At 35.9% G+C, this 143,330-nt stretch overlaps 11 protein-coding genes, 4 long non-coding RNA genes and 2 pseudogenes across 25 annotated transcripts in view; 11 read left to right on the top strand and 6 right to left on the bottom strand.

The window, feature by feature from the left end:
- LOC125475963 (protein SABRE-like) overlaps positions 1-33,973 on the top strand; it is a 43,799-nt gene extending 9,826 nt beyond the window's left edge. For 3 of the 5 annotated variants that reach the window (XM_048581484.1, XM_048581485.1, XM_048581487.1), the window contains 15 exons: positions 1-662; positions 2,088-4,041; positions 4,297-4,397; positions 4,732-5,088; positions 5,325-5,443; positions 5,915-6,164; positions 7,583-7,807; positions 8,819-8,958; positions 10,831-10,903; positions 11,553-11,654; positions 11,741-11,914; positions 12,188-12,490; positions 12,570-12,737; positions 12,922-13,294; positions 13,572-14,130. The exon at positions 1-662 is cut by the window's left edge and continues 1,435 nt beyond it. In XM_048581484.1, the coding sequence (XP_048437441.1) occupies positions 1-662; positions 2,088-4,041; positions 4,297-4,397; positions 4,732-5,088; positions 5,325-5,443; positions 5,915-6,164; positions 7,583-7,807; positions 8,819-8,958; positions 10,831-10,903; positions 11,553-11,654; positions 11,741-11,914; positions 12,188-12,490; positions 12,570-12,737; positions 12,922-13,294; positions 13,572-13,711 (5,141 nt within the window). In that variant the 3' untranslated portion in view covers positions 13,712-14,130. Of the gene's footprint in view, positions 663-2,087; positions 4,042-4,296; positions 4,398-4,731; positions 5,089-5,324; positions 5,444-5,914; positions 6,165-7,582; positions 7,808-8,818; positions 8,959-10,830; positions 10,904-11,552; positions 11,655-11,740; positions 11,915-12,187; positions 12,491-12,569; positions 12,738-12,921; positions 13,295-13,571; positions 14,131-31,096; positions 31,271-31,513; positions 31,682-31,877; positions 32,251-32,528; positions 33,131-33,826 lie in introns of those variants that run through there. The other 2 variants (XR_007257318.1, XM_048581486.1) reach the window with 2 other exon arrangements.
- LOC103938161 lies at positions 23,805-28,713 on the top strand. The gene is made up of 8 exons (XR_007257319.1): positions 23,805-24,356; positions 25,066-25,128; positions 25,911-25,975; positions 26,569-27,006; positions 27,401-27,476; positions 27,568-27,635; positions 27,751-28,382; positions 28,596-28,713. It is a non-coding gene; the product is annotated as an uncharacterized LOC103938161 (long non-coding RNA).
- A 635-nt stretch (positions 33,974-34,608) lies between the features above and the next one.
- On the bottom strand, positions 34,609-36,003 carry LOC125475965 (F-box/kelch-repeat protein At3g23880-like). Its single transcript, XM_048581488.1, has one exon. The coding sequence runs from the start codon at positions 35,963-35,965 to the stop codon at positions 34,733-34,735; it is 1,233 nt and encodes a 410-aa protein (XP_048437445.1). The 5' UTR covers positions 35,966-36,003; the 3' UTR covers positions 34,609-34,732.
- A 1,261-nt stretch (positions 36,004-37,264) lies between these two features.
- LOC125475966 (protein SABRE-like) lies at positions 37,265-37,838 on the top strand. The gene is made up of 2 exons (XM_048581489.1): positions 37,265-37,536; positions 37,623-37,838. Exons 1-2 carry the CDS (start codon positions 37,474-37,476, stop codon positions 37,821-37,823), a joined length of 264 nt encoding a protein of 87 aa, XP_048437446.1. The 5' UTR covers positions 37,265-37,473; the 3' UTR covers positions 37,824-37,838.
- Positions 37,839-40,714: 2,876 nt separating this feature from the next.
- LOC108866761 lies at positions 40,715-42,914 on the top strand. The gene is made up of 2 exons (XR_007257320.1): positions 40,715-41,866; positions 42,671-42,914. It is a non-coding gene; the product is annotated as an uncharacterized LOC108866761 (long non-coding RNA).
- Positions 42,915-54,826: 11,912 nt separating this feature from the next.
- LOC103941196 (GATA transcription factor 24) lies at positions 54,827-60,362 on the bottom strand. The gene is made up of 10 exons (XM_009351391.3): positions 59,768-60,362; positions 58,931-59,017; positions 58,713-58,846; positions 57,179-57,289; positions 56,939-57,053; positions 56,684-56,743; positions 56,382-56,447; positions 56,198-56,287; positions 55,584-55,658; positions 54,827-55,401 (listed from the first exon to the last, which is right to left on the bottom strand). Exons 1-10 carry the CDS (start codon positions 60,053-60,055, stop codon positions 55,336-55,338), a joined length of 1,092 nt encoding a protein of 363 aa, XP_009349666.2. The 5' UTR covers positions 60,056-60,362; the 3' UTR covers positions 54,827-55,335.
- Positions 60,363-62,349: 1,987 nt separating this feature from the next.
- LOC125475962 (GATA transcription factor 25) lies at positions 62,350-66,049 on the bottom strand. Its single transcript, XM_048581483.1, has 7 exons — positions 65,470-66,049; positions 65,145-65,228; positions 64,926-65,056; positions 63,823-63,930; positions 63,501-63,606; positions 62,724-62,777; positions 62,350-62,596 (listed from the first exon to the last, which is right to left on the bottom strand). Exons 1-7 carry the CDS (start codon positions 65,761-65,763, stop codon positions 62,486-62,488), a joined length of 888 nt encoding a protein of 295 aa, XP_048437440.1. The 5' UTR covers positions 65,764-66,049; the 3' UTR covers positions 62,350-62,485.
- Positions 66,050-69,057: 3,008 nt separating this feature from the next.
- LOC125475961 (UDP-glycosyltransferase 91C1-like) lies at positions 69,058-70,671 on the top strand. The gene has a single exon (XM_048581481.1). It carries the CDS (start codon positions 69,058-69,060, stop codon positions 70,522-70,524), a length of 1,467 nt encoding a protein of 488 aa, XP_048437438.1. The 3' UTR covers positions 70,525-70,671.
- Positions 70,672-72,966: 2,295 nt separating this feature from the next.
- LOC103964927 lies at positions 72,967-75,049 on the top strand (annotated as a pseudogene).
- A 137-nt stretch (positions 75,050-75,186) lies between these two features.
- On the bottom strand, positions 75,187-105,710 carry LOC125475960 (BEACH domain-containing protein B-like). 5 transcript variants are annotated; one of them, XM_048581477.1, is made up of 41 exons: positions 105,469-105,706; positions 104,718-104,941; positions 102,518-102,581; positions 101,720-101,954; positions 100,664-100,840; positions 99,933-100,250; positions 98,462-98,684; positions 97,731-97,799; positions 96,846-97,307; positions 96,384-96,708; positions 95,029-95,472; positions 94,764-94,922; positions 94,529-94,678; positions 93,319-93,474; positions 93,091-93,132; positions 92,588-92,932; positions 92,072-92,245; positions 91,755-91,915; positions 91,341-91,656; positions 90,780-91,209; positions 90,300-90,636; positions 89,948-90,136; positions 88,698-88,959; positions 88,353-88,544; positions 88,052-88,270; positions 87,776-87,952; positions 87,068-87,183; positions 85,140-85,604; positions 84,785-84,998; positions 84,012-84,233; positions 83,384-83,851; positions 82,975-83,304; positions 82,435-82,887; positions 82,289-82,335; positions 82,104-82,197; positions 81,016-81,222; positions 78,621-78,746; positions 78,130-78,501; positions 77,807-78,038; positions 76,574-77,340; positions 75,187-75,668 (listed from the first exon to the last, which is right to left on the bottom strand). In XM_048581477.1, exons 2-40 carry the CDS (start codon positions 104,837-104,839, stop codon positions 76,640-76,642), a joined length of 9,795 nt encoding a protein of 3,264 aa, XP_048437434.1. In that variant the 5' UTR covers positions 104,840-104,941; positions 105,469-105,706; the 3' UTR covers positions 75,187-75,668; positions 76,574-76,639. The 5 variants fall into 5 exon arrangements, with proteins under 5 accessions (XP_048437434.1, XP_048437433.1, XP_048437435.1 ...); XM_048581476.1 differs by having other exon boundaries at positions 105,534-105,706; XM_048581479.1 differs by lacking the exons at positions 75,187-75,668; positions 76,574-77,340; positions 77,807-78,038; positions 78,130-78,501 and adding an exon at positions 79,536-80,158 and having other exon boundaries at positions 105,534-105,710.
- A 4,897-nt stretch (positions 105,711-110,607) lies between these two features.
- Positions 110,608-111,197, top strand: LOC125475897. Its single transcript, XR_007257258.1, has 2 exons — positions 110,608-110,916; positions 111,018-111,197. It is a non-coding gene; the product is annotated as an uncharacterized LOC125475897 (long non-coding RNA).
- A 3,408-nt stretch (positions 111,198-114,605) lies between these two features.
- On the top strand, positions 114,606-115,582 carry LOC125476099. Its single transcript, XR_007257434.1, has 2 exons — positions 114,606-115,044; positions 115,136-115,582. It is a non-coding gene; the product is annotated as an uncharacterized LOC125476099 (long non-coding RNA).
- A 3,490-nt stretch (positions 115,583-119,072) lies between these two features.
- LOC103964928 (serine/threonine-protein kinase CTR1) lies at positions 119,073-126,934 on the top strand. 3 transcript variants are annotated; one of them, XM_009377925.3, is made up of 15 exons: positions 119,073-120,613; positions 121,292-121,590; positions 121,674-121,818; positions 122,534-122,649; positions 123,193-123,401; positions 123,673-124,194; positions 124,302-124,342; positions 124,783-124,851; positions 124,938-125,038; positions 125,157-125,241; positions 125,329-125,427; positions 125,517-125,585; positions 125,923-126,054; positions 126,170-126,264; positions 126,525-126,934. In XM_009377925.3, the coding sequence occupies exons 1-15, from the start codon at positions 119,705-119,707 to the stop codon at positions 126,637-126,639; spliced, it is 3,006 nt and encodes a 1,001-aa protein (XP_009376200.2). In that variant the 5' UTR covers positions 119,073-119,704; the 3' UTR covers positions 126,640-126,934. The 3 variants fall into 3 exon arrangements, with proteins under 3 accessions (XP_009376200.2, XP_048437432.1, XP_009376201.2); XM_048581475.1 differs by having other exon boundaries at positions 119,074-120,613; positions 123,691-124,194; XM_009377926.3 differs by having other exon boundaries at positions 119,079-120,613; positions 123,706-124,194.
- A 1,870-nt stretch (positions 126,935-128,804) lies between these two features.
- On the top strand, positions 128,805-129,536 carry LOC103964966. The gene has a single exon (XM_009377980.2). It carries the CDS (start codon positions 128,805-128,807, stop codon positions 129,534-129,536), a length of 732 nt encoding a protein of 243 aa, XP_009376255.2.
- Positions 129,537-129,912: 376 nt separating this feature from the next.
- LOC103964929 (agamous-like MADS-box protein AGL80) lies at positions 129,913-131,688 on the top strand. The gene is made up of 2 exons (XM_009377927.3): positions 129,913-130,616; positions 130,706-131,688. Exon 2 carries the CDS (start codon positions 130,736-130,738, stop codon positions 131,501-131,503), a length of 768 nt encoding a protein of 255 aa, XP_009376202.2. The 5' UTR covers positions 129,913-130,616; positions 130,706-130,735; the 3' UTR covers positions 131,504-131,688.
- Positions 131,689-135,730: 4,042 nt separating this feature from the next.
- LOC125476086 lies at positions 135,731-136,201 on the bottom strand. The gene has a single exon (XM_048581821.1). It carries the CDS (start codon positions 136,199-136,201, stop codon positions 135,731-135,733), a length of 471 nt encoding a protein of 156 aa, XP_048437778.1.
- Positions 136,202-137,894: 1,693 nt separating this feature from the next.
- On the bottom strand, positions 137,895-140,955 carry LOC108868514 (annotated as a pseudogene).
- Positions 140,956-143,330: the final 2,375 nt, after the last annotated feature.

The raw sequence follows: 143,330 nt of genomic DNA, 5'->3' as shown, positions 1-143,330 counted from the left end.
CTGGTTCAATGAAATTTGGCTGTTTAAAGTTTGGCATACGAAAGTTAACTGCTGATATTGAAGAAGAGCCGCTGCAAGGTTGGCTTGATGAACATTATCGGCTGATGACGAATGAGGCATCTGAGTTAGCTGTTAGGTTGAAGTTTCTTGATGAATTTGTTTCCAAAGCCAACCAGATTCCTAAAACAACCGAAAGAGTAGATTCTACTCAAGGAAGAAAAACTTTCTTTAATGGAGTTGAGATTGATGTACAAGATCCATCAGCAGTTAGCGAGATGCAAGGAGAAATTTATAAACACTCATTCAAATCGTATTACAGGGCATGCAAAAATCTAGCACCATCTGAAGGTTCAGGTGCCTGTAGGGAAGGGTTTCAGTCTGGTTTTAAGCCAAGTACTTCCAGGACTTCTCTTCTTTCCATAACAGCGAGAGACTTAGATGTAACCTTGACAAGGATTGATGGTGGAGATGATGGGATGATAGAGGTCATAAAGACGCTAGATCCGGTTTGTCGTGAAAATGATATACCATTTTCTCGACTATATGGGAGTAATATTCTCTTGCACGCAGGTTCTCTTGTTGTTCAGCTACGTGATTATGCATCTCCTCTTCTGTGTGGTACTTCTGGTAAATGTGAAGGTCGTCTTGTACTTGCACAGCAGGTAATTTGCAAAGTGACATTCCGTTTGTTACCCTTCTTTTGATTTCTTAGGTTTAGCATATGTAAATTTGCTTTGCCAGGTGCTATTTTTGGGGAGAAAATATTAAAAGAAAGAAAATCCTTAGACAAATCTTGATTACAGGAACATTGTTTTTTCCAATTATTTTCTGTTGGCCAAGCCTACCATGATAAAAAGAAAAAGAACAAAACTGGAATTGCAAGTGATGAACGTCTGTGCTGCAAAACTTGACGTTTGGTCAGATAGTTCAACAAAGTAGCTGAAGGATTACTCATATCCTCCAGCTTAATTTCTCCTCTCTTCTTTTAGGAATGTCTCTTTATGAAATAAAAGTAAAGATTTTACTAATTTTCTACAGCTTAAATAATCTACTATGCGGACAGGTCATTCCTTTGGGTTAACCAACACATTCAAAGTGGTTTGTCTGGTCCAATGTCAAGTCATCGATTGTGATTGTCGATTAGTGATTATATGGTTCAAAAAAAGTTAAATAGCTAGTTAATGTGTCAATATGTCTTCATCTAGTCATCTTGAAGTAGTCAGTAATGTTGTCCCCACTCTTTGGACAAGTACTAGTGTAAATTTCTTGTAAAATGTCAAATGCGGGGATAATAATACCCATCTTCATTCATTTAAATCTTATTAAATGTCAAATGCAGGGATATTACCCACCTTTTATCAATGCATCTCCTTTTGGTCACGCGCTAATAATATTGTTTGTGAAGTGGAATTGTAAGTTTATTTGATTTCATACAATCCATCTTCTTGGATAATTAAGGACTAAATACTTGCATCTATTGCTACGTGCATGCATGCGGACATAAAAAGTCTTAGGACATTGTGGGGTTTAGATGACCAGGTCCTTCCTGTTTTTTCAGTAGCATATTTCTTTTTCCCTTTTTTCCCTTTTCTGAATAGGAGACATTGTATAGCTAAAAGACAATAAAGAAACAGAGCTCGTGTGCATATTTCTTAGGTTAAAATACTTCTTTTGGATTTGCTCACTTAAGCTATCTTAATATCTTTTGTAGACTGCTTGTATGCGTTGCCTGTATTTCACCTTTTGTTGGGGTCCAGTCGAGGCCCAAGGCCAAAAAAAAGAGAGTGAAAACTAATGAAAAATAAGTGCCTACTGACCCTAGCAATATCATTCATTAAGAGGTGCTGAATATCCTTCACCTTTTCTTTTCCTGGATAAAATGACTCCCAGGTTCTTCCTGTCAAAATGAAAAACCATTCTTCGGTCTTCTGTGATCAGACCCTGTAGTCATATTTGAAAGTGTATCAAACCTTCCTTTGTATGTATTCATGATTGATTGTTTGGGTCTTGATGTGATTTTTTCATCTCCTTACATACAAAACTTGTGCGCGTATGCTGTATAATTGAAAATTATTTCTTTGGATCAGGCAACAAGTTTTCAGCCTCAAGTATACAAAGAAGTCTATATTGGGAGATGGAGAAAGGTGAACATGCTTCGTTCGGCTAGTGGCACAACTCCACCTATGAAAACATATACAGATTTATCCTTACATTTTCAGAAAGCTGAAGTGTCCTTTGGGGTGGGATATGAACCTGCTTTTGCTGATGTCACTTATGCTTTTTCTGTGGCCCTTCGCAGGGCTAATCTATCTGTTAGGAACCCTAATCCACTTCCCATTCCTCCCAAAAAGGAAAAGAGCTTACCATGGTGGGATGATATGAGAAATTATATTCATGGAAACATCACCTTATTATTTTCAGAAGCCATATTTAATATACTTGCGACTACTGATCCTTATGAAAAGCTTGACAAACTTCAAATAATAACTGGTTCTATGGAGATTCAGCAGTCCGATGGCCGGATTTATGTTTCAGCAAATGCTTTCAAGATTTTCATAAGCAGTTTGGAGAGTTTGGCAAATAATCGTGGTTTAAAACTTCCTAAAGGTGTATCCAGTCCATTGCTAGAGGCTCCAGCCTTTACAGTTGAAGTTACATTAGGTTGGGAATGTGAATCTGGAAATCCCATGAATCATTATTTGTTTGCACTTCCTGCTGAAGGAAGACCTCGTGATAAGGTTTTTGATCCATACAGATCCACCTCTCTATCCCTTCGCTGGACCTTTTCTCTTAGGCCCTCTCCACTTGAAAAGCAAAGCCCTTTTTCTACCGAGGCAGGTAATGGTGATGTAGATGGAACTGTTTATGGTCCTCCTCATAAAGATGACAATGTTTCCGTTCTTTCACCTACAATAAATGTTGGTGCTCATGATCTAGCATGGTTGATAAAGTTTTGGAACATGAATTATCTACCTCCTCACAAATTGCGGTCTTTTGCTCGTTGGCCTCGTTTTGGAGTTCCAAGAGTTCCTAGATCTGGTAACTTGTCATTGGACAGAGTAATGACAGAATTTATGCTCCGCATTGATGCTGCACCTACATGTTTAAAACATATGCCGCTAGATGATGATGATCCAGCTAAAGGACTGACATTTAATATGACTAAGCTCAAATTTGAATTGTGTTATAGTCGTGGTAAGCAAAAGTATACTTTTGAATGCAAGCGTGAGCCTCTTGATCTTGTTTACCAGGGTTTTGACCTTCATATGCCTAAGGCATTTTTAAATAAAAAAGAAAGTATTAGTGTTGCAAAAGTGGTTCAAATGACAATAAAAAATTCACAATCTGCATCTACGGATAGAGGTCCCAACGAGAAAAGTAACCATGTGAGTAGTTGCACAGAGAAGCATCGTGATGATGGATTTCTATTGTCATCTGATTATTTCACAATAAGAAGGCAGGCGCCGAAAGCTGACCCAGCCAGGTTATTAGCTTGGCAAGAGGCTGGAAGAAAAAATCTTGAGATGACATATGTGAGGTCTGAGTTTGAAAATGGGAGTGAGAGTGATGAGCATACACGGTCTGATCATAGTGATGATGATGGATACAATGTGGTAATAGCTGACAATTGTCAGCGTGTATTTGTTTATGGGCTCAAGCTTCTGTGGACTATTGAGAATAGAGATGCTGTTTGGTCTTTTGTTGGTGGTTTATCCAATGCATTTCAGCCCCCCAAACCTTCTCCTTCTAGACAGTATGCACAAAGGAAATTACACGAGGAGAACCAGGCACATACTGGTGGTGAAATGCAACAAGATGGTAACTCTAAACCCTCTACTACTAGCCATGGTGTTACTTCCTCTTCCGTTGAGCATGCAGAGACCTCTGGTTCACTTTCATCTCCAGCACATCCCGTTAAATTAGAAAACTCATCATCAGCCACCGAGAATTCATCATCTATTGCAGTTGGGAACTCATCATCTGCGACATCTGGTAACTCTCCATCTGTTGTGGTTGGGAACTCGTCATCTGCTGTAGTTGGTAAATTTTCCACCCTGTGAAATCTGAATTACGTATATTTTTATGTCCAATATGCGAATGTGTTAAACTTGTATTTAGAAGTGTACTTTTGGATTTCCTGGGCTTTTCTTTTTGTTTTTATAGGGAAAAAAATCAAAAGGAAACAGGACTTTTTAAATAAATATTGTTAACTTTATTGTGATGAATGTCATGGACATTAACTTGTTTTATAGACCAAAATTTCTACTAAGTGGCATTTGTTTCCCATGATTGTAGCAAAGAATAGAGACACAAATGATTCTGAGGAGGACGGGACTCATAATTTCATGGTGAATGTTATTGGGCCCCAATTTAATCTTCACTCAGAAGATGCAAATGTGAGTTGTTTAGAATTTTCATTGCTTAGTTTTGGTATTCTTATTACTGTCTATATTTATCAAATAATGTTTTAGATCGAAAGATCTTGCTCTCTATTAAATTTAATAAGAAAATGTTACAAGTCAGATTGTTAGTATCTTGTCATTTTCAGTATGTCATTACATAACAGAAATTGTTGTCCGTAAAGTTCACTGGAAAAACATTAAATTTTTGGGAGGTCCAGGCCATGAGAGAAATATGTGCTCATGCATTATGCACTCTTCAATTGTTTGAACTATGCAAGAAAAAAAAAATGTAATTTCATCTGAGGATGACTGCCTTTTTGCTAAACAGGGAAGATTTCTGCTTGCTGCTGTTAGTGGCCGGGTCTTGGGTAGGTCTTTTCATTCAGTCCTTCAGGTTGGCTCTGACATGCTCGAGCAAGCACTTGGTACTGGGAATGTAAATATTCCAGAATGTGAACCTGAAATGACATGGAAACGCAAGGAGTATTCTGTTATGTTGGAACATGTCCAAGCTCATGTTGCACCAACAGATGTTGATCCAGGTGCTGGATTGCAGTGGCTTCCAAAGATTCGTAAAAGTTCTCCAAAAGTTAAACGTACTGGTGCATTACTTGAGAGAGTTTTTATGCCCTGCGATATGTACTTCCGGTACACAAGGCACAAAGGTGGAACTCCAGAGTTAAAGGTGATTTGGCCCTTCATTATGCGTATATGTTGGTCACTTTTTATATATATCTTGTAGGTAAATGTATGCTTGAGCCTTGAATGCATACTTATTTGCATAAATTGAGGTGTGTATGTATGGTATAACATACATATCCAAGTGATCGTCTTTCAATATTGATGCTGTTATCCCAGCCTGGTGTGTGAATGTTCACATTTATTAAGCACTTCCCTCGCATTTGAATCTTTTTCTTGCAGGTTAAGCCCTTGAAAGAGCTGACTTTCAATTCCCGTAATATTACGGCAACTATGACTTCTCGCCAGTTTCAGGTTATGCTGGCTGTGTTGACAAATCTTCTCCTTGCACGGCTTCCCAAGTGAGGATTTGCATCCTTTTTATTTTTAATTTGATTTCTCTCCTTTTCAAATTGTGTCATATTATATATTTTGGGATAAATAGTAGATAAAAATATAGAAAACTATGCAAACAAAGATGGACTATAATTATAGAAAATTGTATAGGATCTCCTCATTTAATTTTCATGAGTTGAAGTTAGGGAGTTCCTGCACTTTTCCCCTCACATTTTGATTTTCACTGTTTTCTTTGTGGTTTTCTTCTTGTCCACTTTTTTATGATCTCATCGTCGGTTGGCAAATAAAATGTTGTTGGCTGAATTTTTAATAAGTACGATTTGTTTCAGTACTGGTACTTTGTTAGTCAGCTGCAATGGCCTTTTCCCTATAAAGATCTCAAATTAAATGTGAAACTTCCTGTGAAAAGGTTGTTGGTCATGCTTTTTTAACTTTTTATAGATATTTGATTGATTTGAATTATGCATTTGGTTCAGGCCTAGAAAAAGTAGTCTGTCTCTTCCTGCTGAAGATGATGAAGATGTGGAGGAGGAGGCAGATGAGGTTGTTCCTGATGGTGTTGAAGAGGTAGAGCTTGCAAAGGTGGACCTTGAGCAGAAAGAGCGGGAGCAAAAATTGGTTCTTGGTGACATAAGGAATTTGTCTCTTCGGAGTGATGCCACTGGGGACCTATATCCAGAAAAGGAAGGGGACTTGTGGATGATAAATTGTACAAGATCCACTCTGGTGAGAAACAAACTTTGCACTGAAGTTGGATTTTGTGGTAGTCAGTGAAAGCATTAAATTGTGTGATTTAGTCGGTGAAAGCATTGCATTGTGTGGTTTTTCATTTTTATGTTACCTTTTTCAAGTCATGTTTGTTTGATGTGCGGGGATAATCAAAATAACTATAATAAGAAAGGGATGGAATATACTATACAACTAGTTCTAGACAAAATTTGATACCTTTTATCATAGGTTTTCTTTAGGGGTCTCTGGGTGCTGATTGTAATTTTGTATTTGCTAATTAGGTCGGACTTATAGTGTTAAATAGTGGTAAAGTGCTTTCCAACATGTATAACTTGGTAAGATTTGTCAAAGCTAGTCTTTTTTGCTTGTGTAGCCTTACATTTAGCTGTTTAAAGGCTGAAGTTAATGGAAAAGGTAATTGTTTATACTTTTAATTATTTTTACTTGGCATGGAATAGTATTACTTGAAATGCGTTTGGATAACATCCTTTTTGGTTTGGTTATGGCTTCGACTATTCCTCAAGCCCGCCAATTTTATTTATTTTATTTTTATGTGGTTGGTATGGAATAGTATTTTCTTTTTGAAAAATAAGAAAAGCACTTCTGCATTTCAGTTTTACTAAAATCTATTTCCTATTTGACAGTATAGTAAAATGATTTTTTCTAAAAGTAGGTGACTGCATTTAGGTACTGTTGGCCTTTTATTCCGATATTTTCTTCTGCATGTGGTTAATGGTTCCACCATTACATGATTCTTTTTTGTCCAATATGATTTTCAAGATGTAGGTATAATGGCATCAGCCTCCTTACAAGGCTAGTCATGTGTGTTATACTTGAATGATCATTGTAGCCAGATTTTTCTTATAAATACTTGGCATCTGCCATCCTATGCTAACATTTTGTTTTCTATTCTTCTAACACACCACGCTTTTTAAGTGCTTTGGGTCTGACTTGTTTACACATAGATCTTAGGCTTCACTTTCATGTGCATAGTCTGAATGTCTCCTTTAAACTTCTCCACCTGATTGGAGCGCCCCTTTCTTTCTCCCCTTTGACTCGTAATTTATAATAACTACTAAGTAATACTTTTCTTGCATTTCATGCTATTCTAAAGAAGAATTTTCCCAAGTTTCATACAAATAAACATCAAATATGAGTTTCCTATTCAAAAGTTTCTATTCTAAGGCTTATAAGGATTAGTGTGGTTTCAAACATTAGATGATGGCCTTTTTGCACAGAAGCTTGCTACTCTGAATTGATTTTCTTTCATCACTAGAATATGGTCTTTTTTCTCAAAGAATCTGTCTTAACATCTCGTTTATTTTGTTTATTATTTGTACTTGTATGGATGTTTTAGTTTTTGGTTCTTCATTACATAATTAGAGATTTAAAAAACCATGGTTTTCTCTTTCCAGGTGCAAGGACTTAAAAGAGAGCTTGTGAATTCCAGAAAGTCAAGGAAAGCATCATATGCATTATTAAGAATGGCTCTACATAAGGCTGCCCAGCTACGCCTTATGGAAAAAGAGAAGAACAAAAGTCCATCCTATGCTATGCGCATTTCTTTGCAAATTAAAAAAGTGGTTTGGAGCATGATTGTTGATGGTAAATCTTTTGCCGAGGCTGAGATCAATGACATGGTGAGAACTGAGCATCACCGTATTCTATGAATTGAAATCTACTTGTCTTTAAGTAAAAGATTGAGCAGTGACTCCCTAAACTTGCTTAACATGACTTCCTTTCTTGGAATAAAGATGAGATCAAGAAGAAAACATTATGCAAATGTGTTCAATGTTTGTGTTTTTACCTTTCCTGATCTATTATTTGCACACACACACACACACACACAAAGAGAGCTGGTTGTAGAAACATAGAGAGCTTATTGTTCTAGTTTAGGAACCTTTTTTTTTTTTTTTTTTTTTTAATAAGAACACTGTACAGTAAAGTGGACAAGTAAGCCACCAGTAGCAGGAAGAAAAATAACATTAATACAGGGAGGTACTTGGTAGGTGAGTCATGACAGAAATTATTTCGGTACTGGGGTTGAGGGGGGATAAGCTTGCCTTGTTTTTCTTGGCATTGATGAACGGTTTCTCAATTTATTATTGGAACCTTGTAGTATGGTGTGTTGTTTATGAAGGATGCTAAAACAAAATGTTAAAACTCCAAGGTACTGTTTACAGGTGTGTGCATAATGTCTTTATGATTTGTATTATTCAAAGAAGGCTGTTTTGTTGGTGTTATCAATGAAGTGGTTGAGGGGGGGGGGGAGAGGAATGTTTAGAAGTAGTTTTGTAGAGGTCATGTTTTTGTTCTCTCTGGGCTTCAGAGTTTAGGGATCTAATATTGTCTTCTGGTTTGCTTATTGGAAGGCTGCTATTGGATAACTTTGGCTGTAGTTCTCTTGTAATTGGTTGGTCTTTGTTTTTCTTTGTATCCATTATGACATTATTGTTTCTTTAAGAAATTAAGTAAAGATGCTCTTTGCCCACATTGTTTTCATCTGATGCCATTCTTCTTTGTCTGTCGTTGCCTGTTCACGTCAGTTAACTTTCATAAATGTATGCTATGTATGATATATTTATTGTGTTTTTCTAAGCATTATATTTGCAAGAAGAAGGCTGATGCGATTTTCTTTTTCCTCCACATAGATTTGTGACTTTGACCGGGATTACAAGGATGTTGGTGTTGCTCAGTTTACAACAAAAAATTTTGTTGTCAGAAACTGCCTGCCAAATGCCAAGTCAGATATGCTTTTATCAGCATGGAATCCTCCTAATGAATGGCGAAAGTATGCACATTTTCCCTGCCTAAAGCATAGCTTATTCTATTAATCAACTCTGCTTTTATCACACTTGTTCTTTTCACACATTAATATCTGCTGCTTTTCTGTGTACAGTGTGAACCACCATATGGTGCTCTTGTGTTCCTCCTTTCACCTGTGTTACATAGTTGAATAAAATGTTTCAGAAGTTGTTACTCAGATTAGATCATGCAAATAAATTTTAGTGATAATAAAATTTGGTTTTTACGTTTTAGTTGGTTAGCTGCCCTAAGGCACTCTCCTTGGCTCTTGTTCTGGAAAAAATTTTCATGTCTCCATATTTAATTTTGATTCTGTTTGGTTCAGTTGAGTAAATTCGCCTGAATATTGTTTATGAGTAACAACGGATTTTCTTACTCTATACACCCAACATGGATGCTTATTCTGTTTTAGATGAATTTTTTTCCTTTGCCTTCAGTCATCATAGTTTAGTGCGAGGAGAGGACTATAATGGTCCCCAAAGATTAGCTGTAATTGTCACAACCTTTGGTTTCTGTTTCCACGTAGGAAGGGAAACTTTAAGCCACTGTTTGATTTAATCATGAAAATTTCAAGAATACTCTTTTATACAAAAATGTCCTTTATTGCTTTCTCAATATTCTACCCTGGATGTCATTCATAACATTTCAGGATGTTTGGTTTTTGAGTGTTTTGACATTTAACATTCCATTGCCTTTTTTCTCAGGTTTTTTTTTCTTTCTTTTTTTTGGGGTATTCTCCCTGAAATTGACTATATTTCAATTTAAATAATAATTTCATTTGACAGCAGTTTGATTTTGGGTTCAGTGCTGCTGTTGGGATAAAGAGTAGGAGGGAGAAAGGAAGGAAATGAGAAATAAATGAGGTGAAGAAGAAATGAATGACTAGACATAAAATAAAAGCTGGATAAAAAACCTCTTTAAATTTGTTACTAGGTTGTTGCCCTTGCGTTATATTTCGCACTATTATCACTATCTTTCACCTTTTCTTCTGTTTTCTTTATCATGAGAAATGCTCAATCTTTCTTTCTCTCTACCTTTAATTTTTCTGGTTCCATTGGAGGTAATCCAACTCTAGACTTATACTAATCCTAAGCCAACCCTCCTCTCCCTCGTCCCTTAGGAGATCCAACTACTGTTTGCAAATCATTATCTTAAAGATGAAAGAAAACAAAGCTTTACCTAACAATCCCGTATTTATCTTTTTTACTAGTTACTAAAATTGTATGTTTGGATTCATATTTTTAAGGCATAAACCCATGTTGACGACTTCATGATTGTCCCATAAACGGTTACAAGCTTTATAGGTTAGTATGAGAAGTTTTGCTGTCAATGGGTACAATTTTGAATATACATATGTTCTTCACGTTCATGTCAATATAAAAAGTATGCATAAATGTTATATTTCCAGGATGTGAATCTGGACCTTTTTCATCAGAGGGATTCCTGCTTGACTACGTGTTCCAAATCCACAATCTGGCAAACATATGTCAGTCATGAGAACAATACCTTGCATATTTGTAGCTCGTTGTTGTGACCTTGTTTACATGCTTATTAAACGTTTATGTTTCCTGACGAAAAATGTGTAGTTCATACTGGTAGTTGTCAAATATAATACGTGCAGCCATTCTTATGTTACAAAAGCAGTACACTGATATGCTTAGGAAGAAACTAGTTATGCATATGATGTGATAACATGTTGGTAATTAACTTGTTGGGTAAAATTTTGCTTAGTTAGGCATTGTGTAAATAAAAATTGTCCACCCTCTGAATCACATCATTTAAATATGAAGAATTTGGTAGTTCCTTAAATGTTTTCTATAATTGTTCACATGTTAAAAATATACGATTTTGGCTACAGGGAAGTTTTGCTTCGTGTGGATGCAAAGCAAGGAGCTCCTAAGGATGGAAATTCTTCTCTTGAACGTTTTCAGGTAACACGTTCTCTTTCTCTCACATCCACTGTCATTGTCAAATAACTACAAATACTAATCCATTTGCTTTTGGTTATTTTGGGTTTGATCTGTATGGTGACTGCCACAGATGCTCTCACAGAATCCCTAGTTTTGTTTTCTTTTAAATTTCAAACTTCTCCTTTGCAAGAGGATAAAACTGTATTTAAATTTTTTTTTTAGAGACGGTGGAGCGAGCATTTGGGCGGATGTAATAACAACCACACATTGTTTGTTTTAGATACTCAATTTATAAAAGCACTCTTTTGACGGACGAATGTGCCCACACAAACTCTCCGTTTCTGTAATCCTTCTGACTTGCAGTGGCAGAAGTAGGGCAAGAATTTTGTATAACTGTGCTGTTGTATGTTTCTTTTGGGTAATTTGGTTGGATAGAGATATGTGCGGAGGAGAGTTCTTTGGGAGAAGGTCGGGTTATGGGCACCCAAATTCCTTTCATAACCTAGAGTGTTTGACCAGTAATACTATCATAAAGGAACATGTATGCAGTGCATGGAATCTAGCTTGCCTTATATCAACCGTTTGTTTGGTAATAAAGAGGCTTGGGTTTGTGTATCTTGCCTTGGCAAACCAATATTTGCTTGCTCAACATTTTTTTTTAATACTGTAGGTAGAGATCTATCCTCTCAAGATTCATTTAACCGAGGCAATGTACAGAATGATGTGGGGATATTTATTCCCAGAAGAAGAACAAGATTCACAAAGACGGCAGGTATGTTGGAAATGTTACTGATTTCAAATTTGTGACTGCTAGTACTTTTCAGAGGTATAAATGGTTGTCCAATTGGTCACATGCAGGAAGTTTGGAAGGTTTCAACAACTGCTGGTGCGAAACGTGTGAAGAAAGGCTCATTAGTCCCAGAGATTTCTGCATTAAGCGGTCAGACAAATAAAGAGTCTGAGGCCTCATCCAAAGCAAGTGCCTCTGCCCCTGCTACCAGTCAATCCTCCGTTCATGCAGATCCTGTGCAAGTGAGATTCCTTCTCTTCTTTCCTTTAATTTTTTGGGATAGTTTTTTTATGAAACAATATGATTACCGCTTCCTTATTTTCTAGATTATCATTATAACAGATTAATGTATGCCTTTTTTCTTTTTTATTGCACGGTTACTTTAAATCAACATTTGATGTTATACTAGAATGGATATAGAGAAATTATTGTGTTCGTTTATTTTCTTCCATGTGATCTTAAAGCTACACTGCACTTTTGTTGATCTTTTTGTTTGACCTGATTCATCTGTGCAGGAATCAAAATTGCAAAACCTAAAAACAACAGTTGGTGGTAGTCCAACCAGAGAGTTAAGAAGAACGTCTTCCTTTGACAGATCATGGGAAGACACTGTGGCAGAATCAGTTGCTACAGAACTTGTCTTACAGAGCATTACTGGGCCACTTGGTTCTATTGAACCAGATGAGTCCTCGAAGAATAAATTGAAAGACCCCAAAGCTGTCAAATCTGGTAGGTCATCCCATGAAGAAAAGAAGGTAACAAAGTCACAATCTAGGCCGCGAAAGATGATGGAGTTTCACAATATCAAGATAAGCCAGGTTCAGTTTCATTATCTACAATTCCATATTCCGCTAATTTTCCATTTTTACTCAAATGCCTAATATCATATTTTCACAGGTTGAGCTATGTGTTACTTACGAAGGATCTAGATTTGTTGTAAATGATCTTAAGTTGCTGATGGATACATTTCACCGTGTTGAGTTCACCGGCACTTGGCGGAGACTCTTTTCGCAGGTTAAGAAGCATATCATTTGGGGAGTCTTGAAGTCTGTGACGGGAATGCAGGTCTGCATTTATACCTTTTAACATTTACCCCTGCTGATTATCCGTTCAAAAATCCAATGAGCTAGGGCTCTTTCTTCCCTCTTTAACACCAATTTTCCCTACTATTATAATTTAGCAGCCGGAAAATTGTTATGAAAACATCGATCTCTAACCTGCTTTAAATTATCACTGTCAATTTTTTCAGGGTAAGAAGTTCAAGGACAAGGCTAATAGTCAGAGGGAACCCAGTGGATCGGGTGTTCCGGATAGTGACCTTAATTTCAGTGACAATGAAGGTCAGCCAGAACAGCCTGACCAGAATCCTATAACGTTTCTCAAGCGTCCAAGTGATGGAGCAGGTGATGGATTTGTCACTTCCATCAGAGGCCTTTTCAATACTCAACGTCGCAAGGCCAAGGCATTCGTACTGCGAACCATGAGGGGTGAAGCAGAGAATGATTTCCAAGGAGATTGGAGTGAAAGTGATGCAGAGTTCTCTCCATTTGCTAGGCAGCTCACTATAACGAAAGCTAAGAGACTTATCCGGCGGCACACGAAAAAATTCCGTTCAAGAAAAGGTTTGTCAAATTGTTCACTTTCGTAAAATGATCAATCACCTCATCGCCTTCTTTTGTCCACTTGTCATTTTTATTCTTCCGCAAGGACGTAGAAAATAACATAGCGCATGGTCTGTTCATTCTTAGGGATGCCATTTAGTTAGACGATAAGTAGGTGATCCTATAGAAACTGTCTTTGTCTGTCCAACCTCCCTTTTTCTGGCAATGTTGGATGCCTACTTTGATGATTTTTATCATTGAAACTGAAATCACTTCTACATCTTCTCGTCTTTGTAAGGTTCATCCTCACAACAGAGAGATTCACTCGCATCCTCGCCAAGGGAGACCACTGCATTCGAGAGCGATTCTTCGAGTGGATCCTCGCCCTACGAAGATTTTAATGAGGGAAACATTTTGTCCTCCAGAGAGGTTCCTTGAAGGCGGCTTTAAGAATCCCCCCAGTTGAGAAGGGGAGTAAAATGAGACAAAATATTATTTGTTCTAGTCGGGTGGCCACTATAGAAAGAAGGATTTCAGGTGCCATGTTCATCGTCCAAGGACGCACGAGGAAGATTGATGCATCCCTTGGTATCGCTTCTAGACCGTGCATTTGTGCAGCAGAAGACAGACTAACTTCGAGTAATGCGGGTTGAAGCCATCTCTCACGCCTTGATGGTCTTCGGCCTCGGGATGTAATTCTATTTGCCACAAGGGGCTGGTTGTATAGTTTTGTAAGTTGAGTTGAAGAAAACAGAGGGTCCTAAATTTGAAGAGCTCTCGGTTAATTTCCCTAAATCTGTACATAGATTCAAATATAAATTTTGAAATAAATGAATGTAGAATCTCTCCCTCCTAAACCATTGCCTTCCCGTGACTAAGCCAACGTTATCCGTCGGCAGTCTTTCCCTTAATTCTATGTTATCTCTAAACTACATTTTATATCCTTTTTAAGTTTGGGGTGGTTTTTTAAAATGTGTCATGCGGTTTTAATTTTCTCAAATTGCAGAATGAAGTTTTGAAATTGTTGTAATTTATGCATTTGTATTTGAATATTCATTAAATTGATGACATGATGAGTATAAAACACGTAATAGGATTGATATGCAAGTTACATTGCATGCGGTCTACTTTCCTACTGGATAGGGTCTTGAGTTTCAACCTATTCCGTTCCAGGATCGAGACGCCCTCTCCTAAATTGTTGTAATAGTTTCAAACTCTCTTCCATTAATAATAATTGTTTTTTAAAAAAAAATGCTAACTACATCTACACCACATTAATTAAAAACTCATCAATGTAACAGAGAAATACACAGAGAATTACAAGTTCAAATAAACAAAATGTGTAAATTGATATAATTTTAAAAACTCAAGGTGTAATGTGAAAAAATTTGAAACCTCGAGACTCATTTTGAAAACCAACTCAAATGTATAGGGTCTAAAGTGTAGTTTGGACTTTTTTTTTTCTTTTTTTTTTTTTTTTGACAAGGATAACTTCCTGCCCACATGGAAACCTTGATCTTGTACCGTTTAGAGGTAGCAAATCAACTCATTAGGTTGTTAATAGGTACCCGTTAAGACCCGTTTAATTTGATATCATCATAATATAGAGGTGAGAATGGTGGTGATGGTGGTGATGGTACAAAGTGAAATCAAACTAAATGGATTTCAATGGGTACCCATTGACAATCCAATGGGTCGATTTGCCTAGCACTGTTCATTTAAAAATAATTTTTTAGAGGACTATAATTCTGGACGGGACGATACTAAACCCATCCGGTTGAAGATGGCCTAACGACCTACAATGGCTAAATTGTTTCCGTTTGAGTAAATTTTGATCAAGCTTGGTCGTACTTCTTCCTTCAAGAGTAATCTCACTGTGATACAACACACAGAACTATATATGCATTCAAAGAAAATAGCTAGGACCTACAATACGAGCAGATATTATAGATGACAAAAGTGGACAAACCATATAGAAATTACAATGAATGAACAGAAGTGAAGGATTAATATAAACTATTAAGGTCTAAATTACTTTTAAAAACGCTCTATAGAATAAAGATGTCCGAGTCCAGTTTCTTGGCTATTTTGATCCCAAGGTATTGCAGTATCTTTCATATGACTAATGAAAAATAAGTAAGACTCAGAAAACAGAAGGCTGGACGGGAACGTGTATTATCACACAACGTGTCCGTATAAAATCACTTCTTGGTATAGAAGCACCTCATTGTATTTATCGACCTCATGAAAATAACTACGTTCAGTTACAAAAATTCCCTAATGACTATGTCTTAAACTATTTCTTAACTAAGTTAGATATACCAATCTAATATAAAAATTAGAAAACTTCATTTTAATCCTTGATAAAGATGACTTTTAGATTAAAATCATGAGTAAGATCAAGATCTAATTTTAGTCCCTTGATACATTAATAACCTCATTTATTAAGTTTATTTTTATTTTTTAATTATTTCTCTTTTTCTTCCTAATTTTTTATGTATTAATTTTATAGAAAACTAGATTTTAATCCCTAAATAAGATGAAGTTTAGAAAAATGTCTTATATAAGATTAAAAATTGATTTTAGTCCCTATACTCTATTATATGCCAGCATATGTATTCAATGTCTCTCTTTCTTATTTATAATTTTATGGTGTTCATAAATTAAATTTTATGAAAATATTATAAATTTTAATTCTCATTATGGTGAGTATCTTATATAAGAAAATATTTTCGTAGAGATTTTTCGGTATACTTATATTTTTGCATATTTTCTTATGTGCCACTAATTCATTACATTATATTTATGTACGAACATTTCAGTACACTGAGTTAGTATAATATGTTTAGTTGCTGACATTTAGGTACACTAGTTTAGTCTAATATATTTAGGTATCGACATTTCGGTACACTAGTTTAGTATCATATAGTTAGATACGGAATTTTCAATACAATAATATTTTTGCATATTTTCTTATGTGCCACTAATTTACTACAATATATTTACGTACAAACATTTCGGTACACTAAATTAGTGAAATAAATTATGATACGGACATTTAGGTACATAATTAGAGGAAGTTAAACAAAATTAATGAATTAAAATGTGTATAATAATAAATTTAAAATTTAATGCAATGACATTAAATAAGATATCTATTAAATATTAAAACAAAAATATAATATAAATTTGAATTGAGTACACATTAGGGACTAAAATCAATATTCAATCTAACACCAGATTTTTATTAAATTTTAATTTTCTTGAAGGATTAAAGTTAAAAAATCCCATAAATATATAAGAGAGGAGCAAGAAGTTTACGAAGCTTGTGGGTATAAAGAATAATAATAACCACTGGTCCACAAGAAGAAGGTTTTAAATCTTAATTTGCAGAAGTACGTAGCATGTAAAGATGGTGTAAAAAGAATGATTTATGAATGGTTGATTAGGGTTTAGGTAGCTCACGGGAAGAAAGAGGCTTGTATGGAAATTAGGTAGCTCACGGGAAGCGACTTGTATGAAAACAATGATTTTTGGTATATAAATAGGTCGATTGACCTTCGACAACCAAACAACCTTCAGACTCGATCGGAGGCTTACGTTTACTGTTCCCAGCTCACACAGTTCCCTTCTTTTTTTACCATTTCAACACTGCAAGTGATGAAACTGGCCCTCTTTTTCGTTTGAGCATTCTTGATGCTGATACAATATTCCTCCTTCCACACTGCACCATAGTGTGGAAGGAGGAATATTGTATCGGCATCAAGAATGCTCATCTCTCCTAACTTTATGATCAGCCAAACCCTATAATTTTAAGCATGGTAGGGTCAATTGATTATCTAAAAACCCAAAACTGACTAGAATGCTGCTGATCTTTGCAAAAGACCATACTTGCAAAATTACGTGCAGTCAAGAACAAATTTGTCCTCCTCTCAAACATCATTCCCTCAGGATGATGTTGGAGAGAGGACAAATGTTCTTGACTGCACCTAATTTTGTGAGTTTGTTCTTGTTCAAAGATCAGCAGCAATCTGGGCAGTTTTGGTTTTTCGGTAAGTCTATCGACCCTACCATGGTTAAAATCATAGGGTTTGGTTGTGATCATTAAATGGAGTTTGAGTCATTTTCACACAGGTTATACATGGCTTGAGAGTGAAAAATGGATTCAACAATGGATTGTTGAATCTTACTTATTTGTTGGTTTGAGAGGAAAAAATGTATGAATAATGAATAATTTTATTGTTTTTGTCCACAGATGCAAACTCGATCGCATCATGTACTGTTATTGCTGCTGATATTTTTGTTAGTATGTAAATTCTTGTTTGGTGGTCCAATTCTCAAGAAAACTAAACTAAAAAAAATAACTCAAACATAAAACCTTCTTGTTGAAAACAGAGTTGTTTTTAAATCCCCATAGCCTGCACCTCCACCCTTCTTTCAAAACGACTTTTCTACTTTGAAAAAAATAGTCCATGGATCTGCAAATAAATATCTTTCTACTTTGAAAAAAACATAAATCAGTGCCTTGTATGCAGGAAATCTCGGATCCATAACAGATCTTATAAAACTCATCGCTGCATTCACATTCACATACATTGTTAATTGAAATAATTTAGATCTGAAAATTAGTGCTCGGATTGATGTTGATCATATGTATCTGTGATATATTTGTATTCTGCATCCATGTAGTGTAAATCTGCTTTTCTTTTGTGTTGCTGGTGGGTATAGATGACTGGAATAATAAATGAAACGTTAGACCAAAATGAAATGAATGTTTTGAAATGCAAATCAGTCGAGAGATTTAAAGTCAGTTACCTGCTTTGCGATAGCTTGTCTCTCCCTTCTTGATTGCTAGGTGCGGATCCATGCATTGTACTTATTTTTTATAATTTAATTATCCTTTTGGAAATTTCTGTCAAGATATTCATTTTTCTGCATTTTAAAATTAGAAAGTGCAGTTTTTGGAGTGAACACAATGTAACAATGGAATCAACTTTCATTTTTCAACTTTGTTGATAAATTTCGTTCTCAATTTTAATCGTTCTCAACTTTGTTGACGAATTGTAGAATACTAGAATGTGTATGTAGGACTTTAAAAATGATGTATATCTATGGGGTAGGGGTGACTTGAGTGGATTAGTTGGGTCCAGTACAGAAGCCTCATCAAAATTGCCCATGCGCTGATCAGAAAAACTATTTGGGAGTTGGGACATATCTGGGCAAGTTAAGCAATGCATTTCGAGGCCCCATAACTGCTTGTTTGCTGTGACTCTGCTTGCATGTTTGTCTAAATGCTTTAAGCTTCATTAAATTTTGCAATTTGATAGCTCTACAACTGCTGTGGTTGATGGTAAACTAGACTTGCTGTAGGCTGCACGGATCCAGTTTTACTTTTTCTTGTCTGCGCACTTGACCACTATAGTTGGAAAATAGGCCCGTCTTGCTATTCCGGTTTGCTCCCTGCAAAAATCCAATGTTCTTCAATTAATATACTGTTTTTATCACCCCAAGCTTACACAGCACAAATTGTAACACACGCACATAAAACTTTTGAAACAAATGTTTTTGATGTTGAAACACAGAATGTGAAAACAGAAAATTTAAATTAAAACTAATTAGTAAATAAAACACACACACATATATATACTTTTTTTTTTTTTAAGAGTTCCTATTTATTTATTTATTTTCAAAAAATTTGAAATAAGTGGGTAACAAAGGAAATATGCACCTAGAAATAAATAAATAAAAAATGAAAGACTTGAACATCTCCAATAGAGTGTCTACAACTGTATGGTCACTAAATTTATGGACAAATGACTTCCAATGGGCCGGATTTGAAGTCCTCAAAATATCTTAATATATAAGGATTTGCCAAATATTTTTTTAGGGACTCGAATATTCTTTTAAAGCTACTAAAGAGTCCTCAAAGTTTGTGGTAGGAGTCCCCATATAGAGGTGCTCTAAAGAAAAGAGAAAAATGTTAGGAAATAGGGTTGCCTCCACATAATCGATTTATTTAATCTGTGGAGACAATTGAAGTTCGGTGATTAGATCAATGATTATTTAAGAAACATTGACTTGTCGAAGGATGACTCTAAGTACGTTTCAACTTGAAGCCATTCATCTTGAATGTGTACCATTAAGCTCACCTTTAATATTAACAGCTCTAAGTGAGTGAACCTAGTAACAAGATAAGACCTATTCAATCGAGATTTGAAATTTCATGAAAATAACTTCTAACCTCAAACTGAATAGTAAAAACTTTTGCCATGGCTGAAAACGTTTTTGAGAATTTGTTTGTCATGGAATGTCTTTGTTTTTGAGAATTCATGTAATATTATTAATTGCACGTCCTCTATATGTTTCTTTGACATCTTATTTTAGTTCCTCCTGAGCCACGTGTCACATACATGAGTGAAGGCCAAGATGCCACGTGTGTGAGGTAGTTATAAACATCTTACTTTAGTTCTTCATTAGATTCATCCCTAGAGATTCATCTCAGACCCTCCAACCTATCCCACAACCAGGTGAGTTGTGACTAATTGATCCCATTCACAAACTCGACGAACACTAAACGGATAATAAGTCGTGTATAAGTTGATGGTTTACTTTTCTATATGTAAACATGTTGCAAGTTTCGGTACAAATTCATTGATCTTATCATCTTTTTTCCCCTACACTAATGGATTGCTTTCTCTTCCAGAACTCTCTCTCTATATATAAATATATGTATGTACGTACGTATGATCTCATTTATAAAGAAATGCCTGGAATTATATTGATGGGGCTATGTATGTCCTTTTGTTCTCATACATGATCATGAAGGACGAAATAGATCAAGAGTAAGTAATATAAATCTAAATTTGGTCTCGTACATGATCACGAAAAGATGAATAGATCATTAATATAAGTGAAAATATGACTTTAGCCCTTCAAACTCAATTTTCTTCATATAAAACCCTACATAACTTTTTTACTCAAAGAAAACCCAATGACTAGGATCCACATAAGCAAATTCATTAACTTCATATTAATTCACACATTTTACATTTTTCACATGCCTAAAATACCCCTATTACATACTTGATGTAGACAATTAATTGTAAGGAAATAGTAAATGATTTTGCAACAAGAAAAAAAAAAAGACATTAATGTTAAAAATTTATTGCATATTAATTTTTTAGAAAGGTTTTGAATTTTCATAAAACTATTCGATTTAGTTTTTTCACCCTACTCTTGAATACTTTTGAATTTATCCCTTTTTATTAATATATTAGAACATTGTATTTCATTATCTACATGCACATTAATTTACCTACAACAATTATACCATGGGTGTAATATAATATCTCTTTTTTACAATGATGCAAAATAATATACCAACAACAAAACGTGCCTAACATATGTACTAATTACATGGAAAATAATTTACCTATATTAAGAAGGAATGTAGTTCGATGCATAGTATTAAAAATATTATGTTACACCCATGTTTATAAAACAATAAAACATGCCTAACATATCTAACAATACATGGAAAATAATTTACCTACAAGTTAGAGAAATGTTATTTGGTTGGGTGTAGCATAAATTTTTTTAATAATTGGAAAAATTAAATATAACTAGGTGTCGTGTAATTTTTTTTTATATAATTAGAACAAATTAATTTACCTACATACTCTTTGAAATGTTCATTTCCAATGATGCAAAATGTTCATTACCTAACTACAAATTAATTTCCAATAATTTACCTACACCAATTATACCATGGGTGTAGGTACCAACAACTAAACTTGCCTAACATAAGTACTTGTACATGGAAAATAATTTACCTATAACAAAAGAAATGCAGTTTGATGTATAAAATCAACAATATTATGTTCCACTCATGTTTCTACAACAACAAAACGTGTCTAACATATATAACAATACATAGAAAATAATTTACCTACAAGTTAGAGGAATGTTATTTGATTCAAAATATATAATATAGGTGTAGTATTTTTTTTTTTAAATAATTGGAACAAACTAATTTACCTACCAATTAACATGGATAAAATTGCTACAAAATATATCACGAAAAAAAAAAAACTAATTTTCTAGTTTAACATAGATATGGTTAATGCAAACACTTTTTTCATTTTATTTCACTTTTTCTACTACTTTTAATTTGGCATAAATTTAGGAATTTGAAAAAGGGACCATAAAGTATGAGTGGCATGAGTGTAAATAAATTGCATTAATAGGTCAATAGTGTTACTATATGTTTGCAAATTTTAAATTAGGGCTTAAACTAGATCTTTAAAGATAGATGGGTTTTTATCTAGAAATAATGAATTGTAAGGGCCAAAATCTAAAGCACCCTTAATATAATTCTCAATTGCATTAAATAATACTCACTACCTTGAATACATTGTTAAATTAATAAAAGGAGCAAAAGAGAGACGAGGCTCACAATACCATTTGGTATCTTACAAATCAAAATGTATGAGCTAGCCGCCACCTGTCGCCGGTGAAACCAAAGTGCCTACGTACATAACCATTACTGCACGCCCAGACGAAGACGAAGCTCTCAATTTTTCAACATCAGAATTGTCGAGCACATTCCTGCATGTATCTTCCTTAGGCATATATAATACCAAGTCACCTCGATCCGATTCCATCAAAAGTGCACCATCGTCGAGGAATAAAGGATTCAACGACCACACATTAGGAGGGAAAATCTCCGGGCGAATTTTTGCAAAAATAGTCCAAGATTGATCGACCCCATATTCCATCATCACCCATAGGGTAAGGCCAGTGTCCTCAAAGTCAGGAAAATTTTGGGAATCAGGGCAGAAAGTGTGAAAGAAGAGACGATTTCCAGTAGTCCCCACTCCCGCCCAACTACATTTGTTATGCCTAATAGAGGAAAACGAATGAAATTTCTCCTGTGCGAAATCAAAGGACCTGATTATTGTCCCGTTATCGTGTCTATGATTCCAATGTAGAGCTCCATTTAAGAAGCACCCTCGTCTATCAATACCAAACGAGGCCGCAGGCTTGAGGGAGTCTACAACAATCTTCCATGAAGCCGCTTTGAGTGAGAAGATTGCAGCAAATCCATCTTTGGCACTTATACCGCCCAAAAGGACCTTGTAGTCTTGAGTGGTGGAATCGTAGCCGAATCCGTAATAACATGGTCTGAAACAAAACCAATCAATGTCCGGTACCTTACGGGCTGTTCTGGTACTAGGGTTCCACAAGAGAAGTCTTATATTTTCATAGTATTCCTTATAGTATTCAAGTGGAGGGTTAAGTAGTAGGCAGATGAGACCATTGCAAGAACCCACAAGTGATGAATCGTTGAGGCTAGTATCATCTGGAAATTCAGCTTCAACGTCTCTATGGTTGCTTCGTATCGCTGATGAAGAGGCAGAGGCGCAGGCGGCAACATTCTTCTTCAGTGATTGGTAGTCAATCAGTAGGGGAGATACAGAGGGGGGTGGTGGCGGGGCTGGTGGCGGCCAGTACGGTTTCGTGAGAATCAGGACATTCTTGTTGCTGTCGTTGGTATGTGCTCGGTGCTTGGCCACGAACTGGGGAGTAGTGATTAAGGCACGCCATGACTCGCATACACAACGGAATCGGAGGATAGATACGACCGGTAGCCATGAAAGTATCTCGACGATTATATCGTCATTGTTGGAGGACAAGATCGGCAATTCTCCATCATCACCCGCCATAATAGTAGAAAGCGAATGGCTGAAGTTTCGCACGTATTGATCGTTAGGGTTACAATATAAATGTAAATATATAGATATAGATATATTTATTGTGTGTGTATATATATTAGGAGTCCTATATATGCTTGTTCTAACAGGGAAAGGATAAATACAAATATGACTCCTACTAAATATAGGACTCCTAATATATATATATATATATATGCTTGTTCTCACAGGGAATGGATAAATATATATGCTTGAACTAATTGGATTAGGCGATTTCACATAAAAAGAAGAAAAGAACTTCTTTTTTTTGTTTTTTTAAATTAAAAGCAAAAAAAACTTAAATTAATTGAATGTTGTTGACAAACAAAAGACAATAAATTAAAAGTCTACAAAAAACCCGTAATAGCCATATTAATGTTGGTGGCATTGTGTTGTAAATAAATTTAAATGTATGGACATCTTTTATCTTACCTGACATCAAATTCAAAATTTAGGTTTTATTTAGATGTTTTAATATAGATGGGTTTATGTCTAGAGTTCAACAGTTATACGAGACTAAATCTAAAGCACCCTAAAAAGAATGACTTGTGAAGAGTTGATTAGGGTTTTAGGTAGCCCACGGCAAGAAACAGACTTGTTGTGAGGGGTTGATTAGGTAGCTCATGCAAGAAAGAGACTTGTAGGAAAACAATAAAAATGGGGGTATATTTAGGTGTTTGGACAATTGGGCTCAGGGCCTACGTCATTGGTATTCAAACTCAAGCACATGTATAAAACTGAATTACCTACCTCCATGTGTTACAGCAGCGAGAGGTCAAACAGCAACTAAAGGATCCTGTTGGAATTTATTAGGTTTATTTAAGAAATTAATTAGAGATTTGATTTGATTTTGTAGTAGGGTATTTTGGCATTTACGCATTAGGGTTCTTAGGTTTATTTCACTATAAATAGAGCTTGTAATTTAGTTTGAGAACAAGTTAGTTTTATTCGAGTTATATAGTCATCTAGGTATTTTCGATTATAAAAAGTATTATTCTTAGTTTTATATTGTTGGTCTCTCATTTTCAACATGTATCAAAGCATGTTTAATCGTTTGGGGTTGAATCTGTTCTTAGTAGCCAGTTTGTTTGTCTTGTCACGTTCCTCTTCTTCGTGTCAGTTTGTGTGTTAGTTTGCTCGGTATCAGTTTTGTTAAGGTTTTGTTCCCCAGCCGGCTAATACCATCGTATCATCCGCACCGCACCGCCGCCGTTACTCCGCTGCACCTTTGCACCTCAAGACTACCGCTGCCTGATCTCGCGCCTGACCTGTGTTTGTCGAAGTCAGTTACCTGCTTTGCGATAGCTTCTCTCTCCCTTCTTGATTGCCAGGTGCGGATCCATGCATTGTACTTATGTTTTTGTAATTTAATTATCCTCTTTGAAATTTCTGTCAAGGTATTTATTTTCCTGCATTTTAAAGTTGAAAAGTGCAGTTTTTGGAGTGAACACAACGGAACAATGGAATCAACTTTCATTTTCTAAAGACCGGCTCCAACTTTGTTGATGAATTTCATTCTCAATTTGAATTGGTTATCTACTTGAATCCATTTTTCTAAGCCTAATTAGTTCATGCAATTAGCGCTCTTTCATGTTTAAACATGCTAAATACTTTAGATTTGAAATTCTGTGTGTTGAATGTCAAGATAGAGAAACTTTTCTATAAAAAGCCTTCTGTACATTTATGCATTTGTTTCTATTACTTTGGGTAAGAACCGTGAAACTCTAATCTTAATTTTGTCCTCCTTCGAATTTAAGAGCGAAACTTGATGTATGTATACTCTTTTTTTTGCTGTGAATTATGCAAATTAAGTGTCTTTGGAGGTATTATGGGTATATTGTTCGAATTGGGGTTTTTAAAGTTTATCAAGAAATTTGATCTAGGTTTCATATATTTTGTGACTCACATTGTTTTTTAGCATTTTTTTCTGTCACTGACAATATTGGCAACAGATTTGTTAGTGTTAATTAGAGCAGCCATGGTTTTAATTTGCATCAAGTTTCAGCATTTTGTTCTAATTTTTGCAAGTTATTTGGTCAGCTCTTCATACTCTGATCACAATTGCTGAGAGTGTCAAGGGCAATGGAGTTGCTGTTGAAAAGAGTAAGTCGATATTTGACGAGTGTTGTGTTTGATTTCCAGTACTATTTTGACAAACATAATGGTTAATGTTGTTAGAAACTACCACATTGTTAGAAAAGCTGAAGAAACACTAGAATTTAGTGAGTCTGAAACGTTGAGGTTGACATTTAGGATTCTCTTTCTTTTAGAGGCTTGAAGATATCTCGATCTGCTTCAAATTTCAATTTTTGTGCCCCGTACGGTTTGTGTTGTGCTAAAAGCATGATTGTTTATGTTGGAGTGGTTTAAGGGAATGTCCAACTGAGTTGGGCAGTTTTTGTTCATTCTGTTTAGGTGAGCATCTTTGGAGGTATTGTGAGTATATTGTCCGAATTGGGGTTTTTAAAGTTGAAATTTAATCTGAGATTCTGAATTTTTTTACAACTTAGTAATTTGTGGAGTTTTTCTTAGTTTTTATCAAGAAATTTGATTTAGGTTTCATATATTTTGTGAAATTAGATGTTTTTTTGTGAAGATTTTTTTAATATATTATTGTGAAAGTTAAAGCAATTTATGTGTCTGAAAATGCTCGAGAGTTGAATGTGACAAAGTAAGCACATCAGCATGTAAACCTGAAACCAAGAAGCTCAAACCCCGAGAATTCGATGGTTAGTCCTGTTTTTCAGATTTGTTTGCTTCAGTTAATTTTGTTGTAAATTAATTAATAATATATTAGAGCGACACCCTGTTGGTTACTGTGTTTTTTTTTTTTTTTTAATTTTTTATATAGTTAATAACATGTATTTTCTGTTCGTTGCATTTAGAAGTAACCAACCTTAGTTATGCGACTCAAAATCTGGGGCAGCTTCTGGACCTTATTCTCAGGAAGGTAACATTTTTATGTTTTTTTCCTTTTTTTTTGGACCCACCCACATGGGAAAATTTCTCATTTGGTTTATTTATTTATTTAATGTTGTAAACTCAATCAATGTTAGAAATAGCTTTTTGATTTTTATCAATGGGCACGATGCTTCAATGTTAGAAATAGCTTTTTGATTTAAAACTGCAGGTAATATATTTTTTTAGGAACTCGAATATTCTTTTAAAGCTCCTAAATGAGTTCTCAAAGTTTGTGGTGAGAGTTCCTGTATAAAGATGTTATAAAGAAAAGAGAAAAATATTAGAAAATAGGATTGCCTCCGCATAATCGATTTATTTAATCTATGACAGTTGAAGTTGGATGGTTAGATGAGTGATTACTTAAGAGTTATTGATTTGTCGAAAGATAACTCTAAGTACGGTGTCAACTTCTGGCCATTCATCTTAAATGTGTACCATTAAACTCACTTTTAATATTAACAGCTCTAAATGAGTGAACCTTGTAACAAGATAAGGCCCATTCAACCGGGAGTTAAAAACTTTTGCCGTGGCTGAAAACTTTTTATAGAATTTGATTGTGATGAAATGTCTTTGTTTTTGCAGAATGAAGATGGGGGATGGCGTCTACATATTGAGGGGCCAAATGCTATGTTTGTGAACTGTTTTTTATATATTGCACAGTAAGATGATGATTATATCTCTGGTGTCCACTCGAAATCTCTGGACTCTTCTGCTTCGTTCGGTTTTCTGTCAACCAAAAATGCAAATCCCTGCTTCTCGAACACACTCTCTCTCTCTCACCACCAGGCTCTGCTGCGGCGTCAAATTCTGGGCCTCCATCGACGTCGTTTTCTAAAACCCTTTCTACTCAAGGTAAAGTTATTCTAGGTTTTAGTCCATATTCAGATCACCCCCAATTTCAAAATTTTAGGGAATTGATTCGTTTTCCTGTTGCATGTTTAACATTCATCTGGGTGATGGTGGTTTGAGGGTGTACAAACTGGAATTGCTGATGGTAGGCTTGAATTTGGCCAAATTTGGGTAAGAATCGTGAAACTCTTAATCTTAATTTTGTCCTCCTTCGAATTTAAGAGCGAAACTTGATGTGTATATACTCTTTTTTTTGTTGTGAATTATGCAAATTAAGTGTCTTTGGAGGTATTATGGTTATATTGCCCGAATTGATGTTTTTAAAGTTTATCAAGAAATTTGATCTGGGATTCTGAATTTTTTTTATAACTCAGTAATTTGTGGAGTTATTCTTAGGTTTTGTCAAGAAATTTGATCTACGTTTCATATATTTTGTGACTCACATTGTTTTTTAGCATTTTTTTCTGTCACTGACAATATTGGCAACAGATTTGTTAGTGTTAATTAGAGCAGCCATGGTTTTAATTTGCATCAAGTTTCAACATTTTGTTCTAATTTTTGCAAGTTATTTGGTACAACTATTCATACTCTGATCACAATTGCTGAGAGTCTCAAGAGCAATGGAGTTGCTGTTGAAAAGAGTAAGTCGATATTTGACCAGTGTTGTGTTTGATTTCCAGTACTATTTTGATAAACATAATGGTTAATGTTGTGGGGATGCTACTGGAACAGGCATAAGCACCTCTACTGTTGTCTTGAAGCTGGATGGCGAAGATGGACGGATTGTGTTGAAGGCTCAGGTTCGTTATTTCCTTTTGATTTTACTGATCAAAGTTGTTATGTTACTCACTGCTGGACTTTTTGTAATAATTATTTGTTCCTAATACTAAAATGGTCCCTCTTTCTGTCTCATAGTTGGTGATTTTGCTGGGAAAGGCTGAAGAAGTCGAGGAGACTGCAATTCCTGTGGTTGCAGCGTGAAGGCATGTATGATTCAGCAGAGTTTGAGTTGAAACTTGGATGATGAGTTGTAGCTGGGTAATTCATTAGAATAATAAGGATGTGTATATGAGAGACAGGTTTAGCACTTTGATGTAAATAATGAGATTTTTTGCAGCTCACAGCTCTCTCTCTCTCTCTCTCTCTCTCTCTCTCTCTCTCTCTCTCTAAGGATGTGTATATGAGAGACAGGTTTAGCACTTTGCGTCCTAATACATGTTTTCTTACATGTCCTTTGATATAAATAATGAGGTTTTTTGCAGCTCATAGCTCTCTCTCAGCTCACACACGCACACATAAACAACCACATTGTTAGAAAGCTGAAGAAACACTAGAATTTAGTGAGTCTGAAACGTTAAGGTTGACATTTAGGGTTCTCTTTCTTGTAGAGGGTAGAAGATATCTGGATCTGCATCAAATTTCAATTTTTGTGCCCAGATTTTAGTGCCCTGTACTGTTTGTGTTGTGCTAAAAGCATGATTGTTTATGTTGGAGTGGTTTAAGGGAATGTCCAACTGAGTTGAGCAGTTTTTGTTCATTCTGTTAAGGTGAGCATCTTTGGAGGTATTGTGGGTATATTGTCCGAATTAGGGTTTTTAAAGTTGAAATTTAATCTGGGATTCTGAAATTTTTTTACAACTTAGTAATTTGTGGAGTTATTCTTAGTTTTTATCAAGAAATTTGATTTAGGTTTCATATATTTTGTGAAATTAGATACCTTTTTGTGAAGATGTTTTTAATATATTGTTGTGGTAGTTAAGGTAATTTAGGCGTCTAAAAATGCTCGAGAGTTGAATGTGACAAAGTAAGCAGATCAGCATGTAAACCTGAAACCAAGAAGCTCAAACCCTGAGAATTTGATGGTTAGCCCTGTTTTCAGATTTGTTTGCTTCAGTTAATTTTGTTGTAAATTAATTAATAACATATTTGAGCAAAACCCTGTTGGTTATTGTGCTTCTTTTTTTTTTTTATTATTATTATTTTTTTATAGGTAATAACATGTATTTTCTCTTCTTTGCATTTAGCAGTAATCAACCTTAGTTATGCGACTCAAAATCCAAGGCAGCTTCTGGACCTTATCCTCAGGAAGGTAACATTTTTATTTCTTTTCCTTATCATTTGATCAGGTTTTGGGTTTACGATTTCAAGTTGGTGCCATTAAGCTATCACCCTCAGACCTCAAAATTCAGGTGACCCCATGATTTTAATATTTCTTCTCATGTTTTGTCCAATTATTGTTCTATTAATTGTATTCTTTAGTTAAATAATGATTAATTAGAATGTCTAGTAAAAAAACTCAGGCATTGCAGTGTTTGAAATGATAATATAAATCCAATTTGGCCATTAGCCAGTCGGAGAACCTTATTTGGGAAGGAGGTTTTAAAGTTTCAATAGTTTCGTTGTGTGTAAATTTTTGTGCTTTGCCTACCGGAAATCTAATAACCAAAGGCTTACTTATGTTTCCCAAATGGTTTTTAACTGTATGTTTCGTTTCTTTACTATTTTCAGATGATATAAATGATCAGTTATGTGATGCTGTTAAGAATTAAACGAATTTTGCGATGCTCTTTAGAATGAAGGTTCTAATATATTTGATTTGCTGTCTACAGAAAAACCAAGGATTTGCCAAATATTTTAAAGAAATTTACAAATATGAGAACTCAAAGAGTGGACTCTATATTAATTTTGAGTTGGAATGTTGATGCTCTCTATGTGTTTTTTTTTCCTTGTTTTTTGGACCCACCTGCATGGGAAAACTTCTCATTCGGCTTTTCTTTTTCTCTTTTTTTTTTTAATGTTGTAAACTCCTGAAAAATCAATGGTAGAGATAGCTTTTTTATTTTTTATCAATGTGCACGATACTCCAACGAAATGAATGAGCCCTCATGAGCTTCGATAGCTAGTCACCCCGCCCAAGGAATAAAGTTTGTGGTGGGAGTTCCTATATAGAGGTGCTCTAAAGAAAAGAGAAAAATGTTAGAAAATAGGGTTGCCTCCACATAATCGATTTATTTAATATGTGGAGACAGTTGAAGTTCGGTGGTTAGATCAGTGGTTACTTAACAGTCATTGACTTGTCGAAGGATGACTCTAGTACGATTTCAGCTTGTGACCATTCATCTAGAATGTGTACCATTAAGCTCACTTTTGATATTAACAGCTCTAAGTGAGTGAACCTAGTAACAAGATAAGGCCCATTCAACCGAGATTTGAAATTTCTTGAAAATAACTTCTAACCTCGAATTGAAGACTAAAAACTTTTACCGCGGCTGAAAACTTTTTGGAGAATTTGATTGTTATGAAATATCTTTGTTTTTGCAGAATGAAGATGGGGGATGTCATCTGCATATTGAGAGGCCGAATACCATGTTTGTGGACTGTTTTGGTTCATATTTTGATATGGATGATAATATATTTTAATATATTTCAAACATTTAACATAGTTTTAAAACCCACGACATCGGGTGGGCTCAATTTCTAGTGTATTACTATATTTGCATGCATTTTTCATGTAATATTATTAATTGCACGTTCCCTTTATGTTTCTTTGGCATCTTATTTTAGTTCCTCCTGAGCCACGTGTCATATTAATTAGTGAAGGCCAAGACGCCACGTGTGCGTGGTAGTTATGAACCAGGCGGGCCAAGCAAACTAACTTTGAAACTTTGATTTCAGAATTTCAATCACAAGAGCTTGATTTGATTTTTTGAAGGAAGACGAAGAAACCCAATTACACAAACTCTCCGTTTCTGTAATCCTTCTGACTTTCAATGGCAGAAGTAGGGCAAGAATTTTGTATAATTGTGCTGTTGTATGTTTCTTTTGGGTAATTTGGTTGGATAGAGAGATACAAGGAGGAGAGTTCTTTGGGAGAAGGTCGGGTTATGGGCACCCAAATTCCTTTCATAACCTAGAGTGTTTGACCAGTAATACTATCATAAAAGAACATGTATGCAGTGCATGGAATCTAGCTTGCCTTATATCAACCGTTTGTTTGGTAATAAAGAGGCTTGGGTTTGTGTATCTTGCCTTGGCAAATCAATATTTGCTTGCTCAACATTTATTTTTAACACTGTATGTAGAGATCTATCCTCTCAAGATTCATTTAACCGAGGCAATGTACAGAATGATGTGGAGATATTTATTCCCAGAAGAACAAGATTCACAGACGGCAGGTATGTTGGAAATGTTACTGATTTCAAATTTGTGACTGCTAGAACTTTTCAGAGGTATAAATGGTTGTCCAATTGGTCACATGCAGGAAGTTTGGAAGGTTTCAACAACTGCTGGTGCGAAACGTGTGAAGAAAGGCTCACTAGTCCCAGAGATTTCTGCATTAAGCGGTCAGACAAATAAAGAGTCCGAGGCCTCATCCAAAGCAGGTGCCTCTGCCCCTGCTACCAGTCAATCCTGCGTTCATGCAGATCCTGTGCAAGTGAGATTCCTTCTCTTCTTTATTATGAAACAATATGATTACCGCTTCCTTATTTTCTAGATTATCATTATAACAGATTATTGGATGCCTTTTTTCTTTTTTATTGCACGTTTACTTTAAATCAACATTTGATGTTATACTAGAAGGGATATAGAGAAACTATCGTGTCCGTTTATTATCTACAATTCCGTATTGCGCTAATTTTCCATTTTTACTCAAATGCCTAATATCGTATTTCCACAGGTTGAGCTATGTGTTACTTACGAAGGATCTAGATTTGTTGCAAATGATCTTAAGTTGCTGATGGATACATTTCACCGTATTGAGTTCACCGGCACTTGGTGGAGACTCTTTTCGCGGGTTAAGAAGCATATCATTTGGGGAGTCTTGAAGTCTGTGACGGGAATGCAGGTCTGCATTTATACCTTTTAATATTTACCCCTGCTGATTATCCGTACAAAAATCCAATGAGCTAGGGCTCTGTCTTCCCTCTTCAACACCACAGTTTAGTTGAATTTTCCCTACTATTATAATTTAACAGCAGGAAAATTGTTATGAAAACATCGATCTCTAACCTGCTTTAAATTATCACCGTCAATTTTTTCAGGGTAAGAAGTTCAAGGACAAGGCTAATAGTCAGAGGAAACCCAGTGGATTGGGTGTTCCGGATAGTGACCTTAATTTCAGTGACAATGAAGGTCAGTCAGAACAGCCTGACCAAAATCCTATAACGTTTCTCAAGCGTCCAAGTGACGGAGCAGGGGATGGATTTGTCACTTCCATCAGAGGCCTTTTCAATACTCAACGTCGCAAGGCCAAGGCATTCGTACTGCGAACCATGAGGGGTGAAGCAGAGAATGATTTCCAAGGAGACTGGAGTGAAAGTGATGCAGAGTTCTCTCCATTTGCTAGGCAGCTCACTATAACGAAAGCTAAGAGACTTATCCGGCGGCACACGAAAAAATTCCGTTCAAGAAAAGGTTTGTCAAATTGTTCACTTTCGTAAAATGGTCAATCACTTCGTCGCCTTCTTTTGTCCACTTGTCCTTTTTATTCTTCCCCAAGGACGTAGAAAATAACATAAAGCATGGCCTGTTCATTCTTAGGGATGCCATTTAGTTGGACGATAAGTAGGTGATCCTATAGAAACTGTCTTTGTCTGTCCAACCTCCCCTTTTTCTGGCAATGTTGGATGCCTAGTTTGATGATTTTTATCATTGAAACTGAAATCACTTCTACTTCTTCTCGTCTTTGTAAGGTTCATCCTCACAACAGAGAGATTCACTCGCATCCTCACCAAGGGAGACCACTGCATTCGAGAGCGATTCTTCGAGTGGATCCTTGCCCTACGAAGATTTTAATGAGGGAAACATTTTGTCCTCCACAGAGGTTCCTTGAAGGCGGTTTTAAGAATCCCCCCGGTTGAGAAGGGGAGTAAAATGAGACAAAATATTATTTGTTCAAGTCGGGTGGCTACTATAGAAAGAAGGATTTCAGGTGCCATGTTCATCGTCCAACGACGCACGAGGAAGATTGATGCATCCCTTGGTATCGCTTCTAGACCATGCATTTGTGCAGCAGAAGACAGACTAACTTCAAGCAATGCGGGTTGAAGCCACGCGTTAAAAGTATATACTTTTCTTTTAAGAGTTCCTATTTTTATTTTTTTTCAAAAATTTTGAAATTAAGTGGGTAACAAAGGAAATATACACCTAGAAATAAATAAATAAAAAATGAAAGATTTGAGCATCTCCAATAGAGTGTCTACAACTGTATGGTCACTAAATATATGGATAAATGACTTTTAATGGGTCGGATTTGATGTCCTCAAAGTATCTTAATATATAAGAATTTGCCAAATATTTTAAAGAAATTTACAAATATGAGAACTCAGACTCTATATTAATTTCGAGTTGGAATGTTGCTTATTATGTTTTTTTCCTTGTTTTTAGGACCCACCCACATGGCAAAACTTCTCATTTTGCTTTTTTTTTTTAATTTTTTTTTTTCAATGTTGTAAACTCTTGAAAAATCAATGGTACTAGAGATATCTTTTTTATTTTTATCAATGGGCATGATACTCCAACGAAAGGAGTAATAATATTTTGGTCTCTACATTTTGGGATGATACTGTAAGGATTTACAATTGCAGACAACATTTTTTTAGGGACTCAAATATTCTTTTAAAGTTACTAAATGAGTCCTCAAAGTTTGTGGTGGGAGTCCCTATATAGAGGTGCTCTAAAGAAAAGAGAAAAATGTTAGAAAATAGGGTTGCCTCCGCATAATCAATTTATTTAATCTGTGGAGACAGTTGAAGTTCGGTAGTTAGATCAGTGATTACTTAAGAGTCATTGAGCCATTCATCTTGAATGTGTACCATTAAGCTCACTTTTAATATTAACATTTCTAAGTGAGTGAGATAAGGCCTATTCAATCGAGATTTGCAATTTCATGAAAATAACTTCTAACCTCGAACTGAATGGTAAAAACTTTTGCCATCGCTAAGAACTTTTTTGAGAATTTGATTGTCATGAAACGTCTTTGTTTTTGCAGAATGAAGATGGGGGATGGCGATTGCATATTGAGGGGCCAAATACCATGTGTTTGGAATGTTTTGGTTCTTCATTAAGATGTAAATAAATTTTGATATGGATGAGAATATATTTTAATATATTTCACACATTTTACATAGTTTTAAAACCCATGTCATCGCGTGGGCTCAATTTCTAGTGTATTACTATATTTACATTAGTTCATGTAATATTATTAATTGCATGTCCCCTATATGTTTCTTTGACATCTTATTTTAGTTCCTCATGAACCATGCGTCACATACATAAGTGAAGGCCAAGATACCACTGTGTGCGTGGTATTTATAAACATCTTATTTTAGTTCTTCATTAGATTCATCCCTAGAGATTCATCTCAGACCCTCCAACCTATCCCACAACCAGGTGAGTTGTGACTAATTGATCCCATTCACAAACTCGACGAACACTAAACGGATAATAAGTCGTGTATAAGTTGATGGTTTACTTTCTATATGTAAACATGTTGCAAGTTTTGGTACAAATTCGTTGATCTTATCATCATTTTTCCCCTACACTAACAGATCGCTTTCTCTTCCAGAACTCTCTCTCTATATATAAATATATGTATGTACATACGTATGATCTCATTTATAAAGAAATGCAGCCTGGAATTATATCGATGGGGCTATGTATGTCCTTTTGTTCTCATACATGATCATGAAAAAAGAAATAGATCAAGAGTTAAGTAATATAAATCTAAATTTGGTCTCGTACATGATCTTAAAAAGATGAATAGATTATTAATATAATTCTCAATTGCATTAAATAATACTCGCTACCTTGAATACATTGTTAAATTAATAAAAAGAGCAAAAGAGAGACGAGGCTCACAATACCATTTGGTATCTTACAAATCAAAATGTATCAGCTAGCCGCCACCTGTCGCCGGTGAAACCAAAGTGCCTACGTACATAACCATTACTCCACGCCCAGACGAAGACGAAGCTCTCAATTTTTCAACATCAGAATTGTCGAGCACATTCCTGCATGTATCTTCCTTAGGCATATATGATACCAAGTCACCTCGATCCGATTCCATCAAAAGTGCACCATCGTCGAGGAATAAAGGATTCAACGACCACACATTAGGAGGGAAAATCTCCGGGCGAATTTTTGCAAAAATAGTCCAAGATTGATCGACGCCATATTCCATCATCACCCACATGGTAAGGCCAGTGTCCCAAAAGTCAGGCAAATTTTGGGAATCAGGGCAGAAAGTGTGAAAGAATAGACGATTTCCAGTAGTCCCCACTCGCGCCCAATTACATTTGTTATGCCTAATAAAGGAAAACGAATGAAATTTCTCCTGTGCGAAATCAAAGGACCTGATTATTGTCCCGTTATCGTGTCTATGATTCCAATGTAGAGCTCCATTTAAGAAGCACCCTCGTCCATCAATACCAAACGAGGCCGCAGGCTTGAGGGAGTCTACAACAATCTTCCATGAAGCCGCTTTGAGTGAGAAGATTGCAGCAAATCTATCTTTGGCACTTATACCGCCCAAAAGGACCTTGTAGTCTTGAGTGGTGGAATCGTAGCCGAATCCGTAATAACATGGTCTGAAAAAAAACCAATCAATGTCCGGTACCTTACGGGCTGTTCTGGTACTAGGGTTCCACAAGAGAAGTCTTATATTTTCATAGTATTCCTTATAGTATTCAAGTGGAGGGTTAAGTAGTAGGCAGATGAGACCATTGCAAGAACCCACAAGTGATGAATCGTTGAGGCTAGTATCATCTGGAAATTCAGCTTCAACGTCTCTATGGTTGCTTCGTATCGCTGATGAAGAGGCAGAGGTGCAGGCGGCAACATTCGTCTTCAGTGATTGGTAGTCAATCAGTAGGGGAGATACAGAGGGGGGTGGTGGCGGGGCTGGCGGCGGCCAGTACGGTTTCGTGAGAATCAGGACATTCTTGTTGCTGTCGTTGGTATGTGCTCGGTGCTTGGCCACGAACTGGGGAGTAGTGATTAAGGCGCGCCATGACTTGCATACACAACGGAATCGGAGGAGAGATACGACCGGTAGCCATGAAAGTATCTCGACGATTATATCGTCATTGTTGGAGGACAAGATCGGCAATTCTCCATCATCACCCGCCATAATAGTAGAAAGCGAATGGCTGAAGTTTCGCACGTATTGATCGTTAGGGTTACAATATAAATGTAAATATATAGATATAGATATATTTATTGTGTGTGTATATATATATTAGGAGTCCTATATATGTTTGTTCTCACAGAGAAAGGATAAATACAAATATGACTCCTACTAAATATAGGACTCCTAATATATATATATATATATATATATATATATATATATATGCTTGTTCTCACAGGGAATAGATAAATATATATGCTTGAACTAATTGGATTAGGCGATTTCACATAAAAAGAAGAAAAGAACTTCTTTTTTTTGTTTTTTTAAATTAAAAGCAAAAAAAAACTTGAATTAATTGAATGTTGTTGACGAACAAAAGAAAACAAATTAAAAGTCTACAAAAAAACCGTAATAGCCATATTAATGTTGGTGGCATGGTGTTGTAAATAAATTTAAATGTATGAACATCTTTTATCTTACATGACATCAAATTCAAAATTTAGGTTTTATTTAGATGTTTTAATATAGGTGGGTTTATGTCTAGAGTTCAACAGTTGTAAGAGGCTAAATCTAAAGCACCCTAAAAAGAATAACTTGTGCAGAGTTGATTAGGGTTTTAGGTAGCCGACGGCAAGAAACAGACTTGTTGTGAGGGGTTGATTAGGTAGCTCATGCAAGAAAGAGACTTGTAGGAAAACAATAAAAATGGGGGTATATTTGGCAATCAATAGGTGTTTGGACAATTGGGCTCAGGGCCTACATCATTGGTGTTCAAACTCAAGCACATGTATAACATTAAAATAGAAAGCCCAATCCAAAACAAAAATATCCATGACTAATTTGTATCTTCTGCCTTGCTCTACGTTTTAGCATCGAGGCAAAAGATACATCCGTTTGACATTCCTATTTCATTCTAATTGTAACACGAGAATTTGTTTCAACACGTGGAGTGATGCCATCGCTTGTGTTAAATACTCAAAAACTTCCCCAAAACATGAGCACAAGAGCTGTCTCTGTAACCTCTCAAATTTGACGAAGCCTAAAACCATATATAGCAGTTTACTTGTTCATACTAATTGTACTTTCACACAACAGAAATCTTCTAGTGGCAGTTGGTTCTTACAGTAAAGAATGAATCTTCAAGGAAGAATGAATAAAACTGAATTACCGACCTCCATGTGTTACAGCAGCGAGAGGTCAAACAGCAACTAAAGGATCCTATCGGAATTTATTAGGTTTATTTAAGAAATTAATTAGAGATTTGATTTGATTTTGTAGTAGGGTATTTTGGCACTTACACATTAGAGTGTTTGACCAGTAATACTATCATAAAAGAACATGTATGCAGTGCATGGAATCTAGCTTGCCTTATATCAACCGTTTGTTTGGTAATAAAGAGGCTTGGGTTTGTGTATCTTGCCTTGGCAAATCAATATTTGCTTGCTCAACATTTATTTTTAACACTGTATGTAGAGATCTATCCTCTCAAGATTCATTTAACCGAGGCAATGTACAGAATGATGTGGGGATATTTATTCCCAGAAGAAGAACAAGATTCACAAAGACGGCAGGTATGTTGGCCATGTTACTGATTTCAAATTTGTGACTGCTAGATCTTTTCAGAGGTATAAATGGTTGTCCAATTGGTCACATGCAGGAAGTTTGGAAGGTTTCAACAACTGCTGGTGCGAAACGTGTGAAGAAAGGCTCATTAGTCCCAGAGATTTCTGCATTAAGCGGTCAGACAAATAAAGAGTCTGAGGCCTCATCCAAAGCAAGTGCCTCTGCCCCTGCTACCAGTCAATCCTCCGTTCGGGCAGATCCTCTGCAAGTGAGATTCCTTCTCTTCTTTCCTTGAATTTTTTGGGCTAGTTTTTTTATGAAACAATATGATTACCGCTTCCTTATTTTCCAGATTATCATTATAACAGATTAATGGATGCCTTTTTTCATTTTAATTGCACGGTTACCTTAAATCAACATTTGATGTAATTCTATTTGCCGCAAGGGGCTGGTTGTTTAGTTTTGTAAGTTGAGTTGAAGAAAACAGAGGGTCCTAAATTTGAAGAGCTCTCGGTTAATTTCCCTAAATCTGTACATAGATTCAAATATAAATTTTGAAATAAATGAATGTCGAATCTCACCCTCCTAAACCATTGGCTTCCCGTGACTAAGCCAACGTTATCCGTCGGCAGTCTTTCCCTTAATTCTATGTTATCTCTAAACTACATTTATATCCTTTTAAGTTTGGGGTGGTTTTTTAAAATGTGTCATGCGGTTTTAATTTTCTCAAATTGCAGTATGAAGTTTTGAAATTGTTGTAATTTATGCATTTTTATTTGAATATTCATCAAATTGATGACATTATGAGCATAATACTCGTAATAGGATTGATATGCAAGTTACATTGCATGCGGTCCACCACTTTCAAAACGAGTCTTGGGTTTCAACCCATTCCCTTTCAGGATCGAAACGCCCTCTCCTAAATTGTTGTAATAGTTTCAAACTCTCTTTCATTAATAATAATTGTTTAAAAAATAATAATATGTAAACTACATCTACACCACATTAATTAAAAACTCATCAATTGAACAGAGAATTACAAGTTCAAATAAACAAAATGTGTAAATTGATATAATTTTAAAAGCTCAAGGTGTAATGTGAAAAAATTTGAAACCTAGAGACTCATTTTGAAAAGCAACTCAAATACATAGGGTCTAAAGTGTAGTTTGGACCCTTTTTTTTTTTATTATTTTGACAAGTATGACTTCCTGCTCACATGGAAACCTTGATCTTGTACCGTTTAGAGGTGGTAAATCAACTCATTGGGTTGTTAATAGGTACATTTAAGACCCGTTTAATTTGATATTACCATAATATAGAGGTGAGAATGGTGGTGGTGGTGGTGATAGTACAAGGTAAAATTAAACTAAATGGATCTCAATGGGTACCCATTGACAATCCAATTGGTTGATTTGCCTGGTACTGTTCATTTAAAATTTTTTTTTTGCAGGACTATAATTCTGAATAGGGCAATACTAAACCCTTTCTGTTGAAGATGGCCTAACAACCTACAATGGCTATATTGTTTCCGTTTGAGTAAATTTTGATCAAGCTTGGTCGTACTTCTTCCTTCAAGAGTAATCTCACTGTGATACAACACACAGAAGTATATATGCATTCAAAGAAAATAGCTAGGACCTACAATACGAGCAGATATTATAGATGACAAAAGTGGACAAACCATATAGAAATTACAATGAATGAACAGAAGTGAAGGATTAATATAAACTAATAAGGTCTAAATTACTTTTACAAACGCTCTATAGAATAAAGATGTCCAAGTCTAGTTTCTTAGCTATTTTGATCCCAAGGTACTGCAGTATCTTTCATATGACTAATGAAAAATAAGTTAGACTTAAAAAACAGAAGGCTGGACGGGAACGAGTATTCCTTTTAACATTTTACACATCACACAATGTGTCCGTATAAAATCACTTCTTGGTATAGAAGCACCTCATTGTATTTATCAACCTCATGAAAACAACTACGTTCAGTAACAAAAATTCCTTAATGACTTTGTCTTAAACTATTTCTTAACTAAATCAGATATACCAATCTAATAAAAAAATTAGAAAACTTCATTTTAATCCTTGACAAAGATAACTTTTAAATTAAAATCATGAGTAAGATCAAAATCTAATTTTAGTCCCTTGATACATTACTAACCTCATTTATTAATTGTATTTTTATTTTTTAATTATTTCTCTTTTTCTTCCTAATTTTTAATGTATTAATTTTAGAGAAAACTAGATTTTAATCCCTAAATAAGATGAAGTTTAGAAAAATGTCTTATACAAGATTAAAAATTGATTTTAGTCCCTATACTCTATTATATGCCAGCATATGTATTCAATGTCTCTTTTTTTTATTTATAATTTTATGGTGTTCATAAATTAAATTTTATGAAAATATTATAAATTTTAATTCTCATTATGGTGAGTATCTATCTTATATAAGAAAATATTTTCGTAGAGATTTTTTTTTTACACTTATATTTTTGCATATTTTCTTATGTGCCACTAATTCATTACAATACATTTTTGTACGAACATTTTGGTACACTGGGTTAGTATAATATATATGTTTAGGTGCTGACATTTAGGTACACTAGTTTAGTCTAATATATTTAGGTATCGACATTTCGGTACACAAGTTTAGTATCATATAGTTAGATACGGAATTTTCAGTACACTTATATTTTTGCATATTTTCTTATGTGCCACTAATTTACTACAATATATTTAGGTACAGACATTTCGATACACTAAATTAGTAAAATATATTATGATACGAACATTTAGGTACACTAATTAGAGGAATTTAAATAAAATTAATGAATTAAAATGTGTGTAATAGTAAATTTAAAATTTAATGCAATGACATTAAATAAGATATCTATTAAATATTAAAACAAAAATATAATATAAATTTGAATTGAGTACACATTAGGGATTAAAATCAATATCCAATCTAACACCAAATTTTTATTAAATTTTAATCTTCTGGTAGGATTAAAGTTCAAAAATCCCATAAATATATAAGAGAGGAACAAGAAGTTTACGAAGCTTGTGGGTATAAAGAATAATAATAATAACCACTGGTCCACGAGAAGAAGGTTTTAAATCTTAATTTGCAGAAGCACGTAGCATGTAAAGATGGTGTAAAAAGAATGATTTATGCATGGTTGATTAGGGTTTAGGTAGCTAACGGGAAGAAAGAGACTTGTATGCAAATTAGGTAGCTCACGGGAAGAAAGAGGCATGTAAAGATGGTGTAAAAAGAATGATCTATGCATGTTTGATTAGGGTTTAGGTAGCTCACGGGAAGAAAGAGACTTGTTTGGAAATTAGGTAGCTCACGGGAAGAAAGAGGCTTGCATGAAAACAATGACGTTGGGTTTATAAATAGGTCGATTGACCTTTGACAACCAAACCACCTTCAGACTCGGTCGGAGGCTTACGTTTACTGTTCCCAGCTTACACACCTCATCAAGTTCCTCTTTTTTTTACCTCTCTTTTTTTACCATTTCAACACTGCACAATGGTGATGAAACTGGCTCTCTTTTTCGTTTGAGCATTCTTGATGCTGATACAATATTCCTCCTTCCACACTGCACCATAGTGTGGAAGTGTGGAAGGAGGAATATTGTATCGGCATCAAGAATGCTCATCTCTCCCAACTGTATGATCAGCATAATATGGCCACAGTTGAGTTTCAATATCTTTGCACGGAGCCATGAATAACCTGTGTGAAAACGGGTCATACTCCATGCAATGATCAGTACCAGACCCCTATAATTTTAACCATCTTAGAGTCAATTGACTTGCCAAAAGCCCAAAATTGGCTTGACCGCTGCTGATCTTTAAAAAATACCAAACTTACAAAATTACTTGCAGTCAAGAACAAATTCGTCCTGCTCTCAAACATCGAGAGAGGACAAATGTTCTTGACTGCAACTAATTTTGTGAGGTGTTCAAAGATCAGCAGCGATCTGGGCAGTTTTGGGTTTTCGGCAAGTCTCGACCCTATGATGGTTAAAATCATAGGTTTGGTTGTGATTATTGCATGAAGTTTGATCCGTTTTCACACAGGTAAAACTTGGTAATCCTTGTGTGGATCTGCAATGTTTCTCTTTCAAAACAACTTTTCTACTTTGAAAAAATAGTCCATGGATCTGCAAATAAATACCTTTCTACTTTGAAAAAAACATAAATCAGTGCCTTGTATGCAGGAAATCCCGGATCCATGACAGATCTTTGAGTAAGGGTCTCAACTCCAGATCCATTGGACGAGAAGTTATAACAAACCTTGAATGTCCCATATCCATAGATCTGGAAGGTATAAAACTCATCCCTGCATTCACATTCACATACATTGTTAATTGAAATATTGTAGATCTTAAAATTAGTGCTCGGATTGATGTTGATCATATGTATCTGTGATGTATCTGTATTCTGCATCCATGTAGTGTAAATCTGCTTTTCTTTTGTGTTGCTGGTGGGTATAGATGACTGGAATAATAAATGGAAAAAAACGCAAATATGCATCAATACTCGACAGAAACGTTACACCAAAATGAAATGAATGTTTTGAAATGCAAATCAGTCGAGAGATTTACTAAGTCAGTTACCTGCTTTGCGATAGCTTCCCTCTCCCTTCTTGATTGCTAGGTGCGGATCCATGCATTGTACTTCTTTTTTATAATTTAATTATCCTCTTGGAAATTTCTGTCAAGATATTCATTTTTCTGCATTTTAAAATTAAAGTGTAGTTTTTGGAGTGAACACAATGTAACAATGGAATCAACTTTCATGTTTCAACATAATCGATTTATTTAATCTGTAAAGACAGTTGAAGTTCGGTGGTTACATCAATGATTATTTAAGAGCCATTGACTTGTCAAAGGATGACTCTAAGTACGTTCAACTTGTGGCCATTCATCTAGAATGTGTAACATTAAGCTCACTTTTAATAGTAACAGCTCTAAGTGAGTGAACCTAGAAACAAGATAAGGCCTATTCAACCGAGATTTGAAAATTCATGAAAATAACTTCTAATCTCGAACTGAATAGTAAAAACTTTTGCCATGGCTGAAAACTTTTTTGAGAATTTGATTATCATGAAACGTCTTTGTTTTTGCAGAATGAAGATGGAGGATTGCGTCTGCGTATTAAGGGGCCAAATACCATGTTTGTGGACTGTTTTGGTTCTTCATTAAGATGTAAATAAATTTTGAAATGGATGAGAATATATTTTAATATATTTCACACATTTAACATGGTTTTAAAATCCACGACATTGAGCGGGCTCAATTTCTAGTGTATTACGATATTTATATTAGTCCTTGTAATATTATTAATTGCATGTCCTCTATATGTTTCTTTGACATCTTATTTTAGTTTTTCCTGAGCCACGTGTCACATACATGAGTGAAGGCCAAGATGCTATGTGTGCGTGGTAGTTATAAACATCTTACTTTAGTTCTTCATGAGATTCATCCCCAGAGATTCATCTCAGACCCTCCAACCTATCCCACAACCTGGTGAGTTAACCTGTTGGAAATTATTAGGTTTATTTAAGAAATTAATTAGAGATTTGATTTGATTTTGTGGTAGGGTATTTTGGCATTTACGCATTAGGGTTCTTAGGTTTATTTCACTATAAATAGAGCTTGCAATTTAGTTTGAGAACAAGTTAGTCAAGATGCAGTCTATTCGAGTTATATAGTCATCTCGGTATTTTCGATTATAAAAAGTATTTTTCTTAGTTTTATATTGTTGGCCTCTGACTTTTAACATGGTATCAAAGCATGTTTAATCGTTTGGGGTTGAATCTGTTCTTAGTAGCTAGTTTGTTTGTCTTGTCACGTTCCTCTTCTTCGTGTCAGTTTGTGTTTTAGTTTGCTCGGTATCAGTTTTGTTAAGGTTTTGTTTTTTTGTTTTTGTTTTTAAAAAGTTTAGTCTGTTTGCCCCAGCCTGCTAATACCATCGTATCATCCGCACTGCCGCCGTTACTCCGCTGCACCTTTGCACCTCAAGACTACCACTGCCTGACCCGTTTGTGTCCATATTCGACTGAGACCTTGACCAACTACCATCGTATCATCTCGCGCCTGACCTGCTTTTGTCGAAGTCAGTTACCTACTTTGTGATAGCTTCTCTCTCCCTTCTTGATTGTCAGGTGCGGATCCATGCATTGTACTTATGTTTTTGTAATTTAATTATCCTCTTTGAAATTTCTGTCAAGATATTTATTTTCCTGCATTTTAAAGTTGAAAAGTGTAGTTTTTGGAGTGAACACAACGGAACAATGGAATCAACTTTCATTTTCTAAAGACCGGCTCCAACCTTGTTGATGAATTTCGTTCTCAATTTTAATCGGTTATCTACTTCAATCCATTTTTCTAAGCCTAATTAGTTAATGCAATTAGCGCTCTTTCATGTTTAAATATGCTAAATACTTTAGATTTGAGATTTTGTGTGTCAAGACGGAGAAACTTTTCTACAAAAAGACCATCTGTCCATTTATGCATTTGTTTCTAACTTTATGTTATTCCTTTTTATTGTTCTGATATTTAGCAAAAGCATCCTTTAACAAATCCAATTGTCATTTGTTCACATCAACTTCAATTTTTCCAATTTGTAACAATGAAATGAAATCGTCTACATATCAGAAGAAAGGAGAAACAACGTGAAGAAACAAACCATTGGATTCTGGAAATTCAACACTACTCATTGGTTCTTATTGTAGATAGGGTTGTAAATAGATTTCCCCATGTATACAAGTAGTAATGCTAATCATTTATGTTTAAAACTTTTTACATGTTTTATACAATTTCAAAACCCGCAGCACCGCAAGGGGCACGCTTACTAGTAAAACCTGGACCCAATATGCTTGATCACAGTAAACACCGGACAAAATTATGAACAAACTGGACTTGCATAGTGGGCCCTTTTGTATTCCAGTACAGAAGCCTCAAAGTATCTTAATATATAAGGACTAAGCAATGTTGCCCACGCGTTGCAGCATGATTAAAAACTGTGTTGATTACTATGCTTGAAAAACACAGAGATAGTCGAAGAAAACAATAAGATAAATTTAGATATACAAAACACTATAATCATTCACTGCGGTTCATTGCTTTGATCCAATTTTCAACTGGGACCAGCATTTGTACACAGAAGATAAGAAAATGCTGGACTATGTACATACAAAATATTAGAAATGCTGGGCTAGTACCTGCAAAAAATATTGTCTAACCTAGATTAGAGAGAGTTATTTACATACCAAAAAATAAGAGAAACATTGTTCGATGTATATAGATTACAGGTGCGAAAGTAACATTTGTTCTGTTCAAAAGGAAGATTCAACTTCTTTGTGCAGCAGAATGGACAGGAGAAAGTTGATAATGATTTGAAATAAACAATATAAGCAAGAGTTATTTCAAGTAAGAAGCTAGAAAAAGACAGTGAGATAACATTTGGCAACTATTTTTCAGTTAAGGCAGAAACAGATAAAATACGTTGGAGGAAAATTAAATGAACGATAGGATACCAATTCAAAACGAAGCATGTGCTAAAATCATGTTGGTATGTTTGCCTCCTCTCTCCCTTTTGCGTTGGGATGTATAAGTTTGTAAGAAAGGGAAAGTAGAGGAAAGTTTAATGATATAAACAAACAATAGAACAGATCATATAAGTTCCCTATAATGAAAGCTATAATATGCACAAAATGTAACTATTAGTAATGATAACCAATGTAATCAAACATAAATAAAATGGTATGATACAGTTTTATTCTTTTTCACAAAGCTCTAAGGTTCGAGTCTTATGAAATGCCGAGTTTGATACAAATTATTATTGATGGAATTGATAGTTTTATTCTCTTTTCCAACATGATTCAAAGAACCTCAATCTACTATCTTTAACGATTGAAACTATATTGTAGGGTGTTAAATCTTTAGTATTAATTTGAAGACTGAAAATAAAATAATTTGAAGCTAAATTGATTAGTATTAAGCTAAGCCTCAAATATTCTTCAGCAGATACAATCCAAAATTAAGACAAATTCGAAAGAATTGAGCCTTACCTGATCAGTGATAAAACAATGGGCTGAGAAATACGATTTCAAATTGAATTTGAATGATGACAGCCACCTTTTTCCCTGAGTTCAAAGGTGGAAATTGAACAAAATACACTAAAATTTGAGTAATACAATTCAAATTTCAAACAAAGGGGTAAATTTTCATACATGCAACTCAACAAATAAGATTTTTACCACGATTATTCAAGAACTAATTACCAAAAACAACTATCTAAGGTTCATACCTTTAGTCTTTGTTCACTCATTATTTTCTCAGTAAATCAACCATTTGTTCTTTATCAATGTCCAAGGCCTGTTATATAGAAGGCAAACGGAGCATAAAAAATTAACTGGGTTAGCAATATGTAACTTAAATATACTTAAGAAAGCATATTTAATTCAAAACCAAGAAATTAAAAGATATCTAAATCATGTAGAAAGTCATAATACTAATAATTAAGACAAATTAGGACGACTTTGCTTGAGATCGGAATGCTATACCCGCTTGAACTCAAGAACTAAACAATCCCAGTGAGTCTGAAATTGAGAGATACCCATTAAACATTTCAATGAATTGGGAGATACAGGTTTAGCACTTTGCTTCCTAATGCATGTTTTCTTACATGCCTTTTGATATAAATAATGAGATTTTTTGCAGCTCACAGCTCTCTCTCTCTCTCTCTCTCTCTAAGGATGTGTATATGTGAGACAGGTTTAGCACTTTGCTTCCTAATGCATGTTTTCTTACATGCCTTTTGATATAAATAATGAGAATTTTTGCAGCTCACAGCTCTCTCTCTCTCTCTCTCTCTCTCTCTCTCTCTCTCTCTCTCTAAGGATGTGTATATGAGAGATAGGTTTAGCACTTTGCTTCCTAATGCATGTTTTCTTACATGTCCCTTGATATAAATAATGAGGTTTTTTGCAGCTCACAGCTCTCTCTCTCTCTCTCTCTCTCTCTCTCTCTCTCTCTCTCTCTCTCTCAGCTCAAACACGCACACATAAACAACCACATTGTTAGAAAGCTGAAGAAACACTAGAATTTAGTGAGTCTGAAATGTTAAGGTTGACATTTAGGGTTCTCTTTCTTTTCTCTCAGCTCACACACGCACACATAAACAACCACATTGTTAGAAAGCTGAAGAAACACTTGAATTTAGTGAGCCTGAAATGTTAAGGTTGACATTTAGGGTTCTCTTTCTTTTAGAGGCTAGAAGATATCTGGATCTGCATCAAATTTCAATTTTTGTGCCCAGATTTAGTGCCCTGTACGGTTTGGGTTGTGCTAAAAGATGATTGTTTATGTTGGAGTGGTTTAAGGGAATGTCCAATTGAGTTGAGCAGTTTTTGTTCATTCTGTTAAGGTGAGCGTCTTTGGAGGTATTGTGGGTATATTGTCCGAATTGGGGTTTTTAAAGTTGAAATTTAATCTGGGATTCTGAATTTTTTTTTACAACTTAGTAATTTGTGGAGTTATTCTTAGTTTTTATCAAGAAATTTGATTTAGGTTTCATATATTTTGTGAAATTAGATACCTTTTTGTGAAGATTTTTTTTTTCATATATTGTTGTGGTAGTTAAGGTAATTTACGTGTCTAAAAATGCTCGAGAGTTGAATGTGACCAAGTAAGCAGATCAGCCCGTAAACCTGAAACCAAAAGAAGCTCAAACCCTGATAATTTGATGGTTAGCCCTGTTTTCAGATTTGTTTGCTTCAGTTAATTTTGTTGTAAATTAATTAATAACATATTTGAGCGAAACCCTGTTGGTTATTGTGCTTTTTTTTTCTTTTTTTCTTTTTTTTTTTTTTTTTAAATAGGTAATAACATGTATTTTCTCTTCTTTGCATTTAGAAGTAATCAACCTTAGTTATGCGACTCAAAATCCAAGGCGGCTTCTGGACCTTATCCTCAGGAAGGTAACATTTTTATTTCTTTTCCTTATCATTTGATCGGGTTTTGCGTTTACGATTTCAAGTTGGTGCCATTAAGCTATCACCCTCAGACCTCAAAATTCAGGTAACCCCATGATTTTAATATTGCTTCTCCTGTTTTGTCCAATTATTGTTCTATTAATTGGATTCTTTAGTTAAATAATGATTAATTAGAATGTCTAGTAAAAAAACTCAGGCATTGCAGTGTTTGAAATGATAATATAAATCTAATTTGGCCATTAGCCAATCGGAGAACCTTATTTGGGAAGTAGGTTTTAAAGTTTCAATAGTTTCGTTGTGTGTAATTTTTTGTGCTTTGCCTACTGGAAATCTAATAACCAAAGGCTTACTTGTGTTTCTCAAATAGTTTTTAACTGTATGTTTCGTTTCTTTACTATTTTCAGATGATATAAATGATTAGTTATGTGATGCTGTTTAGAATAAACGAATTTTGTGATGCTCTTTAGAATAAAGGTTCTAATACATTTGATTTGCTATCTACAGAAAACCAAGGATTTGCTAAATATTTTAAAGAAATTTACAAATATGAGAACTCAAAGAGTGGACTCTATATTAATTTTGAGTTGGAATGTTGTTGCTTTTTATGTTTTTTTATCTTGTTTTTTGGACCCACCCACATGGGAAAACTTCTCATTCGGCTTTTCTTTTCTTTCTTTTTTTTTTTTTTTTTTTAATGGTGTAAACTCTTGAAAAATCAATGGTAGAGATAGCTTTTTTATTTTTTTTATCAATGTGCACAATACTCCAACAAAATGAATGCGCCCTCATGAGCTTCAATAGCCAGTCACCCCGCCCAAGGAATAAAGTTTGTGGTAGGAGTTCCTATATAAAGGTGCTCTAAAGAAAAGAGAAAAATGTTAGGAAATAAGGTTGCCTCCACGTAATCGATTTATTTAATATGTGGAGGCAGTTGAAATTCGATGGTTAGATCAGTGATTACTTAACAGTCATTGACTTGTCGAAAGATGACTCTAGTACGATTTTAGCTTGTGACCATTCATCTTGAATGTGTACCATTAAGCTCACCTTTAATATTAACAGCTCTTAGTGAGTGAACCTAGTAACAAGTTAAGGCCCAGTCAACTGAGATTTGAAATTTCATGAAAATAACTTCTAACCTCGAATTGAATAGGAAAAGCTTTTACCGCGGCTGAAAACTTTTTTGAGAATTTGATTGTTATGAAATATCTTTGTTTTTGCAGAATGAAGATGGGGGATGGCATTTGCATATTAAGAGGCCAAATACCATGTTTGTGGACTGTTTCGGTTCATTAAGATGTAAATAAATTTTGATATGGATGAGAATATATTTTAATATATTTCAAACATTTAACATAGTTTTAAAACCCACAACATTGGGTGGGCTTAATTTCTAGTGTATTACTATATTTGCATGCCTTTGTTCATGTAATATTATTAATTGCATGTTCCCTATATGTTTCTTTGGCATCTTATTTTAGTTTCTTCTGAGCCACGTGTCATATTAATTAGTGAAGGCCAAGATGCCACATGTGCGTGGTAGTTATGAACCGGGCAGGCCAAGCAAACTAACTTCGAAACTTTGATTTCAGAATTTCAATCACAAGAGCTTGATTTGATTTTTGGAGAGCAAGAAGAACAACTTAAAAAAGGAGGAGGAAATGCATTTGAGACTCGAGCATGTAATATTGAAGGAAGACGAAGAAACCCAATTGCTTCATTAGATTCATCTTAGACCCTCCAACATATCCCACAACTTGGTGAGTTGTGAATAATTGATCCCATTCACAAACTCGACGAACACTAAATAGATAATAAGTCGAGTATAAGTTGACGGTTTACTTTTCTATATGTAAACATGTTGCAAGTTTCAGTACAAATTCATTGAACTTATCATCTTTTTTTCCCCTACACTAACAGATTGCTCTCTCTTCCAAACTCTCTCTCTCTCTCTCTCTCTTTCTCTCTCTCTATATATATATATATATATATATGTATGTATGTATGTATGTACGTACGTACGTACGTTTGATCTCATTTATAAAGAAATGCAGCCTGGAATTATATCGATGGGGCTATGTATGTCCTTTTGTTCTCTTGCATGATATATATATATATATATATATATATTCTCACAGGGAAAGAATAAATACAAATCCGACTCCTATCAAATATAGGACTCCTAATATATATATATACACACACACAATAACTTATATTAGACCAAATATCAAATATAATTACTTTTTTACCTCTTGAGAGCCTCCTGATTCCAGAACATCTCATCCTCTTCAATTTCCTGATCGAGTAACTTAGTCATCCTGATAAATCGTATAAAAAAAAAAAAAAAGAAGGTAGGTTCTCAGAAATTGAGTCCCAAGTTTCGATCCTTGTCCAATTGTTTTCCTTTGCCTTCACTCATCATAGTTTAGTGCGAGGAGAGGACTATAACGGTCCCCAAAGACACAACCTTTGGTTTCTGTTTCCACGTAGGAAAGGGAAACTTTAAGCCACTGTTTGATTAAATCATGAAAATTTCAAGAATACTCTTTTATACAAAAATGTCCTTTATTGCTTTCTCAATATTCTACCCTGGATGTCATTCATAACATTTCAGGATGTTTGATTTTTGAGTGTTTTGACATTTAACATTCCAGTGCCTTTTCTCTCAGTTTTTTTTTTTTTTTGTTGGGGTATTCTCCCTGAAATTGACTATATTTCAATTTAAATAATAATTTCATTTGACAACAGTTTGATTTTGGGTTCAGTGCTGCTGTTGGGATAAAGAGTAGGAGGGAGAAAGGAAGGAAATGAGAAATAAATGAGGTGAAGAAGAAATGAATGACTAGACAGAAAATAAAAGCTGGATAAAAAACCTCTTTAAATTTGTTACTAGCTTGTTGCCCTTGCGTTATATTTTGCACCATTATCACTATCTGTTCACCTTTTCTTCTGTTTTCTTTATCATGAGAAATGCTCAATCTTTCTTTCTCTCTACCCTTAATTTTTCTGGTTCCATTGGAGGTAATCCAACTCTAGACTTGTACTAATCCTAAGCCAACCCCCCTCTCCCTCGCCCCTTAGGAGATCCAACTACTGTTTGCAACTCATTATCTTAAGGATGAAAGAAAACAAAGCTTTACCTAACGATCCCGTATTTATCTTTTCTACTAGTTAGTAAAATTGTATGTTTGGATTCATATTTTTAAGGAATAAACCCATGTTGACTTCATGATTGTCCCATAAACGGTTACAAGCTTTATAGGTTAGTATGAGAAGTTTTGCTGTCAACGGGTACAATTTTGAATACACATATGTTTTTCACGTTCATGTCAATATAAAAAGTATGCGTAAATGTTATATTTCCAGGATGTGAATCTGGACCTTTCATCAGAGGGATTCCTGCTTGAATACGTGTTCCAAATCCACAATCTGGCAAACATATGTCAGTCATGAGAACAATACCTTGCATATCTGTAGTTCGTTGTTGTGACCTTGTTTATATGCTTATTAAACGTTTATGTTTCCTGACGAAAAATGTGTAGCTGGTACTGGTAGTTGTCATATATTAATACATGCAGCCGTTCTTATGTTACAAAAGCAGTGGACTGATATGCTTAGGAAGAAACTAGGTATGCATATGGTGTGATAACATGATGGTAATTAACTTGTTGGGTAAAATTTTGCTTAGTTAGGCATTGTGTAAATAAAAATTGTCCACCCTCTGAATCACTTCATTTAAATATGAAGAATTTGGTAGTTCCTTAAATGTTTTCTATAATTGTTCACAAATTAAAGATGTACGATTTTGGCTACAGGGAAGTTTTGCTTCGCGTGGATGCAAAAGCAAGGAGCTCCTAAGGACAGAAATTCTTCTCTTGAACGTTTTCAGGTAATAGGTTCTCTTTCTCTCACATCCGCTATCTTGTCAAATAACTATAAATACTAATCCATTTGCTTTTGGTTATTTCGGGTTTGATCTGTATGGTGACTGCCACAGATGCTCTCACAGAATCCCTAGTTTTGTTTTTTTTTTAAATCTCAAACTTCTCCTTTGACCAGTAATACTATCATAAAAGAACATGTATGCAGTGCATGGAATCTAGCTTGCCTTATATCAACCGTTTTTTTGGTAATAAAGAGGCTTGGGTTTGTGTATCTTGCCTTGGCAAACCAATATTTGCTTGCTCAACATTTTTTTTTATTACTGTAGCCTGTAGGTAGAGATCTTTCCTCTCAAGATTCATTTAACCGAGGCAATGTGCAGAATGATGTGGGGATATTTATTCCCAGAAGAAGAACAAGATTCACAAAGACGGCAAGTATGTTGGAAATGTTACTGATTTCAAATTTGTGACTGCTAGAACTTTTCAGAGGTATAAATGGTTGTCCAATTGGTCACATGCAGGAATTTTGGAAGGTTTCAACAACTGCTGGGGCAAAACGCCATTCATGCAGATCCTGTGCAAGTGAGATTCCTTCTCTTCTTTCCTTTAATTTTTTGGGCTAGTTTTTTTTATGAAACAATATGATTACCGCTTCCTTATATTCTAGATTATCATTATAACAGATTAATGGATGCCTTTTTTCATTTTTATTGCACGGTTACTTTAAATCAACATTTGATGTAATACTAGAATGGATATAGAGATCTTTTTGTTTGACCTGATTCATCTGTGCAGCAATCAAAATTGCAAAACCTAAAGACAACAGTTGGTGTTAGTCCAACCAAAGAGCTAAGAAGAACGTCTGTACTGTGGCAGAATCAGTTGCTACAGAACTTGTCTTACAGAGCATTACTCTTTTTTTCCTTGTTTTAAGGACCCACCCACATGGGAAAACTTCTCATTTGGTTCTTTTTTTATTTTTTTTATTTTTTATTTTTTATTTTTTATTTTGATATGAATGAGAATATATTTTAATATATTTCACACATTTAACACAGTATTAAAACCCACGACATCGCACGGACTCAATTTCTAGTGTATTTACTGTATTTACATTAGTTCATGTAATATTATTAATTGCACGTCACCTATATGTTTTTTTGACATCTTATTTTAGTTCCTCCTGAGCCACGTGTCACATACATGAGTGAAGGCCAAGATGCCACAATATCATGTGGTATTGTGGTCTCGTACATGATCATGAAAAGATGAATAGATCAGTAATATAATTCTCAATAACATTAAATAATATTCACTACCTTGAAATTACATAGTTAAATTAATAAAAAGAGCAAAAGAGAGACGAGGCTCACAATACGATTTGGTATCTTACAAATCAAAATGTATGAGCTAGCCGCCACCAGTCGCCGGTGAAACCAAAGTGCCTACGTACATAACCATTTCTTCACGCCCAGACGAAGACGAAGCTCTCAATTCTTCAACATCAGAATTGTCGAGCACATTCCTGCATGTATCTTCCTTAGGCATATATAATACCAAGTCACCTCGATCCGATTCCATCAAAAGTGCACCATCGTCGAGGAATAACGGATTCAACGACCACACATTAGGAGGGTAAATCTCCGGGCGAATTTTTGCGAAAATAGTCCAGGATTGATCGACCCCATATTCCATCATCACCCATATGGTAAGGCCAGTGTCCTCAAAGTCAGGAAGAGTAATTGTGGAAGAATGGCAGCAGAAAGTGTGAAAGAAGAGACGATTTCCAATCGTCCCCACTCCCGCCCATTTATATTCTTTATGCCTAATAAAGGAAAACGAATGAAATTTCTCCTGTGTGAAATCAAAGGACCTGATTATTGTCCCGTTATCGTGTCTCTGATTCCAATGTAGAGCTCCATTTAAGAAGCACCCTCGTCCATCAATACCAAACGAGGCCGCAGGCTTGAGGGAGTCTACAACAATCTTCCATGAAACCGCTTTGAGTGAGAAGATTGCAGCAAATCCATCTTTGGCACTTTTACCGCCCAAAAGGACCTTGTAGTCTTGTGGTGGAATCGTAGCCGAATCCGTAATAACATGGCCTGAAACAAAACCAATCAATGTCCGGTAACTTACGGGCTGTTCTGGTACTAGGGTTCCACAAGAGAAGTCTTATCTTTTCGTAGTATTCTTCATAATATGCAATTGGAGGGTTAAGTAGTAGGCAGATGAGACCATTGCAAGAACCCACAAGTGATGAATCGTTGAGCCTAGTATCACCTGGAAATTCAGCCTCAACGTCTCTATGGTTGCTTCGTATCGCTGATGAAGAGGCAGAGGCGCAGGCGGCAACATTCTTCTTCGGTGATTGGTAGTCAATCAGTAGGGGAGATACAGAAGAGAGAGAGAGAGAGAGAGGGGGGGGTGCTGGGGGCTGGTGGTAGGTCCGGTTTCGTGAGAATCAGGACATTCTTGTTGTTGTCGTTGGTATGTGCTCGGTGCTTGGCCACGAACTGGGGAGTAGTGATTAAGGCGCGCCATGACTTGCATACACAACGGAATCGGAGGAGAGATGACCGGTAGCCAAGAAAGTATCTCGACGATTACATCGTCGTTGTTGGAGGACAAGATCGGCAATTCTCCATCATCACCCGTAGAAAGCGAATGGCTAAAGTCTAGTACGTATTGATCGTTAGGGTTACAATATAAATGTAAATATATAGATATAGATATATATTGTGTGTGTGTATTAGGAGTCATATATTTGATAAGAGTCCGATTTGTATTTATTCTTCACAGGGATATATATATATATATATATATATATATATATATATATATAAAAGAATAAATACAAATCCGATTTCTACCAAATATAGGACTCCTAATATATATACACACAACAATTTATATTAGACCAAATATCAAATATAATTACTTTTTAACCTCTTGAGAGCCTACTGATTCCAGAACATCTCATCCTATTCAATTTCCTGATCGAGTACCTTAATAATCCTGATAAATGGTATAAAAAAAATAAAAGGTAAATTCTCAGAAATTGTGTCCCAAGTTTCGATCCTTGTCGAATGATTCGGTCAATTTCGTTACCTCTTCCCTCGGGTGGCGCGAGATGTCCGATCAAGAAACGTATTTTTGGCATTTATGTAAGGAAATTAATAAATACTCGCTACGACCTATTTAATTTGATATTCACAATATATAAATATGAGATTGATAGTAGTAGTAATAATGTAAGGTGAAATCAAACTAATGAATCGTAGTGGGTACCCATTAACAACTCGATGGATCAATTTACCACCTCTAATACCGTCCCCTGACAAGGTGATTTCATATGTAAAAATGTATACATACACAATTTGTCCCCTCACAAATCTATACTTAATCTTGTTCATTGATTCTATTTGATTTATTCAATTTGATAATCGGAAATAAAGGAGCGTATCTGACCACCTTGTATATAATTAAGATACAAAAATAAACTGAGCCTACCAGTCATCAGTTGGGTGTAAGTTTATGTGATGATCTCAACGGCCCAACATTTCAGTAAACTAGATGCGACCTAAATAAATTACAAACAATATTAGAATATGCTTAACACACTCAACCCACATCTCTAATTCCAACTCTTGTACACAAGAAAAAATATAAACATCAAATTTTCAACCACCACCGGTTTATCTATCGTCATCTGAAAGTAGCAATATGCCTCCATTCACAAGATCATTCCAATCAGAAGATCCCGGGGTTCTTTGCAGATTAACTCGTAAACTCCCTAAAATGACTACTTACGACGTTCAAAAACTTTCATCTGTATGTTGCAGAAGGTCACGAGAGGAACTGATGCGGCATCCTGGCATCAATTGGCTAACAAATCATCACCTTCTAATCAAAATTAGTAGTGATGTCTAAATCTGTATCCGCAGGATTTGCGAGCTCAGCCAGAGGCTCCTGCAGACACCAAAACTTCAACATAAGATATTGCACATTAAAGAGGCCTCATTTTGTTCTGGAATAGTGGAATGACAGATAGACCAGGACCAAAATACATTTAGGGTATAATGTTCAATTTCTTGATTGTTTAGCGGAATAAGAATATTAGCACAAATTAAAACGTATCCATATTATCATACCTGCTCATCATTCGCTGAGGAAACAATCCCCATCGGATAACTGTTCGTAAGATCTTCAGCGGTTTCATGCAAATCCTGCAGCATGGAATTACATCACAACACAAAATAAACACAAGTTTACAGGTTGATCTGATTAAACACAATAACTGAGGATCCATGGAGTTATCTGGTTAGTTATTTCAATAAGCTACGTGTATATTGTTGAACAACACCGAAAGTTTTCTGGCCAGAAAATATCAATGCTCCTCCTATACAGTAATAGTGAGCAGAGCAAATAAACATAAAATATTTAGGTATCAATTCATGGAAGATGGATGGCAACTTAGAATTCAATATACAGAGACATCTATGAAAATTTCCACATGCTCATTGGTATCTTCAAGTCTAACTGAAATGTGCATTATGAAAATTCGAATGCTCAGAAAATGGTTTGAATATTTGTGGTCCAAGGTTATCTATGTCCGTCAACAAAAGACCAAGTGCTCCGTAGTCTTCTATTAATCATGGACTGTGCTATAAAACTGTGCTAAGTATGCATAACATATGCATTTGGTAGTCAACTTTCACATTACATAACAAAAAAAATACAGAAATAAATATAGAAGAGCTAGAACCTTAAATGCAATGCATTCCTCGTCATCCGGGTTGACAGAAGCATCATTGGATCCTTCAGTAACGTTTTTTGAAAGACCATCAAGAATGCCCTGCGTACACCATGATTATTAGGCATAATAGAATGAGCTTAGCAGCTTATACTTCATGCAGGAAGATAATGGTAATAGGAGAGAAAAATCATACACGCTCATCCTGGTTTCTGGAGAATTCTCCTTCAACAACTGAAGGCTTGACTTCAGTCGGTGTTCCCTGCAAAGGTCATTTTTGTTATTGCAAAAGATTGGTCATGTTAATCGTAGCAACACAAACACAAGAATGAAAAAATACTTGGGGGTAAACAGTGTATAGAGGCTGGATTTCTTTATATGAACTATCAGCCAACTTACAACATAGAGGAGAAGAAATAAAACATTTAGCAACCACTTGAAAATCAACTCTACTTCTAAAATAGAAGAAAAACCCATATTCTTAAATGTTGCACATACAGGTTCTATATTGTCCATGGTAAGGTTCCTTCCACCCTTGCTGAGATCTCTCAATGTTCCCTGTACAATCAATAAAGTGGTGAAGAAAATGAAAGTTGCTTAAAAGACAGTAACAGATATTTGTGATCATAGCAATAATGACAATAAAGATCAATCTGAGATACATTGAGAGTGAGAGAAAGAGGGTCTGTGGTCTCGACTTTGTATGTCAAAAATGTAATATTTGTACAGTACAAAAAAGTAGAATAAACCAACCTTATTCGCCCACATAAGACCACATGCATTACATAAAGTTCTTGGCCCAGCAGGTCCACGGCGCATTGCAGGAGTATTATTTTCACTAACTCCACAATGCTGACATCTCCGTACGCTGAAAAAACACAGCAGAAACAGGACAAAGCGTTGAACACAACATTATCAAATGGAAAACTTAGACCATAATTACACATCATTCAACAGAGGAAATCAAAAGAACAGAATTAGCTTGGAACTCACACAGTTTCTGGTTGAGGAGTGCCATCTTGAAGACAACTCTGAGTCGAATCCCAACTAGAAGCACCTGAAGTTTGTTTTAACGATGCAAACTGTCCATTCTTACGAAGCATCCTAGCAAAACAATAAGATAACAGAAAGAATGACACATCTTAACACCATAGGACCATGGAAAATGTAAACAAAAATATTATTAATTTGTGAAGTGCATGAATAATGAATATCCTATCTTCCCAGTTGTCTTGTTAATGCAAACAAATTTTGAATACATAACTAACATCAAAATCAGCATAATCAGATCTACACTCCACAAGCAAAAGCACAAATTTCCCTAGAATTAAGATGAATTGCAACTAGATGCTTAAACAAAGACATAAAGACGAAGCAAAAAATGTGTGTGTGTGTGTGTGTGTGTGTGTGTATTTATCCAAAAGCAATCCAATCCACCTTATCCGCAAAAAAAACTATTTTTTCTTCTTACATACAATCCAATACAGCACCACCAAAGAATGATCACCATTTTATTGACTCCATATCGTTCTCTTTGTGGTGTTGACTTTGTACTTGCTTCTTAATCTCGGGGGTGTGTGGGTAGGGGTTGATTTTAACACAAGTTCGTCTCCAAAAATTGCATTGGGGGATTATGCATGATTATGGTAAATTTAATAGGAAAACAAAAGAGATTAGATTGCTGGATGCTTAGTTTACTTGGTTTAATCTTATGAATGGATTTGTGGACCATAAAGCAAATTTATTTCTCATCACACCATTGGGAGGGAAGTCATCCAAGTGTTAGGCAGGAAGCCTTGGGTACAGTTGTCTCAGACCCTTGGTCTACTATTTAAATATACAGCTTCATTTATGCGCGCCGGGGGGTGGGGGGGGTTTTGTGGCGGCACTACCATTTAGGTTTGAGAGGTAATTGCACCATAGATCTTTTACGATACTTTGACACTTTGGTGCGAGGAGAGCCGAGTTCAGGGTTAGGAAGGGTATATGTTCATTGCAAAACTGGATCAGAGAAACTTAACAGTTATGCTAAAAACAGTGAAATAATTTCCAAATTACTACATGCTTAAACAAAAAGGCAAACATCTACTCAATGTTCAACCAAACTGATTTGAAATAAATCAGTTAAAGAATACAGATTGACTCAAACCCAAAAAGTAATAGTTACCTAGGCTATTATTCAGTGTATAAAATATTGACTATGTTCAAGAACCATCTCTAAGGAGACAGAACATCAAGAGAATGCTATAATGGAAAGATACACATATCAATGGTTTCAAGTAACTAAAGTAAAGATCAAAATGCATTCAGAATGTAAGAACTGTTGATGCAACTGAAAATATATGCATAAAGTATTATAATTTACTAGGCATTGCCACATGAAATTTTAATCTATGATTGCACAATAAATGATTCTCTTTTCAAACAAATCCCCCATCCCCGAAGAAATTAGTTGAACCCAAAAGCACTAGTTAGTAGTTACAAGAAAAAAGGACAGAAAGAAAGAAGGGTCCTCAATTCGTCTTACCTCTGTGCAACCTCTTTACGCACAGTGTACCTAATTTTCTTGTCAAAACATCTCTCCTTCCGCTTTTCACGAAACCTTACCAGGGAAGCTATTCTTCGCGAAAGATTTGAACGCTTTGGGGTGTCACCCACACCCTAGAGATTATGGAAGGCAACACATGAACATAAGCACAGAAGATGCATTGAAATTGGTCTCATTAATGTCAACATATGAATTACCCTTGGATTCTGATTGTAAGACACTTCCACTGTGGGCACACCAGTTGGTACATCACGTCCTCCCAACAGCAAGAGCACTGCTTGCACCTGTTATATGGAATCCTAAATCTGAGCCTTCTTCCAAAATGGGCATAATCCAAACCAGCAAACGCATTTTATTGTAAATTTAGTAAACAGATGGCTGTAAATTTAACAGGCCAACTTAGAAAGAACAGAAACAGACAAAGACTTACTTGGCTTCAACTAGTTGAAGGGATTACCATATCTATTCACTAGTTATAATGATCCAAGTGATGGAATAGAAGTTCATATTTCATACAACCACACTATATTTTCCTGCCAATAACTTGTTGCTTCACATTGGTTTAGAGAGATTCATGAAAGCATACTTTCATTCTTCTTCCAGAATATTTGTTTAAAAACCTCGTCACAGGGGAATCCATGCGTACGATAATTTCCATATTCATTTCATACCCATAATACCAATTTGATAAAACTAAACAGCACGCCTATTCTAAGGGTCTTAATCTTAAGGACAAACAATAAGTGTAGAAACCGAATCGTAATCAAATTTTAAATTTTATCACAAACATCAAAACTTCAAGTCCCATAAACTCGTATCCCTCCAACCCAATCCAAGTTTCGTTCTTTCCTCTTTAATTTTCAGTTGGAACAGAAATGAATTTATATCTTTGCAATTACGCAGAAAAATACAAAACTCAATTACTAAAAATTCAGCACAGCACAGTGGCGCAAGCACAATATGAATATTTGGGAAGAGAGAAAAATTGGTTCTTGCTACAATAAAAATACTCAAAACGAAGATGAGAGAGAGACCTTCTCGGGTGTAACAGCAGGGAAGACATAGACCTCGCCTTCAAAAGACAGAGTGAGCTCGCTAGTCCTGGACGCCATGCCCGCACCTCCTCCTCCTCCTCCTCCTCCTCCTCCTCCTCCTCCACGCTCCGCAACGCTGACGGGGTTCACATGCACCTCTTCCATGTCCTCCATACCATCATCACCACCATCTTCGTAGTCACCGTCATCGTCTTCTACCTGTATTGGACCCGTCCCGTGCTCCTCAAATGGTCCAGCTTCCAGAGGCTGTGGATTGACGGCTGCCATCCAAATATCCCCTTCACTAAACCCTAACGCTCAGCCCCACCGCCTTCTCCGAATTCAAAACCCTAAACCCGTTCCACCGGAAACCCCATAGCCTCCGTCGCAAGGTAACAGTGTAACAATTTTCTGAAACAAACCCTAACCCCAAACCCTGATAGTAGCTAATAAAGCAGGAAAATTTCTGAGCTCGATGAAGAAGAAGAAGCTTCCAAAAATCAACGAGAAGCCGAAAAAAAAATAGCTAAGATTTGCAGGGCGTGCCTCTGTGTTTCCTTTGTGACCCGCAAATGGGTAATAAATTATTTTCCCAAAAAATAAAATATTCAAAAAGCCGAAATTTATATTTTCCTACTTTTATATTCCCTTTCACAATTTTTGTGTGGTACACTTTTTAATTCGATAACCTGAGTAGTAATTTTCTTAGTGGAATGACGTTATTCTGACATAACGATCTGAAGTCATTTTAACGTTATAACTAAATTATTTTTTCATCGGATAATATTAAAAATATTAAAATTTTAAATCAAATAATATGTCATCAATACAAAACAAATACGTTAATTGACATTAAGTCAATCGTCTACAACCATATCATTTGATTTAAAAATTTTGATCTCCCTAATATTATCATTTTCCTTATCATCTAACAATTTGTTTAAAAAATTCATTTGATTGGGACACCACTTAGTCGTTCGTGTGAATTACATAAATTAACAACTGGTTACGAATTGTTACTTGTTATGATAATTGACAATTTATTTAATACTTAAATGACTAAATCATCTCTAAAGTAAATTTGTAAAAAAATATCTTCATACTATGATAAAGAGAACAAATGATTCTGACTATAATTTTAAAACAACATAATATTGGCACGATATAATGACTTATTTTAGATAAGGGGTATAGTACTATCTTTTCGAGCATATGTCTTTCACACATTTATGCTAACTTATATTGTTCGATCTTCTTCAATAAATTTGATCATGATTAAAAATTAGCAGGATATGGATAGCACCACTCGGTTTATATTTTGGTGTAGGGTAAGTATCTAGTGTTGCGCGGGAGTTGGTATTAAATTTTGATTGCTTGGATGGAGATGGGGTGGGGTCCATGGCCACATGCGGGTGCTTTCTGGTGGGGGCCGGGGTGATGAATGAGGAAACAGCTGGCGGGACCCAGATGCAGTTGATGGGTGTCGGGAATGTAATCTAACGGCTCGTGATGGTAGGCATGGGGTTAGTGATTGGGTTTGGAAAGTGGCGTGGATTATTTAGGGAAAAATGCAGAGTTGGGGGACTGGTGTGGTGTCCTTATAAGGAATGGACTAGGTTGGCCATCATGGTCATGGCCAATTGATCCAAAAAGGATAATGTTGTACTTGCAATTATGATCTGTCCACACACTTTTAGGAATATATGGTTGTTAGAGCACAAAATTACAAAACTAACTAATAATTCATCACTTAATACTAGTATATATTCTTTCAGTAGCGAGTGAGAAATTTTAAGTTCAAATCTCAAAAACAATGAATTCATAACCTATTTATTATTTTGCCCATTAGTTTCAACAATAACAATGAAAAATTCTTAATAACAACAATGGAAATTATCAGAATTTTCCTAGAAAATAGAGAGCGCAATTGTCACAAATTGCTTCCCATTTTCTACCAAGATTTGAATTTAACCATCATAATTTATTTATCATAATTCAGCAAACTAGAGACCAAATATTTTTGATATAGCGATATACTTACATTAAGGCACGAGAGAATAAATGGGTGTTGAATTGGCCATTCTCCGAGAGAATAAATAGGTGTTGAACTGGCCATTCTCCTATGAAATTCGAACCTTAGACTTCTCACTTACAAGTGAAGAAAAATATCATTAAATTGTAGTACTATATAGCAAAGATGAGAAATGTAGTATTGTCATAAAGCAAGCTCCAAAATCCAAAATACGCCATTCATTTTACTTATTTTTTAGGCATAGGGAAAAATAGCAATACAGTACTTAGGCTCAAACTGTTGCCTCACAATTGATCAACTTTCTAGCATACATTGCCTTTTGGCCCCTTGGATGGATGAATGGACTACCCTCTAACCATAATAATTTGATTTGAATTCGCTTTTGACGAAAATCAAACCTAAGACCTTTCACAGTTCATATAAACAATTACACATTAATGATGTACAATGTACTAAAATATTAAATAGTGAAATGGTTTAGGTAGGTTTTGTATCCTCTCAGCTGGTGTCAAGCAGAGTCAGTATCAAAACTCAACAAACAAAATCAAAATGAAAAAAAATAGATTACTTCTTGTATTGATCACGGCACTATTATAGCTGTACATAAAGATCGGACAAGCCGAATGAAAATTCTGGGAAAGCCTACTTGAATGATGCCGGAGACAACGTTGGCATTTTAACGAAACCTAGTTTTCAGCAACTAAAGCCGAGTTATCACCATTAGAGAAGGGAACAAGATTGTTGTGTGCATCGATAGCAGTTACGCTGTCCAAATCTTTAGTATCAGATTCACCTCCCTGTTTTTAATATACATAAAAGAAGGGCACAAGATTGAGCAGAGATAATGGAAAACCCATTCTACACATAGCAATACCAATTTGTTTGATGTAATGTACTCAGAGACATGGAAGATGGAACACACACCTGCTCAGTTCGTTTGACATCATGGCTTCTCTTGGAAAGTTCCCTCATGGAACCCTGCAAAAATTTGATGTAAATTGTATGAAGCGTGGATCTCCGGTGCAAAAATACTAGGTTCGCTTATATGGCGGATTTACAGGTAATGCACAAAGAATGCCTGTAGTGTATATTCTCTTGAAATCTACGTCTAATGAATTCAAGGTCGAGAAAAACTATCAATCTTAAAATTGGGAGCTAAAATGTAAATTAAATATAAAATAACACCTTTGAATATTTTATGATGTAAAAAAATTTTACTTGCTAATAGCCACAAATAGAGCAAATACATCAAATGGTGTTAAAACCACACAAATCCATGTTATCACCCTTTATTCTTTATCACCTCTCCCAAGTCCCAACATATATTTATTCTTGATTTTTTTTTTTTTTTTTTTTTTTGTACAGACATTACCAGTTCATGCTATCACGTTTGAAGAATGAATAAATCAAGAAAATTCCATGTAATATTCCTATTTAACAGACGACAACTCTGGACTCAGAGTCTCCTATAGCCTTAGTTGGAGACTTGGGAGTTTTTCAGAGGTCAACTCTTCAGACCTCTAAACTTTTGTTAGTGATTCATGGAGCACAAACAAGTCAAGATTAAATACAATATTAATTTTTATCAAGTAAATATGTGGCTGGAAGAGGGCAAAGGATCCATAAAGAAGGAAAGAGACCATAATATTGTTGCAATAAAAGAAATGAAGTGATTAATTCATCGCTAGAGAAGATACAGACCCTGTTTGCCCAAAAAAGCCCACAAGCATTGCACAGAGACCTCGGACCAGATGGGCCGCGCCGCATCATTGGTGTGGACTTTGAACTTATTCCACAATGCTTGCAGCTGGACGGGTAAAACATGCAAATCATAAGAGGTGCAAGAATAGTTAGTCACAGGTAAGACGCATAAAGTATAAGAATGATAAAAACAAATATAATACGCCTTTAGAAATAGGAAACAAAAATCTAGTACACAAAAAATAAAAAACCCATCCACCAAATTCTTATTTTCTTTTGTTCCCTTAAGATTACGAAACTCTACAATACTGCATAGACTCACAAGGTTTCTGCATGGGTATCTTCCTGCCCCGACTCCTGGCCATTAGACCAGTTACCATCTCCATCTGACTTTTTGAAGGAAGAAAATTGCCCCTTGTTTCGTTGCATCCTGATTTATATACATGAATCAAACATTTAATGTAAAACTTAAACAAAGAATGAAGCATAATGAAACAAAAGAAAGTAGAGATCTATAACAATAATAAGCAACAGACGAGAAATCAACAGAATGTACGATGCTCATCATATCCTGCTTTCTTCCTTGGACCAATTGTGTACAAGCGTATTAAATGAACCTGTACAATACAGGAGATATATTTTGCGTATGGTTTTTTTTTCATGGACTAATTGAGGCATTCTCTCCTTTTCTGGATTAAATTAGCTTATTGTCATAATAATGTGCTCCATATAATTGGTTCCACATAAGTATGAAAAATCTCACCATGTGACATTAATTGGTAGAGCCCTATTTATAAATAGAAAGCTAGCTTTGTGTAACAAGATATTTGAGATAATATTGCTCAAACATTATGCATAGATTACTCACATGAGTCATGAGTGTAATAGAATGACGTAAAAGGTTAAAAGCCTGAACCATGCCAACAATTAAGTAAGGAATCAAGATCCCTATGTGGGATTATAAACTATGGCAGAGTCCTAATGCCAATTTTTAAATCATTATTCTGGACCTGAATTGTTAATCCATAAATCTGTAATCGACTTGGTTTTGAAAAGATATGTAATATTATTGTTGAAACTGTATACAATTAAACTTATAAAAGGAAGCCTAATTCATTACAACACAACTCTATCAGCATAGACAGCACAGGTACACGGCTATCTTAACCCCCAAAAAAGGTTGTTTGATTTACACTAAACTGCAAACACTTAACATCACAGTAGACCAATGAACAAGGTAACAGAAAAGAATCTCTACTTTTTCAATTTAACAGGCACACAATTATATAGACTACACCACCTGATTGCAATTCAATAAGCACATCCAATCAATTCATACATTATACCAAAGGAATTTGAGCAGAAGCATATTATATAGACTACACCACCTGCTGCAACTTTTCTTTCTTAATTAAAAAAACGAACCTGAGTGCTACTTCCTGACGAACACCATATCTCACTTTTTTGTCAAAGCATCGCTCTTTTCTCTTTTGCCGAAACCTAAATAATGACGCTGCTCTGTGAGGTTGACTACATCGGGGAAAATCTTCTGTAGCCTACATAATATGGAGTACAAGAAAACACACCATTATAATATATTCACATACGAATAGGATGCAAAAATTTTCCAGTCTAATGAGATACCCTCGGATTCTGAGATGCCAACTCCGTCCCTTGAGCGCTAGGCGATAATTCATTTCCTCCCAACAGTAATAACACCGCTTGAACCTTCAAACAACATCAAAATGCACAAAAAAAATAGTAACTGAAGAAATTTAACTATAATCATACTAGCATGGTGTTGCTCAATGAATCAATTTTTATGCCTAATTTAATAAATATTCAAACTTTTCGTATTACAGAGCTCTATTTTCCAGCAACCAACATTTTGTTGTAAATTACAGAACATCATCATTCACAAGCTCTAAAAAACCCTAAATGACCAATCAAATTCGAATAAAGTTCTTACCTTTTCCGGCGTAACCGCGTCAAAAACAAAGACCTGGCCGCGAAACGAAAGCGTGAGCTGGCTGGAGCCGTCGTAAGGCTGACCACGCAATTCGGAGCTAGCGGAGCCGCCCTGAACGTAGACGCCGTCGGAGCTAACGTCCTCGACGACGACGATGCCGCCGTCCTCGAGCGTATGGGAATCGTATTGAATGTGGGCGTTGTCGATGGAATCGGCGGCGCCGGTATCGTCGTCGTCACAGGCGGGGATCGGGTTGGGCATCGTCATGTCCTGCGAGTGTCCGTACATTGACATTGAATGATGCTCACGAATCGGATCGATGGTCGTTCAAGCATTACACAGAGGAACCGATCAATGTGTGAAAACCTAACCCTAACCCTAGCGCAAAATCAAATCGCTGCTTTCAGTAAAGTGTTGGGGTTTTGGGGAAGAGAGAGAGAGAGAGAGAGAGAGAGAGAGTGTGGGCACAACAGGTATGGCCGGTACAATCGCTGGCTTCAGTAAAGTGTTGGGGTTTTGGGGAAGAGAGAGAGCGAGAGAGAGAGAGAGACGAAGTGTGGGCACAACAGGTATGGCCGGTACAACGAGAGGTCCCCCTGTTTGATGTCGATAATTACGACGTATGCCCTTTCACTACTGGGCTTCGTGGGCTTGGCAGGGAGAGAGCATTTGTGGGCTAACTCTTCTCTTAATTTGTGTAGGCTTTGGCCCTAATTCTTAAATCCTTGGACTGGCCTTATTTTTGTCCCACTTGGAGTGCGGGCTTTGGTTTAGAATTCATGCCGCGTCTCCCAAGCCTAAAATGGCAGTTTGGGCCTTGATATGCACTTGCATTTGCTTTAAGGAAACGAATTGCATTCGAGTGAGTGGGGTGAGCTTGATGATGTTTCATCAAGAGTTGGTTGTTCTTTTCAGCGAACAATAAAGCTGAAATCAAATCCAAACTTAGTAAAGTTTTGAGGCCTATATTGTTTCGCAGGACAATTGAGGCATCAAAAGTTGAGTAGGTTCTCTTCAGGAGATCATGTTCAGTCAGTTCCTTCTCAAAGTTTGAGAAGTGATCGGATTCGACAAACTTTAGAATTATATCATTCATAGACTTAGAATCTTGGAAGAGAAAATGCTAACAGTCGTATCTTGCCTTGGGCCTATACTGTTTGCTTTTATTATTTTTTTTGTGTGGAAAAATTTGGGAGATATGTTGGAAAGAAATGTGAAAGAGATAGGGAGTGAGTGAGAGATAAAATATGGGAGTAGAGAGAGGCTTATATCTTATAAAAAAAAAAATAAATAAAAAAAAAAAATTTAAAGATAAGCTATGATGACATGTGGATAAGGAAAATAAAAACAAAATTTGGTTAGTGCATATTACATTACTGCCCCTAATTTTTTGTATACCATTTTTTATATAAGTTTTAAGGAGAAGTACAAACTTAAAAGGAAGATTACCAATCTCCTCATTCTGTTCGGATGAAGCCACCAATTGTGAGCAAATACACTTATAAGCATAGCAACATTTATATTTGTGTCCCTATGGCATATTACCCACATGCCATTGGTGCCAATCACAGAAATTGTCGCCGACCACCTTCATTGTGGTCGAAATAAAGTTTCGTTTTGTGAGTTTACTGTTTGTACATACATACAGAACAAAATTAAAGAACTTATAGAAAATTAATTACTTAATATGTTTTTTTTGAAAGTCACTGTTGGACAATGACATTATGGTCGGAAATTTTGATTAACCAGTCGCACGAGAAAATTAGCCAGTCGACTAACATGGTAGCTTGAGCAGTAATCATGTAACTATTTTAAATTATAGCAGTATTTATAAAATTGTAGGTAATGGTCAACACGATCATGACGTTTATTTTATTGTCGCCATTGATGTCTCATGGGCACAAATGCAAATGAGGAAGTCGCAGCAAATCCGGCTACGTCTTTTACATGGTTTGTCCACTCCCTTCTTAATTTAATGTATATTGGCATATGGACACACACAAAGTGTGTAAATTTTTTTTTTTTATATTTTTGTTTTTGAAATAGAAGGAGAGAGGAAGAGAGTGACAGAGAATGTGGGAGTCGGAAATTTTTTTATTTTTTTTATTTTTTTTAGATATATGTTAGGATTACATGTAGGTGAGGTTTTTGAAAAAAAAAAAAAAAGCAAAATTTAGTTATGTGAAATTACATTTCTGCTTCATATTTCTTATTAATGTTCTGTTTTAATTAGAGGGTTAAACTGACAATTTTATGGAATTTTAATTGACAATGAGTGTTTTATTAATTAATAGAGATAAGATTGATGTTCTCACAACTCCTTGATGTTGTGAGTTTAAACAACTATTATATCTAATATCTTGTTTAGTTTTTGTTCTTAGATGCTTTTCCGGATTTAACGTGAATTAAATTGTTTATTTGACAATATTTGTTGCATGCATGACACTGTGGCATACGTGACGTTGGTGTACAAGAGAGATTGTTTAGGATGATCAGGATATGAAGTAGTACATCATGTGTTATTTTATAAATGGTATGATATATGTATTAAAAAATTGTTAACTTAAAAAATAAAAATTCTCATCACTTATATAAAAACGCGTTGTGTACCACGTACCCGTGTTCCGATCACAATAAAAAATTTCTCAAGAGCCAGAGTGTCTCTTGGAAAATATTAGTATTTAAGTTTATTCTAATATTTGAATTTTGGTCGTTAGTGTAGGATTTGAGTTTAGCAATCCGAGTTAGGGTTTCTTAGATTCAGTTCTTTTTAAGTAGGGCTTGTATATATGATAAACAAGTCGCACACAATATAACTTCTTAGAGTTTTGTAGCCACCTTGGCTTTTGTTTTTTCATTGATCAAATAATTGTAGTAGTTTGTTTAATCATCGTAGCTTGTTCGTATGGTCGTTATCGCACTCTGATTTTCAACTCCTGTTTGTGACTACTGATTAATTTGGTCTGTTGAGACGTGAAGCGAGGTTCTACTTCTTTTTTATCGGTCTCTGGAGAATCATCATCCACTACCGGAGCTACGACCAGTTTTATTATCAACGATCCATATCTCTACCGCATTGCATCAAAAACCATTTTTAATAATTGTTCACAACAAAAAAAGGGAACGATTGACTGGGGGTGACGGTGGTTTTCTGAAATAAATATTCACAATAAAAAAAGGAAACGATAAGGAAAAAACGGTGGAGGTGATGGGGAAGAAAATAGACAAACCATCAAATAAAAATAAAAATAAAAATAAAAATAAAAATCTCAAGGAGTCAAGTGTCTGCGAAGAATCTAGATTCTCCTCCTCCCATGAAAACGGATGCCCATGTGAATCTAGCTTCCCATTTATTCCTTACCGTGAAGGATAAACTTGATTTAACGGATAGATTTATCGGATCGTATTTCCGACACGCTGATTTGTTAAAAATTTGAGAAGTTTCTCTCTCCTACTTGAGTTGGCAAACACACAAAAAGCCAAGACCTGCGTATCAAACAAATATACAACTTGATTCCTCTTGCTCATGCCGTACCAATTGATATATATCCTTCCTTCCCTCCCTCCCCTGTGTGTTGGTCAATCTCCATGGACAACCAGAACACTCAGAGTGGAGGCAAAAGAGTAGGAGGCGGAGGAGCTGCTCTTCACGTGGTGGTGTTTCCATGGCTGGCCATGGGCCACATCATCCCCTTCTTCCGCTTCTCCACCCTCATAGCTCAAAAGGGTCACACCGTCGCCTTCGTTTCCACCCCAAGAAACCTCTCCAGACTTCCCAGGATACCCTCCCACCTCTCCTCCCTCATCAACCTCGTCTCCCTCCCTCTCCCCCGCCTTCCTAACCTCCCAAAAGACGCCGAATCATCCGCCGACGTCCCCTTCCACAAGCAGCAACTACTCAAAACGGCCTTCGACATGCTCCAACCCCTGTTGACCGCTTTCCTCGAGTCCTCAAGACCCGACTGGGTTATTTACGACTATACCCCTCACTGGCTTCCCGCCACCGCCGCCAGGCTCGGCATCTCACGCGCCTTCTTCTGCTGCTTCAACGCCGCCTGCATGTCCTACATCGGCCCGCCGTCTCTTCTAGTCAGCGGCAAGGATGGGAGGACCAAGGCCGAGGATTTCACGGTGGTCCCCAAGTGGGTCCCGTTCGAGTCCGACATGGCGTATCGGCTCCACGAGATTGCCAAGTGGGTGGAAAGATCAAGCGAAGACGAGTCGGTCACTCCCGATACGGTGCGTTTTGGGTTTACGATTGAGGAGAGCGACGTTGTGTTTATTAGAAGCTCTGAGGAGTTGGAGCCCGAGTGGTTAAATTTGATGAGACAACTTTACCGCGAGGTAAAAGTAAAACCCGTTGTTCCGGTCGGATTTTTACCGCCAAACATAGAAGAGGAGGCAATTAGTGAATTTGATGAAACATGGGGTGGCACTGAAGAGTGGTTGGACAAGCAACGAGTCAACTCAGTTGTATACGTTGCGCTTGGGACCGAGGCGACACTGAGTCAGGAGGAACTCAACGAGTTGGCTCTCGGGTTGGAGCTATCCGGGGAACGCTTCTTTTGGGTGTTGAGAAACCCGCCCGAGTCGACTCAGTCAGTGTTGGAGATGCTCCCTCCTGGATTTGTGGAACGAGTCAAGGGTCGAGGAGTGGTACACTTGGGGTGGGCTCCGCAAGTGCGCATACTGAGTCATGACTCGGTGGGGGGATTCTTGACTCACTGCGGTTGGAACTCAATGATCGAAGGGCTCGTGTTCGGGCGGGTTTTGATGTTTTTTCCGATGGTGAACGACCAAGGGCTTAATGCTCGATTGGGGAATGGGAAGGGGCTCGGGGTGGAAATACCTAGGAACGAGCGAGACGGGTCGTTTGCGGGTGACTCAGTGGCTGAGCTTGTAAGGTTGGCAATGGTGGATGACTCGGGTGAATCGTTAAGGACTAGGGCCAAGGAAATGAAGGATTTGTTTGGAGATAGAAACAAGAACAGTCGGATGGTGGATGAATTCATATGTTTTCTCGAGGAGAATAGGCCACCGAGGGTTACAGAATAACTTTACTAGGCAAGTTTATGTCACAAATTGCAACAAAAATGTGTACTTTTTAAATAATATGAAACTTGTTCCGACGTTCGAAACAAACGTATCACTGGAATTATACATGAAAGTCATCCGAAAAAGGGTGAACAATTGTTTGCAAGAGTTCATGATGCAAGTTAAAGAAAGGAAACTACATCAGAATTTTTGTAAGAAAGACGCATAAATTTTAACTTCTCATAAATAATCACATACTTTCTCAATTTCTATAAATATGAAAGCCCTACAGTCATCAAAAAAACTTTTACATTCTCAATTTCTATAATATTCTATACGCATTGAACCTAAAATTTACTAGTCAGCCCATACCCCACGGCTGGAATTCTCTCATTAAAATAACGAGTTTAAAATAGTTAATCTAATACCATTAGGCTTTTATTAACATATACCTAAACTAACTAGTGAAAGCAAGTGTATGATCTTGAGATTATCTAGCTAGTTTAACTACATGCATATAAAATTCTATCTGTTTGTATATGCATGGATGCCTACTCCATAATTAAGCTGCATTTAAATTGTTTGGTGGATCTTACTCAAAAGTTACATGGACATTATTATTAAATTGTTTGGCCTGGATCATTAACTCAAATTGTTTCGTGGCTTATGTTGCATCGAATTGTTTGGTGGATCATTAATTAAAGGGAGTTTTAACGAAACACTTCTGGTACTGTTTACTTTTAACGAAAAACTACATTTTTACATTTTCCTGGTACTATTTTTTGAACTATTTATTAGTTTTCCTTTAATTAAATTGTTTGAGATCTACTCTAGGGATTAATTTTATCATGCAAGTACTACTTAATCAAGGGGATTTAATGTAGGTTATATATATATGTCATGCATGAACATATGTATAAATATGACTAAAATCGTACTTTTTACATGTACGACATGCATGTCAATTAATGATCTTATTTAAGCTCTATATCACCACATATGTCCCCTAAAATGTAGTTGTAAACATAATCAACATATATAAAAATAAGGTGATCTTCTCATTGTTAGAGAGTTTTGTAATATCCTATATATTGAGTCTATATGAAAGAGTACTTAACACAATCATGGTTCATTAAAGCCTTGTGATTTGGATTGCTAATATTGCAAAGACGTGGTCGTCGTATGCTAGGAGACAAACGCCGATCAACCATGAGCACAATATAGTGTGGCGTAAATACTTTGTCTTAAGGACACAATATGTAAAATTTGCCTCGACCATATTTCCCAAATTTTTTTAAATTCATTATGTCATGTTCATTTAACATTGATTATTCATGTGCATGCATTACTTTGAAGATTCAAAGAGATCATATATTGAATTGCATGACTATATTTTGTTTTTGCTCGTCTAATGAATCGTTGCAATGAATCGTATTCTTACCGTAGAATTGATTGGTATTTCCATTTTACATATGAATTATGATTCATGCTGACAAATTAATTATTTAGTTGTCTCTTTGTTTGACAAACCAATTTCACATATTTTATCATGTGTCAATTTTAATTTAGTTGTCTCTCTGACTGTTTCAAAGCCGAACAAATGCATGAGGGAAAGAGACGCGCGCCATTTTTCCAAAAACGTTGGATTATATGTCAACTTAAGAAGAATGAAAAAGTAATTTACTTCTAGAAAGTGGAAAATATTATCTCTTACTATGATATTTTTAAGGTCTTGAATACCTTAAATGTGGGGGAAATTTACTCAAGTGTTGGCAAATTACTTAGTAATTAAGTCCTAATATACGTCTGGAGGACTTAACGTAGGAAAACAACTACTCTCAAACGAAATTTATTTCCATGCATTGATAGGTTTTGTGATGGCCATATATATAGAATGTATAAGTAGTCAACCTAGCGGTACCAATTATTAAAAGATTGACTAGAGGAAGTTGCATCAACGAGGGGAATGGGGTAAAAGCTTATACTTAGAGTAGTACAGTGAAAATCCAACCTAGTTGACTAGAGATCTCAAAATCTAGGTTCAAAATGGACAACTAAATTATGAGAACTTGGAGTAACATTGCGGAGATATAATCTCCTACCCATGTCATGTGATGATATTACCTGTCATTGAGATTAGGGTTAAACTTTATGATTTCAATGATTCCTACAGCTACTTAGAAGTCCAAGTGGTGTAGGTATTGCAAGATAATATACAACAAATGAATAAAACTTACATTTAGATACCGAAAATAAAATTAAGACTTGCATTTCTTCACTTGCAAATAACACATCAATACTGTAATTTTTTTATAATTATTGTTAAATTTCTTAATTTTCATTTAAAGATCATCCAAACAAAAAAAATAATTTAAATAAAGACCAATTTTGTCATTCAACTATATCAATAAATAGATGATTCATGATTAATAATATGTTATTTACTACCTATACAATTAATTTATTTGATACACTAAAATAACTAATCGGTCTGTAAATCAAATGACTTTTTGTAAGAATAATTTTCAAACTTCCACTTTGAATACTTCTTGTACTTGAGTTGACAACACACAAAAGGTCAAGACTTGCTTACTCTTTCTAAATCCGTCCGTATATTCCACCTCCCCTATCCTCTGCTCTGTGTTGATCAATCTCCACGGACAACCAGAACACTCAGAGTGGACACAGGTCAATCTCCATGGACAACCAGAACACTCAGAGTGGAGGCCAAGGATGAGGAGGCGGAGGAGCTGCTCTTCACGTGGTGGTGTTTCCATGGCTGGCCATGGGCCACCTCATCCCCTTCTTCCACCTTTCCACCCTCATAGCTCAAAAGGGTCACACCGTCTCCTTCGTCTCCACCCCAAGAAACCTCTCCAGACTTCGCAAAATACCCTCCCACCTCTCCTCCCTCGTCAACCTCGTCTCCTTCCCTCTCCCCCGCCTCCCTAACCTCCCAAACGACGCCGAATCATCAACCGACGTCCCCTTCCACAAGCAGCAACTACTCAAAACGGCTTTCGACATGCTACAAACCCCGCTGACCGCTTTCCTGGAGTCCTCAAGACCCGACTGGGTTATTTACGACTATGCCCCTCACTGGCTTCCCGCCATAGCCGCCAGGCTCGGGGTCTCGCACGCCTTCTTCTGCTGCGTCAACGCCGCCTGCCTGGCCTACCTCGGCCCGCCGTCGGTTCTGATCAGCGGCCAGGATGGGAGGACCAAGGCCGAGGATTTCACGGTGGTCCCCAAGTGGGTCCCGTTCGAGTCCGACTTGGCGTATCGGCTCCACGAGATTGCCAAGTGGGTGCAAGCATCAAGCGGGAACGAGTCGGGCACTCAGGATACGGTGCGTTTTGGGGTTGCGATTAAGGAGAGCGACGTTGTGTTTGTTAGAAGCTCTGACGAGTTTGAGCCCGAGTGGTTAAATTTGGTGAGAGAGCTTTACCGCGAGGTAAAAGTAAAACCCGTTGTTCCGGTTGGATTTCTACCGCCAAACATAGAAGAGGAGGCAAGTGAATATGATGAAACATGGGGTGGCATTAAAGGGTGGTTTGACAAGCAACGAGTCAACTCGGTGGTTTACATTGCACTCGGGACCGAAGCGACACTGAGTCAGGAGGAACTCACCGAGTTGGCTCTCGGGTTGGAGATGTCCGGGGTACCCTTCTTTTGGGTGTTGAGAAACCCGCCCGAGTCGACTCAATCAGTGTCGGAGATGCTTCCTCCAGGGTTTGTGGAACGAGTCAAGGGTCGAGGTGTGGTACACTTGGGGTGGGCTCCGCAAGTGCGCATACTGAGTCATGACTCGGTGGGGGATTCTTGACTCACTGCGGTTGGAACTCAATGATCGAAGGGCTCGTGTTCGGACGGGTTTTGATGTTTTTTTCCGATGGTGAACGACCAAGGGCTTAATGCTCGATTGGGGAATGGAAGGGGGCTCGGGGTGGAAATACCTAGGAACGAGCGAGACGGGTCGTTTACTCGTGACTCGGTGGCTGAGTTTGTAAGGTTGGCAGTGGTGGACGACTCGGGTGAATCGTTAAGGACTAGGGCTAAGGAAATGAAGGATTTGTTTAGAGACAGAAATAAGAACAATCGAATAGTGGATGAATTCATATGTTTTCTCGAAGAGAATAGGCCACCGAGGGTTACAGAATAACTTTACTAGGCAAGTTTATGTCACAAATTGCAACAAAAATGTGTACCTCTGAAATAACATGAAACTTGTTCCGACATTCGAAACAAAAGTATCACTGGAATTATACATGAAAGCCATCTGAAAAACGGCACACAATTGTTTGCAAAAGTCCACAATGCAAGTTAAAGAAGGGAAAATGCATCAGAATTTTGGAAACAAAGGTTTAGAATCAACCGCAAGCACATAAGTTTCGTACCTGTTCGTGTCAATACAAATCAGAGCAGCTTGTGGGAGCTCTATTTACCAATATGTTCACGAGCACACTCGTATTAGAACATCATTCTGTACAGATAGAGCGTATTCGCAAGCGAAACAACCACAAATTGGAAAAACCTTATCTGCTGAGAGCGAATGTTAACGAATACCCCACACATAAGCGTTACTACAAAAAAAGCATCACAGCCCACCTATGGAAAACCGTAACTACTAAAATACCCGTAACTTCAGATGATTTATGCAAACTAAATATGCTACACAGGAAAGAAAAAAGGGGGTTTCATTGCTTTAGACAAAATAAAAGGCATTGCAACCCGTCTATACAAAGTTCGGAGGATTAACGCTAGCTATTTGGGAAAGGAAAAATCAGAGTTGGCCTGCCACTGGTTAATACACAATATTTGAAATCTAACCTACCAAGAACATATAGTACAGGTATGTGTTGACGCCCCACAGGGTGGCAATGAAGTGCTATAAGTTTTAAGAAGCCAGTATTTTACCTTATTTTGAAACGTTGCAGAAAAATTCACCTCACCAAGTTTTCGAGCTCTGAATGTGTTACATTAAAATAACTGGAGCTTGAACAGGCTTGAAACAAAATGTTCATGCAATTCTTGCGCAACTGCATGTAATCCAGTTCATTGTCTTGACACGCCAAAACGTCAAGGAGATGAAACCAAAATCAAAATGAGTCTGAGGCCTGGCATGCGATGACATGGCTCAATATTCTGAGATATTTTACAGACTCCTGTATTGAAGGTTGAGAAGATAATCAAAATCTAAAGGCACACAAACAAATACCACAACTTCAACTGTAATTACGAGCACTTCAACCACCAATTTTGTGAAAATCTGACAACACACACACCCCACATGCGCTTAATATCATAAGAGGTAATATACAATTAGTTCATGAATACATATACTTGCAGCCAAATCTAACGGAAACAAAAGCAAATACTGCAATAATCCCAATTCTCATTACGGATACTTCCAACCACATGATTCTAATCTGAAATAAAGCAACCACAACAGCCACACACAATCACACAGTTACCGGGGTCACGAGTTATATCAACCAACACAAAACATATCCAGCTGTCACATTTCATAATTTTAAGATGTTGACGAATTCAAGAATTATCATCAGATATTAGCACACACACACACGCATATGCACACGGACGTACAAGCAGCTACATAAAAGTTTAGTTTTTTTCTTAGGTGCGAAGTGAGTCTTAATTTTTAGTACAGCAAACAGGCTAAAATTCCATGGCCTTCATTGTGTTCAAAGAACTCGGGGTGGAGAGAAAACAATTGTCCTGGTCCACATTTTGGCAGCTTAAGCTTTTGAGGAAAGTAATAAACCAACAGACTGTTCAACACGTTACTAGAATTTCCATCCAACCATGAGGGAATATGGAAAATTGTTACCATATGCCAATATATGTTTGGTTGTTTTGGTTTATGTTCAAATAAAGATTAATGTGCATCTTACTGGACAAAAAATAACATGTTAAACCAGTACAATGAACAGCGAATACAGTACTAAAGAAGAAAAAACAATCACAATTATTGCGTCTATATTTCCCAAATAAAGGCATTTATAAAGTGACCGAAATTAACTTGCAGGAAAATGGCTATAGTGCATACCTTGATTCACCTCCCAAATCCATGCTTGCCATTGAAAATAAATGATTTCCATCCCAAACGGTTAATTTATCCTGTTGAAGACGGTTTGGATTTTGAATTTCGAGGAACAGTAGCTTTGCGAAGTTGAGTATTTTCTATAGAATATACGAGAATGGTTCCATCTTTTGTTCCAGCTAAGAAGCATTCTTCTGGAGTCACCGTTAGAGATGTTATAATCTTTCCTACACCATCATATTTCTTTATGACCTCGAGTGAATTCATAGAGCGTACAACTATTGGCCCTTGGTCACCGGCACAAACCAAAAATTCACCACACCGACTCAACTCAACACAGTTGAGGCGTCCATTGGATTCAGAAGAAGCAAGATGTTTACCATTAATTGAATAAAGATGCAAACTCAGATCATCATCAGCATAAAACACAATCCGTCCATGTCGAGAAGCGACGAGCTTTGACAATGCACATCCAGATGGATGGCGCAAGGATCTTACATATCTTCCACTCTGCAGGGTATGAAATACACAAGTTCCATCTTTTGATCCACTGATCACTATGTCAAGCTCCACGCTGATATACAAGCATGTAATTATATCATCGTGCCCACAGAGAATACGAAAAGGAGTTTGAACAATGACATAATCTTTTCGTGGTAGTTCTGTCTGTGTATTACGAGGTCTCTTTTCTTGGGATCTACCTCGAAAGACTTCCCACACCATAATTGTAGTGTCGTAACTTCCAGTTGCAAGGAAGCTTCCATCAGATGCCACTGCAACATTATAAATGTTGCATCTTAGAAAGCATTATGAAGAACTGTACCAGAATTAAAAAGCCAAAAAAAAAACCTCGCCCAAAGCAGGAGGAAAAATCAGTGGAGTTGTTATAGATTAAATATTAATGCATTGGAATTTGAGCACCCAATTGGTTACCACAGTTCATAGTCCCCAAAAAAAAACATGCATGACATTAGGACACAAGCCTTGATTCACTCGCTTAAAAAAACAACCACAACATATTAAGACTACATGAGCATTGTGTGCTAGAAAAGGTAACATAACCCAGATATCACAGTAACAAACCAACACATGGCCCTCGGAGAAAAAAATCATTTCACTTGGCCACCTATGCTGTATTTCATTAATTCAATTTAAATAGGCTGAAGCAAACTTTGTCTTTATTCTTCACATGCATGTGCCATAAAGGAAACAATAATTTCGGCTTCTAGTTAAACATACCTGCAACACAACTGACCACATCCTTATGCTGTCTGATGCTTTGTACCATTCTGCCATCATATAATGATATAACCTGAAAGCTATTTTCCCAATTGCCACATGAGATCAAAAAATTCTCAGATGGTGTTTGCATGGTTGCAAAGCATTGTCCTCCAGGTTCAAAATTTTCAGCTGAAGGACTCCCAATTTTACGAGGAGAGAGAATATCAGAACCAACGCCAAATGAAGGATCCTGTACATGTTAATTTAGTAAGCAGTAAGCACATGCTTACCAGAAAAAATCAAATCAAACATAATAATAAACAATAGAACAAAATCCCAACCTGGGAGCCAGAGAAGGTAAAATTTCCACCAGATTGCAGTGAGGTTGTCAACCACATCTTAACTGACAAGGTGAGACCCTGGTTTACAAGAACGACATTGGAGTCCACAGTCCGAACATATAATGCAGCCGACCGTGTTTGACTTGTACTACAAACAATCGATGTCAAGTTAATGGAACTAGGTGCAAAGCGCAAGGGATGTGCAATTGGAATAGGTGGCCCTCTTCTTGGGTGTTTTTTACGGAAAATCTGAATTGGTGTCTGGCCAAAATTTGCAATTTGGTCTTCAATAGCTGACCTTTGCAAATCATCTTCCATGGTCTCCAGGTCAACAGCACCTTCATAGGTTAAGTAATAAAAAATATTTGCTGCCTGCATTTCAAATTTTCAATAATATTTTCAGAGATCAGTTTATTTGTAAAAGAGTTGTATCAAGCAATACAAAATGTTCAGGAGACTTTGAAAAAATGTTTGAATTATCACATAGGTACCTCCACAGCAGGTTTTCCACGCTGCTTGTAACCAAATACCAAATCTATCCAATGGTGCAGATTAGAGCTAACATATTCGCTTTCAAGGGCTTCTCTGTTCTTGTTAATAAATTCTTCAGGTGAGCCCTGAATAAATAATTGAATCAGGTAGCAAAAAAAGAATGTAAACCAATTCATCAGATGAGCCCTGAATAAATAATTGGATCAGGTAGCAAGAAAAGAAAACAATGAAAATGAAATGGTGTATCTAATGTGAATAAATCTCATGTCATAGAAAAGATGGAAGATGAAGAAAAGAAAACAAAAGCTTAAACCTCAGATGTCTTATTCCAAAAGAAAAGTTTCTAAAGTTATATGTGTAAAGCAGAAATCCTTTACAATGGCTTCCAAAAGAATGAGTGACACCCCTATGAATTACAAAAACAGGATAAGAAATCCAGCAACAACAAAAACAAGCTAAGACCTCTCAGGTAGGACTATTTACATGTAACTAAAGCAGAGCCAAATTCATTTTACGGCTGCTAACACATCCATCACTATATAAGAAGGAGAATAATCCCTGAACTCATTCGAAACTGATGCCCAGAATATTACTCTACCTCATAGTTCCTCTACTCCCACTCCCTTATAATCCTAAAAAATTCTCCTATTACGCTCCAACCAAATATTCCAAAAAATTGCCAACACCATACAGTCCCACAAAGCTGTAGCTTTCCTCCCCTTTCCTAAAGCCTCGAACTTGGTACTTAGAAGCACGAAACAATCTTTTGGAATAACCCAACTAGCTCTAACTTCCTTGAACAATTTCCGCCACAGCTGTATCGAGTAAGAACAACGGAGAAAAACATGATTAACACTCTCCTCAGATTTACACAAGCTGCAACAATGAGGAGAAATGCAAATAAAAGCCTTCACCTTTGAACTTGATCACAGGTGTTGACCTTCCCGATAGCCACTAACCATGCAAGAACTTTGACTTTTGGAGGAGCTTTTGATTTTCAAATCTGAGAAAAGGGTGGAAAATGTTGTGTAGCTCCATTGCTGCACAAGAAAGAGCTATAGGATTTGCAAGTTAACAATCCTGATCCGTCTAGTTTCCACCTTCTATTATCCGTTATTGATTGAATCAAACGAACATTTTCCACCTTCTGTAATAACCTAGCCGCCTCTGCTATCATTCAAGTTTCTGAAATCAAAATTCCAACTTTATGACTGAAAAGAAAAATCCACAAGACTTGAAATGCTCTGGTCGTGCTTTCTTGATAACAAGAATAATCTAGGATACTACTCTTTCAACGGTCCACCCTCCAACCAACCATCCTCCCAAAACCTCACCATTTCCCCATTGCTAACCTCAAACTTGCAGCACTCTAGGAAAGAAGGAAAGACCAGAAGAAATATATATCCAAGGGCTACAACTTGAACCACGCAGCTAAGGGTTTGCGTCCCACCCATTCGCCTCCAACCCGTACTTGCTCCTTATCACCTTGTTCCAAAAGAGAATTTGATTCCAACGGTGCAGTCTCAGTGCTGGCAAACTTTTATACCCAAACAAAGAGAGAAAATTGGCAAGGTCATATGTTTAAGAAACATGCAGACAACACGTATGTGTCTTGTGTATCTGTACGCCAACGGTGATTGTATCTATCAAGTCCCAATGAAAACTTTTTTATACTTATTTTATATTTTCTTTATAAAATATAAACAGTTCCCGCAGGTAAGTATCATGACTGATCCACTTGCGTAAACAAATCCACTGTTTCCCTTTTTATTGTGTTAATTTTTTACTTCACATATTATCAGCGTTCTCCTAAATGTAGTCAATTCCTACCTGCAAAGACACATTCAGTTAGCTAGAGTGCACTTCTGGTCTATGAAGTTGACCATAATCAACTTGGTCAGTATACTCTTTACATCTCTCCATTTCTAGTCAAAGCAATGTGGTTCCAGAACCTGTTGATTTTGGTAGATTTTATATTGATATGCACACTGATTTCCATAACTGTCAAAGCCTAGTCATTGAATGCACACTGTAACTTTTGCCCAACCTACACTCATATTCCCAGAAGGGACATAGGGTTCAATTCCACAGAAATTAAATAGGATGTGGAATGGTTTGGAGTGGATTCCCCAACCACTCCTCAATCTGCATGAGCTTTTAACCATGCTACATCACTTACTATCACCGTAATATCTTTCCAGGGGCACCCTTTGAATTAAAGCAAGGTCAATAGATCTTGTGCAACTATACAAATTCACAAGTTTGTTTCAGCTATTATTCTAAGTTCCTCTTTTTATGAAAAGATAACGCATGTAATGAACCAAAACAAATTGCACTGATGAGGGAAAACAATTCTTGCTGCATTATCGATTACTTGGAGAAGATATTACATACCTTGGCCCAGGGTGGGAGACAAACATCTGCAATAGGTTCTCCATCTTGCTTCATACCAAAATGATAAGCATTTGAATTAACAAGAAACTCTGGCATGTAAAAGAACTCCGGTATTAACTCCTTCACATCACTAGTATTAGAAAGGCAGTTCTGATATGTTCCCTCAATGCTTTGAAAGAGACGGTCAGCATGGTCAAATTTACCACCCTGATAAAAAGAAACATGTAAAATTCATGGACCATTAATCAGGATTCAGTATGGTAAGAAGGTAGACAAATGATACGAGATGGCACCACAATAGCTCCAGAAAAAAAAAAAAGAAAAAAGAATAAAAAAAAGATACTACACTTAAGCACCAACTCTATAACCTTATACATAGAAATAGGAAATACGATTCAAAAAATCATAAAGCTAGATTTAGAGAAAATACTGACTAGAATAAAAATCCACAATAAACAGTGATTAGCCCATGGTTTTTGAAAATCCTACATAATGTGTTGAAAAGTATAGTCCTATGTCCAATTGTGGTGTCTCGTGAGGATATGCTTCATCAGAACCTCTATATCTTTGGTAAAATTAAAATCTCACATAATCTCTGGTAAAATGTCATATAAAAAAGAATCCTCTAAGAAATATTAATTAAAAAAGCTGATACCCTGAAAAACTCTACGCACACATTACATATCACACTTAAGAGTTAAGAAAGACAAAAATTCAAACAATGTGATATGAATGCCAAGATTAGGCAGAAACTCATACTTTGAAAATTTTAAATGTGAATAACCCTCTGCTTATTGGTCATGCATGTGAAATTGCCCATAATTCCAAGATTAGGCAGAAACTCATGCTTTGAAATTTTTAAATGTGAATAACCCTCCGCTTATTGATATCCAAAAGATGAAAATAAAAAGATGAAGAAGGAAAAAATGGTGATGGAAGGATAAAATAACCATGAAAGGAAAAACTGTAATGTAGTTTGTTGGGTACAAAAGATAAAGCTCTCTAGGAATCACTTTATTTTAGTTGAAAAGAAGACTTATAACATATCATTAGATACTTAAGGTATGTGATACTGTCCACAAGAGTACCTGTAAATTTCGATGGAGAGAAGTAAACGGCTCTAATCTCAGAAGGTAATAAAGCACAATCCCCATGCTTGAGTAATGAGACCCATAGTAAAAACTGCAAATGTTAAAATGCAGGTGAGACAATTAAAGAAAGAGCACTTGGGACCTAAAAAATCATTTTGTCTTGACCTGGCTTTGGATATTACCTAGGTATATCAGGATCAGTGAAGCTACGGTACCTATCTTCAAATACCTGTATGGGAAAGCACGCCACCATAATTTTGTTAAAAACAGATGCACAAATATGTGAATTGATTATGTTTGTCAAATAATTTATGACATACAAACCAACCTCAAATCGCTTCATATCAAGTGCACCAACTGGTTTTGAAAGATCCCGAAAGGTGGAAGACTTGTTAAAATCAAGAAGCTCAGAGGAGTAATCAGCCAAGATCCAAGGAAAGACAGGGTACTGGGTCAAATCATTATACGACCTTCCAGCCAGTGTATTGAGAATCATTAGATATTCAAAATTTGTCATATCCCTTCTCCTCCAGCTCTCTCGAGCAGTTTCTGCCATCTCCAGTGCTACACGTCTATCAACAAATGAAATAGCTCCACTTTTGTCACGACCACTTCCTTTCGGAAACAAATATTCATTTCTGGTAGCAACTATTAAGGTTCCAGTATCTTTTGCATCCTTCTGGGATGCAAAATTCAAAAATACTGGTGCAGATGAATCATTGAAGAAAATCTCTATTGCAGAATATCGAAGCAAATAACGAGTCCAACTGACAGCTTTTATCTGTGATAAAAAATAAAAATAAATAAAGATGACTACGATACGCAAGAGACACTAAAAATAAAGCTAAATGAAAATTATTTCTCCAACCTTGCCAATATTCCATCTCCTGTGGCGCTTAATATTTTTTAATTGTTTTCTATTAAGAACAGTTTCATTCATTGCATCAAATTTATCAACTGTGGCCGCCTTCTCAGAATCCAAACCAAGATTTAGAGGCTGTTTCAGAGACTTTTGCTTTTGATCAGGTTTGGCCAAATCATGATTACTTGGAGCATGGAAGTTTCTGAAAACAGATGATCCTCCACTACCTTCAACCAAAAATTCACCAAAGAAATGCAAGACATTTTTCATCACTGCCAAATGTCCAGCTAATTTTCTTTTTGGGGTTACAAGCACACAAGGAACTGATGTAAGAACCTGAAACAGAAATCCCGACATTAGAAGTTTAATTTCATTTTTAAAGCAAGCAGTGAACATATTCATCTCTCTCCAATACCTCACTAGTTTCTGTCTCAAGTGAAGGGGATGAAGAATCTTTTCTTTCCTGCATCCAATCACCACTGTCTTTGGATAATTCCGAGCACTGGCTGTCTGAAGTATCTTTCGGGAGGGTCAGTTTCTGCCCACCAAGTTCATTATCAATTTCATTGGGTTCTAAGCTCCCATCATCAATTATCTTCCATACCCCTTTCAGCAAAAAGCGCTTCATTTGCTCAGGAATGTGCCCCACGAAACCAGATTTACTTTCATTAACAGGAGGTGCAACCTCATTAGTGGGCATAGATGATGAAGGATGACACAGCTTTTCATCAAAATGATAATTCTGTCTCAACTTTTGCCTACGTCGCCAGGCATCTTCTATCTTGTCAAGTTTCCAATGCCTCACAGCACTATTTGGAAAAGGATTAGCAGACCATGGACCTCTCTCATCAATCAAAGCGCGAAACATGTGTATCCATTTTTCCTGGAAATTTAAGTATGTCAGTAATTACAAGCATTGATAATATGCATCACAAGTCAGAAGAGAAACAACGGTAATAATGAACAAAAGAAATTGCACGCTCCTAGTTTATTATTCATTTTGAAAAGCGATGTTCAGTAACAGAAAAAAGTGGAACACATACAGCAACATTTTGTTGCTCCTCCTCATGTGTGAGCTGGAATGCAGCTCTTCTGCTGTCATCTAAAGCAAGAATGGAGACCAAGCTACTCTGTATCTCATCTTCAAAAGCTTTCCTAGTATTAGATTCTGCAGAGGAATTTTCATCTAACCTAGATTGGAGCTCACGCAACTGCCTTTGACGATCTGTATCTAATGACTTTGCATATTTTGCCTCATCAGCCACCTGAAAAATAAAACTAAGTAAAACAGTAGATGACATAGGATTACAACGCATATTTTGCCTCTTATTGTTTTATTTTATTTTATATCTCAAATTAAATAATAAATACCATGATTAATTACAAATGGAAAGTTACTCAGCGTTTTACTTATTTATTTTGGTAAGTCGCGTTTTATTCTCATTTCTTAATCTGTCAAGTAGAACAATTAAACTATTTCTAACCTTACTAGTTAATACTACCTTATAACTAAGATTCATTTTATAAATTATGTTCTATGAAAGGAAAACCATAGGGGCCCGTTCAAAGACATGAGAGGCACAGGCACGTTCAATCCTAGGTCTAAGACAATCATGCATGGCACCACATGGCACAAAGCACATTTGGGCCTATTTAGGTGCGCTGTTTCTGCATGGCTCAACCAAATTTTATATATTAACGCTATAAATATATCAGCACTAAACATTTATTTAAGTGTGAGTGTGGGGATAGAACATAATATATATATATATGTATATATGTATATAACATCACTAAAATAACTTGCAATACGCACTGCTGCTAGCACTCGATCCCTCTGAATTAAATTCTGAATTGATCCTGTTTCTTTTACACTATTTGCCGAGTCCAAGGGGTCCTCTCTCCCCATCATGCTAGTAGCCAGCATTGATTTGCCAAAGTTGACAGTTTCTCGAATCAAGTGTGATATCACATGAAAACGAGCACCATCATCCAACATTCCAAACTGCGACCTAACAACAAGCAAAGCCCTGGCCACAATGTTAACTTAAGTTAAATTTTTGTGAATAACACTATAAACAAAGAAATCACAATTTTATCTCCCAAATTAGAATTGTTTTTTCCTATTATAGTGAACTTGGTTAGAAACCTCAAAGGTGAAAAGTGGCTACCAAATGAACAGCTGCAATCTGCTTTTGCTTTGCTCATCATCAGCTGCCAAGAGACATGGCAAAAGCGAAATGACTTGTTGGACGCAACGTGATGCTCTTTCCAGAGAAGATCTGCATAGATATAGGATGACAAGTCGAAAAATGATTCTTGGGCACCTCTCCCCTCGCAAGAGCATTGCCTTATCAACAACTTTGTTAGGTTTGCCACCTAGCGCACTGCCTATCCCTCCTGATACAACAACTGCAGCCACCTCTGCAGCAGGAATATTCAGAGATTCTACTAAGCCACGTGCTCTTTGGCCAAAAGATGGACCTGCAGATGGTGATGGTTTGGGTGACATCTTGCTTGGTCCCTTACCATTCATGTCACTTATAATAATCCACAAATTGTCATACAGATTCCACCACTTGTCATTTACTATGTCATCTGCATTATCAATTGGCTGCTTGTAACTCCCAGGGATCCTAAACAAAAAAGTCAATCAGAACATGAATCGTATTCATCATAAATTATGACACATCATGAAAAGGAATGACAGAGACAACAGTAGAAGTCCTAGATTCCAACACAGTCTCACTCCAAAAGAAAATACAAATAAATCAACTGCACAAGAACTTCAAAGTTGAAAAGAGAACCACTCCCCCCCCCCCCCAGGTTCCTAAATCCAACTGAGAGTTGTAGTCCAAGAATGTCATAAACTATGAGAATTCTTCCTTTGATGCAGCCAATACAGACCACAAACATCAGAGATTAACCACCACAGTTTTGTGACTCCTTGTCCTTTCCCAGTGATTGGAGATTTGGGCATGTTGCCCTCTAGAGAAGACTCAAAAATAGGCATCAGAACCAGACCTAACAATCTAAAATATCCATCTCTGGATATCCTGTGTAGATGAAACATGTTGGGTTTTTTCCAGCCCATGATAAGGTTGTCCTACATCTATAAGGAACTATAGTCTTAGAGGATTAAATTGTTTTCCCAATTGAGTTGTTTTCCCAATTGGAGTTAGTTTCTCAATTGGAGAAGGATTCATAACTAGATTCCAATTAGGATTAGTAATCCTTATTGAAGACGACCTTTATTATGTCTATATAAAGGGACTATTGTACTAGTTTTGAGAAGAAAGCAAAACAACAAATTGTATACCACTCAAGGGATTAGAGTGAGAGAATTTTGTAAAGTGTGCGAGAGAAAAGAAAAGAGAGTGTGTATTTCTTGTTCTTGTTCTTTCAGGTTTTTCGTCAATTCCTAGTTCTAGAGATTTGGCTAGATTATTGGTTGTACTCATTATTGATATAGTGAAAGATTGTTGTTGCTGTCCCGTGGACGTAGGCACATATTGCCGAACCACGTAAATTCTTGGTGTTATTTATCTTGGTTATTTGTTTTCGATTTCCGGAGTTTGTTCTATTTTTCCCATTTTTAAACGCGATATTCTCAACAAAACATGTATCAAGTCAAGAACAGCATTAAACTATCATTCTGAATCTAACAAATCCTTTATTTTCTTTCCCTGTAATCAACTATGTACTATTTAATCCTCAGAGAAGTTTAAAAGATCACATTATTCTCTTACCTCTAGAGAAATCTACAAGTAGGTCATGAAACATCTAAAACAGCAGCAAAAACATAAAAACCCAAATAGAAGACCTATTAGGGTCACTACCTCTAGAAAAATCTACAAGTAGGCCATGAAACCTAAAACGAAAGCAGAAACATCTAAACCCAAATAGAAAAACTAAACCTACAGATAGAGCACCATCGTAGAATGCCCTCAGTACTACTCCCTCCAATGAAGATTCATCTGGCACAATTAAATTTAATGCAGATTCACTAGATAGGTTAAATCCACAGACAGTACTAGTGACTGACATCATAATGGACATCAGTTTCAGGAATAAAAGTTGCGACTCCAGAAGCTAGTACCTGAATGTTTGGCTATCAATTTCTCCTTCCAGCACTTCATACAAAGCAGAGCCATAATCTTTATGGTGTTCTAGCTCCAGTGAATCCAGGGAAAAGTCAGAGCTACTTGCCGGAAACTACAAGAAAGTCGAATTTTAAATGATAATCTCACCTCTGCAACTAAAATGAAACAAACAGAAAATTACAAGCCATTTCATATCATTGAAAACCAATTAAACAATTCATTACTAAAAGAAAATTTAAGGAACCACCAACTGCATTGGCTGACTCTCACCAAAGTTCATCCGACATACCCATTGGGAATTATTGGTTTAGTAGACATAACAGAAAACTGGCGAAATAGCTGAGCATTTGATGTGAAAGTTTAGAACTGTGATATGATTGCCAAGAGATAAGAATAACTGGTCATATTTTGAATTTCAAGTCATCTATCCACAACCGAGGAAAGATGGAGAGCATCTTAATAAATCTGAATAGGAAGACTGAAGTTAGAGTAGCACAATTGGACGGTCATCTGATCATTGAGTATCCACTAATTGAAGCAGTTGAATTAGTAGACTGACTGCAACGTATCTGCTCATGTACTTTTGTAAAATGATAAATTATTGTATCCATTGCTCTTTTTTATTTCTATTTAAGCTTGGGTGGGGTGGTTGAGCATGGGAGTGGTTAGGATATTATGATCTCAATTCCAAGAAAGCTGATTACCGGAAGTTTTTGGTCTATTTCAGAGATAAGCATCTCATCAACCAGTCTTAGAAGGTATAACGTGTTGTCCCGGCATGGTTGCAAGATAAAGATATTCTCTTCAGAAGACAATTCCACAAGTTTACTGATCAAATCCTTATAAATATCTCGAAGCAAGTATCGAAATGAAATGCCCCCCTGCCAGAAAAAGCAAAAAAAAACAAATAAAGCTTAAGATCATACGAAGCCTATAATTAATTAGAGATGTAGAATAGCAGAGAGCGGATTTTAACATACATGTTCACACTGCATTAGTAGGAAAGTCACTGTCTCTTCTAACTGTTGCCACCCACCTTTGACAGAATGAACATAGTAACAAAGAACAACACCAAACAGATTCCTCACCAAATCTTGCTCATTTCTCTCATTATCATCTTGGTCTTGGGGATTAACTTTGTAGTTTTTGAATACACCAAGCTTCACACAAGCAGTTAACCAGGCATTCCAGCCAAATTCCTATTCATGACATTTAACTAAGTCAGGAGAATTTAATTAAATAAGAAAAAGCATACTACAAAACACTTGTTGCGCTATATACCATAAAAGCTTCAACATTTGAAGGATCAGAATCAAGAAGATCAAGTAAGTCTCTGACAATTTTCATTCTTGAACCTGCATCCTCACAGCCAGACAGGAATCTAAAAATAAGAACCAAAATTTGCGGAAGGAGAAAATGAGAGCTATTTGCTTTGCTTCTTTGCCTTTCAACCTGGTTGTGTTTCTGTAACACCTGTAAATCCGAAATCAATTTTCAGTTTGCACAGCATCCTGTAGAAAAATCAAAACAATAATACAACCAATAATTGCACAGCTACAACGACAGGATGAACTACAAATTTTTTATTTTTTGCTTTCTACTTTTCTAAATCTTTGTTACATGTACCTGTTTGGGGCTAGCACCACCAAGAAGAGCATCAAACAACGAAGCACACAAGTTATCTGTTTGTGGAAATCTGAATAACCTATCAGACATGGCTGAAAAAATTGGTTGCATCTTCAGACTAATTTTTTTTGGGCCATCTGAAGGAGACCGAGATCTTCCAACTGCAAGATTAAAAAATCTTGCTCCCTTCTTCTCCGACGGATGATCAACCAAAAGTCTCCCAAGAAGCTGCAAGCTGAGCAATCTAATAGGTTCATATTCCCTATGGAAAAAAAAGAAGAAGAGAAAAACAAAATCAGAAGAGACAATATAGGTTGTGTTTCTTATCAATCTATACCTTTAAATAAATATATAAGTGACTGCATTATGAAACAATGGTTTAGAAAAGAAAGAGTTTTCCGCCTCAGTTACTTACAGTAATTTACAATCATATAAGAGTAGACTTATTCGACGAGAAAGCAATAAGCAATTTGGGCAAAACTCACTGTTGATCATTTGCAAACATATTTAGATACACAAATTATTTTTGCAATTGTGCAATTATATCTGGAAGCAACTTCGTCACTCTTTGTTGAGTAATAAGCATGTGGTATTTGGTGATAGGAGGGGTTCTTTGGAAGGAGAAATTGGAGAAGCATTGAAGTCATGGTGGGTGTGGAGGTACATTGCAATAAACTAAGATTTCGGCCTTCTTTGTGGGTATGTATTTCCAGTACAGTTCTATCTTTTTTCTGGAATTTTAGTTTATTAGAAGCAGCTCTGCAGTAGTTCGCTGCACAGTTTGTGTCATGATATAGTCAGAATGTAAAATGTTCCATCTCTGGTAGTTAGTTTCAAATTTGTATCTTTCACGTGGACTACTTGTTCTCAACTTTGTATTCATTTCAAGACTTTTAAAGAAATTTTCTATTTTCTAGGAAAATAAATGACAATTAGGGAAGGGTTAGTGCAATTCACTAGAACAAGCTTAGCTTTACCTATTACTCAAGACAGATCATGTCATTATATAGTTATTCATCATAACATACAGAAAAAAACAATATATTTATATAGCTTTTATTGCTACTGTTGCCAATTATCTAAAATGACCAGTGTTCTAGGGAATTTTTTATAATTGTCTGAAGTTTAGTTACTTTGAAAGTCCCTCGTCCATACATAGAATAAGAGAACACTCAGAAAAATAAGGTCTTACCCACATGCTCTAGTGTGAAGATTTATATATCATTGAATTCATAATATTCAATGTGTACCTCTGAAGAAGATTAACAAACATATGACAACCACCAATCAGGTTGACCTGCTCCAGGAAAGCTGCAAGCAGTGGTTTTTGAGTAAGTGCTCGAACAAGCATATGTAAAACATCCTCGATACAGGTTGAATCCCAACTTGTTTCGAAAAAAGCTATTAAAGCTCTTATATCTGCTGCTGCAATTTTCTGCCTGCATATTACCCAGGACTTTTTTAAGATTTCACTTCAAACATGAAATGAACAAGACATGACAGTCTGTTACGTTAAATTTGTTTGTTGGAAAGGAGAAACATGATCATAGCTAAATGTTGGGAAACAAAAAAAAATCCTCTGATTCAAGTGAAGAGCCATACCTGAGGCTCATTTCACCAAGGCTCAACAAAACAAGACGAATTTTTCGTATTTCTTCATTACTGGGTCTCTCTCCAAGAACTTGTTTTGTGATGGGATGAAGGAGAGGTGTGCTTCCAATAGAAAATCGAGTTTTTGGATTGTCCCAATAAAATTGGCGTATTATATCAATAACACGAGGGAGCCGGCAAAGGCTTTTAAGTAACCTTGGGTCATTATCAAACTGCTGGATGAGAAACATGTATAATTCAAGCTGCACCTTATATACCGTATACAACCAGATGAGAGGGTTAAGAAATATGCTAGATATAGCCTCTTTAGTAAGCAGCTCCGATAAGCCTAAAGGTAAAATAAGGAGAAAATTAATAAATCTGGCCGAATGAATGATTCAGAAACTTCTGCACAACTTACATAGGAAAGAAAACTACAGATATTAGCATCAGCTGGTTATATGAGAATTGAGAAACAGTAATAATTTATACCGCAGTTTGCGACGACATTAAATAGATGTTTTAAAGCTGAAAGTGTTTCCAAATTAAGCTGCTGAGGAGGAACTGATTGCAACAAGAACCCTAGTATTGAGAATCCAGACAGAAGATGCATCTGTTGTTGATTAGCTAAGTTCTCATCTAGAACAGAAGCTATGAGCTCAATAACTTCAGCAGTCACTCGCTCTCTCGTGATAACAGGCAATGTATGCTCAAATTGCCCACTTTCTTCACTTTCATATTTTTCAGACTGCGCGATAAGAGGAAAAAACACTGATACACCTCCAACACAGTAAATTATCTGTTGCAATAAACGTCTGGAGCATTGCTGCGTCCCAACCATTACAGTTGCTTCAAATGAGTTCTTATCTGATACATGGTCCAGCATTGGTGAAACATTAAAGAGTTTCCTGCCATCACATGCCTGAAAAAAGAGACCAACTGCTCAGAATACGCCATGTCCTTATAGGATATGGATAACTAATGGATTAGAGTTACTTCATAAACAGAAACCAAAGATTATAGAGAAGTAGTCTTCTAAGAAGAACAGAGAACCTGTGCATTAAGTCCAAAAATAATTTTTGATGAAAGACCATCTTTGGCATCAAGGATCCCACTAAGCACCAGGTTATCCTTAGATGAGGCAGCTTCATTGTCAAGGAACGAATACATGTAGCTCGGCCCTAGAGAATAGATGCCCTGAACTTGCTCAGACGAAATGGCATCATTAAATAAATAAACAGGACCAATCTGACCGAGGAAAGGATGCGAATCTTTTACAGATTCCAAAGCCAAACCATCTTCATACAGAGGAATATCAAATTTTGCGCCAATTCTACAACTTGTTAATAATTCATTAACTTTGGCATATCTGAAACATACAAGTATGAAAGTAAGGGATAATCTCTGTAACTAGACAAAAGATAAAACAAATCTACATGTGAAGGAAGAATGGAGGCAGTCTCCAACCTGCATCTTTCAGAAGAAACAAGATCACCATCCACATAGCACCTCAATAAGCTACCCCCAGAAAATGCTCTTCCAATGCTATGAGTTATACATAGAAAATGCCATTTCTTTCTAACAATATTAACCTGTAACTGGACCGATTGTCGCTTCAGATTCATTGACTGGAATTCATGAAGGACATCATTAGTGGCATGACACTAGTGGTAAGCTTTACAATATGGCAAATGAAAATGACTAAAATAGCAACAAGATTGAACACATCCACATTTAGAATATGAATCAAGCACGAAAACATAGTCCCCAATAAATATATTTACCTCATATAGAAACTTGTCCTTTGCAAGTGTAGCCATACAACCTCTTCCATTTTCTGCAAGAAAATTGAAAAGACCCATTTTTCCACTTCTGGGGAAATTCTCTACGCGAAGCCAACATGAAAAAGAAAATCCCTTATTCAGAGGCCACTGCACAGGCGTTTTTATTATGATCCCCTACAAGCAAACAAGAGAGAGAGCGAGAGAAAGAGAGAGGAAAAGGATCAGATACAAGACACAATAGATAAAATAATTTCAGGCATTTCAAATAGTATAAAACAATATAAAACAGAACAGGAAGGTTGTACATATGAAGGGTTTAGAGTTTAGAGTTTATAGAGAGTGGGGGAGGCTACAATTGAGAGGGAGTATCTTTAAACATTTTATTCAATTTCTGCATCATCCTAATTTTGAGCCGTAGATCCCAACACTTTATTCAATAAACTTCTTGTTTCTTGTAACAACATTTAAAAAAAGAAAGAAAAATAAAGGAGCTTCAGAAAACAGAGTTGAACTTACAGAATCATTCCCAGTGAAGTCAAAGAAGGCAGTAGGACCCTTTACATTTAGCATTGACAAAACACTGGACAACAATAGTGAGCAATACTTCTGCTGATTCCCAATTTTCTCACTTCGGAGAAGGGAAAAGATTTTGCGAATGTCCTTTCCAGATGTGCTATGTCCACCAACGACCTGAATTAGTTGGGCAATTTTCAAGATGACGCTGTCATTGTCTTCTTGTGAAAACCAATCAAGAAGAAAATTAAGCATTCCTGCTCTGACGCAGGAAGCCTGATTGGATATGGAATCCCTCAGTAGTTGTTGAAACACATCCAGCCCGTTATGCTGCAATGAGTCACTGCTCTGCCCAGTCATAAAATAGAAAGTAATGATATAGAATGATATAGATTTTCAGAACCATAATTCCAAAATAATCTATAATGATTCCGAAGAAAATAAGAAATCCAAATTTCAGGAAATTTGAAACATAATAGAGAACAAATATAGAAATGATCACCAACCTCCCGCAAAACACGCAGATAAAGTATGATCACATCTTCATTCTGCATGGAGAGAAGTGAAAGAAAATATAATTACAAGAAGCAGGAACTCAGGAATTCAATTCCAAGGCCAAACTTGGCATAAGTATAAAACTCATAAACAAATAAATCTGTGGACATTATGGAAAAGTAAATTCCTAAAAGGGGGCATTACAAAGTTTCTGAATAAGGTTTGCATCGGGGAGACACCTTTATTTTAGGGCCTGATTTCATATCAAACTTTCCATCAACAAGCATATCAAGCAAAGCATTCAAAAGTCCTTCACTTGAGCGTGACTGACAAGACTCCAACAGTAAGCTTTGCAATGTCTGGTATCCCTTGCCTGCAAGAACTCTAAATGTAGCCTGCAAAAATATATCTGCCAGTCAACATAGCAACTCGAAACTTAGAAATATGAACAAGAAAAGGAAATTGTAGTACCCAAATATCAAATACATATGCTTACATAATAATGCTGGCATATTTGAGAGTCAAGCAATCTCGGAAAGACAAATTTACAAAAATCAACATGTACAACGTATAAATTAGCCAAAAATTGAGATTCAAGACAATTCTCTTTCACATATTCAAGGATCATGATGTTCCAATAAAGGAACCCCAAAAATTCAAAGGCCACTCACCATTTTACAGCCCACACTTGTGTGTGTGTGTGTGTGTGTGTGTGAAACTGTTAGAGAAAGGGTTCCTTATTGAGGATGTTGGGGTTGTGGGACAGGGTTCTTGGTCATCCTTGTAGGCTCCAAGGCGGATTGGCCTTTTCAAACTATTTATTTGGACTGGAATGCTTTAGTTTTGTAATTCTGTTTTTAGTGTTGCTTCCTTTATTATTATTACACATGTATTCGATGCCCCTAAGTTGTAAATTCCTTTTATTAATGAATCTGTGTTTCTTAATAGAAAAAAAGTAAGGGAAAAAAAAGAAAGAGTTAGAGAGAGGAGCATGAGATAAACCAAGGCAGTCCCCTTGATTCTTTTGGAACTTAGATCAGTAACTCCGGTTCTCTCTTTTCAATCAAAATAGAGTGCAAGAAGAAATGGCTTCTGCTCTCTTTGTGATCAGCAGGAAACTTAAACAAGTTTATGTGATCATAATGCATATTAAACGGATGCTCTCTTCTCCATGGTACTGCCACATCCATAAAGTACATAAAAAACGCAAATGTACAGTGAATTCATCTGGATGAAATCATGAAACTGAATTTAACATCCTCTTTGAACAAACAAGACAAAAATCAAGCACGCAAGCTTCTACAACGACAAACAAAGAGAGGCAGTAACCATGAGAAAAAGAGGATTACATTCTTTTGTGGAAACAAACTTTTTGTAAGGAAATAAAAGGAACACTAAATACAAGAAAAAGATGGAAAAGATGTCCATCTAGATCGAAAATAGGAATACCTTCGAAGCATCATTGCCTGCAAGCAGACAGGTAAGAGTTTGAAGAACATTCAGAACCAAGTTTTCTCCACTAGCCTCCTCAAGGTTGCCATTTAGTAAAGAGACAACGTGCAAAAAGCACTCTCCATCACGAAATAAAGTCTGATAGTACTGTGTAAAACAAATATTGATGAGATATTAGAACTTCAAACAAAAAGACTGAAGATGAAAATAAAATCAAGGCATTGGATTATACCACAGGATCAATCTTGAGCATATCTCTCATTCCGACCAGTAAATTGATAGACAGTTCAGCAAAGCTTTTCTCTCGTTCCTTTATTTGAGTGAATGTTTCCAAGTATTTAGAAAATAACTGTAACTTTGCTCTTTGATCCTCTTCAGATGATGGTACAGTCTAAAAGTAATATATAAAATTCAAAACAGAATTAAAAGTTAATCATCTTATAAGCACTAACAGCCAAGACATATATATCAAATGAAAACAAGATCTTAAGTAATACCTTCATCAGCTCAAATATATGCCTAAGCACCTTATCCCTCAAACCTTCTTCCCAGAATAAATCAAATAAATAACCAATACATTCGACGCTACGCAGAACCAAACTTCTAGCATCTTCTGCTGTTGAGAAAAATTCCATATAGAGCTCCATGGATGTCTCCATGCATTTAAGCCATCTTTGCGTTGTCTGATGTGATTTGGATCCCCGATGACTAGGCACCGCTTCATGAACATTAGGGCTTGTATTTCCAACCCTTCTTGATTCTTGGGCTTGAATGCAAGCAACTTTAAGCACACGAGGAAATGCATTAACTGCCTTAAAAGAAGCAACAGTTTTCTCAGATGAAAGCTGTAACACGCGACGCAGACTCTTGGCAAGAACACTAGCAACTTCAGGACTGCAAGCAGAGTGTTCAAGGGCATCTAATAAAGCAGATAATTCAGGCTGCCATACAAAAAAGAGGCAAGAAGTCAGGAAAGATGCAGAAATTATGAAGCAGGTGTTGATTCGAAGCTACAATTTTTTTTGTCATCAAAATACAAGACTTAATCTATATCTATATAAATAAAGTGAGAAGGCAAAAAAGGTGTGGCATTCAAAATGGCAAGAAATGCCCCTCCCTAATTAAGAATTTCAAAACAAAACAATTTAACTAATAAGGGTAAAATGGTAAACTACATCATTTTGAAGATTACAAACAAAGCACCCACTTCGTGGGTAGTTACTTGATAAAATTAATACTAATATATTTGACCAAAAAAAATACTAATACATAAACATAACAAATAAAAAGTCAATTAGCACAGCTGTACATCTAAGGGGACAAGTAATCCACCATGAACAGAAACAAAACAAAACAAAAACTACATAAGGCTGCATTTATAAAAGAATTAAGATTGATCAAGATACTGCAGCCTTCCAATCTAGTTAAATGGTCGACAGATGTATATTCTTAAAATAGGAGAAACAGAAGCCCACAGCGCTGCCCAGTACTACAACTACTCCGAGGACATTGACAAGTTGTTTTCCCCTTGCACATATGTTTCGTGTTTGCAGAGATGCATAGGCTGAAACTCTGGGAAAGGTATTTCTCAGGGCCTCTATTGTCCCTAATGTTTGTCACCTAACAGCTTAACAACAGCAATACCAAAACAAGAAGGCATTCCTGAACACCTTTGTCAGCCCTCACAACACCTCACACCCATATCAAACCCTCACTTTAAACAATATGTTATTTTCCTAAGCACAATAAATCAGCAGTACTTATATGTAATGTTTAAGCTGACCAGATAGTCAGATACATAAAACAAAAGTTTGTGAGTTTGGTGAAGAGTAAATGTCAGAGAAAAACCAACCAAGTTATGAGCACTTCCACTAGAAGTTGCAGCAAACTCCACAAATGAAATCACTTCCATTTGGAGAATTTCAATCCCACAAACTTTTGCTTGACTGTTGATGCCACTAGAAGCAGAAAGTAGTTCAAGGTTCCTTGGGGACTCATAATAAGTGCAACACTCTCCGGAAAGGTCATCAGATGCTGGTCCAAAATAGAAAAAATTCTCGGAAAATATGAGTTCCCAGATTCCCTCTTCCCGAAATACTTTGAGTGACACTGGAGATGAAACAAGAACCTTCCTAAATGCATTTAAAACGCAATGCTGCAGAGTATTGACAAAGACCCTACAGATAATGCAAAAGGCAAAGAGTAAGATTCATAAGAAAGGGAGAGAAATTGAACAAGTACATTAAGACAGAAGTAACAACACCTAATAAATAATTGGAAGTGGCTTGGCACAACACTTCCACAATAAATTCACCTTAATTGGCTTGGCAGTTCGTTTTGATTTGAACAGGCCTTAATGCAGGGGAACACTGTAAGAAGAACCCTCACAATCCATTTGATCGAAAGTTCACCGTACAATGAAGAGACTGCCACAGCAGCTCGGCCAGTGGATGTTTCGAGATCATGAGATTTAATATCTTCTGAAGCAGGGAGAAAAGAACAAAATACTCTGCTCAGCTTAACAGCATAATCACTCCAAAGTTGAGAGAAATAATCATTGGCAGGCAGTGCAACAGAAGTCTCTGTTATATGGTTTTCCACAGTATTCTCACTTCCAAAGTCAATCATCGGCGTTTGGAAATCAGGCTGACCAGGAATATTCTTGGTCTGCTGTTTGTACTCTTGAAACAAGAAAGCAGGCGAACAAAAGCTATTTGCGAATTTTTGAACCCTCCCGTTTTCACAAAGAAATTGCAAGTTGCTGATATTCCCAAAGCTGCATACTTGTCAAGGGAATCAATAGTGTTCTTTCCAGTTAACCGAGGATACAATTGCAAATTTGCAGAACAGATACGGTCGCATCTACTATTTGATAAACAGAAGAAGGAATAGTGAAAAGGCAAAGCTACAGCAGATCTTTGTTGCACCAAACAGGAAATGATGGAATAGGAACAGTACTTCCCTGATGTGTTTATTGGATTTATGCTTGTACCCATTCAATTCAACTATATATGCATACATGCAACAAATATGCATTGAAGGTCTCCATGAAATTCAATGGGTATAAGTATAAATTCCCAATAAACACATACGGTACACAGTAAGACAACTTTCATTTATAGGGAGAAAAGAAATCACAACATCAAATTCCTTGTTAAACAAAAGTACAAAAGTTCACAAGTTAACCAACAAAGGATACACAGCCTCTTTCAGAACTTCCAGAGAGAGAACATGGAGCTGGAAATTTTTTAGCAAGGGATTCTCATATCTGCAAAAAATAGTGAGCATATATCAGAGCTTATGATGGAGTGTACAACACAAAGACTCATGTCAGAAAAACTGCTAGAAGTTCACAACTTCACATAGTAAATCAATTCAAATCAGCAAAATCTTACTTTATTGATTAAAGTACATCTTAAAAATACGAAACGAAAACATATACGCAGATATATTACACAGATTCCTCCCTTTACCGGAGATTTTATTATGACGTCGATAAGCTGTTCAGTGAGAAAATACTATATTTTAATTGTACATGCTAGAAGACTTAACCAGAAAGAGTTAAGAGATAAAATCTCAAGCAAATTCTAGTAGTCAACTAATACATACTCTTGATCTGGCAGAGCCACATTCCCATAACCCAGACACCAACTAAAGATACTTAGGTTTTAAGATGACCCAAAAACAAACAAAAGCACACCTTGACCTGCATAATCTCTATCTTGAAGTTGAAGGAGATCAAACAGATATAGAAATCATTTCATAGAAATTTTTAATTTTAATCTACATCCCCCGCAAACTTAAGAAAGCCGTAAATAAAATGAAATGATACTCACCCATTCATTAGCATTTTAAGAAAATTTTGCATATATGATTGCACAAGATAAATGAACCTCAGGATGCAAGTCATACACAAGGAGTTGGTATTACCTTTTCTCAATGGCAGAAGCAGAACTTTTCAGTATTAGCACATTACTTGACGGTATTCCAAGACCATCCAACAGAACTTCAAGTCCTCCAATGCTTTTAAAATGATTTTGACCACGAGGATTCTGTGCTAATGTCGTATGAAGAATTCTTAAAGACAAATACAGAAGTGAGGTATCCGTCCACTGTTCTTTCATGCTCAACCTTCTGCTTACACGCAGCAGCTCTGGGACAAGAACAATCTCAATCAATGAAAATGTAGGTGCAAAGAGAGTACAGGGTTTACAAAAGGCACTAAGGATTTCATACAGATACCAAAAAGAATTTGGGGTCTTCATAGAACTCAAATATATCCAAAAGTTAAAAATGAAGGGTAGGGGAAGAAAATAGCAGGATCTTAAGATAACAGGGACTGGCATGGGATAGTGTAGGATGTCCTCATCTATTATGTGCACTGAACCCTATGAAAACGAAACAATACCAAGAGCGCATGCTAAGGACAACATAGGAATTCATACAACCATTGAAAAAAAAATCAACGAAAATCCAATTGCTGTGAATAACATTATTTCTTTTCGTTTTTTTTTTGGCTTTTCTCAACATTATGAGATTTTCCAAAAGCATGTTGAATTAACTCGAACAATTTTTAATTCTATCACAAGCTACAGAAAGAAGAGAAAGGTAATTTAACAAAAAAGGGAAAAAGAGGCTGCCAGAAAAGAAATGAAATAAATGGCACAGACATACTCAAGTATAAAAAAAAATAAAGACAGACATTTGGGATACACGCATGTGGAGCACTAAGTGTCATGTACAGATCACCAAATGAAAATAATCTCTCCAAAATAATGGAACTAAGATTCTTCTCAAAAATAAAAATAATGGAACTAAGACCAACTACACAGTGAAGGTATAACATCCATACACAAATGAAAACGAGAAAACAATCTTGTGGAAGTGATGGAACTGTGACAAATAACAAGTTTTTGTTATTTCAGTCTAACTGTGGATTATAAATACAGTAGTCATTGGTCATCCAAGAAGTTTACAAATGTAAATACAGACAGACAGACAGACACATTATGGAAATTAACAAGGCACACAAAATAGAATCTTTACAACAAATGGCAAGGACATGCACACACTCAGCACTTTTGATGTATTTAATCATTAAAAAAATTTACACTAACAAGAAGAAAGAGAAAAAAAACAGGTCATCAAGATAAGATTAAATTCTCTCTAGGAAAAGTTGATGTAAAGAAGAGTGAGTAATGAAATTTTTTTACAAAATAACCAAATCATATATGGAAGATGTCCAGACTCCAGACTGTAGCATATTGTTTCTAAGAGTAGGGCTCAAGTTTTCACTGTGTATTACCAAGTCGAGATATGATGTACTATAAGTTATAAATAAAAATTTCCTATCCAAAAGAAAAGATAAGAGAACAAGTAAAAACAAAATTGCCTACCTTACCTACTAACCAATTAAGTCCACCAGCTTCCATCACCGACACAACTGCCCTCTGATGCCATCGTAACCTTATTTCACTGGAAGAAACCTTACCAGAAGAGCCAACTGGTGATGCACAACCCCTCGAAACAAAACCTATAGTATTACTGCACAACTGACCTCTCTCATATACATTTGAATTGAAATCAATGAAACTACACATTATTGACACCACATATACAAGTATTTGTTGCAAGAGTCCAAATCTCTCCATAGTAGAATTAGATGACTTTTCATCAGCGGAAAGTGCACCGCTTATTGTTTTAAGCTGGACAACAGCCCCTAAAATAACAAAAAACACAATGCAAAATTAGCAATGTTTTGCAAGATCAATTAAAACTTAAAAAGAAATCAACAAATTTGGTGGATAGGGTCCTAATAACATATGTTACAGCATCACACACATTTAAACCAATCAAAATATATGCACAATCAAATGAAAAACCAACCGAATTATAAATCCAATCCAATTTTAGTCATTTGAATGGGCTATTTTCAATCATTTAGGTGGGTTGGGGTTTGAAATAACAATTATAAAAACCTATAGTTTTATCAGCAAAAGAAATCTTCAATCAATCGGGGGTGTGTGGGTTTTAAATAAGTTAACAATTGCAACAATTCAAATTATTTGAACACCAGTTCACAATGTCTCATCATAAAAAGAAATTACACTAGGAGAGTAATACTACTAATACCTTTCATTAATGCCGTTAGCTTTTGAATCCCACTGTAGTATCCAAAAACTCTGCAATTATGTAATGAGCGAGTAACAATCATAAGAGCATCCAGGAGTGGCATTCCTTCTGAAATGATATTTAAGGTTGCGGAATGGCCAGAGAAGTCTGCCGACAATCGCACTATACTGGTATTTACTGTATTAACCATGGAAGAAACAAAGTAACCATAAATTACATGCAAGAAAACCCAATTTGAAGGAACGAAGATCATAACTAAATAATATGGGAGGGACAAAACGGCCATAAGGAACTAATTAACCAAACAAAAAGCGCTAAAATATCAATGTATAGTACCATGACCAGAATCCTGAAAAGAGTTCACCAAAAGCCTTCCAAAAGTGAAAAAAGAGAAGGAACAAGATACAATTTAGATGGCAATGATGAAGTCCAATGAATAATGTGCAGTTACCATGCTGATTAGCACAAGTATAATCAACTTTGTTATATATGAAAACAGAATGTTCTGTAAGTTAATGAGTATGCCTGGCAGATGATAAACTGCAAGATCCTAACTAAACTCAAACTCACACAACAAAAGAATGCATTACTTCTTCATCTTATTATTTAAAAAAGAAAAGAAAAGAAAAGAAGCAAGATCCTTCCTTTAGATCAATTTCTGTAAGTTAATGAGTATGCCTGGCAGTCGATAAACTGCAAGATCCTAACAAAACACAAACTCACACAACAACAATAATAAAAAAAAACATAGAAACACAATAACTAACTGCCTGCATTTTGGCTGGAAAGAAGATTGGAAGCTATAAAGGCAATTCCCATTCTTACTCAACTCAAGTAGAGAATGTTTATCTCCGCATACAAGGTAAAATATATAAATTAATTTAAATACTAAAACTTCCAACATCGGGCTGCTAACATTTGGCTTATAGTGGTATCAAGCATATGGTCAAAAATATCTCATAAAAATAAAAGAAAATATGTTTCGCAAAAAAATTTAATACAGCACACCAAAGTAAATTGCCGATTGCTAAAAAGCAAGCATGAATTTCAACTTACACTCAGCAACCATAGAAGTTAATTGTGTAATCTCTTCAGTCAATACTAAGATGACTTCTGCAGGATGTCCCGCAAAGCAGCCAATAACTACATCATCTGAATGTGATGAATATTCTGTATATTGAATGGTAGTTGAAGAAGCCTCTGACATTTGGCCTGTATTTACTGGTTCCCAATTCTTGAATACAACCAGAAACTGCTTAAGAAAAACATGAAACAGCCTCCTCTTTTCCACCTGTATATTGTGTAAACATAATATCACAAAGTTAAAACATAAATCAACTAGAGCGCACAAGGAACAAGATAAGCTATTATGTCATTCTCTGCTATCAATTCATTTGTAAAGTTGATGTATTCTTCCTAACCTGTTATGTCCAAAGATAGAAAACAATTCCACAGTATCTATTCTCAAATCCTGTAAATTAAATTCCCTGAAGGATATCTAATTTCATGAAGGTTAGGTTATAAGTCTTTTTTCTGAGCATATAATATATGTTTTGTCATTGTTAGAGAAACTAACATGGCTGGACAAGAAAATGAGGATAGCTCCTCTAAGAACCAGTAAGTCCCTCTTTTGTTTTTGGCAAGACAGAAAATCCCTAGCCAATCTTGAACATAGTGCATGAGGAAAAGTTTATAAATAGCTCGACAAAATGTAATTGTCAACGCACAACCCTTGTTTTTGGCACAGTTCATTTTATTACATCAGAAAGAAAAAGTTTACAAGTAGCCTCCGTGAAGAACAATGAAGAATCTTTGGAGAAAGAATTTGAGAAATTAATAAACTTCCAAGCATACCTTATCAACAGCTTTTTCATATCGATCCCAAAGTATGTTTAGGACTGCCTCATCTCCAACTTCACTGCAAAATAAAGGGCCAAATCATCAAAACACCCATCCTAAAAGGTTAATAAATTCTCTTATAAAAAGGATAGTTAATAATTCTGCACATTAATGCCCACGTAGATAGTGTAACAAAGAAATTACTAACAGCAGAAGAAAATGGAATAAAAGGACCACAAAAGGCTAACCAAATTAGGCATCATAAAATTAACAAGTCTTGCATTCCCCCGTTTGCAGTTACAACACTTGCCCACACTCTGTAATGTCGCTATGGTTGAACTGCAAATGCTTACAAGAATTTACTCATATAGTTGGCCTTAAAGTTGGGGCTGAAACTAACATGTCTAAGAGTGTGTTGGTGGGTACTAATGTAGAGATATTAGCGTCCATAGCTAGTATTTGGGATGTCGGTCAGGACCAGGAGCGTGGCCTTTGAGTTCTTTGGGACTTTCTTTAGGGGCAGTCTGTGTGCTTTATCTTCCTGGACCCCATTGTTGACTCGGTGAGGATAAAATTAGATGGGGTGAGGAGACAACGTTGCACTTACCCTGACTGGCTCACTGACTCCTGAATCTTGAATACCGTTCCCACTTATCTTCTGTCCATTGTGGAATAAAGTAGCTAAAACTTTGGAATCGACAACAAATTACTTTTGGGAGAGGAATGGAGAGGGGAAATTGACCGTTAGGTTAGATGTGCTCAATGCATAAACCAAAGGATGGTCATGGGTAGGCTTTAGAGAATTTGGTGAAAGAAAATATTGTGTTGTTAAGTATGGACATTCCCTCTTGAGCATTATCCTTGTGGAATTTAGCCATCAGGATTGTGCAGAGACTACAGAGTCCAACTGGGATTCTTGTATTCTATAGAGAATATTGTTCCAAAGTCTTTGGAAATAAATTTTTAAGGGCTTGTGTTCCTCTTCTTATGTAATGATAATTGTTTAGATCCTATCTTGCCGTGCATAGTTTCCCTGCACAAAATTTTATATATATATATATTTGATAAAGAAGTGATTGTAGATATTGCTAGTCGGGTCTGATATGCAAGAGGACAACTTGTCCTATGTCTCCATACATAGCCCCTGCGTCATGCATTACCATGAAAGAGGAGGTGCCAAGGATGACCAGAAGGCAGTAAAATCCTATTGAAGGCTTTCTACTATTAATCTCCTCTTCCAAATAGATTTATTTAATAAGTAAAAACCTTTAATTGAGGAAAGGAAAGAGTACAAGGTGTTCGATAGCCCAAACCTGACAAGCACTCTCTAAAGAATATAAAAAAAGCCACCATAACACTACACAAAAACAACAGATTATTACAACAATACTCTAAAACACTACAGCTCTTCAATCAGACAGTATTACAAAAAAGAAACAGCCCTAAATTCTGGACATATCAGAGCCCTTAGAGTAGCCGAAGATTGGACTCTCTCTGACAAATTATCCACCTCTTCCACACCAAAAACCCTAAAGAATTCAATCTCCATATACTAGTGTGATAATCACATTTCTTCAAATGTTCAATTCCCAGCTTTAGCCCTCAAATGGGCACTATATTTTTTTACAATACTGTGACACATACCTAATACCTATCTCAGCTGTGCCCCGTTTACCAATTGAGTGGAGGCCCAGAGGATACTTTTTTATGGGAAAAAAATTTTGCCAATAAAAATCATTAAACACAGTGCACACACTCGGTGAAACAAGAGGTCCACCAACAATTTGACATGACTCTCATAAAAAGCAGACCCAAATTTCATCTATGACATCGTAACACAAAACTCTAAAAGGTACCCTAGAGCAGTTCCCCCATCTCGTTAAATTATACAAAATGAAACATCCCTAAAGGCCTTGAGACTAGCTTTAGGTTCAATTTTTCTGGAGAGGGAGGAGAATAAAATACTTCAACCATTTTATCATTTTCTTCCAAAGACCCAGACACTGAACTAGCTAAAATTAACTAAGATCGTTCCATATATCCCTGAAAATATGCAATGATTATTAAACATACCAGTCCTTTCATTACAATAATTTAACTTGACTGTATTCAATCTAACATAGCATCCCCATATGAGTAAACACAAAATCACAATTTACAATAACTAACATGCCAGAGTAAAACAAAAAGTAGTGTAACAGTGAATCATAAGTACCTAAAGCGGATCTTCAAGCCAGGAGGAGAGAACTTCTGAGCTTGGGTCCCTGAAGAAGAATCTCCATCGTGGCCACCGGAAGTCCTTCGAATAAGGTCAGCAACACCCTTGACAATATTCATGCTTCCCCACAGCCAAGTTTTTCATATAAGTCAACACTTCATAATCCAATAGTCAGGATGCAAATGGTGACTCCAGCCCATCACCCTCAATGTGCTTGCCTTCTATTAAATGTTACATAAAACACCACTAAGTTAAAAAAAATTCCCATACACTAAAAATCATACTAAATTACTGCCTAATCCACGAAATTCTGAAACCAGTCAAAAAGGACTAGAAATTTGGTTCCACGAAAAATTAATAATAAGAGCATCTCGGTTAGTTTATACACAACAAATACACTGGTTAGAGTTGAATTTGTCTGTTAAACTTCCTATAGTACATATTAACAAAAATATTCTAAAACCTCCAACTCATTTTCCATTCCTTTCCCTCAACTTCTTGGCAAACAAACCGAAACGCTATCCGAGTTTCCGTCAAGCTATCACATCAATAAACTAACACTCCCATGCACAAAAAGCATAAATTTACATCAAATAAGCTGCTAATAAACAAAAAATAAAAAATAAAAAACCACATTATTTAGCAAAACATTGAAATGTCTGATAAAACTAAATGCGGATGAAGGTTGATAACTCTGAGGAAAAAATCAACGAAAAATAGAGAAATAATTAATTGATCAACGACGTACACTCGAACTCAATGGTTGAATTCTTTGATCAATTTCATGAATTTCAGACAATAAACGATGAGAACCTGATCGGATCGTGGGGCCCAAAAGCACGGTGTGGATAAGGTTTGCGATTGGAGATCTGAGTCTGAAATTCTTGGGAGCTCTATCTCTTCTTCAATGGCGTCAGTGTAGAATCCACGACAGAAAATGCGTTAGCGGGATGCGGAAAGAAAGAAGAAGGAAAATACGAACCCCCAAACACTCGTTAAATTTCAAGATTGCCCCTGTTACTGTAGTGGTTGAAGATCAAAGCGGGTGATGTGAATTTTATCTAACAGTCGAAAATGCGGCAAATGTAACAGATTTTACCGGGTTTTTCTTTTTTACGACCATTGAGACGTTGTCGTTACTCTTCGGTGAAACCTATACTGAACTTTACCAAAGAGGCCTTATTATTCACATGTATTATAACACATTGGCTTCTCTGCAAGTGCTTATGCATGCAAGAAAGGGTTTTTAACCCTTGCATATAGCAAAGGTATATTTGTAAATAAAGATACCAAAAATAAACTAAAAACTTGTAAATCACGTCTAGGCACGTAATTAAAAATTTATAAGCGACTATGATTAACAAAGGCATCTTGAGTGTGGAGGAGCAAGTGTGTAATACATCAAGTAAGAATGAAAATGACTAGGTAGAAACTACTAACCTACACAATTAAAGATCATGACATAAACACAAAATCTTTGTGCTTTGACTTTGAGACCCCATAAGATAGACCAACGCATAATTGATCACTAAACTCTGAACACAAGTAAATCTTTACATGAGATATTTTTTTATGGTGAGAGAAAAACTTGATTGGAAACTATTGCAAATAAGCATTTGGCACTATTGGGAGTCTTTAATGGATCCTTGGTAAAAACATTCTATTTCATGTGTATTGGGTATCTGAAGGGTTCTCTTGGCCTTGGCCTAACCATCGCTCCGGGACCGTTAACAACCTTCTTTGCATTCTCCAATGCCGACTGGACCATCTGAATGCTTCGAATAGGATCTGGCCCCATCACAACAGTAAAACTCTTTCCTGACATGGCTCACTCACCTCTGAAGCTGGAATGCTTTTATAGAGGAGTCTACTCGAGGAATCTAAAAGTTTTAAGTGGGATGTGGAATGTGATTGATAATGGATGGTGGTCATGAAATCTCTCTTTGGCACAGGGAACTTAGAAGTCGACAAGAAAGAGCTATGAGTAGCCACAGATATCGCTCCAATTTGGATTTCAACATCAATAAGGTTTTGGTGACAACCAGGACACAATAATTTGTACGATTACACAATCTCAATTTTGGATCAATGTTTCTCAATAACGTGATTGGAGCACTTCTTTGCAATGTCAATTTATGTGAAACATATCTATTATTTTTGCAGTAAGCATATCACCATCTTCATTGATTGAAGTTATCAGTGCACATTCCACCTGTAAGTTGCATAATTGATAATTTACATTATATATACTAAAACTCAGTTGAGTTTTAGCACTATTTAGTGATAAGCTTATATTTATATATATTTTATATCAAATTCACTTGTCTTTTCTTAGTTAGTTCCTTATATTTTTGAGTTATTTACTTTGTTTTTGTGTTTTGTAGGATTTGTCAAGTAAATAAAAGAAAAATAACACAAGTGGAATTTTAAGTAATAAATTCGTCAAAACTGCCTGTGCAGGTCAGCTGACTTTGGAAGTAAGTTGCGGACAGCTCATAATGAATTAGAGAATGAGCCTTATATGCTTGGAAAGCTACAGATGTCTATTTTCTGGAGCATTTCGCGGATTGTTAATATCATTTTTTTAGAAAAAGTTATGGTCGTTCTAACACTGAAAGGTTTCTAGGAGGCTGAGCAGTTTGTAACTGACAAGAAAGCATTGAAAGCAATAAATCCCATAAAACTAACAGCCAAAACTGATGCAGCCAAGAACAAGCCAGCTAACACCTATTCAAATATCAGAGGAAATGAAAAATTAAGTGAGAGTAATGGACATAAAGGTTGCGCAAAGAGTTACAATTGTTTTAGCATTTCCTCCCACTTATTGTCATCACTAAATGGTTGTTAGAGGGGTGAGTTATAGAGAAAAAACTGTGGCAGCAGAAAAGAAGAAAAGACCTACAAGTTGCAGCAACAAAAAGGGAGAAAAAGTGTGAAAAAAAGAGAGAAAAAAAAGAAGCAAAGCAAGGGGAAAAGGCAAGGCTGCTGCGTTGGGAAAGGAAGGAAAGAAAGGAGGAAATCTTGGCATTCTCTTCTCTCAGTTTTATCTTCTCAAACTCATGTCTTTCTTTTGGTTTAATTTGAGAATTATGTGTAACTAATTTTTAGTAGTTAGGGGCTGTTTTGAAGCCCCTAATATGATTGCAAGTTTGTTATGACATTTCGTTTGAATTACTTTTACGAATGGATGAAAATTGGTTCAGTACTTGTCTCATTGATGAATTTTTAATGTGTTTTCTATGGATGCATACTTAGTAAGCATATCTAGGATTCTAATGCTATGAATATGTGTGTACCTGCCCTTGTCGAATGAGGACCTTCATATGTTCTAGAGTAGTACTTGTTAATTGCGATTAACATGCGAACCAATTTCTAGGATAAGTAAGACAACGCCAGTACTTACGATGCCTTGTGATGAATCAAACTCTTTTCGTCCTTAATGATTTCTACTTGTTAAATCTATGAACGCACCCTTCTAGATTGCATGTTAGGGACTAAGTTAAGTTGAAAACGCTATTTTCTTAACATACTACATAAGAAAGAGTAATAGATTGGGTTCTAACATTGAGCCAACTTGAGCATCTTCATTCGAAAATGAAAGGAATTTGAATGAAACATAACATGTTTGCATGATTATTTGGTGGTGGATAGCAATTCCCCTAACTCATTTTTCTTAATTTGTGAACTATTTAAAAATCTGTCTCTGTCTTGTTTTTGTTCGGTTTAATTTAAATATCAAATCAACTCCAAAAATCCCAAAAATTTCTGTGAGTGTAGCTCTATATGTCTAGTATCTACATATAAAATTTCGTAGACTTTAGATAAGTGTAAGTCGGTCTAATAATTATTTTTCGGTGGCTGGTCAATAGTGACAGCAGCCCAGTTTTTGTGACATTTTAAGTAGTTAGATAAAACAATATTCTGCGGGAAAGATCCTTATTTTTATATGCTACAATTGACAAATCTTAGTGTTAATAAGGAAAATCAATATGACATTTGTGTGCTACTTTGTGGTGTGCTTTTAATCCTATCATTTAGCAATAGTAAAAGGGCAGAAATGCCCTTGATTTTTCGGTCAATTACCGTTCTGTTGCCTGCTTCACACAATAAAATACATGTATTACCCATGATTGCCACATGTTGATCATCCTTTGTCCTCCGAGATTGCGTGTCTATGATCGTTGAGTTGTGGCACAAATAAAGATAAAATAATTAATTAAAAAACTGACAAAAAATTATTTAAAAAATATGACTTAAATCAGGCCACATGGTTTGTGGCGCACAACACAATAAAAAATTATAAAAACATTGAATGCATGGACAAAATAATTATTAAAAATTGTGAGAAACCCACCTGTCCCCATTGCTTTGCCTTTTGATTATTTTATTTTTTGATTTTGCTCGGCTTTTTGCCTTCCACGCCGAGTTTCTTGCAGTAGGTGGCACGGAACACGGTTTATGGCACAGAACACAATAAAATATTATAAAAACATTTGAATCCAGAGTCTCCTGCAGAGTGTGGGCACAAAGAAAGATAAAATAATAATAAAAAAAATGACAACAAATATTTAAAAAAATGAGTTAATCCAGGTTTGTGGCACATAACACAATAAAAAATTATAAAAAATTTTGAATACATGGAAACCAAATATTAAAAATTGTGAGAAGCCCTGCTATCTTCCACCTTGCCTTTGGTTATTTTATTTTTTGGTTTTGCTTTGCTTTTTGTCTTCCACGTGTTGATATCAGGGGATTTTCTGCTGAGAGGGTTTCTCCCTTTATCTTTCATTTTTATCTCGTTCTTTCCTCAATTTTTCCTTTGCTTTTTCTGCTTCTTTCTTTCGTGTTTTAGCAAATGGTGCTTCGTCTTTTTTTCGTTTGTGTCGTCATTGTTATTATGGGTGCATGATTTGGTTCTGTTTTGTATTTTCAAGAAACGGTGTTGTTCATTTTTCCCAGGTGTTGTGTTGCCATTTTCACGCTGGTTCTACTTCAGGTATGTTGTTCTTCTTTTCTTTTCTTTTTTTTTTTCCACTTATTTTTGCTTATTTTATGTTCTTGGGTAAATTTGGTGTTTAATTTAGAGCACAGAAAATAGGAAATAATTATTAAAAAATTATGTTTTTGGATGAATTTGATGTTTAAATTAGAGTACAGAAAATAGGAAATAATAAATAAAGAACAAAAGAGAAATTAAAAAAATTTATACTTTGTTTGACCAAGGTAAATGAAAAATATAGCTCCAACTCCTATTGATAAATTACAGTCGTATATAAAGCTAGTGAAGTTAAGAGTACGAATTTGCATGATATGAAAACCATCGATTCCCGGAGCTGCTCAAACATAAGCAAAGCAAGTGATTCATAATAAGTGACTTTTCTTTGTTCTTTATTGTGCTACCTAACTGAGTTTTAGTATATGTATAATTTATCATTGTACATTTTTTTTAAATTTTTCTGTGATAACAAATAATAAAATTTTATACCTTCTTAACTTTTTAAACCCATGTATATCTGATGGGAAGAAAAAAAAATATTAAAAAAATATGATTAAAACTGGGCCACATGATTTGTGGCACAACAAACAATAAAATTTATACCCGCCCACGTGTCAGTCATCACCACAAGGTAATATCTCTACCTTTGTTCTTCTTTCTTCTGTTTTCTTTTGAATTTTTCTTTGTTGTTTTTCCTTGCTTCTCCCGCTTTTGGCAGTCGTTTGCTTTCTTCGTTGCCTTTGTTTGCTTCTCCGGCTCTTGCCAGTCCTTTTCTTTTGTTTTTGAATCGTTCTCAACACCTGAACTAAGTGATCAATCTTGTAAACGAAAAAGAGAATTTGTGAGAAGCGCGCTTTTCATTCCTGGTGAACAAAGGTTTGATATCTAATTTCATACTATTCTCAAATATGATGTTTATATTTTTACATCATGTTTTAAAAATTTTCCATGTGTTCACTTCAACTTTCTTAAAATTTACATATTAAACATTTTCAATAATTATTAAAAAAAAATCATCTTTTCTTCTTTATGTGAAAAACTATATTAATGTTGCATAATCATTCAACTCAGTGAATCTGAAGAAATTTCAGAAGTTGATCCAAGAGAATGTGATGAGGTACCGATCAAGTTATTAAAAACAAAAAAAAATCACCTCCTAAACAGGCAAAGCCACACAGCAGCACTGGAAACAATGATTAGGTTAGTATGCTTTCAAGTTGTTTTATCTTTTCCTCCATTACCATTTAAATGTGATACTAAATCCTATCTAAATATGTTATGTTCTATTCCTCTTTGTTCAGGTTGTTTTATCAATGACAACAAGGGCTGAAGACACTTTTCACTACTCTGATCAAGAATGTTTACCGTGTTTTGTTTATCTATATTAAATCATGTTTAACATGTTTAAAAACCTGTACATATCTTTTTTTGCCCAAAACTCAACAATTTTTTTTGCATCCCCATACAACAGCATCTCCTCATTTTTTTTTTGTATGCAAAAGCTGGAACACACTATATTAGATGTGGTTATTAGAAGAAATTCAGTTATAATGTTTTTTGTATCTTTATACCAGGAATTTCTATTTTTTGTAATTGAATGTAATCCTTCCGGTCCAGAAATACATATAACTGCTACAATATAATGGATAGCTATAATTTGTATTTTTATATTATCTAAATTTAACCTTTTCTAGTTAACGCTTTTCCAAATTCATTGTTGCTATTGTTGTTCCTATTTTGTAACCGAAATTTTTTCATTTTTAACATCTTAACTTCAAACCCGCGGCAACGCGGGGGTATTAAGCACTAGTGATCCTCTAAATTTGGAAAACAAAAAAGAAAAAAAGAAAAAAAAAACTTCGGCAATAAATTGATTGATGGATTCCTTACCCACAAATGAGCTTGGGCCTTATATACTTCAGAAAGGGTCAGCCGGGCCCATTTTACTCATTGGGCCAAAACATTTAGGCCTGAGCTACTCCTCGAATGCGGGCTGGGCCAGTTTGGCTCAATTACGGGCCGTTCCTCTTCTATTTGGGCTATGTAATTTCTTGTGGCCTTTCTAGATGGTTGGATTTGTTTATTTGATTTCCTATTATTTTGGACAAATCTGATTGGTCACAAAATTGTGCATCATCTTCTATACTATTAAGAGAAGCATTCTTGTCAACATTTTCCCCTTTTTTTTTTTTTTAAATTTTATTTTGCCCTCGTTTTTGATACATAATAGTTACATAATGAGGGCAAAATAATAATTTTGTATCTTTTGAGAAAATGACAATCATATCCCTATTTTTTTCTATTTTACCCTTGATAAACAATATTTACATAAGGAGGACAAAACAGTTTATGTAATATTAAGAGAAATTGTTTCATCATCATTTTTTCATACTCTTTTTAAAATTTTAAAAACTAATCACACTCCTTAATAAAAAATAAAAAAAATGAAATTATTCACATACACAGGATGTGTACTCATCAGCTAATGACCAATAAGGCCTACCTTGTAACTTGCAAACGAACTTTCACATCACAAACCTTTCCACAATTTTGGAACCGAAATTGTAGTGGTTCAGAGGAACAAGATTAAATTATAATTTGCATTTCAAGAAAGTCAGTGAGGTTAATTAATTAATTATTTATTTATTTATTTACAATTATTTTTATTTATATTATATGCCAAGCTTTTCTTCTTTTGTGGTTAAGACTAAGGCAGTCATGGAGAATTTGAGATCTAATTTTTTCTGCTGCCCATTTCTTTAAGTAGAAAAATGTGTTTCTCCAAGGCATCTTTTGTCTCCTAAAGACAATAATTTCATGTGCAAGTGTGGATTATTTAACTCATAAATTCCACCAATTGAAAACTAAGAATATGATCAACTCCACTTTGGTTGGTCACTTGGGTTCGTCGTGAGTTGTGACTTTATCATATTGAATGGTTTTCAGTGCATCCAAAAACACGCTAACGTGATAACATATATATTTATTATTGAGAAATGTTAGGGAACTCTCCTAAAGTGAGATTCTTAATGGATTATTCATCATTTTACAATTTAACGTCAATTGTCATGCTAATATTATAAACATTATGTAAAAAAAATATAAGGCCGTAGAGAGTATGAAGATTCCAATTTTTGTAAGAATCTCCTTAGTATTTCCTTTTATTAATAGTACTTTAGAAGTGAGACATATTATTTATAATACCTTATCAACTAAAATATTAAATCATGTGTCAAATTTAAATAAATAAATGTCGAGTGACTCATCACCTCAACAGATGAAAGAAGAAAGCTTGCTTACGTCAAAGATTAATAGTCAAAGAGTTTTATCTAAAATTAGAAAAAGAAAGAGAGTTTTAAATTACACACTTCCGGTACTGTTCACTTTTAACGAAAAATCACATTTTTACCTTTTTCTGGTACTATTTACTACACCTGTATTTGTCATTTTTAATTAAAACTAAAGTTTTTTTTTAGACTTTTTGTTAGTTTTCCTAAAAAATAATTGGTTTTTAAATTTTTTTTATTATTTTTTAAAAGAGAGACAATGAGTGGTAAGTCACTGTTATAACTTATTTTTGAGTAATACTAAGTACTCTCTAAAAAGTGAAACTCTGCATGGATTTGCTACCACATTATATTTTTGGCATAATGTCTTATAATGTTGGCACATAACTCTCTCAAAAGTGGAACTCTTCATAGCTAGATTCTCTGTCACTTCACAGTTTAACATCAATTCTTGTACTAATGTTATAAAATATTGTGCAAAAGATATATAAGCTTTCAAAGAGTCCCGCAAAGAGTCTCATTAACATTTATCCTTCTGTTTTCTGTACTTGAAAATTTTCTCGAAGGTGAACAATGAGTCATAATTACTAGATTTTATTCATATTTTAACTAATGTTTCTTTTGGTAATATTTAAGTAATTTTTTGTTCTCCAATCTACTAATGGTTGTATATTCTGGTGTTGCTTTTAGATTAGGACCACATTCTCCAATTTGTTTATTTAACCCTAATGACCTTTGCATCTGTATAATGCATTGTATTTTCCACCAATAAACCGTCCAACAAATATGATATTCCCGTCAATTGGTCATGGTATACCAACTTCTCAATATGCCATCATATTTTTTATTATTTTTGTCGTTAGGCCATCTCAAATTTGAAAGACGAATATTAGAGTAACTTGTAAGTTTTATCTTCTTCGTGCATTTATAAAATATGAAATTTAACTTTTAACTTTTAATTTTTGCGCATTAAAGAGATTAGATTAAATTTACAGTAAAATATAAATTTGTATCTTCTAAAAGTAGAGGTCTCACTTTTGACTCTGAGTTATAACTAAAATATATCTTTGCATATTTGGTGGCGGACCGTATTGGTGGTGAATCATATTGGAGAATACCTGCATATGACAAGGTAATGTACAATTGATATAAAAAAAAAATTATTACCAAAGGTCTTGATGATATTGAGGTGAAAACTCTCATAAAGTAATTGTATATTATTCTGCCATATACCTAGGGTTGGAAAAAAATACCGAAAATCTCAAACCATGTCGAAACCGAACCGAAAAAATACCAAACCAAAAATCCTGAAAATTTTGATATCAAAACCGAACCGATTCAGAATTTTTTGATATGGGATTCAGTCTCACACTTTGAATAATTCGGTATTCCTAAACTGAACTTTACTCATATAACATTCATATATATGTGTGTGTGTGTGTGGTGTAGGAATGTGTAATGATTATTATTATTATATAATTACAATCACTAAAGTGTGGTGTGGTGCTAACAAAAGTAGGATGGATGGGTCACGGGTGCTTGTTTTCTAGACAAAACTCTGTCTCTTTCTCTCCCTCTTATTTTCTGTCTCATCAGTCATCTCTCTCGTATTGTCTCTCTCTCTACAACCCATAAACCACCTAACCCTTTATCTCTCACCTATTGTCCATCTCTTCTCACTCGTATTATCTCTCTTTGCAACCTAGAAACCACCCCTACTCACTTCAAAACTGAAAGCACCCTTCCTTCCACTCAATTCAAAACCGAGCTGACATCTTACTCACTATCTCGATCATTTCATTTTGCCTTTCTCATCTGCCTTCACTTAGTCTCAGACTCTTTCTCTTTCTCGGATTTGAAGTTTAGCAGCCACCCACCGTCTAACAATCTCACTCCGACAAACTGTCTCCACTCTGGCCACCACCACACCTCATGGCTTCATCCCCACCTCCGGTTCTTTCTAGTGATTCTATGTGTGTTTGGGATTTCGAATTAAGGTTAGGGTTTCGAATTGGGGGCTCGGGTTAGGAAGAGGACACAGGTCTCTCTCTTCACTCTATCTCTTTCTACCATAAATCTTCACTAATTCACTATCACTATGTCTCTGATTTCAAGTTGGATTTTTAATGCAGGTTCGGATGATTTTAATATCAATCTAGATGATTTGAATTCTGATGCAGGTTTGGTTTCGGGAAATTCCGAAAATATTTCGGGAATCCCGAAATTTAGGTTCAAGATCGGTCCCGAGAATTTTGTCTCGAAAATTTTCGGTTCGGGATTTTGTCTCGAAAACTTTTGGTTCGGTATCCCATACTGAACCAGCCCTACATATACTCAATGATGAATCCTATTCTTCAAAACGCCCCCTCACGAGTAGCTCCACACGGTGTCACAAGAGAAATCAATCCTTACATCAGGAACTAGTTAATTCATTACGTCGGAGCTAACACAATTTTCACAAGTTCAGTCATCAACCGTTCAACTAAGGCCAACACAATTTTTCGAAGGCCCAGTGATTCAATTCCTTAAGCCATATGAAAACTTTTATATATTTACTTTATAAATATGGGATTATTGTTCTCTAATGTGCGAAACTGTTTTTGACACTTCAAAATTCTCATTTAGCACTTTTTACACATGCATTTTTCTTTTTAAATATAGAAGATGCAAAATGAAAATTTTAGAATGCCAATTACAATGTATGTATAATGTTAAAGTCTAATTGAACCAGACCATCTTTGTTAGATGTCATACTGAAATGTCAATCATGCCTTTATGGACTATAGTGAAAGTTGCATTTGTATTGACACATATCACAATATGAAGGATATATACATTATCTTGTTAGCTGCCCTTCTTAGGAGTTTGTGTAATTAGGATACAAAGACAAAACGTCACGAGACAAAAGTACATAACATGGATACAAAGATATACAATAGACAAGTTGATAACTTATCGCTTTTATAGTCGAGACACGTGAGACAATATGTTAACCCAAACATTGGAGTCATTGTAGGATTTGTTTCAAAACAGACATTAATATATATATATATATATATATATATATATGATGGGTTCGTGACATAACTTTCAACACACTTTTTTATAGACTCATTCCGTAATGTATTTTAATGATCTAAATCGTTTATAGTTTAGGTCTTTTCTCAAACATCATGCCCAAATCTGAAACTATATGACCGAGGAATTAAAGGTTTAGGATTTATTTGCAGAACCATATTCGTTCACTTTCTTCACTTCAAACTAATGTCTTAATGATTTTGGATTTGTCTAATTTTTGCAAGGATGATCTATGAATGATATTCTAATTAAATACAGACGAGTTTGGATCGTTAAAATATATTACGAAATGGCTACCAGAAAAGCGTATGTCAAAAATTGTGTAAAAAAGTGCGGTTGTAAATCCACATACATATATAAAACGAGTTAAACTAAATTTTATCAATAAGTTTGTTTTTCATGTTCACTATTCACTAATCTAACTAAATTAATATGTGATATTTATTTCACATTATACCGAGTTCTTTTAAGAAAACATCTCAAATTTGCGTCTTACTTTGCTATTTAACTTCATTAAGTTTTTGATGTAGGACATGCTTCAACATTGCATATATAGTCCATAGAATAGTTAATCAGTAGTATGTCTTTTAAGTATAAAATTGTTAAATAAACAAATAAGTTTATATAAAGAATATGTGGTCTGTACGAACTCTTGATATAATGAGATTTCTCTTCTCAATAATAATAATAATAATAATAAAATCCTAAGCTCAAATATCCTCTCCCACTTTATTAAATGATAGCAAGAAAAAAAAAAACGTATAAAAAAATGAAAGATGCATAAGATTTTTATTTTTATTATTTTTTATTTTGAAAAAGGAAATCAGCTAGTGGTTTTACCACATCAGTCTATCTTTTTGTGGACCAGAAAAAGTCACAGACATTTCAACCTTCATTTGGCCACTATAAGATTTCATTCCATTGAGAAATTGTGAGTTAATTATATCTTCTTGTATTTTTTTGTTAACCACCCAACTTATATGAGGTTTATATAGTAATGCATCGACTCACATATCATGTGATGTCAACAAACCTTTTTAGCATAGCCAGCTTGCTCCGCGTGACGCATATATATCAAACACATTGCCTGCTCAAATGAAGCACTTTAAACTTTATTAATTAATACAACAAATAAATAAGAAACTCATTCAATTAACAGGCCTCAGATCCTCATGCTCTGACACAAAATAATATACAAATTGGTGGATTTGGATCCCATCCGGAACTAAATTGTGGGAATCTTAGAAATTTTCACATTTTAATCATTCATCGTACATCGTACGGTTAGTAATAATTTGAATTTTATTATTTAAAATTAAACACAAATAGTATCTAACGAAAACTGACCATACGATATACGATGAACGACTAGAATGTGAGAATCTTTAAAATCCCCACAAAAAGGATCTGGAGAGATCCTCATCCCAAGTTGGTTGGTTCAGGACTAATTCTTATCCCTAACTCCAAACTAGTGATGCATGTTTAAGCTGTAAGATAAGAAGATAAGCAAATTAATGTACACTCTAGGAAACCATAATTTAAAACCCTAATCGAAGCAAACGTTTGTTTAAGGAAAAAAACAAAAGAAAGTTGATGATAAAGTGAAAGGGCGTCACGCGTACCAAGTGAGGAAGTGGATGAAAAAGATTACCAGCCCTAAACGCATTAACTTCCAAAAACAACCTCCCCAAAAGTCATCCCCCCAACTATCCCTCGCATGCCTTCATATCCCAAAATCCCCAATCAAAAATATAAGGGCTAATTTTGTTTGAACGCAAAAGGTTTGAATTGATTGTCAAAATCAACTATAAGATTTAATGTTTTCAAATTGTATCATAAGTTTTGACATCTTATCAATTTATGTCTTTCATCATTTTAACTGTGTAATTCTTTGTGAAATTGAAGACATTATAAGTTATCGTATATGGCCACTTGCACCACATTAAACCAAAACTAAGCATCATGGTGGAGTTTCGACATCTCCTCTACTAATGCTTCGTATTCCAAACTGACAATCCATCACACATTTTGGTTCTAATGGTATAAGTATGACTTCTACACAATTCATAAATGGGTTGGCATCAGCTATATTATTAATTTAATGCAGAGGCGGCATTAGAGGGAGCAAAATGTGCAATCACACTGAACCCTAAATTTGGAGGGCCCCTAGAAATTTTTATCATCTAATATTTATATGTAATAATGCTTTATATTAAAAATTATTGTTTTTATTAGCACTTTAAAATCTCATTGTGCAATCTTTATAAGTGTATGCATATTTCTTTCTAAAGATAAAAATTTTGGAGTGAGATATTTAGAGAACAACACCCTAAAAAAGGATTTTTTTTCTCTTTTAATTTTATTATATAATAATGTCATATATTCAAGTGAAACTTCAAAGTTAGAGCATGTGAACTTTTATTTTTCTTGTTTGGTTGTTTAAGATTGAATTGTTTTTTACTATTTAGTGACGATTATGTTTGTAATTCTTTTTTACTTGTTATTTAATGACATTTGTAAACTTACGATTAATGAGTCATTGTTTTCCAGCATCAATATATTGTCTTACTTTTTGTTGAAAAATTATCTTAAAAAGGTGCCTTTTATAAATTTTGCACATGACGTCCAAAATCTCAAAGACGGTCCTGATTTAATAAAGAGTTAAATAGTTAAATAGATAGAATACATAAAATTATTCTATTTCAAAACTCCAGTTTAATGAAAAACAATTGGGACACCGACTCCCTTTTTAAAATTAACCAAAACATGGAAGATGCGACATGTAATTAACAATTACCGAAAATAATAACAAAACAAGGGCTATTTCGTCATTTTAGAATATAGGTTTGCAAAGGTAATGTATCCCCCTTCCCCCTTCCCCTTTCCGGACAGCGGACACTGCAAGTAATATTTAATCACGTTACAGCCGCGATCCGGCACGCTAGCTTACGCTTGGTGGGCAGTGAACGCGCTGGCGTATAGGCCCGCGTGTCGCGATTTCCTTGGCTTGTAATTTGACGTGGAGACATATTAGAATAGGTGCGCATGCAACCCAAGTGCGCTTTTTAGCGTCTGCCTTCCTCCTCAGTATCGCAAGTCATTGTTATTATTTGTTCAATTTCCCACCCTTCATCATCACCTACTTGCTTTCTCATTTGCTGCAAAATACTCACCAAACTCTCCAACATCCTCTCTCTCTCTCTCTCTCTCTCTCTCTCTCTCTATAAAATCACCATTGCTATTCCTCTTCCAAATCTTTCTCATCAAAATTCAGAAAACACAGCTTTAATTGCAAAAGCTCAGTTCAATTCAGAAGTATTAGCTATTTCTTCATCAGCTGCATGCGCTAAATTTAAGAAAACCAAAGCGATTTGCAGAAATTGTACGGTCAGAAGGGTTTTTGTATTTGTTGTTTAAGCAATATATATACACATATTTATCTATATATATTGTGATCCTTCTTCTGCTTCTCGGTGTTTTCTGAGAGATTGAGAAACGACGCCGGCCGGAAAGTGTGGACGAAGGAAAAGTCAGGGTTGCGCACGTGAGGTGGTACGTGACTGGACTTTTGGGGTGTATTAGTTTTATTTGGTTTGGTTGGGGTGTCGGGAGGTCCGTGAAGAATGCCTCACAGAACGACTTACTTCTTCCCAAGGCAATTCCCGGATCGAAGGTACGATTCGTCGTCCAAACAGCTGTTGCAAGAAGATCATCACGATCACGAGAAAGTAACCAAAGACAGCGACACTGCCACTACCACCACCACCACAACTGCGACCAGAGATAGAGATTACCAACAAAAGGTGCCCAAAACCGCCTCCAGCAACTTGTACAAGTCCTCAGCCACTACCACTTCTTCTCTGTCTTCCGATGTTCAGTACTTCACGGGCCACGTCGATGAAAGGAAGCCACCGCAGTTGGCCGACTTTCTCAACTGGTTCCTTCATGACAAGAAAGGGACCAGTACTCGATCCAAACCATCGAGTACTGGCCACCGTCCTCATCACGTTAGGGTAACAGGGAGGTTGTCCACTTCGTGCCACCTTGTTGACGAGGATCGCGAGCTGTTGCTGCCTCGTCGTCATCATCATAATGATGATGATCACGATAATCATGTGGCTGAGGCTGGCCCACCGCAGATGGCGCCGGAGTCCACCACGACTGCTATGCTCAAAGACCGGAGTGTTGACCAGAGCTTTGACCGGCAGGTGTCCCTGCCGAGGGTTTCGAGTGGGAGTAGCTATGCAGGGAGCTTGTTCTCAGGAACGACGACGTTGGATGGGAACTTCTCTGGGGATGTTAAGGACTCGTCAGCGACGACGAGGCATTTGGAAGTGGAGGAAGAGGAGGTGGAACAGGAGAGTGCTAAAGTGAGGTTGTCTCAGACGTCTAAGGAAAGTTATTATTTGCAGCTTCTTTTGGCCAAGAGGCTTTGTTCTCAAGCTACTCTTGGTGCTGAAACATTGCTCTTGCACGAGACTACTACTCAACTTGAGGTTACTGATGCTGAGACGGTGTCGTATCGGCTCTGGGTACGTTTACTCTCTCTCTCTCTCTCTCTCTCTCTCTCTCTCTCTCTCTCTATATATATATATATCCCTATTTATCCTATGTGGGTTAATTTTGCATGAACTGCGGATGGATATCCTATTTGTATATTTTTGTTCTTGGATAAGGCTATTAATAGACATTATTTGGAGCTAACGAAAGACTTGGTGCAAACTAAGCTCAATTTTCAGACCGCCAACCCCACTTAATTAGTGGGATACAACTTTGTTGTTTGTTTTTGTTTGATAAAATGGTTCTATTGCCAATATGTCTAAGAATTTTGTGGTCCAATCCAAAATCAGCCTTTGTATGCTCCAGGGAGAGAAAATAGATGTTTGTATCACTTAATTAGTTAATTAAAAATATATAGAGTATTTCCAATTCTGCTGCGCAACTGCGCTTGTAAAATTAGTACATAAACTCGAGTATGTAGAGAGAAATGCATACTTGCGGGACTTATATTGTCAAAGCGCAATAAATTATTTACCTATGTCTTTGATATATGCCACTACTAAGATCTTAGTGAATTGGTTCTGAACTTGAAGGTCGGAATTAACTTTGATTGGAAATTTTTCTAAATTCCAATCTTCTATAAGGAATTTGTACATTGCTAACCTTGTAGATCATTTTTAGTGATTATGAATTTCATATACATTTTCCAGGTCAGTGGCTGCTTGTCTTACAATGACAAGATATCAGATGGTTTCTACAACATTTTGGGGATGAATCCATATCTTTGGGTGATGTGCAATGATGTGGAGGAAGGTAAAAAAATACCGTCCTTGATGTCACTTAAAGAAGTTAAACCTGGTGAGACATCAATGGAGGTGCTTCTTGTCGATAAAAATGATGACTTTCGCCTCAAGGAGCTTCAAGATAAAGCACATCGACTATCTTGCACTTCAGAGAGTACTTTAGTGTTGGTGGAGAAACTTGGCAAGCTTGTCGCAATCTATATGGGGTGGGTTTCAATTTTCCCCACTTTTAACTTGAACAATGTTTTGTTCGTTAATTATATTGTTTCTGAGTCGCTTAAACTTGAAGGGGTAATTATCCCGTGGAGCAAGGAGATCTACACATGCGTTGGAAGGTGGTTAGCAAGCGATTGAGCGATTTTCATAAGTGTATTGTGCTCCCCATAGGCAGCCTATCAATGGGGCTTTGCAGGCATCGTGCCATTCTTTTCAAGGTGACAACTTGTACCTCATTTTTTGCCTATTTATGTTTATAGTCTGCTCCTTTTCGTTCTGAATGACTGTAAAAGAAAATACAAGTGTTGTCTAAAAGCTATTGTCAATTAGTTTCATTTATATTGGGCCGGTTAGTTGATATCTTATTTATTTAATGTTTTCTGAAGGCACTCTTAGTTGTAAAATTTAGGACTCATATGTTAAATTGTACAACAAATATTTCAACATATATGAATATGTGGTCAGGATGCATCCGTTTTACATGAGAATGCAACTAAACTATATAGAGCTATGAGTTTTCGTCCCTTGATCATTCGGTAAGGTATATGTAGCTTTTTGAGGTGTACTAACACAATTCTTGGCGATGTAATTTTTATGGGGTTTATAGGGGAAGACCATGCCTATTACTATCCTTTTGCACATACACCTATTTAAATGCTTTGCAAATAAGGCAACACAATTGAGAATTCAGTTATTTCTTGCTTCATTATCTACTCTTTGAGCATATGGTGTACAAATCATAATATTCGATCTTTTTATAATGTTATCTCGGAGCCTACCGGGTTGCTTATGTCGTTTCAAGCGGAATGAATGGATACAAAATTTGTTTTCATTTATGCTTGTGTGCTGTGGACTGGTGGAGTTTTCGAGTCCATATGAGATATTATTGTTTTCTTATTCTTTATAACTCAATTCTATATTTCCAACGTGCAGAAATTGGCAGACCACATAGGTTTGCCTTGTCGCATAGCTCGTGGTTGCAAGTATTGTGTGGCAGATCACCGGTCCTCTTGTCTTGTTAAAATTGAAGATAACAGGAAGGTTTTGAGGTTAGAAACTTTAATTGTTTGCCGAGTATTGTTGCTAGCAGATTTTATATTATTTCCTATTTTTTAAAACATGATTCAGCATATAAATTCATTCTGAAATGTAGATATTGACAATTAGTTCCTTGTTTAGGTTTTGGTAGTATCTATTTCCCGAACGGATATTTAGCCATAATGTTACTTCTAGGGTTTATGTTCATTTGATCTAAGGGCATCAATCTTTTTTCTTTCATCTATACACTCTGCAGCATTAAATCTTTGCTGAATTCTTGGTCAACACCCTGCCGTTTCTCAGTCTCACTGTTTTCTTAGCTTTTGGTGTTGAAAAGATTTAGCCATGGCTCATAACCAACTTGATTGTTGTCAGATAAGTTGACATTACCCCACCCTGTCACACCCCGTTGTTTTTATGGTGTAAATATGTATTTGATTCTGAGTACCATGTCATGCATGGTTGAAGAGAACGTTATCGTTTCCAACTGTTTGTTTAATTCAGAATTTAACGTATGGTTTTCATGATGGTTATACATATATTTTTTTTAACAGGGAATATGTGGTTGATCTAGTTGGGGAACCAGGAAACCTTCATGGTCCAGACTCCTCGATTAATGGAGGAACTCTTTCTTCTATACCTTCACCATTTCAAATTTCTCATCTCAAAGAATCCAAACAACCTTACAGGGATAGTGAATTATATTGCCAAATCACAAACTCAAAGCACACGGGTGCTCCTCCTGAAGATCCCTTTCATGCAGGTATGTTTTGTAGCCTTGAAAATACATGTTCCAATTATTTTTGAGTACTAGAAATTGAAGGGAATCTGAATGAACTACAAGGTAGAGGCATCGTTATTGCTACAATGATTATAATTTTTGTCTAATTATAAACTGACAACCATTAGATTTTTGTTTTTTTTGTTTTGTTTTGTTCATTGATACGGAGAAGAAAACGTTTATTATGCTACCTGATTGTACTTTTGATGATTTACATAATCCATGTGGTACCGTTTTTATCCTTTCTCGATAGCTTCTTCAATCTTTATAGATCAATCTCTTACAGACGGTGGGGAGGGAGGTCAAATCATCAAGGAAACCAGTTTGCTTCCAGGTGATCAAACTAGATTTGGGTTGGAATCTTCTCTGATGCGATTGGAATTGAAAGGAAACTCTCCGCATTGCCTTGTTCAGAGTGACATCCCACCTTGTGTTCAGGGTGATGCGTCGGAAGCTCTTGATGTTACTGCTACTACTGCTGTGGCATCATTAGAGGAATGTGCTAGACTTAGCGAAGAAAATGATGTTGTACAACAAGCTTACAGAAAGGAGATTGTTGTATCAAGAAATCAGGTTATAAGAAACAGTGTTGAGCAACCTAAAGTAACTTTGTACAACCAATCAGATCTAGAGGGCGTTCATAGTGAACTTGTGAAACAAGGTAGAATTACTGCTGTGACTAACCCAAGGTACTTGAATCTTGAACCGACTCTCGCAATGGACTGGCTTGAGATCTCATGGGATGAGTTGAATATCAAAGAGCGTGTTGGTGCTGGTATTTATCCTCCCCTATTTTTAACTAGATGCAAATTTACTTGGTTTTATTTGCTCAATCACTACTCTTCCCTGCTACTTGAAATCTCATACTTTGCTACTTTCCAGGCTCATTTGGGACAGTGCATCGTGCTGAATGGAATGGATCAGTAAGTTTTTTCTTTTTTTTGTGATTGGGCGGCGACTGTTTGTGTATGTGAGAAATAGTGGGTTGGTTATGACGTGCATACTTTTCATATGCTGTATCTGTGTGGTCCGATCACGAGGACAAATTTGATGAGTGGTATATTGCTTAATATCATATGGCTGCAAAGTTTGGACCGTGTGGCTGTTCTTTTTCTCATTCCATCTTCGGGACAGGTCTAGTAACTATTTGTGTTTCAGAGGAAGAACTTAAGCAATTTACCAATTTAGATGATCAAACAGAAATTAACTTTCTGCTTAATTTGTTCCTTCTTCTCATGATGTCTTCAGTTGGATGCTGAACATCTGTCTTGCAATATATCATCGTAGTTTTCTGTACTTGAACCTAATTCTTTTTTTCTTCTTTTTTCATCTTCTAATTGAGTTTAATTTTGGTGCAATGCAGGATGTTGCTGTTAAGGTTCTAACTGTTCAGGATTTCCATGAAGATCAATTGAAAGACTTTTTACGAGAGGTAGGTTTCCTTTTTATGCGTATCAGAAATATGTACATTTTACATTGAAGCCTCTTAGCTGAAGTTGATCTTCACGTTGTATTCAGGTTGCAATTATGAAACGTGTTCGTCATCCAAACGTAGTTCTTTTCATGGGTGCGGTTACAAAGCGTCCTCATCTATCTATAGTGACTGAATATCTACCAAGGTAATCGGCTAATTTTTTTTCTTTCCAATTTTATTTATTTACAGTTAATTAAATGTGTACAAATACTGGAGCCCTTCTTATGTCTGAACCCATTGGTATCCTGGTATTCGTGGAGCAGGGGTAGTCTTTATCGCCTCATTCACAGGCCAGCTTCCGGGGAACTTCTAGATCAGAGGAGGCGGTTGCGAATGGCACTAGATGTGGTTTGTGCAATTCAGCATCATCATTTTCCTTCTTACATGGCAACTACGTTTTCTGTTAGTTAACTCTATACATCATCTTCCCTGCAGGCCAAGGGTATCAATTACCTCCATTGTCTTAACCCTCCTATTGTCCATTGGGATCTTAAGTCTCCAAATTTGTTGGTTGATAAAAATTGGACAGCGAAGGTATATTTAGATAAAGAAAGAGGTTGCCATTGTGTTTTGAGTTCTCCGGTTGGGTGTTTGTGGACTTAATTTGTTTCATTTATTCCTAGGTATGCGATTTTGGGTTGTCCAGATTTAAGGCGAACACTTTCATATCATCCAAGTCCATTGCTGGAACAGTAAGTCTCCCTCCCTCTCTCTCTCTACATGTACATGAGTGTGTCATCGTGCACAGATTCACATAATATCAGTTGCACTTTTACCCCCCAATGTAGTACGGGTGCCAAACCAGGATTGAGATGTACACCTTGAAATGTTTGTTTGGTGTTTTGTCTCACAAGTTAGTTGTAGTTGTTTCGATGGATTAGTATATAAGTTATGAATGCTGTAAGTTACCATGAACTCTTTTGTATGTACCTCCATGTAAAGTCGGGTATTTCCATCAATATTTCTGCACTTTAAATTTTAGTTCGCAGTGCATCAATCAACATGTAACTCACTCAATTTAATTTTCAGCCTGAGTGGATGGCTCCAGAATTCCTTCGCGGAGAGCCCTCAAATGAGAAGTCTGATGTTTACAGTTTCGGAGTGATCCTATGGGAACTTGTAACCATGGAACAACCTTGGAACGGTCTTAGCCCCGCCCAGGTACATGTCGTGATCAGCATCTCTTTTCTTCCAGCCTTGTCCTGCACATTCATTCTCTATTTTCTTTGTTTTCCCTTCTATTAACAATGGTAAATGACGTCGTTCAATCTCTCAGGTAGTTGGAGCCGTTGCTTTCCAGAACAGAAGGCTTATTATCCCAGCCAATACTCCCCCAGTGTTGGCTTCGCTTATGGAATCCTGCTGGGCTGAGTAAGTCTACCCGATATCTTCCCACTCGTCATAATATACATAACGGATAACCTGATCGGAAGTGTATGCTGGGAACCAAGACACTACTCTCTTTTCCACACGTAGTGTCGAAGATAGAATGTGACTAACTGGCCCTTAGATCTCCTTGCGTACTTATGTAGACATACAAAAACGATCTTTGGGATGTCAAAATAGTAGCACCTGTGGAGTCTTGTTCGTTTACATGTTTAGTTCGTGATGTTTGTCTATTTTCTTCGCAGTGATCCAGCCCAGCGCCCGTCTTTTGCTAGCATAGTTGAGTCGCTAAAGAGGTTGCTAAAGTCTCCTCTGCAGTTGGTACCGGTGGGCGGAACATCCCCTTCTGCCCGGACCTGAGACCGTTATACTTCGGTAGTCGAATTTCTACGACTGACCGAGCTTCTTTGATTCTTGGCAATTATATATACGCTTTTCTTGCTTAACCTGTGACCGTCAAATATGCCGAAGTTAAATACATTTCCTTCCGCGTTAATTTGAGTTTCTAGTGCCAACAGTATAGCATATGGTTTAACAATGTACCCGACGAAGAGTATTGTGCTGAAGGAAAGGAAGAGGGATTTACTAATAAATTATTAAAGCGTGCTTTTGATGTATTATTATTATCCAAATTAATCCGTCCTCTTTCCTTTTATTCATATTTTTATTGGTTCATCTTTTAGCTATGTTTATATGAATAAAAGAAACTGACGGTTATCCTGTCAAAGTAAAATGTGAGCTACAAATTACTCACATGGTAATCAAATAACTTAAAGAGTTATTTATATTTATTTTCTTTACATTTAGGCCCTTGAACTCTTAAGCTCTGAATAAAACCCAGATTTTAAATATGTTGTCATGCTGGATAAAAGATGTCCATGAATTTGTGTTTATTTACAAAATCATGCTAGCAAACCTCTTATACATTTTCTTCGGACATTTAATTTGTTTAATATAACTTAATTTAATGCTACCAAACCTTTCATCAAGTAGCTCAGTGGTAAGGGCGCAGACTGCGGCTCTTCGCTAAATAAATAAATGTAGGAGGTCTTGGGTTTGATGCTTCGAGTTGGTAAGTCTACTTAATTGTGGCCATAGATAAGGTGAATTTCTTCATAGCCTTTTTGAGCCGAAAGGAGTAGAAAACCATAACTTGTCATCAGTTGTCCTCATTTTTAAGGAAAAAAAAAAAAAAAAAAAACCCTCTTCCACATATTATGTATACTAGTACCATAAAAAAGAAGTAGGTAAATTAATTTTGTTAAAAATTATAAAAGTAGGTACATTAACTTTGTAAAAATTGAAAAATAGGTACATTATTTTCATAGAAATTAGAAATTAAACCGTAGGTAAATTATTTTTATAGTAGGTAAATTATTTCCTATAATTATACAGTAGTTAAATTATTTTCATAAAATTAAAAAATAAATATTGTTGAAATTAAACATTAATTTAGGTATATTCAAATTGAAATTTCATGGATAGAAGACCTTGCCAAATTCAATGCACGTAAATTAAAACGTAATTACAGGGCATATTCATACTAGCTTATATGGGGGTATTTTACGAATTCAAAAAAATTAAAAAATTGATACACAAACTTAATTTGATAAGTTGCTTAGTTAGTTTCTAACCATTGCTTTTTATTCGGATAAATATAATATAATGTGTTATAGGCTAAAAAAAATGAGTATTGAGGGGGAAAGTTAAATTTTTAGTTATTTAAGGGTAATGCTATTCATACTATATTTTTATACTATCTTAGGTGACATCTAATGCGAACAGTTACATCATTTGAAAAATTTGCAAAACCCAGGAAGGAGAAAGGCTTCTCGTATACCACGATTATCATTTAATTAACTAATTTTTCTTAATTATTAGTTTATTAAATAATGAACTAAATTTAAAAATATGATTAATTTTTCTTAATCTGTCTATATCAAATACCACTTTAGATGGTATGAAAATGTGGTACAAAAATATAGTATGAATAACATTACTCGTTATTTAAAGAATAGTCATTCGTAGGTGAGTAATGTTATTCATACCATGTTTTTGTACCATATTTTTATATAAACTTAGGTGACATTTGATGTGGAAAGTCACATCATCTGAATTAATCAAAATTTTAAATTAGTTCATTATTTAATAAACTAATAATTAAGAAAAACTAGTTAATTAAATGATGATATGGTATATAAGGAGGCATTCTCATTCATTTTCTTGAATTTTGTAAATTTTTTAAATGATACGGCTGTTCATATCAGATATCATCTAAGATAATATAGAAATGTGATATAAATACATAATCTGAAAATTACTGTTGGTAGGAGGAAAGGTTGAAGCAAGTAAGGCAGGCAAACACCAATAAGAAGGCGGCTTCATTAATATCCCAAAAGCCAAGTCGCAGTTCCTAGAAGGTCAAAATAGTCGACCCCGTCATCGGTCTCCCCCTTCCCCCCCTCCCTTCCCAATTTCCCCATATCTACCAATCCTCCCTAAACCCAATTCCCAAACACCCACTCATGGATTTCCTTCAATCCCAACTCCGATACATCAATTCCCAAACAGAGGAATCGGCACCGATCGATAAGTCCCGAATCGTGAAGGACATTCTCCTCCAAGCCGGCCTAATCCTCTTCGTCGTCATCGCCTTCCTCACCATCAACAACATCCCCCAGAAGCTCTTCGCCAAACTCCGCTACCGCTTCCGTAACAAAACCGCCGCCCGGGCCAAGCGCCACTTCGTCCTCGGCGCCCAGCTCCTCGCCGAGTCCCGATCCGCCGACTCCCTCTCCTCCTCCGCCTCCGCCTCCGCCTCCGCCTCCCAGCAGGCCCTCGACGAGGCCGAAAAGGCCATCGCGCTCGTCCCCAAGGACGCCGCCGCCCACATCCTCAAATCCCTCGCCCTCGACGCCCAGGGATACAAGACCTCCGCACTCGACGCCATCGATGTCGCGCTTTCCCCTCTCTGCCGCAAGAGCCTGACCGACGAGGAGCGCGGCGATGCGCTCGTCAAGAGGGCGGAGATCATGCTGTCGATGAACCGGAAAGCCCAGGTTGACCCGGTGATTGAGGATTTGAATCGGGCTGTGGAGCTGAGTCCGGAGAATGTGAAGGCGTTTTGTACGTTGGGAGAGTGCTACGAGGGGAAGAAGATGACGGAGGAGGCCAGGAAGGCTTACGAGGCGGCGCTGAGGGTCCAGCCCAGATTGAAAGCCGCCATGGACGCTCTGGAACGACTCGGTTCGAGTTAGGCGCGTGGGCTCGGCTCGGGTTTATTTCGGATTCCTATTTTTATTTTTGTTTTGTAGTTTCAAATTTGTGGTATTTCGTTTATGATAAATTGATAATCATCAGGATATTTCGAGTGTAATGACTTGGATTCACATGTATTTTTGTAGGAAATGACCTGTAATAAATGGGAAATGAGTATGTTTATTAATGTTTAAGTAGTAATCTAATCATCAACTTTCATGTCATTTAGTTTATAAAATTTAGTCTACGAATTTAGTCCCTCTAGCATTACTCTTTTAAGAAATGATTTCAACATACTCATGTTCGTTCTTTTGTACACGGATAAAGTTTTGTCCTTCAATTAGCATCGAAATACATAAGGATATGTAAAGAAAAAAATACGAGTGAAAACCATTTTTGTTGTGTCGGAGGAGATTGGTGAGCATAAGGAAGGAGGTAAACTATGGGAAAGTCTCTTGTCTGGTTTGAGAGTCTTTTTAATTTAAACAACGAGAACTCATATTCGAATTTAAAGCTTGTTACAACTATGAAAATACGAGAATTAACATTAGGACTTCGTCTCATTGTTTTTTTTTAGTAAATGTGATAATATCGTAAGAAATTTCTCAAGATATAGTATATGAATTATTAGTATAAGTATCTTATCCTCCTAAACAAGAATTTGCACAAAAGGCCAAAAAAAAAAAAAAAAAAAAAAAGGAAAAAGGAAAACTCGAAAACAAGACTGAGGTTGGATTCCCTTAAAAGTGTATACAGAGATGTCCCTATCTTGGGCGCGCTTGCATGCATGCATGTATGAAAATTAACAGACAATATCAATCCATATAAAGAACAAGTCCCATGAATATTAACAAAAATAAAATAAAAAATCACAACCAACTCACGTTAGTAAGTTTCTGAATCAAATTACAAATTTTCTTTTGCCAATAAAATCTGCCCGAGATTTGATATTATCCTACAAATATATATAACTCACCAAATCTTGTCTGATATAGTAGATTGATGATTGTGCATCCAATGTATACCGTACAACAGAAAATCTCCTGCATTAAATTCTCGTTCAAAACCATATCTCCTGGGTGAGTATGTAGCTGTGTTCTTGCTATATATATAGAGCATAGGCTGTTTGTGGTATATCACATCCCTCAAAAGCTTCCTTATTCTCCAGTCTGTGCTTTCGTCTCATCTCCCAGGAGCCATGACTAGAACGAAAGTGAAACTGACCTACATCAGCAACGACTCGTCGCGAAAGGCCACGTTCAAGAAGAGAAGGAAGGGTTTGATGAAGAAGGTGAGCGAACTCAGCACCCTTTGTGATGTTCAGGCGTGCGCGATTATTTACAGCCCGTATGACTCCCAGCCGGAGCTCTGGCCATCGCCGTTGGGAGTCCAGCGGGTTCTTGCACAGTTCAAGACCTTGCCGGAGATGGAGCAGAGCAAAAAAATGGTGAACCAAGAGAGTTTCCTGCGGCAGCGGATCGCCAAGGCCAACGAGCAATTGAAGAAGCAAAGGAAGGAGAACCGCGAGAAGGAGATGACGAGAGTGATGTTCCAGAGTCTGATGGGAAAGTCCCAGCTCCACGGTTTGAGCATGGTTGATTTGAACGATTTGGGGTGGCTGATTGACCAGAATTTGAAGGAGATCGACAACCGGATGAAGAATCTGAATGAACAGGATTCTAAAAGCCAAGTGCAACTACAACCAACGACGCTGCCTGTAGCTGCTGCAACTGTGCCGGAGCGTGGAGTGGAGAGGCAGCAGGGTTTTGAGCTTAACAATAATGTGGGCATGGCGGTTCAAAGGCAGCAGCAGCCGTTTTTCATGGACATGATGAACGTCCCACAAGATCATCAGCAGCAGCAAATGGCAGGGATTGGTGGTGGATATGAGATGAATATGCTGCCGTTTGCTGCGGATCAGTGCCAAATTAATGCTATTTGGTCCAATAGTTCATTTTACCCTTGAAAATTGCTTCTGTTAATGGTTTGTTTTTATAATTTAGCATCGAACCATGGTAGGGTTTTAGTGTTAAGGCTTGAAAACAGTGCGTGTTGTTCAGCCTTTGATTAATTTTATGTAATAAAGTTAGACCACAACAAATGATGTTTTCAACTTTTAATAATCTATGAAATGCGGCTCTGTTTCATATCATTTCATATGATCAACCCCATGGTAGATTTTTAGTGGGCTTGGAATACGAGCACAACGTTATATATCATTATATAAGTATAGAAACATTTAAAAAAAAAAAGAAAATTCTATATTTATATAATCAAATATGCCATACCAGACTTGTATTCTAGACAAATTGAAAAAATCTCTCCAGTTCCAGCAACAAACCATTAGGTTGAAACACATGCCATGCAGACTGGTAATGGGGTTTGAGGTTTGACCATATTTACCTCATATGCCACCATGCTGACTTATTATTATCTCAAGGTAAAATTACAATCTATCCCTTGTTCAACATTTTTTTATTTAAACTTTATTTGTTTTATTTGTTTTCAGTTTTTGACCTAAGTTTCTTGATTTTGTCCACATCAGCACTTTTAAAATATTACACCATTTTGCTTAAGTTTTTGTTAACCTAAACAACCAATCAAATATAAATTTTCCAAAAAAAAAAAAATAAAATAAAATAAAAACAACCAGTCAAATATATTATTATAGTTGGCTCATTTATGCATATTAATTTTTGGATTTTCGTACCATGAATTAAGATCTCATCTCTTTTTACATTTTAGGCAAAACAAATTATGATTAAGTTAAAACTAGAAAGTCCAATTAAAACCTAATGTCTCTCTTTTGTGAAAGTCAGACTCTTCCTTGCTGTCATTTTTTCCTTCATGATCACATGCCTCACCTATGCTTGTAAGCTCTCATCCAAAACGATCACTTCTCTCTGTCTCTCCATCCACGGTATGCTTGTAAGCTCTCATCCAAAATGCTCACTTCTCTCTGTCTCTCCATCCACGGTATATGCATACTTAGCTTTTGTTGTCTGTTTCTTTTCCTTTTTGTGGGCTAGTCAGTTTGATATGGACGGAGCCTTTTGTTGTCTGGTTCAAGAACTCGTAATATGGGTACATGCCCTTGATTTTGTTTGACAAAGAAGGATAATTATGCCAACGAGGGTATCAGTTGGTAAGTTCCCCACCTTGTATGTCGCCTTGGTCAAGTTTGCTGTCAGCAGTCCTCGTTGGTGCGTGATTTGTAGATTCCTACCGGTAGTAGCTGGGAATTAGATGCCACACGTAAGTCATTCCGGCTCGAGGTTGTAGGTATGCCCTAATGGTGAGAGTAACCAATCCCCCTCTAAACTTTTCGTTACCAACAAAAAAAGATAACTTTTTCGTTCTCAACTGTTACAATTTTTTTTTTTCAGGAGTACATATATGATGGGTAATGTTTTCCAAGAGTATGTAATTGCACAATTTTTTTTGTTGGTTGAATTTGTACCCACAAATTAATATTTATACGTGTGTATCCATAGTATTTAAATATTGTACCCATGTTTATATTCTCTGTTAATTTTTCTGTCTTCTTCATGCGCTTTTTTATGAGGTGATTGTATTTTTCGGTCATATGGGTACATTTATATTGCAATTTTTTATATTGATTTTGCAACTGGGTCTGTCTGTATGAGTATATGGGTACACTGTTCTGTTGTGTATTAGAATTGAGTAATGGTACATTTTCCAACAGAAAAATGACGAGAGAAAACGTTTTGGTAAATTAGTACAAACCATGCTCAAAAGTTGAAAACAACAAAACGTTCTAAAAAAATATGAGCACAGCTTGCAACCAGTGGGTACATTTAATCATGATTGAGGATGGTAATCAAATGGGTACATTTAATCATGATGGAGGAAGGTAATCACATGGGCACATTTTGTAGGTAATGGGTAGAATATTGTTTTGCGTTTGTTTCCTTAATACTCTTATTTACATTGGTACATTGCAAATCTTATTTGTTTACAATTTGGTTTTCTTTGAATTTAGGTGATGAAGATAAGAATTTTGAATTTCTAGGATTACATTGATTCAGACAATTAATTATGAGAAAAATTAATTACCTTGAAAAAGCACAATCTTTATTTTAGAAAATAAAAAAGTTGACATGGAAATCTATTATTACTAACATGTTGAGGTGTACAAAATCAAAGAACTTCAATAAAAATTTGAAAACTAATAAAATTTCAGTAAAAAAATATTAGTTATTAAGAATCGCATTCAAAGTCTCCCTTATTTTCATCTCATAATTCATTCAGACTTTGTTGCTACCTTAATTCCATATCATGCAGACTTTATTTCTGTTTGGGGAGACAATTTTTGGAATAAGAATGATTGGTTGGCTGGTTTAGTGACCCTTAATTGTTCTCCATTGCAATATTTGTGATAATTTTGCAAACCTATCATTTGGTTTATTACTTTATAATATTAATACTAATCAACCTCTTCTGCAGGTTAATTAGATGATTTATCAAACCTATCTATGTAGTTTATAATGTTAATCAACCTATCGTCTTTGTATTTGTGATGATTTTTCAAACTCATTTAATTTGATTTATGTTGTTAATGAACCTATGTTAAGGACCTTTAGTTAAATTTGTAATTTGAGGAACCTATCCATGTAGTTTATAAATCTATGATATCGACAGCTAAAATTTTAATGTCAAATATCAACGTACAATTGTTTGGACCCAATATTTTTGGGTGTGGGCCCACTATAACTGTGGGCTTGACACATAATAGAGATCTTCGGCCCATGTCGTGTTTTTGAAACGTTAAGTCCAGCCCAACGTAGGATGGCTGAATCCTAATAGGTGAAGGACTCTTTAAGGAGTCAGGTTGGAATGATTTGGCTGAGTCTTAATGTGATTGCTTTTGTTTCAAGGATATGGATGAACGTTGGTAGGATTCGTGATATTCCAAGAATCAAGGTTCATGGCTCATCAAGATCATGAGTGATTTTAATATAGAAAAGGGACTGGATTCAGAGTCCTAGGTCTAATAGGAGTGTCCGAGTGTACCTCTGTATAATGCATACAAACAAATCTACACAATTATAATGGGAATCCTACACTAACTACAATGAAAAAATTACATCCGTGCAATACATGAGTTAATAACGGAGATAATTCTGAATTAATTAACTCTGATCTCACTTTAACCTCAAGTTTATCGATTTCGCGTACCCCTACAAATTTGACAATCTTCTTCGGTGCAACACTAAAAAACTGGAGGTAGGTTTATATTAAGGGAACTTGATACACGAATAGAAACCAAATGAAACTATTACAAAGAACCCATATTTAGTGGGTTTAGAGAACTTGGGCACCAAGCATACTTGACAGAAAAGAAATACAATTACAACCAAATTTAAATAAATTAAAAATCTATGTTACCTAAATTATCCTAAAATATTACATAGAATCCATATTTAGTGGGTTTAGAAAACTTGAGCGCCAAGCACACCTGGCAAAGAAGAAATATAATTGCGAAACATCCAAATTTAAATAAATAAATAAAATCTTAGTTACCAAAATTATCAAAGATATTAAATCCCAAACGGAAAAGAAATAAAAGGGGCTTTTGAACATTAGTCCTTGAAAAAGATTAAATTTTTAAAAAAAATCTGGTGCTAGACTACATATTTAATTTAATTCCTTGAAGTGTACTTTTATCAAAATTTATATTTAATTTTGTTATTTAATGTGTATTTTTATTCAATCTCTCCAAATTAATTTTTAATTTTATTAATATGCACATATTTAGTTCTTTAATTATAAATAAACATAAATGAGAAAATATTAAAAGAAATTTGTGATACAAAAATATATAAATACATAAGTGTACAAAAATGATTGTGCCGAAATATATAAAATTGAATTTTTTGTACCGAAATATTTGTACCTACATGATTGTACCGAGATATATTATAATGAACCTAAATGTATGTACCGAAATGTATTATATTGAATTAATGTAACTAAATGTTTTTTTTTCTTTAAACAAGAAAATATATTAAAGGGAAAACCCACGAGTACAACCGTTCCGTACATAATCAAACTGAAGAGTATGAAGAGCAAATGAAGGAATACAATGATTCCAAATATGACAATCGGTAATAAGAAGGCCATTGCGAGCGAAGGCATCCGCCACAAAGTTAGCCTCTCTATAAATATGCTTCTAGTGAATGCAATCATAATTGGTCGCCATCCACTTGACATCTTCAATAATCGGAACTAGATTCCATGGTGTCGCACCCTGGTCCAACACTGACTGAATGACCAATTTAGAGTCACCTTTAACCATAATCTTTTTATAGCCCTTCCTCTGAGCAAAAAGAAGGCCCTCTCTGAGAGCCTTAGCCTTCACTTCAGAAATAGTGGCACCATCCAGATTTAAAGCTTCACCTCCAATAATCTGCCCATTATGATTCCTCAAGACAAATGCCGCCGCCACCTTGTCCCCAGCCACAGAACCATCAAAATTTAACTTAACAAAACTCCTATCTGACGGATGCCATTTAACAATTGTGGAAGTATCATCAATATTTCTGCTCAAACCTTTACCATTGGCTTTAAGATATCGCACACCCATAGAAATAGCCAATAATTTAGATATTGCCAGGATGGGCAAAACATTCCTGAACACCATATTATTACAATCATTCCAAATTTGCCAACGAAGGAGCAAACACAAGCTCAAATCACTAGGAACTTCCTTATCAACATGCTTTAAAGAATTTAGCCAGTCTACTGCTTAGTCAAAGTTAGCATTAGTGAAATTGCCCGGCTCAACTGAACAAAGGTCCCAAATCAATTAGTGACACCACAATTAAAACATAAATGCATTTGGTCCTCGTCTGCGGAGTTACAAAAAGGACACATCTTATCACTATTAATTACAATATGACTTAATCTGTTTCTTGTTTGAAGTCTATCATGAATGAACAACCACGCAAACATCTTAACTTTAGGAGGAATATTAAGTTTCCACATCTTATTAATTCACTTATGTTTTGTAGATTGAGTTAACATCCCTTTATGGATCCAAGTAGCTAATTTAACAAAGAACTTACCATTTGTATTTGGACCCCAAACTAGCACATCTTTGGAATCCTGCAAAGGAATTGTAATATTGAAAATTTCCTCACAATTTCATTACTAACCACTTACGAAAGCTTTCTCCTATCCCAACAATAATTATTAATAAATTCATTGACTTTCAAGTCCCAATTAATGTTTTGGTTGTCAATATTGGGTAAAAGATGGAACAACGGGTAAGGAAAAACCCAATTGTGGGACCAGAACAAAATGTCCTTACCATTATCCACTCTCCATCTCATACCCTTAAGAATAACATCCCTACTTTTCAAGATACCTTTCCAAGCAAAAGAATGATTTTGTCTAATTTTATTATCTAGAAAAATTTCCCTTCTAAGGTACTTACTTTTTGCTAACTTCACCCACCAGTTATCTTACTCGGTCATTACCTTCCAACCCAACTTAGCGACACAAGCATTATTAAAATGATCAAGTCTTCTAACTCCCAAACCTCCCATTTTCTTAGGAGCACATATTGAATCCCAAGCCACTGGAAAGATTTTCTTGTCCCTACCCTAGAAAAAATCCATACACTCTTTATTAAGCTTATTGACAATCTTGTCAGGACACTTAAAGCAAGACATAACATGATTAGGCATACCCATTAGATTAGAATTAATTAAAGTAAGCCTCCCCGCTCTTGAAAGAGTGCTTGCTTTCCAACCAGGTAATTTTTGCTCAACCCTCTTAAGTAACTCATTACCATTAACTTGGTCATTCCAGAAAACAATATTATGAATTCCTAGATACTTACAATTAGTAGTTTTATGTTGAATATGTAAAATATTAACAATATCAATTCTAGTTGGAGAAGTGGTATTCTTGAAAAAATACAAGGACGACTTATGAAAGTTTATTTGTTGGCCTGTCGCTTTAGAAAACATATTAAGGATTTGAAGAACATTCCTCGTACCCCTCGGCGTGGCTTTGGCAAACAGGAGACAGTCTTCAGCAAACACTAGATTTGAGATTTTAAATCATCCTCTAGGTGAGGACAAAATACCAATATGAGACTTCGGATTATTTGTTAGGGTATTGAGGTGTCTAATTAACGGTTCTATACAAATGATGAAAATATAAGGGGACAAGGGGTCCCCTTGTCTAATTCCTTGCTTCGGATAAAAATAACCATGAGGTCGCCCATTTATAAGCATAGAGAAGGAAGGAGAAGTAATACATTCCATAACTAATTCAACCCAATGATTATCAAAACCAAATCTAAGAAGAACATACCGAATGTAATCCTAGTTTAAGTAATCATATGCTCTTTCCAAATCCAGCTTGACACCTATAACTCCAGTTCTTCCTTTCATACTATTGAAACCAACAAACATTTTGTGAGCAATAAGAATATTATCCTGAATAGCTTTACCTAGAGCAAAAGCACCTTGATTTTGAGAGATGCAAAGATCCAATAAAGGTTTTAGTCTCTTAATGAAGATCTTTGTGATTATATTATAACTAACATTACACAAACTAGTAGGCCTATAGTTACTAACAGTTTCTGGATTATCTATTTTAAGGACTAAAGTGATGTTAGTAAACAGAGTCCCTAATTTAAGCTGGAACCATTTTGGGAAAAAAAAATCTTTGACCAAATAGGAAACAGAGTCCCTAATTTGGTCCCAACAACCATGAAAAAAGGCCGTGCTTAAACCATCAGGACCTGAGGCTTTAAGAGCTCCAATATTACTCACAGCATCCCAAATTTCCTCATCTGTAACAAGAAACAACAAACTTTTATTATGATGATTAGAAACACAAGGTTGAATGATATCCGCTAAATTACTTAGGTCAGCACCTAAGGGGGGGACTGTCACAGGAAAAGCGCTTTTTAAAATCGTGCACAAAAGCCTGTTCAAGGCCCTGATCAACAGACCACCAAAACCCATTCTCATCTTTGCCTTTCGTAATTTCATTCCTTTTTTTACGAATAGTAACCACGGTTTGAAAGAATTTAGTATTCTTATCCCCAAGTTGCAGCCAATTAGTTTTAGCTCTTTGGGCCCACATAATTTCTTCACAAAGTAACACATGATTCAATTCATCTCGAAGGGATTTTTCCATCATCAAATCAACAGAGCTGTTACTCATAATTTGCTTTTGAAGCTGATCAATTTCATTTAACAATTCTTTCTTTTTCTCCTTTAAATTGCCAAAAGTGTCCTTGTTCCATTTACAAACTAGAAATTTAAACTTACCAGCACACACTCTGAATTTATCTTAAGGATTAATAGTAGGGTCACAATGCCAAAAATTTTGCACAAACGTTTTAAACTAAGGACGATTCAGCCACATAGCCTCAAATTTAAACGAGAAGTAGTTATTCTTCTTCTCACTAGAATTTAGAGATAATAAAATAGGACTATGAGAAGAACCAAAAATAGGATAGTTATGCAAATGATAATTAGGGAACATATTAAACCATAAAGGGTTAGCCACCACCCTATCCAATCTCTCGAAAACAACCGTATGATCCGTATGACAATTAGTCCAAGTAAAAGGAACTCCAGGTGCATTTAAAGACAAAAGGTTGCCACGATTAAGAAAATTGATAAAATTGTTTATGTCTGTGGTATGTGTTTGATTACCTCCAACCTTCTTAGAAAGCTCAACAACATTGTTAAAATCTCCAACTAAGCACCAAGGACTATAAATTGGATCTAACTTGAGGACCTCCTTCCACAGGTCACATTGCATATGTTTTTGGGGAAACGCATAAATGAAAGTAACTAATTGCTCTAAATTAGTAACTAAGTCCTTTACAGAACAATGGATATATCTCGGAGAGGAAGAAAATATACTAACAAAAACCTTAGTACTATTCCAACATAAGCAGAGGCCCCCAGATCGGCCAATTGGATCACAACAAAAAATATTGTCATAATACTTGGAATAAAAGTTCCTAGGGACCTTATGAACAACCACCTTAATCTCCATCAAGCAGAAAAGGTCCAATTTAGCTAAACTACATATAAAATTAAAATTACTAGGAAATTCATTTCTCCTAATACCCATATGGTTCCACGCAAGACACTTCATCAATCTAATTCTTCAAGATAACTAAACTTTTCCTTAATTGCAATTTCCTCTTGGATTCTCTTTCTCGAACTTAGCATCTTAACAGTGGCACAAGGGTCACCACCACTAGGCCCAGCTTTAACATCATCCTTTTCACAGACTCCTTTCTTTGGACTCATCATTCCTATTTTAGGTCTTGCACTCATAGAGCCAACCTCTGCTTTAAGAAAAGCATAAACCATATTTCTAGTGTTATCCCTAGTTTCAGTCTCCTTACTTTTGACATTTGACATATCAACAACCAGGTATAAAGCAAGATCATTCATAACATCAAAGAAATCAAAATTAACACTTTTATAATCACAAACAAGATTATTGTCACATGGTAGGATAAGGAACTTATCATCACCCAACATAGAGTCACTATAATTAACACTAGAGATAACTATCCATCAATCCTCATTTTGTCTAAAGATAAAAGGATTAGAGATAGAATTTATAAACCCAGAGGAGCTATAATTCATAGAGCTTATCCTTGGTTATTTACCAAAATCCCCACCATTACCTTAATCATCCAATGAAAATTGAATCTAATTTTCACAATGTCAGGTTCCTGCATCAAACCTTCGTCATCGCTCCCAAAGATCTTCATTGCTTTAGCACCCTGCATCTTTACTTGTTCCCTAGATAGCCCACATAGCACATGAACTCTCAGATAGACTTCTATCTCATGTTCCCCAAATTTATTGAGCATTAGATAAGCAACAAACCCCATATATTTGCAAGGGATTGAGCAATTAAGCTCTAGAAACCCGCAACCACGACTTTGTGAGGCACCATTCAATTGAATCACAGCCAACCAGAATTCTTCCTTGGCACCTTGCATGCCTAAAAACCCAGTTTTAAACCGAAAGTAAGAAATACCTGGGAGCTCTTCAACCTCCAGTAATTGGTTACAACCCTAACGATTTGCCTCTGGGTTCCACTCCTTAAGACCCACCATTGATAATTAGCTAGAGGAAAAATCCTAACTACAACCCAATTAAGCACAAAGCTACAATTTGGATTGTGAATTGCATGAATACCTTCAGCCCACCCACACTTATCATTGAACAAAGCATTTATGCTAGAGCAATTAGCTAAATTGCAAAACTGTACTAAATACCAGCAATTATCTGATCTCCAATTAACTTTCAACCCATTAATTAGCCTATCTACTTTGACTAAAATGCAAATTAGAGCAAGAAATAGGGGCCAGAGCCGAATTCGTACCAGGATACTCGGCCCTATGTGTCGTCGGCGCCTTCACCAGTCTTCAGAGAACCCTAGCATCTTTTTAATGTAACTAAATATTAATACCAAAATGTATGTACCGAAATATAGTATATTGTGAATACTCAAATGAGAGGTATTAGGTTTGAATCTCATGGATGGCGAATTCGATACCAAATTAAGTTGTTCATTATGTGGCTTAGCCGAACCCCTCCCCCCCCCGGGGACGGCCTTAGTGTAAAATATATCGTTGTACTAATAAAAAAAAATCAAATATGTGTACCAAAATGTACGTACCGAAATGCATGAATGTTTGTCGATGAATTAATGTACCCATATGTTTGTATCGATGGATATACCGAAATATTCAAATGTATTAATGTACCTAAATGAAGAACATACAAAATTGTTATCGGACTATATATTATAAAAAAATTAGTTGCCTAAATGTAGACATTAAAATATATTATGATAAATGAAATTAAAAGTTAATTTAAATTTAATTAATACATTAAAATAGAAATAAAACATCAAAATATAACTAATAAATGAGATGATTAAATGTACTAGAGACTAAAATTAGATTTTAATCTTACACAAAGTTATAGTCTAAAACTTATCTTTTTTAAGGATTAAAATGAAATCTTCTAGAAAAAGGACTCTTGATATTCAACACCAGGCCAAACTAGCGAAGTTCATGACTTGGGCGTCAAGTCTCTTGTTGTATGAAAGGAGTGCCTGTGAACTAATTTCAATGCAGCCACAGAAATCTAGAGAGAGAGAGAGAGAGAGGGAGAGAGAGAGAGAGAGAGTGCCACTGAGCTAATTTAGAAGCAGCCGAGAGAGAGAAAGAATGGCATCAGAGTCAAAGAAAAAGAAAATACGACAACGGAAAACTTTCAAACTTTTTTATTCTGCAGTCTATTTTCTACGGACGAGTTAATAATCTGGGGTATAACTGTACAGATTTGAATCTCATCCAGAATCTCTTTGTAGGGATCCTAGGAATACTCACATCTTATCCGTTCAATGTGTATTATGTGGTCATAAATCTTTTAATTTTTTTTATTTAAAATTAAACACAAACAGTACCTAACGAAAGTAATTGATACGATGTGAGGATCCCTAAGATCTTCACAATGAGGATCCTCATCCAAACTTGACAATGTATCATGTATAGAGGACCAGTACTTTATCGAACAAAGTAGTTCTTTTTTGGTAACTGTAAAAATAGACAGAATCCCAAGTCAATGCAACTTATTGCCATCCAGCCACTCGAGTTGTAGCAACAAACTTGATGATTTATCAGACCTATCCATGTGGTTTACAATGTTAATTAACCTATGATTTCTATATATATTTGGGATGATTTTCAAACTCATTTGATGTGGTTAATAATGTTAACGAACCTATGTTAAGGACTTTTAGTTAAATTTGTAATTGATGAACCTATCTTTATAGTTTATAAATCGATTAATATCAATTGCTAAAATTTTAATTTCAAATATCAATATACAATTACAATATATCTCTATATAATGCTCTAATGCCTGAAAAGCAAATAAAGAACCAAAGTAAATGACAAATTGAAACCACACCAACTGGCTCAATGGTAAGGGTGCGGACTGCAACTCCCCAACAAAAAAAAATATAAGAAGTCCCGGGTTCGATACTTCGAGCTAGTGAGTCTGCTTGATTGTAGCCAAGAACAGAGTGAAATCCCCCATAACCTTAGTCCAACCCCAAACCTGCAGAAGCTAAGCCCGGGTAAAATCAAAACTAATGAGCGGAAGGCAAGCGGTTGATGGAAAGCATGTGAACTATAAAGGATGGATGAGGGTCTGTTGGTCTAAACTTCCGGACACATCATTTTTTACAATACGATGCAACCCAATTGCCTGCAAAATTCTCTTGATGGGGGATCCATGCCCATTTTAAAAACTGAAAGCGTTGTCAAAGGTTTCTTATTTGGGGAAGGATCATTCTGGTAGTCAAACATTAATGCATTTCAAGTTCTTCTTGTGAGCGAACTCAATCAAGCTCAAAAAATGTTGTGGGGCAATATTCTCGACAACTTTCTAAAAAATGTGATTAACTCTAGAAATATGATTACTTAATTATTAAACGTGTATATGGTATAATATATTATATATATGGGTATTGTTGGCCCATTATAATAGGCTTTTTTTTTTTTTTTTTTTTTGGTCAAACGATACATTTTGTTATATTAGATATTAAATTAGCCACCGATAAAGTTTGAACCCATGCCGTAATGAAATGCTCAACTCTTTTCCATCATTGTGATAAATAGCCACTTGCCATTATAGCAGGTATTCAACACTAACTACAATTCAAAAACTGCATTCCTATAATAAATGAGTTGATTA

This window comes from the organism of the source record quoted next, unplaced genomic scaffold (assembly GCF_019419815.1).
Source record: "Pyrus x bretschneideri cultivar Hongxiangsu unplaced genomic scaffold, Pyrus_bretschneideri_v1 Contig17, whole genome shotgun sequence".
NCBI lineage: Eukaryota > Viridiplantae > Streptophyta > Magnoliopsida > Rosales > Rosaceae > Pyrus > Pyrus x bretschneideri.
Note: the sequence above shows the minus strand (reverse complement) of the source record. Positions and strands in the feature narration are given on the sequence as shown.

What these genes read in the sequence shown, in the direction of transcription:
- LOC125475965 (XM_048581488.1), bottom strand. Translation starts at nt 35,965, where the DNA reads ATGGCGGGTGATGATGGAGAATTGCCGATCTTGTCCTCCAACAATGAC.
- LOC125475966 (XM_048581489.1), top strand. Translation starts at nt 37,474, where the DNA reads ATGTACAGAATGATGTGGGGATATTTATTCCCAGAAGAAGAACAAGAT. An exon ending in AAGATTCACAAAGACGGCAG is followed by an intron (nt 37,537 to 37,622) that starts GTATGTTGGCCA and finishes GGTCACATGCAG; the next exon opens with GAAGTTTGGAAGGTTTCAAC.
- LOC103941196 (XM_009351391.3), bottom strand. Translation starts at nt 60,055, where the DNA reads ATGGCAGCCGTCAATCCACAGCCTCTGGAAGCTGGACCATTTGAGGAG. An exon ending in CCAGAAACCAGGATGAGCGT is followed by an intron (nt 56,288 to 56,381) that starts GTATGATTTTTC and finishes TGGTGTACGCAG; the next exon opens with GGCATTCTTGATGGTCTTTC. An exon ending in AGGAATGCATTGCATTTAAG is followed by an intron (nt 55,659 to 56,197) that starts GTTCTAGCTCTT and finishes TCCATGCTGCAG; the next exon opens with GATTTGCATGAAACCGCTGA.
- LOC125475962 (XM_048581483.1), bottom strand. Translation starts at nt 65,763, where the DNA reads ATGTCAATGTACGGACACTCGCAGGACATGACGATGCCCAACCCGATC. An exon ending in ACGCGGTTACGCCGGAAAAG is followed by an intron (nt 65,229 to 65,469) that starts GTAAGAACTTTA and finishes TGTTGTTTGAAG; the next exon opens with GTTCAAGCGGTGTTATTACT. An exon ending in TGGCATCTCAGAATCCGAGG is followed by an intron (nt 65,057 to 65,144) that starts GTATCTCATTAG and finishes CATATTATGTAG; the next exon opens with GCTACAGAAGATTTTCCCCG.
- LOC125475961 (XM_048581481.1), top strand. Translation starts at nt 69,058, where the DNA reads ATGGACAACCAGAACACTCAGAGTGGAGGCAAAAGAGTAGGAGGCGGA.
- LOC125475960 (XM_048581477.1), bottom strand. Translation starts at nt 104,839, where the DNA reads ATGAATATTGTCAAGGGTGTTGCTGACCTTATTCGAAGGACTTCCGGT. An exon ending in CTTGGTGAAATGAGCCTCAG is followed by an intron (nt 90,137 to 90,299) that starts GTATGGCTCTTC and finishes GGTAATATGCAG; the next exon opens with GCAGAAAATTGCAGCAGCAG. An exon ending in CTCTCCATCGAAATTTACAG is followed by an intron (nt 81,223 to 82,103) that starts GTACTCTTGTGG and finishes TCTTTTTATCAG; the next exon opens with GGTGGTAAATTTGACCATGC.
- LOC103964928 (XM_009377925.3), top strand. Translation starts at nt 119,705, where the DNA reads ATGCCTCACAGAACGACTTACTTCTTCCCAAGGCAATTCCCGGATCGA. An exon ending in TGAAAGACTTTTTACGAGAG is followed by an intron (nt 124,852 to 124,937) that starts GTAGGTTTCCTT and finishes CGTTGTATTCAG; the next exon opens with GTTGCAATTATGAAACGTGT. An exon ending in CCAAGTCCATTGCTGGAACA is followed by an intron (nt 125,586 to 125,922) that starts GTAAGTCTCCCT and finishes TTTAATTTTCAG; the next exon opens with CCTGAGTGGATGGCTCCAGA.
- LOC103964966 (XM_009377980.2), top strand. Translation starts at nt 128,805, where the DNA reads ATGGATTTCCTTCAATCCCAACTCCGATACATCAATTCCCAAACAGAG.
- LOC103964929 (XM_009377927.3), top strand. Translation starts at nt 130,736, where the DNA reads ATGACTAGAACGAAAGTGAAACTGACCTACATCAGCAACGACTCGTCG.
- LOC125476086 (XM_048581821.1), bottom strand. Translation starts at nt 136,201, where the DNA reads ATGGTGTTCAGGAATGTTTTGCCCATCCTGGCAATATCTAAATTATTG.